The sequence below is a fragment of the Rattus norvegicus genome, chromosome 16, assembly GCF_036323735.1.
Source record: "Rattus norvegicus strain BN/NHsdMcwi chromosome 16, GRCr8, whole genome shotgun sequence".
NCBI classification, from domain to species: Eukaryota; Metazoa; Chordata; class Mammalia; order Rodentia; family Muridae; genus Rattus; species Rattus norvegicus.
This window is the reverse complement of record NC_086034.1, coordinates 19,934,972-20,079,150: the sequence shown is the minus strand read 5'-3', so window position 1 is coordinate 20,079,150 and position 144,179 is coordinate 19,934,972. Positions and strand designations below refer to the sequence as shown.

Genomic DNA, 144,179 nt, shown 5'->3' with positions numbered 1-144,179 from the left:
TGGGAAAGGAATGTACATTTGAACATAAATAAATATATCCAATTAAAAAGAAGAAAAATAAAACAGACTGAAGGAGCTGAAGGGGCTTTCAATCCCATAGGAATAACAACAACATCAACCATCCAGACCCTCCAGAGCTCCCAGAGACTAAACCATCAACCACTAAGCCACTACACAAAGACTATACATGGACTGACCCTGGTCTCCAACTGCATAGGTAGCAATGAATAGCCTAGTAGGGCACCGGTGGAAGGGGAAGCCCTTGGTGCTGCCAAGACCTAATGCCCAGTGAACAGGATTGTTGTGGGGAGGGTTGTAAGGTGAGGAGGATGGAAAGGGGAACACCCATATAGAAGGGGAGGGGAAGGGGTTAGGGGGATGTTTGCTTGGAAACCAGGAAAGGTAATAACAATTGAAATGTAAATAAGAAATACTCAAGTTGAGGAAACAGACCAGATAAACAGTTCTCTGCACCCAAATCCCGAGGGAGGGAGAGCTAAAACTACAGAGAGGCAGACACGCCTGGGAAACCAGAAGAGACTGCACTCTGCACACATCCAGACGCCAGAGGAAAACACCAAACGCCATCTGGAACCCTGGTGCACAGAGGCTCCCGGAAAGAGCGGCGCAGATCTCCTCGGTTGCTGCCGCCGCAGAGAGGACTTAGGCAGTACCCCACGAGCACACTTGAGCCTCGGAACCTCAGGTAGGACCAACTTTTCCCCTGCAAGTGACCTGCCTGCTGAACTCAAGACACAGGCCCACAGGAACAGCTGAAGACCTATAGAGAGGAAAAACTACACGCCCGAAAGCAGAAAACTCTGTCCCCATAACTGGCTGAAAGAAAACAGGAAAGCCGGTCTACAGCACTCCTGACACACAGGCTTATAGGACAGTCTAGCCACTGTCAGAAATAGCAGAACAAAGTAACACTAGAGATAATATGATGGCGGGAGGCAAGCGCAGGAACCCAAGCAACAGAAACCAAGACTACATGGCATCATCGGAGCCCAATTCTCCCACCAAAATAAACATGGAATATCCAAACACACCAGAAAAGCAAGATCTAGTTTCAAAATCATATTTGATCATGATGCTGGAGGACTTCAAGAAAGACGTGAAGAACTCCCTTAGAGAACAAGTAGAAGCCTACAGAGAAGAATCGCAAAAATGCCTGAAAGAATTCCAGGAAAACACAATCAAACAGTTGAAGGAATTAAAAATGGAAATAGAAGCAATCAAGAAAGAACACATGGAAACAACCCTGGATATAGAAAATCAAAAAAAGTGACAAGGAGCTGTAGATAGAAGCCTCACCAACAGAATACAAGAGATGGAAGAGAGAATCTTGGGAGCAGAAGTACCCTAGAAATCATTGACTCAACTGTCAAAGATAATGTAAAGCGGAAAAAGCTACTGGTCCAAAACATACAGGAAATCCAGGACTCAATGAGAAGATCAAACCTAAGGATAATAGGTATAGAAGAGAGTGAAGGCTCCCAGCTCAAAGGACCAGTTAATATCTTCAACAAAATCATAGACGAAAACTTCCCTAACCTAAAGAAAGCGATACCTATAGGCACACAAGAAGCCTACAGAGCTCCAAATAGATTGGACCAGAAAAGAAACACCTCCTATCACATAATAGTCAAAACACCAAACGTACAAAATAAAGAAAGAATATTAAAAGCAGTAAGGGGAAAAGGTCAAGTAACATATAAAGGCAGACCTATCAGAATCACACTAGACTTTTCGCCAGAAACTATGAAGGCCAGAAGATCCTGGACAGATGTCTTACAGACCCTAAGAGAACACAAGTGCCAGACCAGGTTACTGTATCCTGCAAAACTCTCAATTAACATAGATGGAGAAACCAAGATATTCCATGACAAAACCAAATTTACACAATATCTTTCTACAAATCCAGCACTACAAAGGATAATAAATGGTAAAACCCAACATAAGGAGGCAAGAGATACCCTAGACGAAGCAAGAAACTAATCGTCTTGGCAACAAAACAAAGAGAAGAAAAGCACACAAACATAACCTCATATCCAAATATGAATATAACAGGAAGCAATAATCACTATTCCTTAATATCTCTCAACATCAATGGCCACATCTCCCCAATAAAAAGACATAGATTAACAAACTGGATACTCAACGAGGACCCTGCATTCTGCTGCCTACAGGAAACACACCTCAGAGACAAAGACAGACACTACCTCAGAGTGAAAGGCTGGAAAACAACTTTCCAAGCAAATGGTCAGAAGAAGCAAGCTGGAGTAGCCATTCTAATATCAAAAAAAATCAATTTTCAATTAAAAGTCATCAAAAAAGATAAGGAAGCACACTTCATATTCATCAAAGGAAAAATCCACCAAGATGAACTCTCAATCCTAAATAACTATGCCCCAAATACAAGGGCACCTACATACGTAAAAGAAACCTTACTAAAGCTCAAAACACACATTGCACCTCACACAATAATAGTGGGAGATTTCAACACCCCACTCTCATCAATGGACAGATCATGGAAACAGAAATTACACAGAGACGTAGACAGACTAAGAGAAGTCATGAGCCAAATGGACTTAACAGATATTTATAGAACATTCTATCCTAAAGCAAAAGGATATACCTTCTTCCAGCTCCTCATGGTACTTTCTCCAAAATTGACCATATAGTTGGTCAAAAAACGGGCCTCAACAGGTACAGAAAGATAGAAATAATCCCATGCGTGCTATCAGACCACCACGGCCTAAAACTGGTCTTCAATAACAATAAGGGAAGAATGCCCACATATACGTGGAAATTGAACAATGCTCTACTCAATGATAACCTAGTCAAGGAAGAAATAAAGAAAGAAATTAAAAACTTTTTAGAATTTAATGAAAATGAAGATACAACATACCCAAACTTATGGGACACAATGAAAGCTGTGCTAAGAGGAAAACTCATAGCGCTGAGTGCCTGCAGAAAGAAACAGGAAAGAGCATATGTCAGCAGCTTGACAGCACACCTAAAAGCTCTAGAACAAAAAGAAGCAAATACACCCAGGAGGAGTAGAAGGCAGGAAATAATCAAACTCAGAGCAGAAATCAACCAAGTAGAAACAAAAAGGACCATAGAAAGAATCAACAGAACCAAAAGTTGGTTCTTTGAGAAAATCAACAAGATAGATAAACCCTTAGCCAGACTAACGAGAGGACCCAGAGAGTGTGTCTAAATTAAAAAAATCAGAAATGAAAGGGGAGACATAACTACAGATTCAGAGGAAATTCAAAAAATCATCAGATCTTACTATAAAAGCCTATATTCAACAAAACTTGAAAATCTACAGGAAATGGACAAGTTCCTAGGCAAATATCAGGTACCGAAGTTTAATCAGGAACAGATAAACCAGTTAAACAACCCCATAACTCCAAAGGAAATAGAAGCAGTCATTAAAGGTCTCCCAACCAAAAACAGCCCAGGTCCAGATGGGTTTAGTGCAGAATTCTATCAAACCTTCATAGAAGACCTCATACCAATATTATCCAAACTATTCCACAAAATTGAAACAGATGGATCACTCCCGAATTCCTTCTATGAAGCCACAATTACTCTTATACCTAAACCACACAAAGACACAACAAAGAAAGAGAACTTCAGACCAATTTCCCTTATGAATATCGACGCAAAAATACTCAATAAAATTCTGACAAACCGAATCCAAGAGCACATCAAAACAATCATCCACCATGATCAAGTAGGCTTCATCCCAGGCATGCAGGGATGGTTTAATATACGGAAAACCATCAACGTGATCCATTATATAAACAAACTGAAAGAACAAAAACCATATGATCATTTCATTAGATGCTGAGAAAGCATTTGACAAAATTCAACACCCCTTCATGATAAAAGTCATGGAAAGAATAGGAATTCAAGGCCCATACCTAAACATAGTAAAAGCCATATACAGCAAACCAGTTCCTAACATTAAACTAAATGGAGAGAAACTTGAAGCAATCCCACTAAAATCAGGGACTAGACAAGGCTGCCCACTCTCTCACTACTTATTAAATATAGTTCTTGAAGTTCTAGTCAGAGCAATCAGACAACAAAAGGAGGTCAAGGGGATACAGATCGGAAAAGAAGAAGTCAAAATATCACTATTTGCAGATGATATGATAGTTTATTTAAGTGATCCCAAAAGTTCCACCAGAGAACTACTAAAGCTGATAAACAACTTCAGTAAAGTGGCTGGGTATAAAATTAACTCAAATAAATCAGTAGCCTTCCTCTACACAAAAGAGAAACAAGCCGAGAAAGAAATTAGGGAAACGACACCCTTCATAATAGACCCAAATAATATAAAGTACCTCGGTGTGACTTTAACAAAGCAAGTAAAAGATATGTACAATAAGAACATCAAGACACTGAAGAAAGAAACTGAAGAAGACCTCAGAAGATGGAAAGATCTCCCATGCTCATGGATTGCCAGGATTAATATAGTAAAAATGGCCATTTTACCAAAAGCGATCTACAGATTCAATGCAATCACCATCAAAATACCAATCCAGTTCTTCAAAGAGTTAGACAGAACAATTTGCAAATTCATCTGGAATAACAAAAAACCCAGGATAGCTAAAACTATCCTCAACAATAAAAGGACTTCAGGAGGAATCACTATCCCTGAACTCAAGCACTATTACAGAGCAATAGTAATAAAAACTGCATGGTATTGGTACAGAGACAGACAGATAGACCAATGGAACAGAATTGAAGACCCAGAAATGAACCCACACACCTATGGGCACTTGATTTTTGACAAAGGAGCCAAAACCATCCAATGGAAAAAAGATAGCATTTTCAGCAAATGGTGCTGGTTCAACTGGAGGTCAACATGTAGAAGAATGCAGATTGATCCATGCTTATCACCCTGTACAAAGCTTAAGTCCAAGTGGATCAAGGACCTCCACATCAAACCTAATACACTCAAACTAATAGAAGAAAAACTAGGGAAGCATCTGGAACACATGGGCACTGGAAAAAATTTCCTGAACAAAACACCAATGGCTTATGCTCTAAGATCAAGAATCGACAAATGGGATCTCATAAAACTGCAAAGCTTCTGTAAGGCAAAGGACACTGTGGTTAGGACAAAACGGCAACCAACAGATTGGGAAAAGATCTTTACCAATCCTACAACAGAAAGAGGCCTTATATACAAAATATACAAAGAACTCAAGAAGTTAGACCACAGGGAGACAAATAACCCTATTAAAAAATGGGGTTCAGAGCTAAACAAAGAATTCACAGCTGAGGAATGCCGAATGGCTGAGAAACACCTAAAGAAATGTTCAACATCTTTAGTCATAAGGGAAATGCAAATCAAAACAACCCTGAGATTTCACCTCACACCAGTGAGAATGGCTAAGATCAAAGATCAAAAACTCAGGTTACAGCAGATGCTGGAGAGGATGTGGAGAAAGAGGAGCACTCCTCCATTGTTGGTGGGGTTGCAGACTGGTACAACCATTCTGGAAATCAGTCTGGAGGTTCCTCAGAAAATTGGACATTGAACTGCCTGAGGATCCAGCTATACTTCTCTTGGGCATATACCCAAAAGATGCCCCAACATATAAAAAAGACACGTGCTCCACTATGTTCATCGCAGCCTTATTTATAACAGCCAGAAGCTGGAAATAACTCAGATGCCCTTCAACAGAGGAATGGATACAGAAAATGTGGTACATCTACACAATGGAATATTACTCAGCTATCAAAAACAACGGCTTTATGAAATTCGTAGGCAAACGGTTGGAACTGGATAATATCATCCTGAGTGAGCTAACCCAAACACAGAAAGACATACATGGTATGCACTCACTGATAAGTAGCTATTAGCCCAAATGCTTGAATTACCCTAGATGCCTAGAACAAATGAAACTCAAGACGGATGATCAAAATGTGAATGCTTCACTCCATCTCTAAATGGGAACAAGAATACCCTTGGCAGGGAAGAGAGAGGCAAAGATTAAAACAGAGACTGAAGGAACTCCCATTCAGAGCCTGCCCCACATGTGGCCCATACATATACAGCCACCCAATTAGACAAGATGGATGAAGCAAAGAAGTGCAGACCGACAGGAGCCGGATGTAGATCTCTCCTGAAAGACACAGCCAGAATACAGCAAATACAGAGGCGAATGCCAGCAGCAAACCACTGAACTGAGAATAGGACCCCCGTTGAAGGAATCAGAGAAAGAACTGGAAGAGCTTGAAGGGGCTCGAGACCCCATATATACAACAATGCCAAGCAACCAGAGCTTCCAGGGACTAAGCCACTACCTAAAGACTATACATGGACTGACCCTGGACTCTGACCTCATAGGTAGCAATGAATATCCTAGTAAGAGCACCAGTGGAAGGGGAAGCCCTGGGTCCTGCTAAGACTGAACCCCCAGTGAACTAGACTGTTGGGGGGAGGGCGGAAATGGGGGGAGGGTTGGGAGGGGAACACCCATAAGGAAGGGGAGGGGGGAGGGAGATGTTTGCCCGGAAACCAAAGAATTATTATTGAGTATTAAATAAATTTAAAAAATAATAATTTGACAGATAAAAAAAAAGCCAGAATCCTATGAATTAAAACGTTGACTAATCGAAAAAAAAAAAAAAGAAATACTCAAGTTAATAAAGATGAAAAAATTATAAAAAAAATTCTAAAAAAAAGTAAATAAGAAATAACCAATTTAATAAAGATGGAGAAAAGGAACAAAAACACACACGATCATTTCCTTATATGCTGAGAAATTATTTGAAATAATTAATCAACCTTGATGATAAATGTCCTGGAAATGTCAGCAATCAAGGTCCATATCTAAACATAGTAAAACCATGTACAGCAAACCAGTAACTAACACCAAACTAAATGGAAAGGAACTTGAAGCAATCCCACCAAAATCAGGGACTAGATAAGGCTGTCTACTCTCTAACTACTTATTCAATATAGTACTGGAAGTCCTAGCCAGAGCAATCAGACAACAAAAGGAGGTCAAAGGGATACAAATTGGAAGGGAAGAAGTCAAAATATCACTATTTGCAGATGATATGATAGTATATTTAAGTGACCCCAAAAGTTCCACCAGAGAACTACTAAACCTGACAACAACTTTAGCAAAGTGTTGGGTATAAAAATAATTCGAACGAATCAGTAGCCTTCCTCCACTCAAAGGATAAACAGGTTGAGAAAAAAAATTAGGGAAATGACACCCTTCAAAATTGTCCCAAATAATATAAACTAACTTGGTGTGACTTTAATGAAATAAATGAAAAATCTGTATGACAAGAACTTCAAGTCTCTGAAAAGACATTGAAGAAGATACCAGAAGATGGAACGGCCTCCCATTCTCATGGATTGGCCAGATTAATAGAGTAAAAATGGCCATTTTGCCAAAAGCAATCTACAGATTCACTGCAATCCCCATCAAAAATCCAACTTGATTCTTCAGAGATAGAAAGAGCAATTTACTAATTCATTTCGAATAAAAAAAAAAAACCAGGATAGCAAAACCTACACTCAACGATAAAAGAACTTCTGGGGGAATCATCATCCCTGACCTCAAGCAGTATTACAGAGCAATAGTGAAAAAAAGCTGTATGGTATAGTTACAGAGACAGTCAGACAGATCAGTGAGATATAATTGAAGACCCAGATCTGGACCCACACACCTTTGGTCACTTGATCTTTGACAAAGAACAAAAACCATCCAATGGAAAAAAGATAGCATTTTCAACAAATGGTGCTGGTTCAATAAGTTAGCATGTAGAAGATACAAAAAAAAAAATTCTTATCTCCCTGTACAAAGCTTAATTCCAAGTGGATCACGAACATCAACTTCAAACCACATACACTGTAACTAATAGAAGAAAATGTGGGGAAGAGGCTCAAACACATGGACATTGGGGAAAATTTCCTGACAAAACAACAATGGTGTATGCTCTAAGATCAAGAATTGACAAATGGAACCTCATAAAACTGCAAAGCTTCTGCAATACAAACGACACTTTCAATAGGACAGAACAGCAACCAACAGATTTGCAAAAGATCTTTATCAATACTACATCTGACACAGGGTTCATATCCAAAATATACAAAAAAAAAAAACCCTAATAACTTAGACTCCAGAGAGACAAATAAATCTATTAAACAATAGGGTGCAGATGTAAACAAAGAATTCCCAGCTGAAGAATACTGAATGGCTGAGAATCACCTAAAGAAATGTTCAGCATACTTAGTCATCAGGGAAATGCAAATCAAAAAACACCCTGAGATTTCCACCTCACACTAGTCAGAATGGCTAAGATAAAAAACTCAGATGCTGGCCAGGATTTGGAAGGATTGCAGAATGGTACAACCACTCTGGAAATCAGTCTGGAGGTTCCTGAGAAAATTGGCATTGCATTACCTGAGAACCCAGCTATACCTCTCTTGGGCATATACTCAAAAGATGCCCTAAATATAACAAAGACACGTGCTCCACTATGTTCATAGCAGCCTTATTTATAATAGCTAGAAGCTGGAAAGAACCCAGATGCCCTTCAACAGAGGAATAGATACAGAAAATGTGGTACATCTACACAATGGAATATTACTCAGCAATCAAAAACAATGACTTCATGAAATTTATAGGCAAATGGTTGGAACTGGAAAATATCATCCTGAGTGAGGTAACCCAATCACAGAAAAACACACATGGCATGCACTCATTGATAAGTGGCTATTAGAACAAAACCTTGAATTACTCTAGATGCAATCCACAGACCACATGAAGCTAAAAAAAAGAAACAATGAATAAAATACAGATGCTTCCATTCCTTCTTAAAATGGGATAACAAAAATATCCATAGGAGGAGGCAAAGTTTAGAGCAGAGACTGAAGGAACAGCCATTCAGAGCCTGGCCCACATGTGGCCCATACATATACAGCCACCAAAACTAGATTAGACTGATGAAGCTAAGAAGTGTGTGATGACAGGATATAGATGTCCCCTGAGAGACACAACCAGAGCATGTGAAATGCAGAGGTGAACACTAGCAGCAAACTACTGAATTGAGAACAGGACCCCCTTTCACGAATTAGAGAAAGGACTGAAAGAGCTGAACGTGCTTGCAACCCCATAAGAACAACAATGCCAGAGATTCCAGGGACTAAACCACTACCCAAAGACTATATATGGACCCAGGGCTCCAACTGTATATGTATCAGAGAATACACTTGTTGGTCACCAGTGGAAGGGGAAGCCCTTGGTCCTAACCTGGTTGGACCCCCAGCTCAGGGGAATGTAGGGGTGGGTTGTAAGGGGGTGGATTCGTGGAGGGAGACCCTTACAGGGAAGGGGGAGGGCATTGGGTGTTTATGGACAGGAAACTGGGAAAGGGAATAACATTTGAAATGTTAAATAAAGAAATATATCCAATATAAAAGAAGAAGAAAAATAAGAAAAAGTTAAAGGAGGGGGAGGAGGAGCAGGAGGAGGAGCAGCAGTAGCAGCAGCAGCAGGAGCAACCTAAGCAGAAGCAGAAGATGCAGCCAAAGCAGCACCTGATGCAGCAGGCCAAGCCACAGCCGAAGAAATCGACACCGAAGCTGTCGATGCGGCTGAAGCCGCCGAAGCCAACGAAGTCGATGATGAAACCACCGAAGCCGAAGCTGACCAAGAAGCCAACGCCGAAGCCAAAGCCGAAACCGAAGCCGAAACTGAAGCTAAAGCCGAAGAAGAAGGGAAAGAAGAAGTGAAAGAAGAAGGCGAAGACAAAGCCAAGAAGAAGGGAAAGAAGCAAAAGAAGCCGAAGCCAAGGAGCCAACAAAGCCTAAGAAGCCGACGAAGCCGACAACTTCTAGGAAGAAGACGAAGACAAAGAAGACTGAGGAGGAGTAGGAGGAGGAGGATTAGGAGGAGGACGAGGATCACAGGAAGCGGGGGGAGGGGGGAGAGGGGAGGGTGAAGAGGAGAAGGAGGGGTAGGAAGAGACGACAACGATGAAGACAACGAAGACAACGACTAAGAAGAAGGTGAAGGAGAAGACAGAGTATAGAAGGCTAATATGCAATGTGTACAAAGAAACTCAGAAGTTTTGACTGCAGAGAATCAAATAACTCTAGTACAAAATGAGGTGCAGAGCTAAACAAAGAATTCTAAACTGAGGAATATCAAATGGCCCTGAAGTACCTAAGGAACTATTAAACATCCTTAATCATCAGCAAAAATCAAACTAAGAAAATGCTGAGATTTGACCCCACACCAGTCAGAATGGCTAAGAACAAAATCTAAGGTGACAACAAATGTTGACGAGGATGAGGAGAAAGAGGAACACTCCTCCACTGTAGGTGGGATTGCAACTCTGGAAATTAGTTTGTAAGTTCCTCAGAATTCGGACATAGTACTACCTGAGGACCTAGCTATACAGCCTCCTGGGCATATACCCAAAAGGGGCGCCAACATATAACAAGGACACATACTCAGTTACATTCATAGCACCCTTACTTGTAATTGCCAGGGCTGGAAAGAACCCAGATGTCCCGCCATCTACAGAGTACACTGACAGACCCATGTCTTCAGGTGCATATGTAGCAGAGGACGGCCTTGTTGAGCACCAATGGGAGGAGAAGCCCTTGGTCTTGCCAAGGCTCTATCCTCTCCACAATGTAAGGGAATGCTAAGACAGGGAGGTAGGAAGGGGTGAGTATATGGGTGGGGGAAAACCCTCAGGGGGAGGGGCGATGAAATAGGGGTTCATGGATGGCAAACTAGGAAAGGGGATAACATTTGAAATGGAAATGAAAAATATCAAATAAAAATCCCCCCCAAGAAAATAATGAAGGGCTGTGGTGGTTGGTAAAGCTCAATTGGTAAAACTTTTGCCTTGAAAACCCGACTGTAGATGTGGTGATAAGGGGATCCCCAAAGCTACTTGCCTGCAAGTGTGAATATCAGTGCACTCCAAAGTAGTACATCAATCACACCAGGGATGTGGGTGAGTGAGGTTTGTCTCCAGAACAGAGGGACCAGGGGTGGAACCCACAGGGAGGCCTGATGACCTGAGTTCAGTCCTCAGAAGCCACAATGTGGCAGAACAGAACTGTCAGTTGGCTCTGTCCTCTGACCAGTACACACTTAGCTCCACATATGTGGGGGACAAGAAACTGAGAGGAAGACAATGGGAATCTCTGACCTTCACATGTATATCAGTGCAAAATCAACAGAACAGAAGGTCCTCACTCCCCTTCTGTGAGGGGAACATGGTCACAGTTCCTGTTCAATATGTCTTTTATCCATTAGCAAACAGGTAATGTTAATCTAATATTCATTATTGATATTGCCCTAAAGTTGACAATTTGTCTTATGATTAATTTTCCAGTGCTGTCTATTAACATTAATGCTCTATATATTAAGAAAGTCTTCATAGAATCAGGGGTTGTGGAGGGGGGATGGGAGAGGCAAGAAAGGGGATAACATTTGAAATGTAAATACATAAAATATCCAATAAAAAAGAAAAAAGAACAAAAATAACAAAAACAGGAAAAACAAAAAAAAATCTAGATAGGGGGCTTGGCAGTGACCAGATCTAGTTTTGGTTTGAATAACACTCAGTTCTGATTGCTAAGACACACAGGGCAGCTCACAACTGTCTATAGCTGCAGTCCCAGGGGAACCAGCACCAGGTTCTACCACACATGGTACACAGAAAATACACAGAGGCAAAACAATTGTGTGTGTGTGTGTGTGTGTGTGTGTGTGTGTGTTTGCCCACCTGCATGTGTGTGTCTATCTGTGTACCTTTTTGTATGTTTACACAACTTAAGTTATACATAAAAACAAAATTAGGTAGTTTCATTAAGGCGTAGGAGCTGCTGTCCCACAGGGTGGAGGTCTCATATGACTAAGAGCATTCAGCAGGTATAGACTCAGGAGTCCCCAGGCTCGGGCTCTGTCTTCAAATCATGGGTCACCTGGTACCCATCATGAAAAGGATGCTTAGGGATCCTGAAGAGAGACAAGCAGCTAGGGAGACCAGCAGAACGCCTTGACTTGCTGTTTGGCAAATGGTGCTGCAGAGACTTGTGAGATTGCCTGGGCTCTGTTAATGTTTTGGGGTTTTGCTTTGGTTTGGTGTTTTGAGCCAGGGTTTCTCTGTAGACCAGGCTGCCCACAAAGTGAGATTCTATCTCAGAAGTAGTAAGTTACCTTGCCAGAGACGGTGTCATCTGCTTCAGATGTCTTCTGTGAGCCCTTGTAGAAAGGTTGATGACTGATTTATGTGATGCTCCAGAGCTGTTTGTAATGAGGCAGGAAAACAGGGGATGTATGTGAGGGCTGCCTTTGCTCCTTGTGTATCACAGGCCAAATCCTTCCTTCCTAAACTCCAGACTTGCGCGCTGCCCCTTTACCTCTTGAGAAGATGAAGTCCTTGTGGAGATGACCGCAGCTCCATCCTGCAGTTGCTGGTTCTGACAGACAGCCCCGTGAGACCACAAAGCCCTTAAGGATCGGGCTTGTTCTGGAAGTCCGCTAATGTGGGGTCCACCCACACTGGACAGACTAGACGGAGCAAGTCTCACAACCGCCATCTTGGTGAATGCCCGCATCAGCTCCAGGAAGCGGAAGTACATGGATGGGGGGAGGAGTCCTCCAGCACTTGTTAGAATGGACAGTCTCAAAACGCCCCAAGCATGTCCAGGCCACTTCTCTTTACATTTCCATGTGGACTTTGTGACCTCTGTCTCAATACTTTTCTCCTAGGCATGATTTTTTAATACATGTATGTTATTTTATACTTATCTATTTTCCCACTACTGTCACTACCAGTCACCTTAAAAGGCAATAATACACATATTCCAAAAACCCTGTAGGTTTCTTCTACACTTCTCTCAGCCAACAAAAGCATGAATGCCAAGTTTAACAGTTTAACATATGTGGCCAAATTTTAAAAAATGAAAATAATTAAATATATGAATATATAAATATATATATGAATATATGAATATATAAATATATATATAAATCTGTGTGTGTGTGTGTGTGTGTGTGCGCGCGCACAGAGGGAATACATATGGAGCCAAACTAACAGAGGACACAAGGCTCCACCTAGATATCTTGTGCCACACAATTTCACCTCCAGTAACAGGAATGGGTAACAAACTACTGAGTCATTAACCATAGGGTCCTATAGGAAGCCTCAACTGTCACAGGCTTGTGTCAAGACAATTGGTTGGTCTACACAATCTGATGTTCAGGACTGATTTCTGATGGTAACACTTCTGTCATCACAGTGGGAGAGGTTGAGCCGGGGTCTAGCTAGACTCTTCACCCTACTAACCAGAGTTCATAATACTGGAAGGTACCCTGTCTGCTACTGGAGGGCAAAGGTAATCCTCAATATCTGTCACCTACAAACCCTGCAACCTACAACGACACCTACGTGGAAGCCCAAAAGCATCTTCAAATCTAATTCCAGGTGATCTAGACCCCTCTTATGTCTTCACAGGCCTGGACATGCACACAGTGCACACACATATACATAGGCAAATCATTCACACTTAGGAAATAACCATAATGTTTCAATAATAATAGGTTCACATGTATGTAGTAAACTTATGTGCTAAGTTCATTACTTACAAGCATACAATCTATTAGTGCTTTCTTAGTATTTTATTAAAATTATGCACCTATCACCCTATTGGTTTTAAAAAAAAATTTATCTTTCACCAAAAAACCTGTGGCCATTACAAGCTACTCTTTATTCCTCCACAGCCTACCCCCTATTAAATTTTTAGGTACCACTTCCAACTATTGATGATAGAAGTATGACCTTCAAATATAGAACCTTAAAACCAGGTTGTGTACAGCACCAGTGCCTTTGCAATAGCCCATAATATAAATGGTTTTCTGAGGGGCCCTTTGATTAATGAGGAAACAGGCTGGAACCCAATCTAACTTCTACTTCAGGTTTCTCATTCTGCTAGCATTTGTTGTTGCTGCTACTGTCTTATTGATTGATTGATTTTTTTTGTGTCTGGTTTTTGAAGTATTTATTGGATTTGATTGAATGACTGAGTGAGAGAGAGAGGGTGAGTGAGTTATTTCCAGAATGAATGTGCGTGTGTGCATGTGCATGCTTGTGTGTGTGTGTGTGTGTGTGTGTGTGTGTGTGTGTGTGTGTGTTTGTGTGTGTGTGTGTGTATGTGTGTGTAGCAGCATTGGCTGTCCTGAATCTAGCTCTGTAGACCAGACTGGCCTTAAACTCATGGAGAACTGCATGCCTCTGCTGCCTGAGTGATGCGATTAAAGGCATATGTCACCACCAACCACTTCATTCTAGGTATTTAATAGAAATGAAATCATCTAATATAACATTAACCCCTTTTTGGTCATTAGAATTTCTTCTTTCACAGAGTTTAATGTTTGTCATTTTTATTAATGTTTTAGGATTAGTATCAATAAGTCTTGTCATTGCTAGATACTACTCCATTGTATTGATATGCCACACTTTGTTTACCTATTCATCACACTGTACTTCTTCGGGTTCCTCCCTTTTGTCATTTATAAGTTCTGTGCACATTCATGTGCTTAAGACTGAACCATTTTATATTTATACTTCAAACAGTAAGATAGAAGGTTGCTATTTCTCAGTTCCTTTACAGTCTCACATGTGCTCTTGCACTTTTAGACACTACACAAGTGCTCTACCACTGACCTACACACTCAGCATATAAATATATATGAATATATATTGTTATATTATACTATATGTTACATAAATGATAAACATATAAAATATATTTCTCAACTGCACTCCCCTGCTCTATGAACTGAGCTACCAAACTCTCTACAAAACAACTAGATAGAATACTTGGAAAATAGGCTTTATACCAGGGAAGCAGCAATGTTCAGTTTACAAACACTCATCAAATTTATCTGCCATATAAAGAAACTGATAGAAAAAAATCAGGAATTGGTGACAGAGTAGAGACTGAGGGAATGGCCAGCTAATTACTAGCCAAACTTGATACCCATCCGTGGGCAAGCACCAATCCTTGACATTTCATAATACTCTGTAACAGAGTATTTTATAACAATTGTAACAACTGCAGACAAGTGTTTAACATGGCTGTCCTCTGAGAGGCTCCACTGAACAGCTTACTCAGACTGATGCAGATATCCACAGCTAAACAGTGGATAGAAGTTAAGGACTCATATACAAGATTCAGAAGAAGGATTGCAGCCCTCAAGGGGAATGAAACTCCATAGGCCATACAGCAGAGTTAACTAGACTTGACACTTTGGGCTCTCAGTGTCTGAACCATCAGCAAAAGAACACACAGGGGCTGGAGACAGGCCTCCCAGTACATGTGTGGCAGATGTGCAGCTCGATATTCATGTGTGTCCTGAACAACTGGAACAGGGGCTGGACCAAAAGCTGTTGCTTTTCTGGTTGCTATGTTCTTCTAGCTGGGCATCTTCGAATATATAAATGAAGTACTTGGAAATCTCTGGAGAAGTGTCTTGAAATCCATTGTCCACGCTGTCCTTTTACTGTTGAGTTATTAGACATCTTCATATATTCTGGACAAAGATTGCTACATCTATACCTTTACATAAACTTCTGGAAATATTTCAAACAGCAGGAAAAACACACTGGCTTCTTCTGGACACAAATGAATAAAGACATCAGGCCCTGGTGTCTTATATAATTATTGATTGTACTAAAAATTATTTACTTGCCTTAAAATATTGTGCTTGTCTTCACTGTTAGAGAGCTGCCTTCCATGTGTGAAGCAAACTCACACTACCTCTAAAGTACATGCACAGCCTTATGTGTTCCTTAATACTTTCTAATGTTTGATGTATTTAGAAAGGGACAGAAATATTAAAAACACTTATGTTTTTGAATGAAAAGAATGTTAATGAGAAGAAATTCGTAAAAAAGCATCCATTTAAATGATGCAACACATAAGATCATTTTCCATCCAAGCCTGATGACCCTCAATCTTGGTAGGAGGATCAAACCTACTCTAAGACATTGCAGTCTCACCTCTACATATATGCATCATCACTTACATACACACACACACGCACATACACACATGCACACACACACACACACACTCAGAGAGAGAGAGAGAGAGAGAGAGAGAGAGAGAGAGAGAGAGAGAAGTGGGAGGGGCAGTGCTTGCTCCCATGGTTTGCTGAACCTGTTTTCTTATACAACTGAGGCCCATCCACCCTGGAGTACCAACATCTAGGACCACCACCTACAATTACAGGGGACATTCTACATTAATCACAAGAAAATGACCCACAGACTTCCTTCAAGACAATGTGATGGAGAAGATACCTCTACTCTGATTCAGTCTTCCCAGATTATATGTAGATTTATGGAAAGTTCATTAAATTCAACCAGCACAACATCCTCCAAGGCTCAGGTACTGTTGTTGAAGAGGGAGTCAGAAATGATATAAGAACAAAATTTGGGGAGACATGCTGTGAAACTAGGTCTTCTGGATGTGACAAAGTAATGACAGTCATGAATCCAATACAGGTGTTTTCCTGAAAACACCCTACACAAGAATGGGGCATCATGGGGCTGGGGATTTAGCTCAGTGGTAGAGCGCTTGCCTAGCAAGCACAAGGCCCTGGGTTTGGTCCCCTGCTCTGAAAAAAAAAAAAGAATGGGGCATCACCATCATCTCAGGTATTTGGAGTGGTTCATAAAGCCCCCATTAATGGCCACTTCTTGAGGGAGCAGGATAAAAGTTTTACAAAGGAAAGAAAGAAAGAAAGAAAGGGAGAGAGAGAGAGAGAGAGAGAGAGAGAGAGAGAGAGAGGAAGAAAGTTAGTTCAGAAAAGCCAGGTTTCAACTGTCTTTTCTCTTTGGCAACTAATAACACATGACTTGGTAATATGAGTAGTTTTTCAGAGTAGGGTTAAAGAGAGATTGTAGGGCGCCCTCCTGTGGTGAACAACGGTACTGCGCACGCGCAGGTTTTGCACCTGGAGTCAGTTGGCCGGGACGGTACCATGCTAGTGAGGTGATTCATTCTCCGCAAATCCCTGAAGGACAATTAGCCACAGCCTGTTGCGTATATAAGGCGAGTGCTTTGCCGCTGGAGGTCCCCGTATCAGCAAAGAGGTGGTCCTGCAATAAAGGTTGTTGAGAAGAATCCGACCGTGTTGCGTCTTCCTTGCTGGCCGAGGCAGGCAAGACAATTGGTGGCCTGTGCGGTGACCCGAGGACAATCTCGTGGATTCAGAACTCTTTAAGTTCAGGACGGTGACGTTGGTAAATTCCCGGATAAGGGACCATAAGGTTCTCTGGAGGTAAGCAGAGAAGATGAAAGCCTTGCTATAGAAACCGAAAGGTTTGTAAACTATGGCAATGTTGTTTCCAATGGATCCTTTGTGGGTAGGGCTTGTACCTCTTTTTGTTTCCTTTTTTCTTTGTGTGGGATAGAGAAGCCACAGAGGGCAAGCTTAAGCCCTGACCAAAACCTCTTTCGCGAATGGTCCGTGCCTGCTTAGAGGATAAACGACGTGAGGAAGCCGTTAGAGCCATTAGGACAGGTCAGAGGGTCCTTGCAGAGCAACAAGAAAGTATGTCGGAGGGAGAAAAGTTCTGGAAAGAAAAAAAGAAAAGAAAAGGAGATAAAAGGAACAGAGAGAAGGTAGAGATAAAAAAAAAGAGGATAATCAGAACCAGGAAACAAATAAGATATATTCTTCTTTAAAAGCCTTGACCTTAGAAATGTCAGATGATTCAGAGCTTAGTGAGGATGATGAGGCTGATCTCGAGGAAGAGGCTGCTCAGTGTGAGAGGGAGAGCTATGATCCAGACTGGCCACACGCTAGTGCCACATGGCAACAAGGCGGACAATTAGACAAGAAAGCGGTTATACCAACAGCACCTCCGTATAACCCTCAATATAAAAGCATGGTGAAGCCTACAAAAGCTACTTCCTTTTGCCCAGAGGTGTGGAAAGAGATGGGATTAAGTTTTCCAGTGTTTCTGGATGCTAACGGGCATTGATATCATGAACGTGTTGACTTTAAGACTATAAAGAAATTGGCAGAATCGGTCAGAACCTATGGGGTGAGTGCAGCTTTTGTTGTGGCTCAAGTTGAGGCTATTGCTAGGTATTGCCTCACCTCTGGGGATTGGGGGAGTCTGGCTAAAGCCTGCCTCTCCTCAGGTCAATACTTAGATTGGAAATCTTATCTTTTTGAATATGCTAATACTCAGGCCACCATTAATCTAGCCTCAGGAGTAGACCCTCAGAGACATTGGGATGCTGACATTGCTATTGGGTCTAGGGAGATTCACTCTGCACCAGACTGGTTATCCAGAACAAGTCTATAGTCAAATTAATGAAATAGCCATCAAGGCATGGAAAGCACTGCCTAATAGGGGTGCAGTCTTCGGGAACCTTACCAAGGTTCTGCAAGGACCCACAGAGCTGTTTTCAGACTTTGTAGCCTGCATGGTAGAGGCTGCTACCAAGATCTTCGGAGACCCTGATACAGCCATGCCTCTCATTAAGCAGCTAGTGTATGAGCAATGTACAAAAGAATGTAGGACTGCTATAAACCCATACTAACACAAAGGTTTAGAAATTTGGATGAAAGTCTGCAGGGAACTGGGAGGACCATTGACTAATGCTGGCCTAGCGGCAGCTGTGATACAGTTAGGAAAAACTGCCACCACGGATACCTGTTTCAAATGTGGCCATAAAGGGCATTATCGAAGACAGTGTCCTGAAAGGAATAAGGGGAGAATTAGTGATAGACCTAAGCAGCCTGGACTATGTCCACAGTGTAAGAAGGGAAGTCATTGGGCAAATGAGTGTAGATCTGTGAAGGACTTGGATGGCCGACCCCTAGCGACAGGATATGGTGGTGCACAGCCAAAAAACAGACAACGGGGCCCACGTCCCCAGGGCCCTCAAATATATGGGGCTCTGCAGGGCGACAGACAGGGACAGGACAATCAGAGGCCTTGGCCTTTCCTTCGCCACCCAAAGGACCGAGGAGAGCCACTAAAGGCTCCGCAGGACTGGACCTTCACTCCACCACCAGACTCGTACTAACCCCCCAAATGGGACTGCAGCCTGTAGACACAGATTTTAGAGGACCCCTCCCTAAAGATACAGTTGGGCTATTGTTGGGATGCTCCTCCTCTGCCCTGAAGGGTTTACAGATTGTGCCCGGAGTAATTGACCCTGATTATTTAGGCACAGTAAAAGTCCTGGTAGCCTCCCCCTAGGGAATTACTGCAATTTCCCCTGGAGACAGAATCGCTCAAATGCTGCTTCCGCCTAGCTTGCATAAGTGCTTTCCTGCTGAAAATAGAATCAGAGGGGACAGGGGCTTAGGATCTACAGGCTCCCGATTTGCCTTTATCTCATTGGAACTGGGTGATCATCCAATGTTAACATTGACTGTAGAGAGACAATCATTCCTTGGCCTGTTGGACACTGGAGCAGATCATAGTATTATCTCTGCTCATGACTGGCCACCTAGGTGGCCTACGCAAACATCATCTCAGGCCCTACGTGGTCTAGGGTATGAAATGGCTCCTTTTATAAGCTCCAAAGAATTGACATGGAAGGATACAGAAGGGAGATCAGGAAAGATTGCTCCCTATGTTATAGACATTCCCGTGACACTGTGGGGCAGAGATGTTTTGATAAATCTAGACATGAGACTGACTAATGCTTACTCCCTGCAAGTTAAGGATATAATGGCGAAAATGGGCTACATGCCTAGAAAAGGTCTGGGAAAAAATTACAAGGACGAGTTGACCCAGTACTGTCAAAACAAAAACAAAACAGGACGGGTCTGGGTTTTTCCTAGGGGCCATTGAGGGAGGAATACCCATTACGTGGAAAACAGAGGAGCCTGTATGTGTTCCTCAATGGCCTCTATCCTCTGAAAAATTAATTGCTGCTGCCGAATTAGTATTTGAACAATTGCAATTAGGACATATTAAACCATCCAGATCACCTTGGAATACACCCATATTTGTTATTAAGAAAAAGTCAGGAAAATGGCGATTATTGCAGGATTTAAGAGCTATCAATTCTCAGATGCAAACAATGGGTCCCATACAGAGAGGTTTGCCATTACTCTCCAGCATCCCTGCCGATTGGCCTATTATTATTATTGATATTAAAGATTGTTTTTTTCCATCCCTCTTGCTCCACAAGATAGCCTGCTATTTGCCTACTGAGTCTAGAAAAGGGCTGCTGATTCCACAGATAGGCAACAGCTTTAAGAACAGCTCCCACTCCATGTTTGGGGCCCATAATGAAGACTGAGCTACATATCTGCAGCATATGTGTGGGGGCCTAGGACTACTTCATGTATGATCTTAGGTAGGTAGTTCAGTCTCTGAGAGGTTCAGTTTACTTGATTCCTGGTATTCCTGTGTAGTTGCTATCCTCTTCTGGCCCTCAGTCATTCTGTCAAGTGTCCCATAAGAGCCTCTGAACACAATATTTGGCTGTAGGTTTCTAAATCTGCTTCAGTCAGTGCTTGGTGGAACCTATCAGAGGAAAGTTAAGCTATTCTTCTGTCTCCAAGCATAACGAATTATCGTTAATGGTGTCAGAGACTTGTACTTGCCTGTGAGATGGGTCTAAAGTTGGGCCTCTTGTTGGATGCCCATTCTCTCAGTCTCTGTTCCATCTTGTCCCTGCCTTTCTTGCAGGAAGGATAAATTTGGGGTCACAAATTTGTGTCCTCTTGTGTGTTGGTGTCCTTATTCTTCTACTGGACTTTCTACCTGACTATAGAAGGCAGCTTCTTCATCTTCCATATCCCCACTGCTATGAGTATCAGGTAATGTCACCACCGTTTGTCCTGAGAACTTTTCCACCCCAGGTGTCTGATACATCCTCAGGAGGACCTCATTCAGCAAACACACACACACAGACACACACACACACACACACACACACACACACACACAGGCGCGCACACACACACACACACAGGCGCACACACAGAGACATATAAACAGATACACACACAAACACACCCTGTCTGCTGTAGATTTCCATTTATTCTCTGGGCTCTGTGACCCTGTTTTATGTTTCACCTCATATGTGATACTGAATCCCTTCCCCATTCCTTTTTCTATACTTCTCTTACACAGTGCCCTCCCACCATCTTTCTCCTATTACTCTTTTACTCCCCCTCCTTGTGAAAAGCATGCATTCTCTCTTGAGCCTTCCTTGTTGTTTAGCATCTCTGGGTCTATAGAATGCACTGAGAGTGTTTTGTATTTTATTGCTAATATCCACTTATAAATAAGTACATACACTGCATGTCTTTTTAGGTGTGGTTACCTAATTGAGGATGACATCAATTTCCATCCATTAGTTTTTCATACCTGAATAGTATTCTACTGTGTAGATATAATACATTTTCTTTATCTATTGTTTGTTTGAGGAGCATCTGGGTTATCTCCAGTATCTGGCTATTATGAAGAAAGCTGCTATGAACATAGTTGAGCAAGTGTCTCTGTTGTGTACTAGGTTATCTTTTGGGAATGTACCCTAGGTATTTTTTTTACTAATTATTTATTTTTTATCATTCCATATTTATTCACCTCTTGGTCCTCGACCTCCCAGTGTTCCATATTGCATACCTCCCTCCCCTTGCAATCACCCTCCCTTAACTTCTCCACAAGAACATTCCCATTCCATGCACTCCACCCAACCCATAAAGTTCCTGGGAATTCTAGTCTTTGAGGATTAGGTGCATCCTCTCTGACTGAACACAGACCTGGGAGTCCTCTGCTGTATGTGTGTTGGAGGCCTCATCTCAGCTGCTGTATACTACCTGGTTGGTGATCCAGTGTCTAAGCAATCTCAGGGGGGCTAGGTAATTGAGACTGCTGGTCCTCCTCCAGGGTTACCCACCTCCTTCGCTTCCTCCAGCTTTTCTCCAATTCAACCAGAGGAGTCAGCAGCTTCTGTTCACTGGTTGGGTGCACATAACTGCATCTGACTCTTTCAGCTGCTTGTTGGGTCTTTTGAGGAGCAACCATGATACATCCCTTTTTGTGAAAGCTCCATAGCTTCAGTAATGGTTTCAGGTCTTGGTGCCTCCCCTTGAGCTGGATCTCACTTTGGGCCTTTTGCTTGACCTCCTTTTCCTCAGCTCCTCTCCACTTCCATTCCTGCATTTCCTTCAGACAGGAAGAAATATGGGTCAGAGCTTTGGCTGTGGGATAGCTACTCCATCCCTCACTTGATTCCCTGTCTTCCTGGGGAAAAGACAGGTGGACTAAAAAGTTCAGTCTTTTCACAGTAGGGCCTTTCATCTAGGGTACCCCATTTGAGACCAGAGAGTCGTTCACTTCCCAGGTCTCTGGTATATTCTAGAGGGTCTTCTCAACCTCCGTCCTCCCAAGTTCATCTGTTTCAATGTTTTCTGCTGTACCTCAGGGCTTCAGATCATGATACCAGATCATGACCCTCCCAACCTCATTCCCTCCCAGTACCTCCCTCCCTCCCCCTTGTGATTGCTTTCTGTTCCCTCCCAAGTGGAACTGAGTCTTCCTCACTTGAGCCCTTAGTTTGTTGACCTTTTTGAGTCCTGTGGACTCTATGGGTATTCTGTACTTTTTTATTTTGGCTAATATCCACTTATTAGTGAGGACATATTGTGCATGTCCTTTTGGGTATGAGTTACTTCACTCAGGATGACATTTTCTAGTTCCATCCACGTGCCCGAAAAATGCAGAATGTCCTCATTTTTAATAGCTGGTTAGTATTCCATTGTGTAAATGAACCACATTTTCTTTATCTATTCTTCTGTCTTGGAACATCTGCGTTGTTTCCAGGTTTCAGCCATCACAAGTGAAGCAATTATGCACATAGTGGAATATGTGTCCCTGTGGCAGGCTGGAGAATCTTGGGTATATTCCCAAGAGTAGTATTTCTGCATCTTTAGGTATGTCTATTTCCAATTTACTGAGCAACCTCCAAATTGATTTCCAGAGTGGTTGTACCAGTGTGCAATCCCACCAGGAATGGAGGAGAGTTCCTCTTTCACCACATCCTCACAAACATCTGTTGTTAATTGAGGTTTAGATCTTAGATATGCTGAGTGGTGTAAGGTGGAATCTCAGGGTCACTTTGATTTGCATTTCTCTGATCAATAATGAATTTGAACATTATTTAGGTGTTTCTCAGCCATTCGAGGTGGTACAAATTTTCCTTTTAGCACTGCTTTCATTGTGTGCCATAGGTTTGGGTATGATGTGTTCATATTTTCATTAAATTCCAGAAAGTGGTGGTTTTTTCATCCCAGACCAAATGATCATTAAGTAGAGAGTTGTTCAGTTTCCACATGTATGTGGGTTTTCTCTTGCCTTTGCTCTTATTAAAGACCAGCCTCAGGCTATTGTGGCCTGAAAGGGTGCATGGGATTATTTCAATCTTCTTGTATTGGTTAAGAACAGTTTTGTATCCAATTATATGTTCCATTTTGGAGAAGATACCATGAGGTACTGAAAAGAAGGTGTATTCTTTCTTTAGGGTGAAATGTTTTGGATATATCTGTTAAATACTTTTGGTTCATAACCTCTATTAGTTTCACTGTGTCTCTGCTTAGTTTCTCTACCAAAGACCTCTCCATTGATGAGACAGGGGTGTTGAAGTCTACCATGATTATTGTGTGGGTTTCAATGTGTCTTTTGAGCTTTACTAAAGGTTTGTTTTTTGTTTTGTTTTGTTTTGTTTTGTTTTGTTTTGCTTTGTTTTTGTAAACCCAGCAGGTTAACATTTATTTGAAACTGCTATGAGTGTTTTACATTTTCTTAGTAGTTCAACATAGTAAAGACAATGTGGAAAACAGAATACATGGTTTTGTTTGTTTGTTTGTTTGTTTGTTTTCATCTTTATTAAAATGGGTATTTGTTTATTTATATTTCAAATGTTATTCCCTTTCCCGGTTTCCATGCCAACATCACGATAACCCCTCCCCTTCCCATTCTATATGGATGTTCCCCTCCCAACCCTCCCCCAACTATACCCTTCTTAGGCATATACCCAAAAGATGCTCCCACATATAACAATGACACATGCTGCACTATGTTCATAGCAGTATTATATATAATAGCCAGAAGCTGGAAAGAACCCAGATGCCCTTCAACAGAGGAATGGATACAGAAAATGTGGTACATCTACACAATGGAATATTACTCAGCTATCAAAAACAATGACTTTATGAAATTCGTAGGCAAATGGATGGAATTGGAAAATATCATCCTGAGTGAGGTAACCCAATCACAGAAAAACACACATGGTATGCACTCATTGAAAAGTGGCTATTAGCCCTACAGTTTGAATTGCCCTAGATGCACAGAACACATGAAACTCAAGAGGGGTGACCAAAATGCGAATGCTTCACTCCTTCTTTAAAAGGGGAACAAGAATACCCTTGGCAGGGAATAGGGAGGCAAAGTTTAAAACAGAGGCAGAACGAACACGCATTCAGAGCCTGCCCCACATGTGGCCCATACACATACAGCCAACCATTTAGATAAGATGGATGATGGAAAGAAGTGCAGGCCGACAGGAACAGGATGTAGATCTTTCCTGAGAGACACAGCCAGAATACAGCAAATACATAGGCGAATGCCAGCAGCAAACCACTGAACTGAGAACAGGACCTCCGTTGAAGGAATCAGAGAAAGGACTGGAAGAGCTTGAAGGGGCTCGAGACCCCATATGAGCAATAATGCCAACCAATCAGAGCTTCCAGGGAGTAAGCCACTACCCAAAGACTATACATGGACTGACCCTGGGCTCCAACCTCATAGGTAGCAATGAATATCCTAGTTAGATCACCAGTGGAAGGAGACTCCCTTGGTCCTGTCAAGACTGAACCCCCAGTGAACATGATTCTTGGGGAGAGGGTAGTAATGGGGGGAGGATGGGGAGGGGAACTCCCATATAGAAGAGGAGGGGGACAGGTTATGGGTCCAGAAACCGGAAAGGGAATAAAAATCAAAATGTAAATAAGAAATACTCAAGTTAGTAAAGATAAAAAGTAAAAATCAAAATTGAACAGTGGAAAAAAAACAATAACTTTATGAAAATCATAGGCAAATGGATGGAACTGGAAAATATCATCCTGAGTAAGGTTTTTATTTTTAATGGGAATGCCCTTGCATTCAGGTCATAGATATTCAGAATTCTTAATTTTCTCTTGGGGGATTTTCCCTTTAATGAAATATGAGTGTCTTTGTTCATCATACTTATAACTTTCAGTTGAAAGTCTATTTTATTGTATTTTAGGATGGCAACTCCAGGTTGTTTTTTGATCCCATTCCCTCGGTAGAACTGTTGCCATCCTTTTATTCTGAAATAGTGTCTGTCTACGTTAATGAGGTGTGCTTCTTATATGCAACAAAATGCTTGATATTGTTTGTGTAGCCCATCACACAGTTTATGTCGTTTTATAGGTGAGTTGAGTTCATTAATATTGAGAGACATTAAAACCAGATGACTGTTGGTTCCTGTTATATTTGCTATTGTAAGTATTTTTTATGTGTTTGGGGTTTTCTCCTTTAGGCTTTGCTGTGAGATGTTTAATATGTTGTCTTTTCTTTGTTATAGGTATCTTCCTTATATTAAACTTTTCCTTACAGGATTCTCTGTTGTCCTGGATTAGTAGATAGATACTGTTTGAATTTAGTTTTCTCCTGGAATATTCTAGTTTCTCCACCTATTGATTAAGAGTTTTGCTGGGTACAGTAGCCTGGGCTGGCATTTGTGTTCTCTTAGAGTCTGCATGACCTCTGACCAGGCTCTTCAGGCTTTCATAGTCTCTGTTGAGAAGTCTGGTGTAATTCTGACAGGTCTGCCTTTTTATGTTATGTGGCCCTTTTCCCTTGCAGCTTTTAATATTCTTTCTCTGTTCTTTGCATTTAGTGTGTTGAGGATTATGTGACAAGAAGAATTTATGTGAAGAGAGGGAGGTAAGACCGGTCGAATAAGTGTCGTCCCATCCCCTTGGGGAAGGTACTGTCTAAGGAGGCTTGTTTCATAGGAGAGATCAAGCACTCACTCAGGGAGAGAGGATTAAGAGTGAAGAAAAAGGATTTAATCAAGTTATTTTTTTTTTTTACTTAACTTGAGTATTTCTTGTATACATTTCCAGTGTTATTCCCTTTCCCGGTTTCCGGGCAAACATCCCCCTCCCACTCCCCTTCTTTATGGGCAATCCCCTCCCCATCCTCCCCCCTTGTCGCCCTCCCCCCAACAATCTAGTTCACTGGGGGTTCAGTCTTAGCAGGACCTAGGGCTTCCCCTTCCACTGGTGCTCTTACTGGGATATTTATTGCTACCTATGAGGTCAGAGTCCAGGGTCAGTCCATGTATAGTCTTTAGGTAGTGGCTTAGTCCCTGGAAGCTCTGGTTGCTTGGCATTGTTGTACATATGGGGTCTCGAGCCCCTTCAAGCTCTTCCAGTTCTTTCTCTGATTCCTTCAACGGGGGTCCTATTCTCAATTCAGTGGTTTGCTGCTGGCATGCGCCTCTGTGTTTGCTGTATTCTGGCTGTGTCTCTCACGAGAGATCTACATCCGGCTCCTGTCGGCCTGCACTTCTTTACTTCATCCATCTTGTCTAAATAGATGGCTGTATATGTGTGGGCCACATGTGGGGCACGCTCTGAATGGGTGTTCCTTTTGCCTCTGTTTTAAACTTTGCCCCTCTATTCCCTGCCAAGGATATTCTTGTTCCCCTTTTAAAGAAGGAGTGAAGCATTCACATTTTGATCATCCGTCTTGAGTTTCATTTGTTCTAGGCATCTAGGGTAATTCAAGCATTTGGGCTAATAGCCACTTATCAATGAGTGCATGCCATGTGTGTTTTTCTGTGATTGTGTTACCTCTCTCAGGATAATATTTTCCAATTCCATCCATTTGCCTACGAATTTCATAAAGTCATTGTTTTTGATAGGTGAGTAATATTCCATTGTGTAGATGTACCACATTTTCTGTATCCATTCCTCTGTTGAAGGGCATCTGGGTTCTTTCCAGCTTCTGGCTATTATACATAAGGCTACGATGAACATAGTGGAGCACATGTCTTTTTTATATGTTGGGGCATCTTTTGGGTATATGCCCAAGAGAGGTATAGCTGGATCCTCAGGCAGTTCAATGTCCAATTTTCTGAGGAACCTCCAAACTGATTTCCAGAATGGTTGTACCAGTCTGCAATCCCACCAACAATGGAGGAGTGTTCCCCCTCCACATCCTCGCCAGCACTTCCTGTCACCTGAATTTTTGATATTAGCCATTCTGACTAGTGTGAGGTGAAATCTCAGGGTTGTTTTGATTTGCATTTCCCTTATGACTAAAGATGTTGAACATTTCTTTAGTTGTTTCTCAGCCATTCGGCATTCCTCAGCTGTGAATTCTTTGTTTAGCTCTGAACCCCATTTTTAATAGGGTTATTTGTCTCCCTGCGGTCTAACTTCTTGAGTTCTTTGTCTATTTTGGATATAAGGCCTCTATCTGTTGTAGGATTGGTAAAGATCTTTTCCCAATCTCTTGGTTGCCATTTTGTCCTAACCACAGTGTCCTTTGCCTTACAGAAGCTTTGCAGTTTTATGAGATCCCATTTGTCCATTCTTGATCTTAGAGCATAAGCCATTGGTGTTTTGTTCAGGAAATTTTTTCCAGTGCCCATGTGTTCCAGATGCTTCCCTAGTTTTTCTTCTATTAGTTTGAGTGTATCTGGTTTGAAGTGGAGGTCCTTGATCCACTTGGACTTAAGCTTTGTACAGGGTGATAAGCATGGATCGATCTGCATTCTTCTACATGTTGACCTCCAGTTGAACCAGCACCATTTGCTGAAAATGCTATCTTTTTTCCATTGGATGGTTTTGGCTCCTTTGTCAAAAATCAAGTGCCCATAGGTGTGTGGGTTCATTTCTGGGTCTTCAATTCTGTTCCATTGGTCTATCTGTCTGTCTCTGTACCAATACCATGCAGTTTTTATTACTATTGCTCTGTAATACTGCTTGAGTTCAGGGATAGTGATTCCCCCTGATGTCCTTTTATTGTTGAGGATAGTTTTAGCTATCCTGGGTTTTTTGTTATTCCAGATGAATTTGTAAATTGTTCTGTCTAACTCTTTGAAGAATTGGATTGGTATTTTGATGGGGATTGCATTGAATCTGTAGATCGCTTTTGGTAAAATGGCCATTTTCACTATATTAATCCTGCCAATCCATGAGCATGGGAGATCCAATCTATTTGGAGTTCTGTAGGCTTCTTGTGTGCCTATAGGTATCGCTTTCTTTAGGTTAGGGAAGTTATCGTCTATGATTTTGTTGAAGATATTTACTGGTCCTTTGAGCTGGCAGTCTTCACTCTCTGCTACACCTATTATCCTTAGGTGTGATCTTCTCATTGAGTCCTGGATTTCCTGTATGTTTTGTGACCAGTAGCTTTTTCCACTTTACATTATCTTTGACAGTTGAGTCAATGATTTCTATGGAATCTTCTGCTCCTGAGATTCTCTCTTCCATCTCTTTTATTCTGTTGGTGAAGCTCGTATCTACAGCTCCTTGTCTCTTCTTTTGGTTTTCTATATCCAGGGTTGTTTCCATGTGTTCTTTCTTGATTGCTTCTATTTCCATTTTTAATTCCTTCAACTGTTTGTGTTTTCCTGGAATTCTTTCAGGGATTTTTGTGACTCCTCTCTATGGGCTTCTACTTGTTTATTTATGATTTCCTAGAATTCTTTCAGGGATTTTTGTGACTCCTCTCTATGGGCTTCTACTTGTTTATTTATGATTTCCTGGAAGTCTTTCAGGGATTTTTGCGATTCCTATCTGTAGGCTTCTACTTGTTCTCTAAGGGAGTTCTTCACGTCTTTCTTGAAGTCCTCCAGCATCCTGATCAAATATGATTTTGAAACTAGATCTTGCTTTTCTGGTGTGTTTGGATATTCCATGTTTATTTTGGTGGGAGAATTGGGCTCCGATGATGCCATGTAGTCTTGGTTTCTGTTGCTTGGGTTCCTGCGCTTGCCTCTCGCCATCAGATTATCTCTAGTGTTACTTTGTTCTGCTATTTCTGACAGTGGCTGGACTGTCCTATAAGCCTGTGTGTCAGGAGTGCTGTAGACCTCTTTTCCTGTTTTCTTTCAGCCAGTTATGGGGACAGAGTGTTCTGCTTTCAGGCGTGTAGTTTTTCCTATCTACAGGCCTTCAACTGTTCCTGTGGGCCTGTGTCCGGAGTTCACCAGGCAGGTCACTTGCAGCAGAAAAGTTGGTCTTACCTGTGGTCCCGAGGCTCAAGTTTGCTCGTGGGGTGCTGCCTACGAGCTCTCTGCGGTGGCAGCAACCAGGAAGATCTGCGCCGCCATTTCCGGGAGCCTCAGTGCACCAGGGCTCCAGATGGCGTTTGGTGTTTTCCTCTGGCGTCAGAGATGTGTGCAGAGTGCAGTCTCTTCTGATTTCCCAGGCGTGTCTGCCTCTCTGAAGGTTTAGCTCTCCCTCCCACGGGATTTGGGTGCAGAGAACTGTTTATCCTGTCTGTCCTAAATTCTTTTGTTTTATTGATGAAAAATGTCCCTGGTTAATTTTAAGCAGTGTGGGGCTGAGGGTGACAAGTGTGCAGGCCTGCTAACAAGCAAGCTGCAGGCTGTGCGTGGGCAACAGCACAGCTCAGGCCAAGTCAGCATAAGAAGAGTTTCAAGGTGAGGAAGCCAGTGCAGAAACAGGGATATATTGGGGTAAGATGGGCTAGAAAAGGCCTCGATGATTTGGACTAGCTTGAGTAAAACTTGTAATAAAAAAGGGACAAGGTAATGGTAAATTGTTTTTATGTATGCGTTCTTTTAGAGTTATGTTTTAGTCTTGGGACCTGATTAGAGATAGTTTACACCCTAGACATGAGAGAGAATGGGTTTGGGAAAAAGAGTCCTCCCAGACTCTCCATGGATGCTTTGGAGAAAGAGAAAAACTTACAGAGCTCTCCTAGTAACAGAAGAAATGGAGGAGATGTCCTGCCTCTCTGCTGGCTCCTATTGGAGAAATGCTTCTTTTTGGTTCTGGGTTCCATAACTAGGATATCTGAGTCCCTTCGGTGGGACACCATCTAGTTTTTCCCCTGTATGTCTATTGTCTGGTGCACCAAGCTGTCCATGTCTGTCAGTTTATGTCTGTGGTTTTTGTTTCTTGTTGTTTAAATGTTTTATGTTTCATGTTCAAAAGAAAAAATGGTAAAAACTTTATCTGCCAGTCATTCACACCTTGATTTGGTTTTAACTCGTTTCAAAAAAAGGGAACAAATGAATAAAAAACAGTTTCAATGGGCCTTTGGAGCCCTGTACCTGTAGCTAGGAGCCTAGGTCAGCTGGAGAAGCTGCCTGGGGGCAGAGCGTCTACAGGAGCTGATCTTAAAGGTGCCAACAGCCCCTCAGCTTCTATGGTATGGGAGCTGATGGCTGTTTCTCTTAGAAAAATCCCTGACTTATTATTAGACTTAGCAGGTGACAAGGTGCTTCTCGTAAAATCACAGCTAGAAAAGTAAAAATGGTGCTTGGTCTAAATATTAAAGACATGTGTAGCCACTTCAATCTTGTTTCTGACTGGTTTTAAATGTATAAATATGCTCTACATGCCTTGGTCATAGATTATTGACTTTTAGGTTATTGGAGATGGTTATAAAATTATAACGTTGGTAACAGAAAGTTGACATAAAACTGGTAATTTGGATACAGTCATTCTAGACAACATGTGGCATGAGCCAACCTAGGGAAACAGGTCTAAATTGAGATAATATTTTTATGGAACTCTTATCCTAGAAACCAGGCTTCTAAAAGAATTTAGGGCAATGTCTCTTTGTTGAGGTATTGGAGACCACACCATCGTGCGTTCATATGTAGGAATTGGCAATCAAACTTTGTAGCATGAAGGATAGACTCTGTGTCTTGGAGACTAGATCGTTTGTTGGAGGTTGAGTTTTGCTTTCCAAAGTTGTGGTTTGCCCTGAAGTTACCTGTATTTTGATGCTAATTCTACTGCCCCAAGGGAAGCTTCCTAGTCTTACTCAGAACTCAGATGACTTCCAAAGTTGTGGTTGTGCTCTGGTGTTACAAGGAGAACTTAAGGATTGTGATTTAGGATTGCCAGTGTTACATTGACTAACTCAAACTTATTTATAATTTAAAAAAATGGCTAATACCCTTATTATGTAATTTCATCACTTCTTCAATGTAAGAAGTTAAAACTTTAAATCTTTCAGTGTATCTGGAAATTTTTACTACAAACCTTTGCTCTCAAAATGAGCTTTAACATTTGGGGAATAGCTGTTACACTACTCAAGAACATTTAAGAACTCAAACTGGATTGCCTAGACTCCTTAACAAGGGAGGACAATGATACCAGGCAGATTATAGGCCTTACATAGGAACAATTATTCAAAAAATATTATTCTTTATTATCCAAATGCTCTAGCACAATAATGCTAGAGACAGTAATTTGATATACAAGTCTATTTATAAATACAAGTGCTCAGTGTCCTCAATTTAATCCTAGAGGACTTGTCTTAATAAATAGTATATTAACAATGTCTTAATAAATAAACAGGGGGAATTATATCCCTGTATGCTATGCAATTATTTAAAAATACTCCTTTTATATTAATTATAAATTTGGATGCCAAGGAACACTCTGAGTTTATGGCACCCTACAACTAGGCATACTTCTGCCTAGGTGAAATAGAAAGATCCACATATTGGCATGAACATGTCCAGGTATTTTTATGTGGAAGAGGGAATCTTTGTGTTTTTTTCTACAGGATGCTACAGAAGTGTGCCAGCTGCCTGCGTGTCTGGTGAGACATGCTGATCCTGGGAGCATGAAGATTCAGCTCTCCTGGCTCGGGACCGTGGAGTCATTCCTGTGCCCTTGAAAGAAGATGGAGACTTTTTAGGATTTACCCTCACCGACGTATCTGGGGTGGAAAGTTATATTTTGGGAGAACATATGCTCCATCCTCACCAGCTGTTAGAAATATACAACCATACCTTGGTTGTTAATAAACATCATGAGTACCTGCTCGCCCCAAACCATACTTATCTGGCATGTTCATCAGGGCTGACTACCTATGTAATAATATCTGAGTTCCTGCAGCAGCACGATTATTGTGTATGAGTACAATTACTCCCCAGAATCAGCATACATGAGCCAGAGACTTTTCTTAAATCCTAGGAAAAGGGCTTTCCCCACAAAGTAAAAAGAGAACCAGTAACTGCCATCACTCTCGCGGTTCTCCTAGGACTAGGGGCTGCGGGTGCAGGCACTGGCATCACTTCCCTAGTTACCTCCCATCAATACTATAACCAGCTTAGTGAAGCCATAGATAAGGATATTGCTGAATTAAGAGATGGATTAGCTAACTTAAAAGATTCAGTTGCCTCGTTGTCTGAAGTAGTCTTACAAAATAGACGAGGCCTAGACTTAATCTTCCTACAACAAGGAGGACTTTGTGCAGCCTTAAAATAGGAATGCTGTGCTTATGTAGATAAGACTGGACTTGTAGAAGACAGTCTAAAAAAGGTGAGAGTTAGCCTAGAAAAACGAAGGAGAGAGAGAGCAACAAGAGTCTTGCTACAAAAACTGGTTTTCTACATCCCCATGGCTCTCTACCCTGTTGCCCTCAATTTTGGGACCCCTTGTGGGCCTACTTTTGTAGATTTCCTTTGGTCCTTGGGCCTTTCAGCGACTTATATGCTTTATTAAATCACAAATAGATTCTGCTTTGCCTAGAAATTCTGATTCAGTACCTTATCATTGCTTGGAGACCAGAATAGCTGAGGAGAACCAGAGAGACAATGAACAAGATGAGGTGCCTACAACATATCAGGAGAGGCTTGATTTCCACAATCTCTTATATTAATGTCATCTGGCCCCTACTCTTTCGCCCCTGGGCTCAAATAAGAGGAATGAGTAGATGACCCAGTGTAGCCATCATCAACGACGGGCAACTTCCTCTGACCCTTGACCAATCTAAGACATGGAGCCTTGAGGGCAACAAGGTGACCCTATGACAGATAAGGCTGGGGTTCGAGAGGTAGATCCTAAGACAGAGGTGGCTACACCCTGTTTAAACGTATGGGTTGGTCAAATGCTCCTCGGCCCAGTTTCTCCCCCAATAAACACACACGTATAGCCCAGTACGGTGTGTTACAGCATAAGTTCATTCCTAGCCATTGGGGTGCAGTCCTAACTGCAAGAGTGGCTCGCCATGGCCGAGCTGGGCACTCTGTGAGGCATGTCTAATCTCTCTTAGGCCACTACTTCCAGCTAATGGTCTTTTATAAAGAAAAATGGGGGAAATGTAGGGAGCCATATTGGATTTGGGCCTGGCCACTTTTTGACTCCATGGCGCAAAGTGGCTAGGTGACTCTGGGCTGTTTGGCCACAGATATTCACCCCTAAGATGACTGCCATGAAGTCTTGAGATTGTTGGACAAAAGCCTCTCCCATGAATTTACAGCACAGGAAGATAACATTCAAGGGATGCCTCAGCTTGAGCATTTACCAGTTATCTCCTGAGTCAACACCCGGTGTCTCCACCGCATGACCTCATCGTCTACCGCCTGACCTCTTTGCCTCCTGCTATCACTGACTATATCCTCATCCCTCCATCCTTTGTGTTTCACAAAGGACACTCCCCCTACCTGAAAGCCTTAAAAGCTGGAACGTTCACCCCAATAAATGAGACCTTGACAATAGAATCTTGCTTGGTCTCCTTCTCCTCTCGCCCCCCATAGGCCTATGAGTAAGCATACATATAAGACTACAACCAGCTGAGTCATTTGTTGATGTTGTTGCTGTTGTTATTGTTGTTATTGATTGTGTGTATATAATTTCAGGTGTGATCACAATGCATTAAATTGCCAATTAGGGGGTTTATTCTTCCAGTAGGCTGATTCTCTGACTTGCAAATGAATGAAAGGACAGTAGGGGAATAACCCTTCTAATGACCTAGCAGCTTTGGAGAGGAAATATTAAAAAAAAAAAAAAAAAACCTTGGGATGGAAAACACATGAGCAGCTGAGAACACTGTTGATTTTTTGAGAGCATCCAGGTTTCATTTCCAGCAACATAAGAGTAGCTCACATCTACCTCTAATTCCAGTTTTAGAGGTTCAGAAAAAAGCTGTTCACCTCCCTAGTCAGGCAAAAATTTACCAGGCAGGAATGGGGAAAAGTCACATAAACAGGAAAAAAAAAAACCCATATACATGAAATACAAGTGAAATTCTATTTTGGTGCCCATAATCATTTTCAGTAACGAACATTGCCAAGAACGGTAGCACAAATGTTAATGCAAGCACTTGGAGGCTAAGACAGTCTGATTTCCATGAGTTACAGTGCATTTTAATCTACTTAGTCACTCACAATATCAGACTAACCTCACGAATACCCCCGATTTTTTTAAAGTAAATGTAATTTTCATTTGATTCATTGGTTGACAGTAGATGTCACAAGAACTTTGACTTTGATTTACTTCTTATACTATAATCATAATACATATTGAATCTTTAACAAATTCTCATATACATTTAATCTCAGTGCCTGTGAATTATCATTGCTAGCTTTCCAATCTTCTATAAAAGAGAGAGCTAATGAATAAATTAATATTGCTAACTCTGTTAAGGAGTAGATGAGAATGTTCCTTATGTGGTTGTTCATGGCAGTCTACACTCATCATCTTCGGATCTCTTCTACCCTCAAGGTCATGGTATTCATGCTACCTGCTCTAGAGCTACAGTTAAAACACACCCCTTCCTGGTTTCCTGTACCTGGATGGAGAGACATCAGTATTCTGATCTTCCACAGAACACTTTCATACAGTTACCCTTCTACTGCTGTGATAAAACATAACATGGCCAAGGCAGGTTTTAAAAGAAAGCAGTAAATTGGGCTTACAAATCCACAGTTAGAGATGGTGCTGGCACAATAAACACAGGGCAGCAGGAAGCACTGAGAGCTTACATCTGGAACCTCAGGTTGAAAGTAGAAAATACACTAGGCATGGCTATAGGAATCCACATCCAAGACTATTAACATGATGCCCCTCCTTTAAAAGGCCACACCTCTCATCTCTCGCAAAGAGTTAAGGCAGCTGGTTAACAATTATTCAAACAGAAAAGAGTATGGGAGCCATTTTCATTTAACCAACACAGTTTTCTGAAATTCTTAGTTAGTGCCAACTTAAATGGCACTGATATGTTTTCAACATACAGTGCCATAAAATATTAACTGCATTCTCTATGACCGTTATATTTTTGTTCTATTGTATGCAATTACCTTCTATTTAACCTAAGGAAAATAGTTTAAGCATCCTATCTATAGCCACCCTGCACTTCTGAAACTACTTTAGAAGTTTTACAACAGGCTCAAGTTTTTCCTTGCTTCATTTCCATATATGCTTTTGAATCATAATCAATAATGTCTCCAGTCCCATTTATATAAAGTTGTTACCTGCTCCTAGTTCATTATCTTTACCTAAAACTGTATGTCATCAACTTAATATATCTTCTCATCTCTTTGTGGGTGACTGACTTTCTGTCTCCATGGCCTAACAAGTCCCTTCTAACAGTTGCCACATTCACAGGCAAAGCACAAGGAAAGGAAGGAAAAGCACAAGAAAGCAGTAAGGAAATATACTTTAGTCACTCAAAGACTTAGCCTTGTATGCCAGGATTCACTATGCAAACTATGTTTCAAAAGGGGATGTTGGAGATGTCCCATGAATTAATGTCCTGGTTATCTTTACTCTTGTAAACCAAACACAGAAAAGAGTTTCATCCTCATTCCCATTGAGCTGATTAAGTAACCTGACCCAACGTGAAATACATGGGAAAACAGTCATTTGTATCAAAGTTCTAAATGACAGCTCATCATATACAAGGCTACAAATGCTGAAAAATAGAGTCTAATCACATCTCATTCATAGTCAAATCCAAAAAATATTAAACACATACTTGCTTTCCTCTTTCCTGCTTTCTTCACTCATTGACAAGTCATGGCTCAGCCTATTGTCCAGACATATCCAGAGTGGGCTTGGTATTTCATATCAATGAACTGTCACACAGTTTAACACCCATATGCAAACAGGACAACCTGGTCAACTGTCAGACATTTTCCAAGTATATTTGCTTGTGTCAAGTTGACAGTTGAAATTCCACAACTTTTAACTTGAATAACACCCTTCACAAGCTTGCCTGTCCATCCCTATTAACCAAGGAGTCCTGTTTTTCCTAACAAAAAACAATTCTAAATTCTTAAATCCCATGGATTAAATAGGGTTCTAGAGTCCCAGAACTTATGAGTAATCTCTATATAGTAAGAGACTTTGTTGATGACTTATAGTCTGTACTCCAAGTCCCAACAATGGTCAGAAGCAGCTGTGAATAAAAGTCCAAAGATCTAGTTTTGGCTCAGTCCCACAAGGCAGTAGAGAGAAAAAGAGAGATTCTTCCTTCTTCCATTGTCCTTATGTAGGTCTCCAGCAGAAGGTGTGTCCCAGATTAAAGGTGTGTACCACCATGCCTAGATCTGGGACTTGCTTTGCTCCAGGTGACCTTGAACTCAGAGATCTCCTTGCCTTGGTCTCCTGGGATTCATAGCCACTGTGCCTCAAGATCTCATATCCCAAGATCCATGTCAGAAAACTTGTATCTCCCATCTTCAAGATCAGGATCAGAGGTGAACCCTCCAATGCTGTATTGTAATTTACTCAAGATATATTCAAGTTGACAACCTGGAATAGCCATGATACCCATAGTCTTTAAAAATACCAACATTTAAAAAAAAAAACTGAAACCCTAAGTTCCCTGTGTAGATTCCTTGAAATTAACAACAACAAATGATTAGTATCCCAATATTTCAAAGTGGAAAAAAGAGAGTAGTGTAATCAATCCTACTTAAAGAGAGCAAAACCGAATAGCTTCTGTTACCACAATGTGCAAATTCGATGAAACATAATGATACTCTGGACTCAAAAAGACATGGGAAACTCCGTGTTTCAAGCTTGGCCTGTAATACTCACAGCCTCCCTCACATGCCAAATCCATTCCATACCTGCTCTTCTCCTATGTTCTAGAGTATATCATATCTTCAGGTGTCCACTGCAAATAGTGTCCTCTCCAGGGCTCTCTAATGAGACTTCACATATGCCTGAAGGACATTGGCTCTCTTTCATATTCTCAAATATTAGTACCACACAGATGATAATCACTCTTCCTTACTTAACTCATGAAATGGCCTCGTTTCTTTAGATCACACAGTTGCATGAGCTTTTGAGGTAAAACAGAAGATGTCAATTGTGGACTGATACACCAAGTTATTTTTCAGTGACACTGTCCTGTGATAGAAGACCAAGAGACCAAAAGATCAGGCAGATAGTGTTGTTTGGTATTACAACGTCTTATACAAGCTATGTCTTATGCCAAGAGTGATGACTCATAAGTAGAATATTTATTTTTAATAAAGGAATGGGATGAGGTAAGCAGAAATTACCATACAATGCGATGCAGACACCAGGAAGCTAATAAAGCAAGATTGCACAAAGCAACAAAGGATACTTCTGGATCATTATAGACAGAGTACCCAACAGCCTTGGGGCTGGTGACTATAACCTAGTATGAGAAGAAACAATAGGTTCTTCTGATCCTAAGCCAATGATCCACAAAATTGTTGGCCTTGTTCTACAGGCACTGCCAAGCATGCTCCTTGTTATAGAGAAGGAACTTAGTATTTCGCATATAATATACATAAGAGCCTCAGAAAAGGGATGCAAAGACATGCACACACAAATGTTAATGGAACTAACATGTATGTTGATGAAACAACTTTTCTTCTCCATACATTGTAGCCTCAGGGAAAAGCCTGGGAGGACCCCAGACCTCAAGACAAATCTGTAGTGCTGCTCTCTTTCATACTTCCTCCACAGCACCAACAGATTTAGCACACATGAATTGAGTGAAAATACTACAGAAGCCCAGGACAGATAGATGTGTCGGCCCCTTTCCAAACTGTAGAGCCTACACGTTTCCCTGAATATCTGCCATCACCAGGGACACAGGGATGATCCCTATCCCAGTACACATGCCAGCTGGGATCACCACAGAGCCCAGCACAGGAGACTACTCACCTCTCTGATCAAGTCCCGTCTTCTTTCTGATCTACACTTCCAACCAGAGCAGATTAGACTGTCTGACCTGCTACCACACCCTACATCCTGAGCACCTCCCAGGAGATCTGCCACAAGCTTTTCAGGAGGTCTCCCTTAACCAGGGACACAGGTGAATGGCTCCAATGAGAGACAAACAATCCAGTTAACATTACAGTTAATGAGGTAATAAGAGAAAAAGCACAAGAATATAAGCAAGAGAAGCCAAGGTAATATGGCACCATGAGAAAACAGTTCTGCTACAACAGCAGGCCCTGGATACCCTAACACACCTGGAAACTAGATTCTGACCTGACATTCCAACTCATAAAGATGAAAGAAGCCTTTAAAAAGGATATAAATAATTCCCTTAAAGAAATACAGGAAAACACAGGCAAACATGTAGAATCCATTAGAGAGAAAACAAGTCAATTCCTTAAAGATATACAGGAAAACATGACCAAGCAGGTAAAGGAATTGAACAAAAATGTTCAAGACACAAAAAATTGAAACAGAAAAAGGAAATCACAAATGGAGGCAACAACCTTGAAGATGGCACCCTAGGAAACAGTTCAGGAACTACATCACCAGAAGAAGACAAGGGAGGGAAGAGAGAATCACAAGTATAGTATATGAAGATATTACCACATTGGTCAGAAAATACAATATACAAAACGTCCTCATCCAAAACATCCAGAAAATGTGGGATACAATGAGAAGAACAAACCTAAGAATAATAGGAATAGAAGAGGGCAAAGAGTCCCAGGTCAGAGAGCCAGAGAATGTCTTCAACAACATTTAAGAAGAAACTTTCCTAATCTGAAGGAGGAGATGGCCAAAAACATACAAGAAGCCTACAGAACACCAAAAACTTTGGACTAGGAAATAAAATCCTCTTGTCACACAAAATGCACAGAACTAAGAAAGAATATTAGAAGCTGTAAGGAGAAAAGGTCAAGTAACATATGAAGGTAGAACTGTGAGAATTACACCACACCCCTCAAAAGAGACACTAAACCGTGAAAATCCAGGACACATGTCATGCAGTCCATAGGAGACCAGAAGTGCCAGCCCAGGCTCCAATACCCAGCACAAATCTCAATCATCATAGATGTAGAAACAAAGATATTTCATGATCAAACCAAATTTAAACAGTATTTTTCTAATATAAAGCACTACAAAGGACACTAGACCCAATACTCCTACACAAGGTATGTAACTACACCCAAGAAAACAAGAAATTAATCAACTCACAATAAACCTAACATAAGACACACACACACACACACACACACACACACACACACACACACTACCATGTCCAACCAAAAAACAATAACAATCTTTGATCTTTAATATTTATAAAAATCAGTGGACTCAAATTCAAAATAAAGACACAAGCTAACAGACTGGATTTGCAAACAGGATTCAGCTTTTGTCTGCATACAAGAATAATACCTCACTGACAAATACAGAAAGAATTCTGAGTAAAGGTCTAGAAAAAAGTTTTCCAAGCAAATGGTCCCAAGAAACAAGCTGTAGTAGCCATTCTAATACCCAATAAAATAGACTTTCAACCAAAAATAACCAACGGAGATGGGGAAGGACACTTCATATTCATCAAAGGAAAACTCCACCAATATGAACTCTCAATTCTGAATATCTAAGTCCCAATGAAAGGACACCAGCATTCTTAAAAAAAAAAAAGCAAAAACATTATTAAAGCTCAAAAAACATATTGAAACTTACACAGTAATAGTGGGAGACTTCAATGGCCCACTCTCACCCATGAACAAGTTATTGAAACAGAAACTAAACAGACACACAGAAAAGCTAGCAGAAGTTATGAACTAAAAGGATTTAACAGATATCCACAAAACATGTCACCATAATACAAAAGAACAAAATTTCTCAGGATCTCATGAAATCTTCTCCAAAATTGACCAGTTAATTGGACACAAAACAAGCATCAACAGATACAAGAAGATTGAAATAATCTCATACATTCTATTGGATCACCAGGGTCTAGTAATGAACATCCATACCGAAAAAGAAAAAGAAAAAGAAAGAAAGAAAGGAAGGAAGGAAGAAAGGAAGAAAGGAAGAAAGAAAGAAAGAAAGAAAGAGAGAGAGAGAGAGAGAGAGAGAGAGAGAGAGAGAGAAAGAGAGAAAGAAAGCAAGCAACAGAAAGCACACAGATACTTGAAAACCAAAGAAATGTCTAATCAATGACAACTTGATCAGGGAGGAAATAAAGAAAAAAATAAAAAATTCCCAGAATTCAATGAAAATAAAAGCACAGCATATTCAAAATCAGAGGACACAATGAAAGTAATGTTAAGAGGAAAGTTCATACCACTAAACGACTTTACAAAGAAATTGGAGAGGTCTTATACTGAAAACTTAACAGAAAACCTGAAAGCTATAGAAGCAAAAGAAGCAAACATCCCTAAGAGGAATAGACAGCCAGAAATTGTCAAGCACATGACTAAAATCAACCATTTACAAAGAGAACAATACAAAGAATCAAAAAAACCAACAGCTGATTCTTAAAGAAAATTAACAAAGCAGATAAACTGTTAACCAATCTAACTAAAAATTATGGATACAGTATCCAAATTAAACTATTATTTAGCACCATAATATGGAATAAATTAGGAAACATGAATAAATAACCCACACAAACGTCATTTTATATCGATATGAAAACCATTCTCTTTGTACAATACCCAAAACACCACTCTGTCAGTCAGAGCAATCTAACATAAAGGCCCAATTTTCCCACACCTCGCTACAGAACAGTTAAGAACAGGAAAAGTGTACCCTACAGTACAAGGACAGTCTGATCAGTGAAGAACAAAGTTACTACAGAGGAAATATTCATACGGCTTTCCTATTTCTATTAGGATACTGCATTCTGTATACCCACTTGATGATTCAAAAACCATAAATAGCTAAAACAGACAGTGAAATGCTAACTGACTCATATAACAACTGACCTAATAGAGATTATTTACATTATCAGTTTCAAGGTTGTAAAGTTTATAATATTTGATTGTGATAACATATTCAGTCCTTTAAAAACTTACTACTTTCCCTCTACTTTAACTACAACTATGATTTTATTTCTTCCAAGTATTACTCTGAACACCCCTAGTAGTCTGCTAATATGATGCCTGTTGTTTTAACATGACACCTAATTATGAAAAGATAATCCAACTGTTAATACATTGAATTAAAAAATATTTTGCTTTGAAATGCCAAAAGAAAATCATCACAATAAATGAAATCTCAGCATATCCATTAATATGAATATTTTTCTGGAAAAGAGTAAATGAATTATCTTAAGAATGTTAAAAATGTTTTATCTGTAACAGAGGAAACTATTCAGGAAATGTTAAAATAAAGAAAAGTGTCACTTCACAGCATGCCTGGCATGGGCTCAATTCTTAGTGGGTTGCATCCTTGACAAACACAGTGAATGGCCACACTCAGTAGACTCTACTCAAGGCAGTCTCCTCAAAGTTCTCCTCACACTTAACTTTCAATGAATCCGTATATAATCATTAAACTGAAGGAGCCTCCCTTCACAAACGAGTAAGCCAGTCTGTCAGGAGATGTTAAATGCTATTCCGAAGGAAGAGTGTCAACAGGGAGGGTATTATAGAACTGATGTAATTCCAATTATTAAGCCAAATGTAGGTAATTACTGCTTTTTCTTTCTCATTTTATGCTCTTCAACTTGAAGCTCCATTTATATCTTAAAACACTGGTATTTTTAAGAGAGCAAAGTGCATAGCGGAGGAAAAGAGGAAATAAGAAGGAGGCTGCAGAGAGCGGGAGGAATGGGCAGGCTTCTCAGGGCCATGGGACAGGTTTTTTCCCATCTTCATTAACTTGGGTATTCTTTATTTACATTTCAATTGTTATTCCCCTTTCCGGTTTCCAGGCCAACATCCCCCTAAACCCTCCCCTTCTATGTGGGTGTTCCCCTCCCCATCCTCCCCCCATTACTGCCCTCCCCTGCAACAATCCATTCACTGGGGGTTCAGTCTTGGCAGGACCAAGGGCTTCCCCTTCCACTGGTGCCCTTCCTAGGCTATTCATTGCTACCTATGAGGTCAGAGTCCAGGGTCAGTCCATGTATAGTCTTTAGGTAGTGGCTTAGTCCCTGGAAGCTCTGGTTGCTTGGCATTGTTGTTCATATGGGGTCTCGAGCCCCTTCAGCTCTTTCAGTCCTTTCTCTGATTCCTTTAACGGGGGTCCCGTTCTCAGTTCAGTGGTTTGCTGCTGACATTCGCCTATGTATTTGCTGTATTCTGGCTGTGTCTCTCAGCAGACATCTACATCTGGTTCCTGTCAGCCTGCACCTCTTTGCTTCATCCATCTTATCTAGTTTGGTGGCTGTATATGTATGGGCCACATGTGGGGCAGGCTCTGAATGGGCGTTCCTTCAGCCTCTGTTCTAAACTTAGCCTCCCTATTCCCTGCCAAGGGTATTCTTATTCCCCTTTTAAAGAAGGAGTGAAGCATTCGCATTTTCTTCATCCTTCTTGAGTTTCATGTGTACTGTGTATCTGGAATAATTCGAGCATTTGGGCTAATAGTCACTTATCAATGAGTGCATACCATGTGTGTTTTTCTGTGATTGGGTTACCTCACTCAGGATATTTTCATCCAGTTACCTATGAATTTCATGAAGTCATTGTTTTCGTAGCTGAGTAGTATTCCATTGTGTAGATTTACCACATTTTCTGTATCCATTCCTCTGTTGAAGGGCATCTAGGTTCTTTCCAGCTTCTGGCTATTATAAATAAGGCAAGGCAGCTTATCCTTATTAAAGAGAAGAAAGCTTTCTTCTTACATCTGGGTTTAATTCATTTAGCATTAAAAGGGTTGAACCTTTTCCTTTCTTTATGCAATAAAGATTGGAGCTCATTAAAAAAAAAAACACTGGTATTTTAAACCATGTTTAAAATATGCCATCTGATAGCATGAAAGGTAAATTAAGCTTTTGAAAAACCTTTGAACAACTTATTCTGACCTAAACTGAGTACTGTAACTTAAGGCCCAGTATGGTATTGACCAACTTAAAAAATGAATAAATGAAAAGAAAAATTTAATTTTAAATAGGAGCTAACAAAATCAGGAGCTAATAAAATGGCTGGCCACACTGATTAGGCACTCACTGTAAAACACAGCAGAATTGATATTTTCTGCTCATCACCACAGCACTGTAGTTTCACTAGCCTAATCAAATATTCATTTTTACATAGAAAACAACCCACTTTAGTGTCTAGTAATTCCTTTTAATGCAACTACCTTTCAAAATGTTGCTGGGACAGGTGTTCAGTCGGTGTGTGAGAGCTCTCAGTAAATCCTGTGGATTTACCTGCTTGAGTCTTTCATCAGTGAGTTTGTCCTGGTTGCCTACTTGGACTTTCTGCAGTAAAGAGCAGTGAGGCGTGACCACTATGAGAGAGGTGTCAGGAAGCTGCTTACACCTATATGTTGTATACCTAAGAAGTCCAGGACACTTAAATGCTAGAACACACATCAGACATACTGAGACAACCAGAAATGCTGATCTCAAATATATTCTGAATTCTGGAAGCATTTTTTTTCCAATAATCATCAGTAATCTGCTGATGACTAGTAAGATCCAGCAGCTTCCAAACCTGGAAATCTAAACAAGTCAGCCCAGGACTTGCAAACCAATGATGCAGAAAGGTAACATTATTCAGGGACAAATTCAAAACTATCTTATGGACTGTGGCAGTTGGGTGATAGCTGGGATTTGGGGGAGGCTCTCTGTGACAGAAACAGGAGTTTTTAGGGATGGGCTCCTGAGAGTAAGTTTGGCTACTTTAAGGCTGCTCCTGGGCAGATGAGGGCAGGTGCACCTGGCTCTGACTGCATGCCCCCTCAGCCCCTCCCCCACAATTGCCTCAATCTTGGCACACTCTGTGGCTGGAGAGGCTGGTGCCAGGTAGAGAGGCAGTAAGGGCTGCACAGGGCCTCATAGCAGCTGGTGTTGGGCAGCCACGGAAGTGAGGCACCTCCCTTGCCCCTGCTGCCCTGGCACTTCAGAGGGTCTTTTCCAGCTCTCTGCTTCATACTACCTCAACTGCATTGAAGTTTTTCCTCTAAAGACTTGCGTCTCAGACATTTTCAGAGCAGTTGGTCACTTGGTCCACCATTTCAGACTGTTCAAATCATTTGTTCAAATCAAAGCTTCATTTATACCTGCACTTTCTCAGCACACAAACCCTGGACAATACATGCTACAGCTAACCAGTTTCCTTTTTTATTAATCATTTTATTCACTTGCATTCCAAATGATATCTCCCTTCCGGATTACCCCACACAAACCCCCCATCCCATCTCCTTCTCCCCCCTCCTATTTACCTCTATGAGGGGGCTCCTCCACACACTCAACCACTCACTCTTCACTTCCCTACTCTAGCATCTCCCTATTTTGGGGCATCAAGCCTCCAGAGGACCAAGGGCCTCCCCTTCAAATGAGGCCAGGTAAGGCCATCCTCTGATATATATGTATGTGGAGCCATGGATTCCCTTCATGTATACTCTTTGGTTGGTGGTCTAGTCCTTGGAATCTCCTACTGTGTAATTACTTGGTATCTTTCTTCCTATGGTGTTGCAGTTCCCTTCAGCTCCTTCAGTCCTTCCCCTAATTCTTCCATGGGGCCCCCATGTCCAGTCTGATGGTTGGCTTTGGGCACCTGAATTTGAATTGGTCAGGTTCTGGCACAGCCTGTCAGGGGAGAGTTATGCCAGGCTCCTATCAGCAAGTGTTTCTTGGCATCAGCAATAGTGTCTGTGTTTGGTGTCTGCAGATGGCATGGATCCCCAGGTGGAGTGGTCCCTGGATGGTGTTTCAGTCTTTGCTCCACTCTTTGTCTATATTTCCTTTAGACATGAACAATTCTGGGTTAATATTTTGAAATGGTGGGTGGCCACATCCCTCAGCTGGGGCCATGCTATCAACAGGATATAGTCTCTACTGGTTCTCTCTCCTCTTTGTTGAGTATTTTGCCTAATGTCATTCCGATTGGGTCCTGGGAAACTCTTGCTTCCCTGGCATCTGGGACTATCTAGTAGTTGTCACCAGTACCCATACCCCACTACTGCACACCTCTGTTCATTTTCCTGACCCTTAGTACATCTCCCCTTCTCCTCCCAGACCTCTTCCTGCCACCATTTTTCCCTGTGCCTGCTATCTCCCTCCCAGGTTCCTCCCTCTTCTACCTCCCATAATTATTTTGTTCCCCCCTCCAAGTAGGAATGAAACATCTACATTTTGCTCTTCATTCTTGGGCTTCATATGATCTGTGAATTATATTGTGAGTATTGTGAAATTTGGGCTAATATCCACTTATCAGTGAGATAAGTGATATGTGACCATATGATCAGTGACCATACCCTATGTGACCTTTTTGTGTCTGGGTTACCTTACACAGGAAGATCTTTTCTAGTTCCATCCATTTGTCTGCAAATTTCACATAGACATTTTTTACAGCTGAAAATTACTTTATTATGCAAATATACCACATTTTCTGTATCCATCCCTCTATTGAGGGAGATCAGGTTTGTCTGCAGCTTCTGGCTACTACAAATAAGGCTGCTGGTGAACTAATACCATCCCACAGTTCCCTGCACCCAAATCCCTTGGGAAAGAGAGCAGACCACCCAGGCGCACAGACATCCCAAGGCCCCAGGACAGACTGCCACCTCTGAACACCTCGGCCCACATTCCTGGTCCAAGGGGAAACTGCACAATGCCTCTGGACAGAGGGATATAAGAACAGACAACTGCCAGTACCTGCAGTTCTGGTCTGCGCCCAGGACGGAACTGATCCCCCAAACAGCTCCCTGAAGCCAAATCCCATGGGGGAGAGAGCTGGAATCTCAGAAGTGTGGATACTCCTGAGAAGTCAGTGGAGAATACCCTCTGCCCACAGTCCAGACCCAAGAGGGAATTGAATAGTGCCAAGTGTGCCCGCTGGGTGCAAGGACCTACATGAGCAATCAGGGACAGGACCCTTTGATTCCTGCCCATGCCTAGAGCTGAAATACAGTCTCCAGGAGTGCTGCCACAGCTGAGAGCAAGCACCTGTTCTCAGGAAAGGCTGAAAGAAAACAGGAAAACAGTTCTACAGGAGTGGGGCCACACAGGCCTCTCACAGGGACAAGACACTCCCAGATATGGCAAGACAAGCAAACACCAGAGACAACACAATGGCTAGAGGCAAACGCAGGAACATAATAAACAGTAACCAAGACTACTTTGAATCAACAGAGCCCAGTTCTCCAACCAAAGAAAATACTGGATATCCAAACACACCAGAAAAGCAAGATTTGGATTTGAAATTACATTTTTTGATAATGATGGAGGATTTTAAGAACGACATAAAGAACTCCCTTAGAGAAAGGCAGGAATGCACAAGTAAACAAGTAGAAGCCCTTAGAGAGGAAACACAAAAATCACTGAAAGAATTACAGGAAAACACAATGAAATAAAACAGGTGAAAGAGTTGAAAATGAAAATAGAGACAATAAAGAAAGCACAAAGGGAGACAACTCTGGATAAAGAAAACCAAAGGAAGAGACAAGGAGTCGTAGACACAAGCATCACCAATAGAATGCAAGAGATAGAAGAGAGAATCTCAGGGGCAGAAGATACTGTAGAAAACATCGACACAACTGTCAAAGATAATGTAAAACGCAAAAATCTCCTAGCCCAAAACATACAGGAAATCCAGGACACAATGAGAAGATCAAACCTAAGGATAATAGGTATAGAAGAAAGTGAAGACTCACAACTTAAAGGGCCAGTAAATTATTCAACAAACTTATAGAAGAAAACTTCCCTAACCTAAAGAAAGAGATGCCCATAAACATACAAGAAGCCTACAGACCTCCAAATAGATTGGACTAGAAGAGAAATTCCTCCCGTCACATAATAGTTAAAACAGCAAATGCACAAAACAAAGAGAGAATATTAAAAGCAGTAAGGGAAAAAGGTCAAGTGACATACAAAGGCAGACCTATAAGAATTACACCAGACTTCTCACCAGAGACTATGAAAGATATAAGATGCAGGACAAATGTCATACAGACCCTAAGAGAACACAACTGCCAGCCCTAGTTACTATATCCAGTAAAACTTTCAATTAACATAGATGGAGAAACCAAGCTATTCCATGACTAAACCAAATTTACACAATATCTTTCTACAAATCCAGGCCTACAAAGGATAAGAGATAGAAAACTCCAAGACAGGGAGAGGAACTACACCATACAGAAAGCAAGAATATAATTTCCTTGCATTGAAACCAAAAGAGAGACAAACAAACATAATTTCACCTCTAACAATGAAAATAACAGGAAGCTACAATCACTATCCCTTAACACCTCTCAACATCAACAGACTCGATTCCCCAATAAAAAGACATAGGCTAACAGACTGAATAAAGAGGACCCAGCATTTTGCAACATGCAGGAAACACACGTCAGAGACAAAGACAGACACTACCTCAGAGTAAATGGCTGAAAAAAATTTCCAAGCAAATGGCCAAAAAAACAAGCTGGAGTTGCCATTCTAATACCAAATAAAATTGAATTTCAACCAAGAGTCATTAAAAAAGATAAGGAAGGACACTTTATATTCATCAAAGGAAAAATCCACCAAGATGAACTCTCAATCCTAAATATCTATGCTCCTAATGCAAGGTCAACTACATTCATAAAAGAAACCTTACTAAAGCTCAAAGCACACATTGTAACTTACACAATAATACTAGGAGACTTCAACCCCTCACTCTCATCACTGGACAGATCATGGAAACAGAAATTAAACAGAGACATACAAAAACTAACAGAAGTTATGAACCAATTTGATTTAACAGATATTTACAGAACATTCCATCCTAAAACAAAACGATATACTTTCTTTTCAGCACCTCATGGAACCTTCTCCAAAACTGACCATATAATCAGTCACAAAACAGGCCTCAACAGATACAGGAAGATAGAAATGATCCCATGCGTCCTATCAGATCACCATGAGCTAAGACTGGTCTTCAGTAACAACAATAATGACAGAAAGCCCACATATACATGGAAGTTGAACAATGCTCTACTCAAGGACAATGTGGTCAAGGAAGAAATAAAGAAAGAAATTAAGACTTCTTAGAATTTAATAAAAATGAAGATGAAACATTCCCTAGCTTATGGGACACAATGAAAGCGGTACTAAGAGGAAAACTCATAGCTCTGAGTGCCTACAAATAGAAACAGGAGAGAGCATATGTCAGCAGCTTGACATCACATCTTAAAGCTCTAGAACAAAAGGAAATAAATAAACCCAAGAGGAGTAGAAGGCAGGAAAAAAATCAAACTCAGAGCTGAAATCAACCAAGTAGAAATGGAATGGACTATACAAAGAATCAACAAAATCAGGAGCTGGTTCTTTGAGAAAATCAACAAGATAGATAAACCCTTAGCCAGACTAACCAGTAGTCACAGACAGTGTATCCAAATTAACAAAATCAGAAATGAAAAGGGAGACATAACAAAATCTGAATAAATTTTAAAAAATCATCATATCCTACTACAAAAGCCTATATTAAATAAAACTGGAAAATCTGGAGGAAATGGACAATTTTCTAGGCATATACCAGGTACCAAAGTTAAATCAAGAACAAATAAATCATCTAAACAACCCCGTAACTCTACAGAAATAAAAGCAGTTATTAGAAGTCTCCCAACCAAACAGAACCCAGGTCCAGATGGATTCAGTGCAGAATTCTATCATACCTTCATAGAAGATCTCAACTCATTACTGTCCAAACTATTCCACAAAATTAAAACAGACGGAGCACTACCAAATTCCTTCTATGAAGCCACAATTACTCTTATACCTAAACCACACAAAGACCCAACAAAGAAAGAGAACTTTAGAACAATTTCCCTTAAGAATATTAACGCAAAAATACTCAATAAAATTCTTGCAAACTGAATCTAAGAACACATCAAAACAATCATCCATCATGATCAAGTAGGCTTCATCCCAGGGATGCAGGGATGGTTTAATGTATGAAAATCCATCAATGTAATCCACTACGTAAACAACTCAAAGATAAGAAGCACATGGTCATTTCATTAGATGCTGAGAAAGCACTTGACAAAATTCCACACCCCTTCATGATAAAAGTCCTGAAAAGATCAGGAATTCAAGGCCTATATCTAAACATTCTAAAAGCAATATACAGCAAACCAGTAGCTGACATCAAACTAAATGGAGAGAAACTTGAAGCAATCCCACTAAAATCAGGGACTAGACAAGGCTGCCCACGCTCTCCCTACTTATTCAATATAGTTCTTGAAGTTCTAGCCAGAGCAATCAGACAGCGAAAGGAGGTCAAAGGGATACAAATTGGAAGGGAAGAAATCAAAATATCACTATTTGCAGATGATATGATAGTGTACTTAAGCGAACACAAACGATCCACCAGAGAACTACTTAACCTGATAAACAACTTCAGCAAAGTGCCGGGGCATAAAATTAACTCAAACAAATCAGTAGCCTTACTCTACCCAAAGGATAAACCGGCTGAGAGAGAAATTAGGGAATGACACCCTTAAAAATAGTCCCAAATAACAGAAAATATCTTGATGTGACTTTAACCAAGCAAGTGAGAGATCTGTATGACAAGAACTTCAAATCTCTGAAGAAATTGAATAAGATCTCAGAAGATGACAAGATCTTCCATGGTCATGGATTGGCAGGATTAATATAGTAAAGATGGCCATTTTGCCAAAATCAATCTATAGGTCAATGCAATTCCCATCAAATTTCCTACTCAATTCTTTATAGAGATAGAAAGAGCAATTTGCAAATTCATTTGGAATAACAAAAAACCCAGAATAGCGAAAACTATACTCAACAGTAAAAGAAATTCTGGGGGAATCACCATCCCTGACTTCAAGCAGTATTACAGAGCAATAGTCTTCAGAACTGTATGGTATTGCTACAGAGACAGGCAGGTAGATCAGTGCAACAGAATTGAAGACCCAGCAATGAAACACACACCTATAGCCTCTTGATCTTTGACAAAGGAGCTAAAACCTTCCAATGGAAAAAAGATAACATTTTCAACAAATGGTGCTGGTTCAACTGGAGGTCAGCATATAGAAAAAGGCAAATCGATCCATGCTTATCACCCTGTACAAAGAAGTGGATCAAGGACCTCCACATCAAACCAGATACACTCAAATTAATAGAAGAAAAAGTGGGGAAGCATCTCAAACACATGGGCACTGGAGAAAATTTCCTGAACAAAACAATGTCTTATGCTCTAAGATCAAGAATCAACAAATGGGACCTCATAAGACTGCAAAGCTTTTGTAAAGCAAAAGACAATGTCATTAGGACAAAATGGCAACCAACAGATTGGGAAAAGATCTTTACCAATCCTACATCTGACAGAGAGCTAATATTAATCCAAAATATACAAAGAACTCAAGGAGATGGACTCCAGAGAGCCAAATCACCCTATCAAAAAATAGGGTACAGAGCTAAAGAAAACATTCTCAGCTGAGGGTTATCAAATGGCCAAAAAGCATCTAAAGAAATGTTCAACATCCTTAGTCATCAGGTAAATGCAAATCAAAGCAGCCCTGAGATAAAAAAAGCTCAGATGACAGCAGACGCTGGTGAGGATGTGGAGAAAGAGGAACACTCCTCCATTGTTGGTGGGATTGCAAACTTCTACAACCTCTCTGGAAATCAGTCTGGAGGTTCTTCAGAAAATTGGGCATTACACTACCTCAGAACCCAGCTCTACCACCCTTGGGCATACACCCAAAGATGCTCCAACATACAATAAAGACACATGCTCCACTATGTTCATAGCAGCCTTATTTATAATAGCCAGAAGCTGGAAAAAACCCAGGTGCCCTTCAACAGAGGAATGGATACAGAAAATGTGGTACATTTACACAATGGAGTACTACTCAGGTATCAAAAACAATGACTTCATGAGATTCATAGGCAAATGGAATGAACTAGAAAATATCATCCTGAGGGAGGTAACACACCACAGAAAACACACATGGCACGCACTCATCGATAAGTGGATATTAGCCCAAAACCTCGAATTACCCAAGATGCAATCCACAGACCACTTGAAGCTCAAGAAAAAGATTGAATAAAATACAGATGCTTCCACTACTTATTATAATGGGATAACAGAAATATCCATAGGAAGGGATATAGAGGCAAAGTTTAGAGCAGAGACTGAAGGAACAGCCATTCAGAGCCTGGCCCACATGTGGCCCATACATATACAGCCACCAAAACTAGATTAGACTGATGAAGCTAAGAAGTGCGTCATGTCCGGAACTGGATATAGATATCTCCTTAGAGACACAACCAGAGCATGTCAAATACAGTGGTGAACACTAGCTGCAAACTACTGAACTGAGAACAGGACGCCCTTTCAGGGATTAGAGAAAGGATTGAAAGAGCTGAAGGGGCTTGCAACCCCATAAGAATAACAATGCCAGAGATTGCCAGGGACTAAACCACTACCCAAAGACTATATATGGACCCAGGGCTCCAGCTGTATATGTAGCAGAGAATACACTTGTTGGTCACCAGTGGAAGGGGAAGCCCTTGATCCTACCCTGGTTGGACCCCCAGTGCAGGGGAATGTAGGGGTGGATTGTAAGGGGGTTGGATTCGGGGAGGGAGACCCTTACAGGGAAGGGGGAGGGCATAGGGGTTTAAGGACAGGAAACTGGGAAAGGCAATAACATTTGAAATGTAAATAAAGAAACATATCCAATTAAAAAAAGAAGAAAAATAAGTAGAGGAGGAGGAGGACGACGAGGAGGAGGAGGAGGACCAAGAGGACGACAAGGTGGAGGAGGAGAAGGACGAGGAGGGGGAGGAGGAGGAGGAGAAGGAGGACGAGGAGGAGGACGAGGACGAGGAGGACGAGGACGAGGAGGACGAGGACGAGGAGGACGAGGACGAGGAGGACGAGGACGAGGAGGACGAGGACGAGGAGGACGAGGACGAGGAGGAGGAGGGCGAGGAGGAGGACAAGGACGAGGAGGAGGAGGAGGGGTGGAGGAGGACGAGGACGAGGACAAGGAGCAGCAGCAGCAACAGAAGCAGCAGCAGCAGCAGCAGCAGCAGCAGCAGCAGCAGCAGCAGCAGCAGCAGCAACAGAAGCAGCACCCGAAGCCGCAGCCCAAGCTCCAACAGAAGCAGCCAAAGCCAAAGCAGCTGAAGCCAAAACAGCGGAAGCCTAAGACACCTAATCCGCTGAAACCCCCGAAGCCACCGAAGCCGCCAAAGGCACCAAAGCCTCCATAGCCACGGAAGCCGCCGAAGCAGCTAAAGCCGATGCCGAAACCGCCAAGCCGAAGCCTAAGCAGAAGCCAAAGAAGAAGCAGAAGGCGAAGCCGAAGCAGAAGAAGCTGGCGAAGCAGAAGAAGCCAACAAAGCCAAAGAAGCCAATGAGGACAAGGAAGAAGACAGAGGAGGAGGGGGAGGGGGAGGGGAAGCAAAGGGGAGAAGGCGGGGAAGGAGGAGATGATGACAACCACAAAGATGACTAGGACGAGAAGAAGAAGAAGCCGAAGAAAAAGAAGAAGATGAAGGAGAAGAAGGTGAAGGAGAAGAAGAAGGAGAAGGAGAAGAAGGAGAAGGAGAAGGAGAAGAAGAAGGAGGAGGAGAAGCCGGAGTAGAAGGAGAAGCAGGAATAGAAGGAGAAGCCAGAGAATCTGTATCTATATCTATATCTGATAGAGGGCTAATATGCATACAAAGAAATTCATAAGTTTAGACTGCAGAGAATTAAATAACTCTAGCACAAAATGAGGTGCAGAGCTAAACAAAGAATTCTAAGCTGAGGAATATCAAATGGCCCTGAAGCTCCTAAGGAACTATTAAACATCCTTAATCATCAGCAAAAATCAAACCAAGAAAATGTTGAGATTTGACCTCAGACCACTCAGAATGACTAAGAAAAAAGTCTAAAGTGACAACAAATGTTGACGAGGATGAGGAGAAAGAGAAACATTCCTCCACTGTAGGTGGGATTGCAAGCTCTTATACTAACTCTGGAAATTAGTTTGTAAGTTCCTCAGAATTCGGACATAGTACTACCTGAGGACCTAGCTATACACCCTCCTGGGCATATACCCAAAAGGGGCGCCAACATGTGGCAAGGAAACATGCTCCATTATGTTCATAGAACCCTTATTTGTAATTGCCAGGAGCTGGAAAGAACCCAGATGTCCCGCCATCTACAGAGTACACTGACAGACCCATGTCTTAGGTGCACATGTAGCAGAGGATGGCCTTGTGGGGAACCAATGGGAGGAGAAGCCCTTGGTCTTGCCAAGGCTCTACCTCCACAGTGTAAAGGAATGCTGAGACAGGGAGGGAGGTGGGAAGGGGTGAGTGGATAGGTGGGGGAACAGCCTCATAGAAGAGGGAAAAGGAAGATGGGATGGGCGTTCATGGGTGGGAAACCAGGAAAGGGGATAACATTTGAAATGGAAATAAAAAAAATCAAATACTCCTCCCCAAAAAAGGATGAGGGGAAGGGGTGGTTGGTAAACCTCACTTGGTAAAACTCTTGCCTTGAAAACCCAACTGCAGATGTGGGGACAAGGGGATCCCCAAAGCTACTTGCCTGCAAGTGTGAATATCAGTGCGCTCCAAGATAGTAAATCAATCACACCAGGGACGTGGGTGAGTGAGGTTTGTCTCCAGAACAGAGGGACCAGGGGTGGAACCCACAGGGCGGCCTGATGGCCTGAGTTCAGTCCTCAGAAGCCACAATGTGGCAGAACAGAACGGTCAGTTGACCCTGCCTTCTGGCCACTACACACTTAGCTCAACATGTGTGGGGCACTGGAAAGTGAGAGTTGAGCAGGTGTCCCTGTCGTATGGTTGGTTATCTTTTTGGTATATGCCTAGGAGTGGTATACCTGGGTCTTGAGGTAAAACAATTTTTAGTTTTCTGAGAAACCTCCAAATTAATTTTCCAAATTCATTGTACAAGTTTCCACTCCAGCAACACTGAGAAACTCTTTCCTGTGCTCTACATCCTTACCAGCATGTGCTATCACTTGAATTTTTGGACTTAGCCATTCTAACAGTGGATATGGAATCTCAGGGTCATTTTGATACTCATTTCCAAGATGGCTAAGTACTTTGAAGATTTCTTGGCCATTTGAGGTTCCGTTGTTGAGGATTCCCTGCTTATCTTTGTATGCCATTTTAAATTGATAAACCCAGGGACCAGAAATCCTGACCTGGCAGGGCTTAAGAAGTAGTTCTAGCGTAATGAGCTCCAATTGCCAAAATGAAAGCCAAAGATGATTGCACTGTGACATAGGAAGAACCTATATGGGGGTTGCAGGGATGGCTCAGTATTGATAAGGGCCTGGTGCATTTGCCAAAAATCTATGTTCTATTCTCAGAACTTATCCAGTGGCTCAAGAGTACCTGACCTTATCTTCTGGATGCTCTAGATATGACATAGGTGGCAAACACAGACGCACATGACAAGCGTTTATTATTTTGATGTTTGACCTGTATAGATATTTTGTCTGCATGTATTTCTGTGCACCAAATGAATGTAGTGCCTGAAGCATTCAGAAGTGGGTGCCACTGCCAGATCTCCTTCAAACTGTAGTTACAGACAGCTGATGGCCACCATGTACAGCTAGATATTAGGCTCATGTCTCCTAGAAGGGCAGTTAGCCAGTGCGTTTAACCACTGGGCCACATCTCCTAAAAATATTCTAAAAGATAAAATACTATAGAATCAATTTTAAAAGTGCTCAGAAAATCTCAGAGTTGCATAAGAGTGTAGGGGGTTGCGATTATTGCAACCAAAGAAACAACAAACTTTTCTAGACTCATAAACAGGGAATTTAATGAGAGAACCACTTTCTTGATCACTAAGCATGGAAGTGTAGGAATCAAGTGGACCTCACTCTCCTACAGAATTGAGAAAGGTGACAGTCAGTGAGAGAGATTAACCTTAAGAATGCAGAAGACAAATTTGTGTTCAACATACAAAATGAAATGTTTTGAAGTCTCTTGACATCGGCTAAAATTGCCACAGCCATGTACTTCTTTAAACTACTCTTAGCGAATGATTTAGCTCCCTTGAATTTAAGTTTTTATAGGAATAGCCCTCCACTGATTTTTATTGCTTTTATTAGATAATTGCTTTATTTACATTTCAAATGTTATCCTGCTTCTCTGCTTCCAGTCCAGAAAACCGCTACTCCATCCCATCTCCTCAACCCCTGCCTCCATGAGGGTGAACTCCCACACACCCACACACTCCCTCCTGCCTCCCTGCCCTGGCATTCCCCTATACTTGTCATTGAGCCTTCACAGGACCACGGGTCTCTCCTCCCATTGATGCCCAACAAGGCCCATCTTCTGCTACACATGCTGCTGGAGCCAGGGTTCGTTCCAAGTGTACTCTTTACTTGGTGCTTTAGTCCCTGGAAGCTCTGCGGTATCTGGTTGGTTGATACTGTAGTTCTTCCTATGGGGTTGCACATCCCCTCAATTACCTCAGTCCTTTCACTAACTCCCCCATTGAGGTCCCAGTTCTCAATCCAATGGCTTGCTGAGAGCATCTGCCTCTGATTTGTCAGGCTCTGGCATATTCTCTCAGGAGGCAGCTGTATCAGGCTCCTGTCAGCATGTACCTCTTGTCACCCCAATAGTGAATGGGTTTGGTGACTGCATGTGGGATGGATCCACATATGTGTTACTCTCTGGATGGCCTTTCCTTCAGTCTCTGCTCCATACTTTGTCTTCGTATTTCCTCCTGTGACTATTTTGTACCCCCTTCTAAGAAGTACTGAAGCATCAGATTTTTGTCGTTCGTCTTCTTGAGCTACAAATAGTCTCTAAATTATATGGTCAGTATGCTGAAATTTTGGGATAATATCCACCACTCCACTGTATGTTTAGATTCACCAAGCATGCTGCGGTTTAGGCAAATTAGGGAATTTTAGGATGTGGACATCAGTGGGACTGCTCCGTTATCCATCAGAAAACTCAGGTTTCCTTAGCTATTAACTAAAGATTTAGTGAGTATTATCAAGGAATAAAAACATTAAGATTATGAAGAATCAAGTTAAAAAATCTATTATAATTACAGCCACGATAAATATCCCAGAAAGTTTTATAAAGAAAAGCTTACCAGACAGCCTGAAGTCCGTGGCTTTCATATGAGAGGAATAGAGTAGATCCACAAATTAATATTTGAAGAAGTAACATTTCTAAGAAGAACTTAAAGGAAATTGTGTGAATGAGGAAATAGAGACAGAGTAGCAGGATCCAGCCCAAGAACATCAAAACCTAGGGTAGGAAAATGAGTGCTGCCCGTTCAAACGAACTGCAATAAGAAAGGTGTGCCTGGCAAAGAGCCAGGGAAAAACTGCAGAAAGAACACTGTCTCCTAATGTGATCCCGATTTTCCCCCTGAAAATACTTCAGGAAGCACATTCAACTTACATCCATTGTTATAAAGAATTATTTTGCACCTAGTCTCTGTGATTCTCTCTGAAATATCTACACACAAAACCTTGAATGTTTCACTCTCTGACTGTCTTAAATAGCATCTTGTTTCAGCATTTAGTAAGTAAAAACTCAGAATTATTGGCAGAAGGTGAATTAACCATGTGGAGATTAGGCAATGGCCTATCTACGGTACTGATCAAGATATATCAAAACATAAAACCTTTGTGTGTGTTGTGTGTGTGTGTGTGTGTGTGCGTGTGTGTGTCTGTGTGTGTGTCTGTGTGTCGGTGTGTGTGTGTGCATGTCTGTGTGTGTGTCTGTGTGTCGGTGTGTGTGTGTGCCTTTCATACAGGAACGTAAACCATTAAAGCAGGTTACAAACCTGTCAATGTGATTTACTCATAAAATATTAATTCTACGCTCACATTGTTAAAAACATTGGTGTTTGTGTGTCCATGGTAACCTGTGATCATTCAGAATGAGGAGTTTCCTTTATTTTTTCTGAACTTTTCGCTATTGTCAATATAATCAAAATAATATGAGGATGGACTCTTGAATGGACACAAACTTGCTGCCTTGTTTTCCTATTATACAATCTTCTGCTTTATCAGGAGCTCTGAAGAATTAGCTACCTGTATGCAGAAAAAGTGTTCTAAATCCTTCTGAAAATGTGCTGTCAACAGAAACAAAATCCTGCGCTTCCTTCACTACAGGATTTTTCATAAAGAATAAATACATGATGTTGATCATCACAAACATCTCCCCATTTGATTTCAAGCAGGCATGGTAACAGGATCGGCTCTGCATGGCAAACCTGAGGCCTGAATGATGTAGGAGGAGGAGCCTGAGGCAGAGATGAATCTTTGCTCTCGGCATGATTTATTGTGTGCTGTCTCCCAGGTTTATCATGTCCCCATTTATGATATCAGTGTGTGAGGGTTGTGGGTTTTTGAAATTTTTCTGTTTAATCTTAATTGAATACTGTTGCTGTTTACTTTGGATAATTGAAAGACTGTGTGAATTTTCTCTTGATAACTGACAGACTGTTGGAGATTCCTATGCATGATTTACTGGTTGTGTTCATTTCCTTTGTATGCATGACAGGCACTTAGCTTTTCCTATGGATGACTCTCACGCAATGTATGTGATGTGTGGATGACTGACAGACTGTGCGTGTTTCTAATAGATGACAGGATATGGTCATTCCTTATAAATGATTCTAAGGCTGTAGGGAATTCTTATGGATGACTGATAGAACGTAGGTTCTTCCTCCAGATGATTGCCAGCTTGGGGGTGTGCCATGTGTATTGATGACTAACAAGCTGTAGCTATTTCCTATAAACGATTGACAGGCTGTGGGCATTCCCTATGAATGCCTGACAGGATGTGGGTACTTCCTATGGATGATTTGCAGGTAGCACTCAGTTAATATGGATGACTGACTAGAAGGCTGTACATGTTTACTGTGCATATTGAACAATTGTAGATATGTACTATGTATGGTTGACAGGCATTTGGGTGTTTTTTTTTTTAATTAACTTGAGTATTTCTTATATACATTTTGAGTGTTATTCCCTTTCCCGGTTTCCAGGCAAACATCCCCCTCCCCCCTCCCCCTCCCCTTCCTTATGGGTGTTCCCCTCCCCATCCTCCCCCCATTGCCGCCCTCCTCCCAACAATCTAGTTCACTGGGGGTTCAGTCTTAGCAGGACCCAGGGCTTCCCCTTCCACTGCTGCTCTTACTAGGATATTCATTGCTACCTATGAGGTCAGAGTCCAGGGTCAGTCCATGTATAGTCTTTAGGTAGTGGCTTAGTCCCTGGAAGCTCTGGTTGCTTGGCATTGTTGTACATATGGGGTCTCGAGCCCCTTCAAGCTCTTCCAGTTCTTTCTCTGATTCCTTCAACGGGGGTCCTATTCTCAGTTCAGTGGTTTGCTGCTGGCATTCGCCTCTGTGTTTGCTGTATTCTGGCTGTGTCTCTCAGGAGCGATCTACATCCGGCTCCTGTGGGCCTGCACTTTGCTTCATCCATCTTGTCTAATTGGATGGCTGTATATGCATGGGCCACATGTGGGGCAGGCTCTGAATAGGTGTTCCTTCTGTGTCTGTTTTAATCTTTGCCTCTCTATTCCCTGCCAAGGGTATTCTTGTTCCCCATTTAAAAAAGGAGTGAAGCATTCACATTTTGATCATCCGTCTTGAGATTCATTTGTTCTAGGCATCTAGGGTAATTCAAGCATTTGGGCTAATAGCCACTTATCAATGAGTGCATACCATGTGTGTTTTTCTGTGATTGGGTTACCTCACTCAGGATGATATTTTCCAGTTCCAACCATTCACCTATGAATTTCATAAAGTCATTGTTTTTGATAGCTGAGTAATATTCCATTGTGTAGATGTACCACATTTTCTGTATCCATTCCTCTGTTGAAGGGCATCTGGGTTCTTTCCAGCTTCTGGCTGTTATAAATAAGGCTGCTATGAACATAGTGGAGCACGTGTCTTTGTTATATGTAGGGGCATCTTTTGGGTATATGCCCAAGAGAGGTATAGCTGGGTCCTCAGGCAGTTCAATGTCCAATTTTCTGAGGAACCTCCAGACTGATTTCCAGAATGGTTGTACCAGTCTGCAATCCCACCAACAATGGAGGAGTGTTCCTCTTTCTCCACATCCTCGCCAGCATCTGCTGTCACCTGAGTTTTTGATCTTAGCCATTCTCACTGGTGTGAGGTGAAATCTCAGGGTTGTTTTGATTTGCATTTCCCTTATGACTAAAGATGTTGAACATTTCTTTAGGTGTTTCTCAGCCATTCGGCATTCCTCAGCTGTGAATTCTTTGTTTAGCTCTGAACCCCATTTTTTTTAATTAACTTGAGTATTTCTTATATACATTTCGAGTGTTATTCCCTTTCCCGGTTTCCGGGCAAACATCCCCCTCCCCCCTCCCCTTCCTTATGGGTGTTCCCCTCCCAACCCTCCCCCCATTGCCGCCCTCCCGCCATAGACTAGTTCACTGGGGGTTCAGTCTTAGCAGGACCCAGGGCTTCCCCTTCCACTGGTGCTCTTACTAGGATATTCATTGCTACCTATGGGGTCAGAGTCCAGGGTCAGTCCATGTATAGTCTTTAGGTAGTGGCTTAGTCCCTGGAAGCTCTGGTTGCTTGGCATTGTTGTACTTTTGGGGCCTCGAGCCCCTTCAAGCTCTTCCAGTTCTTTCTCTGATTCCTTCAATAGGGGACCTATTCTCAGTTCAGTGGTTTGCTGCTGGCATTCGCCTCTATATTTGCTGTATTCTGGCTGTGTCTCTCAGGAGCGATCTACATCCGGCTCCTGTCGGTCTGCACTTCTTTGATTCATCCATCTTGTCTAATTGGGTGGCTGTATATGTATGGGCCACATGTGGGGCAGGCTCTGAATGGGTGTTCCTTCAGTCTCTGTTTTAATCTTTGCCTCTCCCTTCCCTGCCAAGGGTATTCTTTTTCCTCATTTAAAGAAGGAGTGAAGCATTCACATTTTAATCATCCGTCTTGAGTTTCGTTTGTTCTAGGGATCTAGGGTAATTCAAGCATTTGGGCTAATAGCCACTTATCAATGAGTGCATACCATGTATGTCTTTCTGTGGTTGGGTTAGCTCACTCAGGATGATATTTTCCAGTTCCAACCATTTGCCTACGAATTTCATAAACTCGTTGTTTTTGATAGCTGAGTAATATTCCATTGTGTAGATGTACCACATTTTCTGTATCCATTCCTCTGTTGAAGGGCATCTGGGTTCTTTCCATTTTCTGGCTATTATAAATAAGGCTGCGATGAACATAGTGGAGCACGTGTCTCTTTTATATGTTGAGGCATCTTTTGGGTATATGCCCAAGAGAGGTATAGCTGGATCCTCAGGCAGTTCAATGTCCAATTTTCTGAGGAACCTCCAGACTGATTTGCAGAATGGTTTTACCAGTCTGCAATCCCACCAACAATGGAGGAGTGTTCCTCTTTCTCCACATCCTCGCCAGCATCTGCTGTCACCTGAGTTTTTGATCTTAGCCATTCTCACTGGTGTGAGGTGAAATCTCAGGGTTGTTTTGATTTGCATTTCCCTTATGACTAAAGATGTTGAACATTTCTTTAGGTGTTTCTCAGCCATTCGGCATTCCTCAGCTGTGAATTCTTTGTTTAGCTCTGAACCCCATTTTTTAATAGGGTTATTTGTCTCCCTGCGGTCTAACTTCTTGAGTTCTTTGTCTATTTTGGATGTAAGCCCTCTATCTGTTGTAGGATTGGTAAAGATCTTTTCCCAATCTGTTGGTTGCCGTTTTGTCCTAACCACAGTGTCCTTTGCCTTACAGAAGCTTTGCAGTTTTATGAGATCCCATTTGTCGATTCTTGATCTTAGAGCATAAGCCATTGGTGTTTTGTTCAGGAAATTTTTTCCAGTGCCCATGTGTTCCAGATGCTGCCCTAGTTTTTCTTCTATTAGCTTGAGTGTATCTGGTTTGATGTAGAGGTCCTTGATCCACTTGGACTTAAGCTTTGTACAGGGTGATAATCATGGATCGATCTGCATTCTTCTACATGTTGACCTCCAGTTGAACCAGCACCATTTGCTGAAAATGCTATCTTTTTTCCATTGGATGGTTTTGGCTCCTTTGTCAAAAATCAAGTGACCATAGGTGTGTGGGTTCATTTCTGGGTCTTCAATTCTATTCCATTGGTCTATCTGTCTGTCTCTGTACCAATACCATGCAGTTTTTATCACTATTGCTCTGTAATACTGCTTGAGTTCAGGGATAGTGATTCGCGTTGGGTGTTTCTTATGAATGATGGTCAGGGTGTAGTCATTTCTTATGAATGACTGACAGACTGTAGGCTTGTCCTTTAGAGAAGTGACAGAGTTGGTATGTGTTTCTTGGGGTTGATTCACAGGCTGTTGACATTACCTATGAATGATTTACAGGCTCTGAGACTGGGCACAGAAACAAAAAGGTTAAGAATGGGACGATTTTGAGAGATAGTAGAATGTGTATTGTACTCAGTACACATCTAAGTTACATGTGGGGAGTAAATGGACTGACAGAATGAAAAACTACAGTAGGACAAGTCAGTGTATTTAAAGAAAATATTCAATAAACAGGAAGATCTTGGAATTCTAATTCAGAATTTATTATTTATATGAAACTGTAACTTAAAGACTAAAGGCCTTTAGATCTACAAAATTATCAAGAAGCATGTGGATTATGGAATATCTACTACTGTGCTATGGTTCTCCTTCATAACCTAGTACAGCCTAACAATAGGAAATAAGGATTAGAGCCTGAGGTGTTTGGTAAAACACGTTTCCTGAAAACCTCACTGCAGATGTGGAAATAAGGGGATCCCCAAAACTTGCTTTCCTGCAAGGATGAAGATCAGTGTGCTCCAAGACACTAGGATTTGAGTGAATGAACATGTCCCCAGAACTGAGGGACCAGGGGTGGAACCCATACAGAGGGATGATGGCCTGAGTTCAGTCCCTAGAACCCACAATGTGGCGGAACAGAACTGTAGAGTGGCATTGTCCTTTGACCCACACAATTACACATGTGAGTGGGGTACAGGAAATCGAGAGGAAGACAATATCAGTCTCTATCCTTCACATGTGGAGCAATGCACACACAAGATGTACACAAGGCTTATACTGGGGTTCAGGGTTATAGATCCAATTCAAAATGTCTTTGTTTGACCCATCTGCAAGCACAAGTCATATTGGTGTAAATATCTCTTGGTGAAAATTTTTGCACGATACTAGAAAATTTATTGAAGTTTCATGATAAAAATTTATCTTATGGTGAAATTTACCATGTTGTATAATATTAACATACATATACATATACATACACACACACACACACACACACACACATACATACACACATATGGCCTAGAGAGATGGAGACGCAGTTAAGAGTTCTAGTTTTGTTTGTAGAGCACTCAGTTTTAATTGCTAGCACATCGCTGGCCACTCAAAACCAACCATCTGTAAATCCAGTTCCAGGGGAACCAGCACTGGGTTCTATCACACATACTGCATAGAAAACGCACAGCAGTAAAAACTCCTACATATAAATCTAATCAATTTAATGATAGACAAAGAAAATAAAATGTATTAACTTCTTGACCTAAAACATGTGCCCAATAACGGGCTCTAAAGGAGACCATGGAAAAGAATTGATAAACTAACTCAATGTTTCTGTTTTCCGTACAGAAGGCCTATGAGCTGCTGTCTTCAGGTACGCAGCTCTCATATGCCTAGGAGCCTAAAGTAGGTATGCAATCCAGTGGGGCTCAGTGAAAAGGAAGCTAAGCATGACCTCTCCCCTCTCAGTAAGGAGCCTATAAAATAAAGGATGCCCAGTGCTACACTCCACAGATCCAAGAAGACTGAACAAAAGAAGGGCACAAGAAAGGATAATTGAGAATATGGAAGGGTCATGGAAGGCATATGGATGAAGGGAACCAGTTGGGAAAGGAGAAAGGAAGGAATAGGGTCACTGAGGGTCCAGTGTAGGGAGGGGGAGGGAACCATGATAATGAATGGAAATCTGCAACAGATAGGGGTGGTGAGTGAGGAGGCGACCTCAGAGAGAGACAGAGACTGAGGTAGGGGAGGCAACAAGAATCACTGGAGCTTTTGACTCACTGCACTGGGGATACAGAGCATGGGGATCCTGGCTCTTCTCGCTATACAGGAAGCCCAGTGGAGCAACTGGAACATCGACCCAACCACAAAACTTTAAATCCAAATTTTTTCCTGTCTACAGGAAATGAAGGAATAGGGCTGGAGGAGAGACTGAGGGAACAGCCAACCAATAACCCACCCAACTTGAAACTGATCCCTTGAACAAGCGACAGTCCCTGACTCTGAATGATACCCTGTTATGCTAGCAGACAGAGTCTAGCAGAGGCTGTCTGGAGAGGTTGCACCCAGCAGCTGACTTAGATGTACACACCCACAGCTAAAATTGGATGGATCTTGAAGACTCTTATGGAAGAAAAAGTAGAAGGATTGCAGTCCCTCAGAAGATAAGAACGCAACAGGAAGACTAACAAAATCGATTGACCTGGACTCTTAGGGCTCTTAGAGACTGATCCACCAACCAAAGAATATACAGAGGCTGGTCCTAAGCCTCCACACACATAGGTAGCACATATGGACCTCGATCTTCATGTGAGTCCCAAAAAAACTGCAGCAGGGACTATCCTTAAAGCTGTTGCCCGTATGCGGGATATGTCCTTCTATCTAGACGGCCTTGTCTGGACTCAGTGGGAGAGGAAGGGCATAGTCTCACAGAGACTTCATGTTCCAGGGTGGGAAGATAACCAAGTGGCCCCTACCCTCTCAGAGGAGAAGGAGGCGGGGCGCAAGGGAAGGATTGTGGGAGAGGCTGACAGGGAGGGGGCAGTGAGCAGGATGTAAAGTAAACAAGTAAAAAATAAAATTGAAAATAATTGAACATTTTTTCTAGGAAGCATCACATGGCACAACTGAGTCTCCAGTGAAACAATAAATTTTTACTTCAGTCTACTATCACATTATACCTTTAACTCTACAATTTATATATATGATCAATTCTCCCACACAGACTGCTGTGGCATTCCAATCGATCCTGGAGGAACATCAAGGGTCTAGGGATCAGGAGCCGCAGCCACTAGAAGAAAAACAAGAATTATCAACAGCATCATCAGGCACATCACTGGTGATATTGTCATGCCCAGCATCAACAACATCAGTGTCATTATCATCGGGATCAACGTAGTGAGAAACAGTGAGAAGGTGGATGCTTCTCTTGTTATTTTTAATCTCAGAAGTTGCTTCTTTTGGAATGTTGCGGTCAAAGGCTATGCTAACCTCAGAAGTCAGAGTTCAGAATGACAGCATTAAATAGACAATAACATTTAACAGGAAGTTACCCCTGCTTAGTCATTCAGGAAACACAAGGTCTTCACTGGGAGTGACCATAATCTCCTCATTCTAGACTAGAAAACAACCAATCAGAAAACAGTTTTACATGTCACTTGTATTTGTCCAAACTGGATTTATCACGTTACTGAAAATATATAAATTGAAAAAAAATTTTCAGGTTCTAGGTTATTCATGAATAACCCTATAGAAGCATGAAATTTATTAACAAAACAGACCTAGGTTTCAAGGGAAAAAAATTCATCTATTTTAAGCTACTATTTTTGTCTAACTTACCTGATCCAACTTTTTTGTCAGTGGGAGCTCCTTGGCCATTTTCTTCATGCCATGCATGTTGAATTTGGATTTTCATCCATGTTATGACAGAGAAAAGTGAGGATACAAGCCATATAAAAGGCAAAAAGGGGATGTGTGCTATCGCTGGTGCCCGAAGATATCCACCCACCCTGAGAGGGTTCATGCTGTGGTTTATTGGTTCAGCTGACGCAGAAGCATCAAAATTATCAACAGGTGCCTGAGTAGCAGGCAGACCTTCTTCTATGTCAGGAATAAAAGAAGATTCCTCATCTGAAGAAGCAGTATAAAATATTTCTTCTTCACTAAAGGATATCAAAAGAGTCAGGTTAGTCATTTGAATGGAATCAAGGGAATAACAAGTGCAGGAACCAGGAGTGGGCTCTGGGTCAGCATGGGGTTTGTACCTTGTACTCTCCTTGTAAAGAGGTAAATCAACTACATAATCCAATCCAATGTGACTAGCTGGTCCTGAGTCACCTGACACAGTACTGTCAGCAGCATATGTAAGGGACAGCTCGGGCTCATCTGCAGTCAGACCGTCAGCGGCAGTGGTGGACTTAGTCGGCGCAGGCTCATCTGCAGTCAGACCGTCAGCGGCAGTGGTGGACTTAGTCGGCGCAGGCTCAGCTGCAGTCAGACTGGCAGCAGCAGTGGTGGACTTAGTCGGCGCAGGCTCAACTGCAGTCAGACTGTCAGCGGCAGTGGTGGACTTAGTCGGCATAGGCTCAACTGCAGTCAGACTGTCAGCGGCAGTGGTGGACTTAGTCGGCGCAGGCTCAGCTGCAATCAGACTGTCAGCGGCAATGGTAGACTTAGTCGGCACAGGCTCAACTGCAGTCAGACTGTCAGCGGCATTGGTGGACTTAGTCGGCACAGGCTCAACTGCAGTCAGACTGTCAGCGGCATTGGTGGACTTAGTCGGCGCAGGCTCAGCTGCAGTCAGACTGGCAGCATCCTTGGTGGACTTAGTCAGTGCAGGCTCAACTGCAGTCAGACTGTCAGTGGCAATGGTGGACTTAGTCTGCGCAGGCTCAACTGCAGTCAGACTGTCAGCGGCAATGGTGGACTTAGTTGGCTCAGGCTCAACTGCAGTCAGACTGGCAGCCTCCTTGGTGGACTTAGTCTGCGCAGGCTCAGCAGCATCCAGGCTGTCAGCAGTAGAAGTGGAAGGTCCAACATCAGCAGCAGCCTCAGAAGGCACGGAATGGAAATTTTCCATTTTAGTTTTTTCATCCTATAAGGAAAATTATCATTGTTATTTTTGATTTAAAATTCACTGATTTTATTCATTTCATCACCCTTCTGATAATGTCAGGACCTTGATTTATAGTCCCCAAACTATTTCTGTATTCTGTTGATATTTAGCACTACATTCAATGATATTCAGTAACGTCTGCTTCCTTTCAGGATGAGTAAACGGCCCAGAGTCTTTAAAAATCTTTAATGTGGACATTCTTAGGTTTAAACTTACCACTATTCTGCTCTTTGGGATCTAAAGTCATGGTACTTTTTAAGATGGAAATATATAAAAAGAAGTGACAAAATGTGTTTCTTGGCCTCTGATGTTTTGCTCTGCTTCTCCTCTAAATAGCAAATTTGTAATATTCTCTCTCCTTCATATTCTATGGTTCATCCCAAAAGTTCCACCAGAGAACTACTACACCTGATAAACAACTTCAGCAAAGTGGCTGGGTATAAAATTAACTCAAATAAATCAGTAGCCTTCCTCTACACAAAAGAGAAACAAGCAGAGAAAGAAATTAGGGAAACGACACCCTTCATAATAGTCCCAAAGAATATAAAGTACCTCAGTGTGACTTTAACCAAGCAAGTAAAAGATCTGTACAATAAGAACTTCAAGTCTCTGAAGAAAGAAATTGAAGAAGACCTCAGTAGATGGACAGATCTCCCACGCTCATGGATTGGCAGGATTAATATAGTAAAAATGGTCATCTTACCAAAAGCGATCTACAGATTCAATGCAATCCCCATCAAAATAACAATCCAATTCTTCACAGAGTTAGAACAATTTGCAAATTCCTCTGGAATAACAAAAAACCCAGGATAGCTAAAACTATCCTCGACAATAAAAGGACTTCAGGGGGAATCACTATCCCTGAACTCAAGCAGTATTGCAGAGTAATAGTGATAAAAACTGCATGGTATTGGTACAGAGACAGATAGACCAATGGACTAGAATTGAAGACCCAGAAATGAACCCACACACCTATGGGCACTTGATTTTTGACAAAGGAGACAAAACCATCCAATAGAAAAAAACATAGCATTTTCAGCAAATGATGCAGTTCAACAGAAGGTCAACATGTAGAGGAATGCAGATCGACCGATGCTTATCACCCTGTACAAAGCTTAAGTCCAAGTGGATCAAGGACCTCCACATCAAACCAGATACACTCAAACAACAGAAGAAAAAGTGAGGAAGCATCTGGAACACATGGGCACTGGAGAAAATTTCCTGAACAAAACACCAATGGCTTATGCTCTAAGTTCAAGAATGGACAAACAGGATCTCATAAAACTGGAAAGCTTCTGTAAGGCAAAGGACACTGTTGTTAGGACAAAACGGCAACCAACAGATTGGGAAAACATCTTTACCAATCCTACAACAGATAGAGGCCTTATATCCAAAATAGACAAAGAACTCAAGAAGTTAGACCGCAGGGAGACAAATAACCCTAATAAAAAATGGGGTTCAGAGCGAAGCAAAGAATTCACAGCTGGGGAATGCTGAATGGCTGGGAAACACCTAAAGAAATGTTCAACATCTTTAGTCATAAGGGAAATGCAAATCAAAACAACCCTGTGATTTCATCTCACACCAGTGAGAATGGCTAAGATCAAAAACTCAGGTGACAGCAAATGCTGGCAAGGATGTGGTGGGATTGCAGACTGGTACAACCATTCTGGAAATCAGTCTGGAGGTTCCTCAGAAAATTGGACATTGAACTACCCGAGGACCCAGCTATACCTCTCTTGGGCATATACCCAAAAGATGCCCCAACTTATAAAAAAGACACGTGCTCCACTATGTTCATAGCAGCCTTATTTATAATAGCCAGAAGCTGGAAAGAACCCAGATGCCCTTCAACAGAGGAATGGATACAGAAAATGTGGTACATCTACACAATGGAATATTACTCAGTTATCAAAAACAATGACTTTATGAAATTCATAGGCAAATGGTTGGAACTGGAAAATATCATCCTGAGTGAGGTAACCCAATCACAGAAAAACACACATGGCATGCACTCATTGATAAGTGGCTATTAGACCAAATGCTTGAATTACCCTAGATGCCTAGAACAAATGAAACTCAAGATGGATGATCAAAATGTGAATGCTTCACTCCTTCTTTAAAAGGGGAACAAGAATATCCTTGGCAGGGAATAGAGAGGCAAAGTTTAAAACAGAGGCAGAAGGAACACCCATTCAGAGCCTGCCCCACATGTGGCCCACACATATACAGCCATCCAGTTAGACAAGATGGATGAAGTAAAGAAGTACAGGCCGACAGGAGCCGAATGTAGATCTCTCCTGAGAGACACAGCCAGAATACAGCAAATACATAGGCGAATGCCAGCATGAAACCACTGAACTGAGAACGGGACCCCCGTTGAAAGAATCAGAGAAAGGACTGGAAGAGCATGAAGGGGCTTGAGATCCCATATGAACAACAATGCCAAGCAACCAGAGCTTCCAGGGACTAAGCCACTACCCAAAGACTATACATGGACTGACCCTGGACTCTGACCTCATAGGTAGCAATGAATATCCTAGTAAGAGCACCAGTGGAAGGGGAAGCCCTTAGTCCTGCTAAGACTGAACTCCCAGTGAACAAGATTGTTAGGGGGAGGGAGGTAATGGGAGGAGGATGGGGAGGGGAACAGGGGGGAGGGGCTAGGGGGACGTTAGCCTGGAAATTGGGAAAGGGAATAACAATCGAAATGTAAATAAGAAATACTCAAGTTAATAAAGAAAAAAATAAAAATAAAAATAAAAAGTACCTGAGTTCCATGTCTTTGCTAAGTTCTTCCTAGAATAAAAATTACTCAGGTTCATCACCTGTAGTAGTTAATTGGAAACCAAATTGATCTAGGCATAAAGGAAGAGCATTTGAGTTTGGTTTCTATAAATTTACAGTTTCTAATGATTCCATTATGTGTAATAATTATATCTGAACTTCCTCTTTCCTAATGATGAAATTAGAGGTCTAGAGGAAGGTAATTAGCTACGTGTTGACAGTATGCAGTGGAGTAAGGAGTAAGTAGTGTGTGTAAGATCAGCAGACACACCCTTCTGCTTGCTTTGTAACTTCTGAAAGGGGATTTAAACAGGAAAGATGGCTGTTACTTTTGAATTTGTTTCTGTACTTTCTGTGACAAAATATCTGATGGGGAAAACCAGTCACTTATTTCAAGGAAGGAACAGGGAGGCCTGACTTTTGGCAGTACATTATTGGTTCTCACAGGCTGGTAGACCGGGAAGCAGATAACACAGTACTGGTACCACAAGTAGTCACAGCCATTAAAATCTACCACTGAAAACCTTCTGCTAGCGAGGCCAGACCCCAAAAGTTAAACAATCTCCCAAACAGTGGCCAAGTGTTCAAACACATGAACTCCCATCTCTTTGTCTGATCCTCCCATGCACTGCTTAGCATTTGTGTTAATGTTAAATAACCCCCCCACACACACACACACACATGCAGAGTTTATCTACTGTCTGTCTGTTAATGCTAACCAAAGTGTAAATCATGCTACAAATGTGATAAACCTACTTGGCAGCCTGACTGATAACTTGAATTTGATACCTGAGACTGGAAACAGAGGAAGGGAAAGATTGATTCATACAAGTTATCTTTTGATACCCACAATTCAACTTACATTCTCCTACTCCCCAAATAAATTAAGAACAGGACGTCCTTGAACTGACAGAGACCACCCTGCCTGCTTTATGAGTTCGTGAATTAACTGTGTACACCAACATACCCAGCCACCTGTTGTGGGCACCCTGCCTATAAGTACTTTGGACTTCAATGGGTAAAACCAGAATGCTGAGGTCCTGTCCAGGAAGTTAAGAAATATCAGAAGACTGACTTCTTATTTCCCCTGATGATAATTTTAATCTTTTTGCCTATCAAACATATTAAATCTGTGTGCTGGAAAAGGGGCTGAGGAGTTTAAAACATTCATTGCTCCTCCAGGACACCTGGCTTTGCTTTGTAAAACACATAATATTGGCTGACAAAGTTCTGGAACAACAAGAACAAAGGATGAAATGACCTCTTCTGATTTTTGTGGGAAGCACACGCACATGGTATACAGACAGAATACACGCAAAACATTCACACACATAAAGTCAGTCAATCCAAAGTAAATGAAACACAACTATGGTGGTCGCTTTCATATTGACTGTACCTATTTCCAGGAGCATGTACTATTTGGTTTCTGTATTTTTATGACTTCTCCTCAGTGAGTTAAAAACATGCTCATTTTCTGTTTTTTCTTCTGTTTCCATAGTCTAATTTACTATTATTACATTTTATGACAGTGATTCTCAACCTGTCTGTCATACCCTATTGGAGGAGGGCATAGAACAGTCTCACACAGGTTGGCAAAGACCTTCTGAAAATACCAATACGACATTACAGTTGATGATATTATCAATCTGACACTGATGCAGTAGCAACAAAACAGTTGTATGGTTGGGAATCACCACAGCATGAGGAACTGTATTAAAGGTCACAGCGTTAGGAAGGTTGAGAAGCACTGCCTAATGCAGTGACTGGCAAGGAGTGAGGATATGGAGAGTGTGAAGGGAATGCTCAAGGCTGATCTTTCTCTACTCGTTCACTACTTGCACTAGGAAGGCATAGGCACAAACACCCATCACTCCCCTTCACAAAAGGAAATAGGTTACTTCTCACATCAGTGGGGATTACCGTTGCAGATGTATTTTCTTCCCATACTTCAAGAATTGGGGCTACCCGAGAAGACACATAAACTCCAGATTTTCTAAAACTGTTCTGGCTCTTCTTAGGTTTTATGTGGATCTTTCTCCCTGATTCTCCCTGCAATGCAGAGGGGACAGTTAACTTTTTATTTGGTCCCGAAATTAACTCTTTTCTTTTAGGATGCATGCTTTTAAATCAACTTTATTACTTAGGAATTACAGGATATTGACACATGAAAATTAAAATTCATTATTAAATATAAAATATCTTCTAATATGCCTACTTACAACTTAGCAGAGGAGGACGGTAATGGGGGGAGGATGGGGAGGGGAACACACATAGAGAAGGCGACAGGGAGGGGCTAGGGGGATGGGGAGGGTTTAGGGAGATGTTGGCCAGAAACCCGAAAACAGAATAAGAATCGAAATCTAAATAAGAAATACCCAAGTTAATAAAGATGAAAAAAATTGCATGCATTTTCCTGAGGGTCAAGTCACTTAGGAGATTCCTGGATTATAGAAATGTCTGGACTTACTAAGAAGTACTTATTATATATAAGTACACTGTAGCTGTCTTCAGACACACCAGGAGAGATCATCAGATCTCATTATAGATGGTTGTGAGCCACCATGTGGTTGCTGGGAATTGGATTCATCAAGACCTCTGGAAGAGCAGTCAGTGCTCTTAACCACTGAGCCATCTCTCCAGCCCAGGAAAACCCGTATGGGAGAGGTGAGGGGGAAGGGATGGGGGCTCATGGACAGGAAACCGGGAAGGGGAAAAACATTGGAAAAGTAAAGAAATATATCTAATAAAGAATTTTTAAAAAAGAAATATTATGGTCTAGTAACAGTCACATTTTAAAATCAGTCAAATGTGTACTCATCTCTGCAAACAATACTTGTCAAACATCAGACATCTTCTATTGTACAAGGACTGTGCTCAATCTTCCACTCACTATGTCTTTTGAGTCCATTCTCTTATTGGCCACCACTACCCACAAGGACTTACTGCTCACTTGCAGTTTGTAGAAATCTCCACATCTACAATGTAGACTCCCTTGAGCAATCTTTCCATATAAAACTGATCCCAGTTACACTATTGCTGAATTATAACAAAAGTCATAAGAAAATTAATTTCACAAAGAAGCATTTTACCTTCACAGAGGAGGTAGAGCTGACATTATCCACATTCACACACCTAGGAACAACAAAGGAGGGCTTGTCAGGGAGCCTTTAGAATAACAGCATGCAACATTCTTCCAACCTCAGTTTTGTGGCTCAATCCCTTCTTCGTGAATAAGAAACCCAGGCAAACTAGCCAGTAAACTTCAGGGGATTCTCTGTCACCACCTCCTGCCTCATCATAAGTGCCCCAGGATTCAGATGCACGTGAGATCATCAGACTTCATGTGGATTCTGAGAATCCAAACTTCTATTCTCACAGACTCATGGCAAGCACTTTATCCACTGAATCATCTCCCTACCTAAGGATGTTTGTCCATATCTCATGCTGTGTGGGAGATAGGTCTAGTAGTTTGAACATGGTTTGCTCTACAAATAATTGTTTAGCTTGTGATTATAGAAGAAATAAAGAAGCTGAAATCGTTGTACACAGAGACAAAGACAGTGTCATGTTCTGAACATTATACTTTTTACAGATTAATGTATTGTACAATGCACACATTCTTACCACGGTGATCTTCCTGTAAGTTGCATACCAGCTTCTAAATAGGGAAGCAAAATTTGTCACTAAACAACTATAGGAAACATGTCAATAAGTGCAAAGGCTAATATTTGTGACCCTATATCTTTTGGCACCATTTATGAAAAGCCTTTAAAGTGAATAATTATTGGTAAATAATAAATATATGCAAAAACCTTCCTTCCCATTTCCTAGTATATTTTAAAGACAAAGAGAAAATTTCATCAAAAGTTACTACTTATAAAAATTGTTGTGCAAATTACCTATGATCCTGATCACTATCAGACACAGAAATTATCATCTTAGCCTGAACTGTTGTCCCATAGTGAAGGGTTAAAAGGACAGCGTCATGTTGCCACTGCTGCTTTTTGCCTCTGGACTAGGGATGTTTGCAGCACTCTAGGTGAGCATGCTCATCTGGTACAGCAGTGAAAGGGACTGCTACAAAGGTCGACTTGAACTTCCTTCACTGTAGGGGAACATTCATTGCTACCACCGGGAAGCACAGTCTCTGGTGACTGTCATTGCAGGACAGTCAAATATAGGAGACCCAAAGACCTTTACAAAACATTTCCAGCTGCAAGTGTGACAAAGCTCTTGAGAGATCAGTGTGTTACTGTAGTCAAGATCTTCTGAAGAAGATGTTAAGGGCCCTCAGATCTAGCATTGACCCCTAGCTCATTTCCATCAAAAAGAAGTTCAACATCAACTTCCATTGCTGGCCATGGCAAGAGCAACTGGAAAGACTTCCTTAGTAGTTATGCAACATGAATTATTACTCCAGAGAGAAGCATGAAAGAAACTTGCAGATAGAACAGCAATCTCACATAAAACATTTTTAAAATATATTTCCACATATAAACCATAGTGTGTCTCAAGTTTCACTCTCTGGATAAAGCCTGCCCTTGAAACATGCTTCAGAGAATGAACAACCCTAGTTCATTTCCTTTACAGTATGTAAAACTCCACTGCACACCCCTTGGCATTGCCCATGACCAGAGCAAGTTTTTGTCCTATCAACAAATGGGCTGAGAAAATGTCTCTATGGTGGACCGTATGCTCAGCATGTGTGGGGCCTCTTACAGTCCTCGACAACACAAACAAAACTCCAGTGCTGAAATACATTTTAAAAAAAGACACCCACATTATGATAATTCTGTTTCCCTCAGGGTTATGTGAAGAGGGTCATTTAGGTTCCTCTACACTATTCTCTGGCTGGCTCTCTCCAAAGGCACAGTAGGTATGAGAGATGCTGTGGTGTAGGTTGCTGAAAGGATAAATTCTGTGGTGCTTCTCCCCCTATTGGAATCTAATCTTATTCAGACTCAATCAAGGGATCATTCAGTGCTGTGTACTGGAGAATGATGTGGTTTTTCAACCTTCCATCTACTGTGTCAATGTTGTTTTTACTGGAAATTTTGTCTTGCAGCATATAAATCAAGTATCACTATATCTTTTGCTAATTAATAGGACTACAGGGAAAAGGTGCTGTCAGAGTAGCCCATATGGAGGCCGCTTTCATTGAATGCTAAGAATATCAGTTTTCATTCCCCAGCACTACCTACAAATCTCACACACCATTCACTTCTCCAAGGGTTCCTGAGTGAGCCAGATATTTATAATATCAAGATATTTACATTAAATGGAAGACATCTAAAAATAACTATAAGATAATCTATGAATTATCAAATAAGTATGATTGAAATATTATGAAGGGAAAAATTCCAGATTATGCTAAAAACATTTAGTCTCCAAAACATAATGAAAGTAATTGAATACTGTTTTTGGTTTGTTTTTTAACCTTATCATATTTTACAGACACTAACACCTATAATACGTAGCATTAATCATATATATATATTATATATAAAAAACTGAAATAAAAATGTATTTTATTACAAAGTCAACTTACTGCTATGTGTCTAGAGAAGACACAAATCATGGAATAGTGTATTTTTTGTATCAAAAGACACTACACGGGGCTGGGGATTTAGCTCAGTGGTAGAGCGCTTACCTAGGAAGCGCAAGGCCCTGGGTTCGGTCCCCAGCTCCGAAAAAAAGAACCAAAAAAAAAAAAAAAAAAAAAAAAAAAGACACTACACGCATCAGTAGTTCAATTTGAAGAAGCTAACACATCAGACGGTATAATTTGAATTTGACATTTCTTAGAAACAATACCTTAATAAATCTATAGTCTAAAAATGGTTGCCAGCAAGTGAACAAAGAATATAAATATATTCGTATTTGATTACCTTATTCTTTTTATAGTAAGGGTAGAATCAGTAGAGGACTTACACTTAATCTTACCTGAATTATGCTGGATAGATGTTTTCAGAATGGATTTTAGCTGTCTTGGTGATCTTACTCGACTGTGGGGTATTTTAAGAATGTTATGTTAATATTCATATTAAACATTAATCCAATGCATTGAATTACTTCTTGTTTGATTTCCTAACTTATATTACATTACAAGTCTGGGAATACTTTCCTTTCAACTTTTCCCCATGTGGAAAAAAGGGAAGGAATTTAGCAACACAAAATTAGCCTAATGAAACCATTACACAGTTACACACACACACACACACACACACACACACACACACACACCTTTCCAGCTTTTGCTCTCATAGCTATACCAAGTGATATTTTTAATCTGTAGATGCAATGGAATTAGTCCCCTGACTACATTAATCATAACAGTCTCTGCCCCTGATGCAACAAAGCACCTTTTCCCATGATACTTTGTGAATATTTCACTATCTATGATGGTATCACCCAAGTGGTTTGCTTGTCGAACATCAAATAGATTTCTGTTGCTGCTAGAGCTCTTCAAAACCCACCACTGCTTTTGTAATGTTCAAGCTGCTCCTTCTTAACTCATGCATGAATGAATCCTGAAGTCACAATATGCCTGTTTCTGTGCCATTTATGCATTTTTATGAACATAAGAAGGTAATAACAGAAAAAAAGAACAATAAGACTAAGCGCATTGAGACTGTGAAACTGCACTTCCAAGTATAAGTTAAAATGCATATTTTGCAAGGAGTCATTGAACAGTTTTAGTATGGAAAAGTTTGAATCTTGATTTTTGACATTAGCTTGTATGATTTAGGAAATTTTAAACATGGAGGAAATAAGTCATTTGATAGTATTTATAAAATGTTTTCCTGATGTAGAGCCCAAATAAAGAGAACAACATAATTGTCTTCTCTTGTGAAGGTAATTACTCTTAATGAGCACAGAATTAGCTTGAAATACACCTTTTAATTTTCTACCAAACCAGTGTCTAACCTAGCATCCTGGACAGGAATGGATGGGCCTTCACCTGTATGTTCATGTCCAACTGATGTGGAAGGCAAAAACCCCTTTTATACAGAGATAAATAATTGTCACATGGTCATTTAGTTCTATACATTCAGCTAACCTATTGAGATTCAAAGGATCTGTTACTGTGGAAAGCAGATCATATGAATGGATAATTGACGGGTGGAACTTTCAGGAAGACATTGGACTTGTGGAATAATTAAAAGGTGAATGATTCCCTCGAGTTCCCATGCCAGGTGGAATCACATGCTCTAGATGTTTCTCTGTCCTCCATTTTCACACACTGTCTCCATAAAGGGTTGTTCCCAACCTGAAACCCACATCACGTTCCGTGGGCCATGCTAGTGTGGCCAAATGTCAAGCTAGCCCCAAGCATTCTATAGCCTAGCACGGCTTCCTGTCACAGACTCTTCTCACACTCCCAACAACCCAGTGAAGTCATGACTCAACAAACTGTAACCCAGCAACCAGAGTCATATGTTAATTACTTAATGAACAATACATTCGCACAATTAACTCATAACTAACTTATAAGGACATAAACCGCCCACCAAGATAAGATATAGTTTGTTCATCTAGACACACAAAATCCTGTACATATCCATCCCTTCAGAATAACCATAACACCTAATAAATGTACAGAGAGAATTCTTAACATCCACCTTCAAATTCTCTCAGCCTGTCATTGGATGGACTGCAACTCATGGGTGTCTTCCAACATCTATGATATATACTACACCTTTGCATTCATAGCTGGTGCCAAAGGAGGAAAGAAATTGTTGCCATCCTCTAGTAATGACTGACTGAGAATCATTCCAAATTATGTAACATGTCAGACAAGATGAATGACTGAAATGATAACTATGAGTGTGGGTCTTAGTGCACAAGTATTTAGTAAGGCTTTGAAAAGCCAAAGAATCTTAAGTAGACACTAACTTGCACAGTTAATCCTAGCAGGCTCTTTTTAAAAACTGTATAGTTTGTTCTTGGAAATGGTGGGTGAGTATAATTTTCATTTTCTTATGAAATACACTGAACAAGTTTTCAACCTAAAATTATATTCAGAATATTGTGGGACCTGTAAGACACAAGTCTCAAAGTATACCCAAAATAATTTACTTATTATCTTTGCATTTCTCTAGTATTAATGTATTGTTAAACCTTACCGGGACAAAGGCCTTTCATTGTTAAAAACAAATACTTCTGAAAATAAAAACAAAGAATGTATTATTACAAGTATAGAAGAATATTACGAATAATCAGACTCATTATTAGTATCAATGTCTATAAGAGCAATCTAGAGAGTATTCTAGAGTAAATATTCATTTGTAGCCAATTACTTCACTTAGAACCAATCCATTCCCTATATATTTCAAATCAAGGATGACAGCAATTTATCAAACATTAATGTCTAGAAATAAATAGCCGTAAACAATTGCGATGATCCTAACTGAACTCTCTCAGAATGACAGGAAGCCCAATCCTTACCAGTATGAATATAATCAACTGTGATTCTTTTTACTCTGGGCTAATGATTCTGGAAAGAATAACAGATTGGGTCTGGTGGTGCATAACATGAATACCAACACTGAGGAAGCAAAAACACATTGATCACTGTGATTCCTTAGACAAACAGAACTACAATTTAGTGAGACAATGTCTCAACTTCACCCGTAAAAAGAGAAAAACCCAGAGCCCACCTCAGGACACTGCACCTGAAAAACACCCAGGGATAAACAGTTGGCTGAGGGCCAGCATGAGAATACATTCAACAAGAGCCAAATCAACATGACACATCCTGAGCCCAGATATCCTACTACAGCAAGACCTGGATATCCTAACACAATCAAAGCACAATGAAATTACTTTGAAACCAATCTTATTGATACGATAGAGGAATTTAAAGGAGAAATTAATAAATCCCTTAAAATGTACAGGAAAATATAATCAAACAGGTGAAAAATGAATAAAACATGTCAATACCTGCAAATGATAAAAAAAGAAATAAAGGAAACAAACTGATGGAACCTTGGAGAGGGAAAATCTACAAAAGAGAACAAGAACAGAAGCACAGCCAACACAATAAAAGAATTGGAAGAGATGATCTCAGGCATAGAATATATACTTTAAGAAATTAATACATCATCCAAAGAAAAGGTTACTTAAAAAAATGACTGACCCAAAATGTTCAGGTAGTCTGAGACACTGTGAAATTTCCTAAGAATAATAGCCATGAACAAAAGTGGAGAGTACGAGCTCCAAGGATGAGAACATATGTTCAGCAAAATCATAGAAGATAATTTATACAACGTAAAGAAAGAATGCTTATGAACATAAAAGAACCTCACAGAACACCAAATTGATTAGTGTTCCCAACACATAATAATCTCTTCACAAAACGAGAATGGTAGGAATTAACACTCATTGGCTATTAATATCTCTCAATATAAGTGAACTCATCTTCCCCACTAAAAAGACACAGCCTGACAAGCAGGATGTGAAATTAGGACCAAATCTATGAAAAATAGGAATGGAAGAAGTTTCCCAGATTAAAGGCACAGAAAATATCCTCAACAACATCATAGAAGAAAACATCCCAAACTTCAAGAAAAAGATGCCTATCTACACACAAGAAGCTTAAAGTACAAATAATACTTTATTGTGCCAGAAAAGAAAATCCTCCAGCTACATAATAACCAAAACAGTAAATCCACCAAAAAAGAGAGAAAATTAAAAAGCGGCAAGGAGAAAGAGGCAAGTAACATATTACATATAAAGGCAAACCAATCAGAAATATACCGAACTTCTCAACAGAGAATTAAAAGCCAGAAGAGCCAATGAGATGTCTTCTAGACCCTAAGAGACTACAACTGTCTGCCCAGACTACAACACTTAGCAAAATTTTCAAACAACATACATGGAGTAAAAAGATGTTTTGTGACAAAACCAAATACAAACTATATCTTTCTACTAATCCATACCTACCAGGGATGCTACAAGCAAAACTCCAAGACAAGTAGAGTAACTGAACTCAACAAAACAGAAGAAATTAATAATCACACAGCAAAACCAATAGAAGAGAAAGACATGCAAACCAACATCAAAATAATAAGTAAAAGCAATCGTTAGTCATTAATACCTCTGAACAGGAACAGATTCACTTGCCAAACAAAAAGACAGGGTCTAAGAGAGCAGATGTATAAACAGAATCTATCATTCTGTTGCATATCGAAACGGAACTCAGCCACAAAGATAAAAACTACCACAAAATAAAGGGCTGAACAAAAGGACTGAAAAGCAAATGGACCCAAGACACAAGCTGAAGCAGTCAATCTAATAACTGGTAAAATAGACCTTCGATCAGAAATAATCAAAAGAGATGGGAAAGGACACTGCATACAAATCAAAGGAAAATACACCAACATGATGTCTCAATTCTGAACAATGCCTGAGATGCAAGGGCATCCTGCTTCATAAAAGAAACATTTACTTATTTGGCTAAAGCTTAAACCACACCTCAAACCTCACAAATTACGAGTAGGGGGCATCAACTACATATTATCACTATTATGACCAAAGGACATGTCACCAAAAGAGAAACTAAACTGAAAAATTATGCAACTCATAGATGGCATGTACCAAATGGACCTAACAGATATCTACAGAACCTTTCACACAAATAAAAAATATGTACCGTCTCAGCATCTCATGGAATGTTCTCCAAAATTGAACATATATAGATACAGATCTACATCAACAGATACAAGAAAAGGGAAAAAAAGAACCAACAACAATCCCCCCAAAAAACTCTTGCATCTAATAAGGTCACCATGGACTAAAGCTGGACTACATCAACAAGAAAACAACAGAAAGCATACAATCTGATAGAAACTGAACAATGCTATGCTCGGTGACCACTGGTGCAAAAAGAAATCGAAGACTTTCTAGAATTCAATGAAAATGAAGGCACAAAACATCCCAACTTAGGGAACACAATAAAAGCAGTGCAAAAGGAAAGTTCATAGCACTATGTCCCTTCATAAAATGGAGCGATTTCATAAAAGCAGCTAAACATCAAATCTGAAATATTGAAAAAAAGAAGCAAACAGGCTCAAGAGAAGATGGTATGAAAATTAAACATAGAAACATGGCAAACAATACAGAGAACAAAACCAAGGGCTGCTTACTCAAACCCACTGACATGTGATTTGACACCCATCACAAAACAAGGTGACAAACTCAAGTGAGAGTAAATGCTGGCAGGATGTGGAGCAAAGGGAAGTCTACTCCATCACTGGTGGGTGTCAACAACAACTGGATATCAATTGGGTGGTTTCTCAGAAAACTGAGAATAGTTCTACCTCCAGGGCCAGCTATAACTCTCCTGGGTGTAGTCAGAAAGATGTCACACGATACCAAAGAACCACATCTTAAACTATGTTCTAGTAGCTTTGCTCATACCAACCAGAAACTGGAAACAACCTAGATGTCCCTCTACTGAACAATGGATAAAGGAAAAGATGTGTACCTACACGATGGCATACTATGCAGCCATTAAGAACAAGGGCAGCATGAATTATACAGTCAAAGCAATGGAACGTGAGAACATCATCCTGAGTCCCAACAGGACATGTGTGGTATGTACTCACTTATAGATGGTTATTGGCCAAAAAGTGCAGGTACCATAGAACTATCCACAGACTCAGAAAAGCTACACAAGAAGGAATGCACAAGTGAGGATGCCTGAATCTCACTTAAATGAGTGTACAAAGCAGTCCTAAGAGGAAGTCGGAGGGAGTGAACTGGATAGAGAAGAGATACAGAGGGGTAGGGAGGGGTTCAGAATCAGGTGTGGGGAAGGAAGAGGAGTGATGGGTGGAAGGTTCTGAAAATGAATGGAAATCTGCAACTGACAAGGGTGAAGAGCAGGGAGCATCTCTGATGAGACAGAGACCTAGAATCATTGAGGCACCCAAGAAAAAACTGGGATGACCTTAGCTGTGACTGACCACGTTGGGGATATGGCACCCATAATTTATTTTGTCTACCAAAAATATTGCAAGTCCAAGGTTAGAGCAGAGACTGAGAGTATGGCCAACCAAGAGCAGCCCAAATTGAGACCAATCTCATGAGCAGGTACCAATCCCTGACATTATTAGTGATATTCTTTAATGTTTGCAGGCATGAGCAAGCTGTCATCTGAGAGGCTCCATCCAGCATCTCACTTGGACACATAGATACAGATACCCACAGCCAAACAGTGGAGGGAACATGGGAATCTATGTGGAAGAATACAGGAAAGTACGAGTACCCAAAATGGGATAGCAATTCCACAGGAAAACCAACAGAGTAAACTAACCAGGACCCTTGAGGCTCTTAGGCTAGGGACCACCAACCAAAGTACATACGTGGGCTGGGCCTAGGCCTCCCCGACCTACATAGCAGACATGCAGCTTGGTCATCATGTGGGTCCAAAGAACTGGAGCGAGGGCTATCCCAAAAGCTATTGCATATCCTTGGGATATGTTGTTCTAACTCGGCTGATTCGTCGGGACTCAATGGGAAAGGAAGCACCTAGCCTTGCAGACACGTCAAGTGCAAGTCTCCTACCCACTCAGGGGAGGAGTGGGAGATGGAGGAAGGATTGTGTAAAAGGAGTGACCAGGAGACAATCGATGAGCTGAATTTAAAGTGAATAAGTAAAGAAAAATTATATTAAGTTAAGAATAATAATTTATAGACCTGAGATATGGGTCAGCATTTAGGCACACATGGTGCTCTTCCAGAGGACTACAGTTCAGTTCTCAGTCCCATCTCTAAAACTCTTACTCCAACTCTATGAGAATGACTACTTCTGGCTTCATAGGTCACATGTACACATACTTTCTTTTTTTTTATTAACTTGAGTATTTCTTACTTACATTTCGAGTGTTATTCCCTTTCCCGGTATCCGGGCCAACATCCCCCTAACCCCTCCTCCTCCCCTTCTTTATGGGTGTTCCCCTCACCATCCTCCCCCCATTGCCGCCCTCCCCCCATAAAACACGTTTACTGGGGGTTCAGTCTTAGCAGGACCCAGGGCTTCCCCTTACACTGGTGATCTTACTAGGATATTCAATGCTACCCATGAGGTCAGAGTCCAGGGTCAGTCCATGGATAGTCTTTGGGTAGTGGCTTAGTCCCTGGAAGCTCTGGTTGCTTGGCATTGTTGTTCATATGGGGTCTCGAGCCCCTTCAAGCTCTTCCAGTTCTTTCTCTGATTCCTTCAATGGGGGTCCTATTCTCAGTTCAGTGCTTTGCTGCTGGCATTCGCCTCTGTATTTGCTGTATTCTGGCTGTGTCTCTCAGGAGAGACTACATCCAGCGCCTGTCAGCCTGCACTTCTTTGCTTCATCCCTCTTGTTTAATTGGGTGGCTGTATATGTATGGGCCACATGTGGGGCAGGCTCTGAATGGGTGTTCCTTCTGTCTCTCTTTTAATCTTTGCCTCTCTATTCCCTGCCAAGGGTATTCTTGTTCCCCTTTTAAAGAAGGAGTGAAGCATTCACATTTTGATCATCCGTCTTGAGTTTCATGTGTTCTAGGCATCTAGGGTAATTCAAGCATTTGGGTTAATAGCCACTTATCAATGAGTGCATACCATGTGTGTTTTTCTGTGATTGGGTTACCTTACTCAGGATGATATTTTCCAGTTCCAACCATTTGCCTATGAATTTCATAAAGGCATTGTTTTTGATAGGTAAGTAATATTCCATTGTGTAGATGTACCACATTTTCTGTATCCATTCCTCTGTTGAAGGGCATCTGGGTTCTTTCCAGCTTCTGGCTATTATAAATAAGGCTGCTATGGGCTGGAGAGTTGGCTCAGCAGTTAAGAGCACTGTCTGCTCTTCCAGAGGTCCTGAGTTCGATTCCCAGCAACCACATTGTGGCTCATAACCATCTGAAATGGGATCCGATGCCCTCTTCTGTGTGTCTGAAGACAGCTACAGTGTACTCATATAAATAAAATAAATCTTAAAAAAATAAATTTTTAAAATGAAAAAAGACAATGTGGGATACCATTCACCTACTAAGGACAAAGATAATGAATTTTGCTGGTGAATGAATAGAACTTGAGAGTATCTTCCTGAGTGACATAACCCAGACCCAAAAGACATGGATGGTGTATACTCACTTATAAGTGGATATTAGCAATAAAGTACAGGATTTCACTACTATACTCAGGACCAAAAGAAGATGAAGAAGAAAGGATCAAGAGAGGATTTTGAATCTAACTTAGAACATACTGTAAAATAGTCAGAGGAGGCAGAGGAAGGAAGGAAGTAGGTGGGAGTGGATAAATTTGGGACAATTGAGTGTTTCAGGATCGGGTCTGGGGAGATACAGAGGAGATGGCTTGACAGCCATGAAAATGAATGGATAGCTGCAGCTGGTAGGGGTGGGGTTATGGAAAAATTTTACTTGATCATCACATTAGATGCTGATAAAGCCATATAAAAACAAACACCCCTTCATGTTAAAAGTCTTAGAGACCTCAGTGATCAAATTTGCATACCTAAACCAGCCAATAGACAATAACAACTTAAATGCAGAGAAACTTAAAACCAGAGAGTAAGCAAAGCTGCCCACATACAAAGGAGACCTCGCAAAATCTACCAAAGTACACCTACACCAAAGGTGATAAACCCTTACAGAAAAGTGTCTGGATACAAGATTAACTCCAAAAACCAGCAGCCCTCCCTCATACAATAGTTAAAAGGGATAAGAAAAAAATTTAGCCAAGCAAAACCCTTCACAGTAACCACAGGGAATATTAAATAGCCCAATACAACTCTAATCAAGCTACTTAAAGTCCTGTCTGTCAAAAACTTTATGTCTCTGAAAAAGGAATTAACAGGACATCTGAAGATGGAAAGGTCTCCTATGCTACAGATGGATAGGATTAACAAGGTGAAAATGGCCATCTTACAAAAAGCATCATCACATTCACTGCACTTCCCATCAAAATTGCAAGACAGTTATTTACAGACCTTGAAAGAGCAATTCTTTCAAAAAAAAAAACCCAAGATCGCTAAGACATAGATAGATAGATAGATAGATAGATAGATAGATAGATAGATAGATAGATAGAGTTAGATATCGATATAGTTATAGATCTTGAATAATAAAATAATTCTTGGAGGTATCACCATCCCTGATCTCAAGACATATCACAAAGCAATCATATCAAAAGTTGTATAGAATTAGTACAGAAACAAAAAGTTGATCGGTGGAATCAAATCAAAGACACACATATCTACCAACACATGATTAGGACAAAGAAGGCAAAACCATACAATGGGGGAAAAAATGAAAGTATCTTCAACAAATGATGCAGGTGTAACTGGATGTCTGCATGAAGAAGAATGCAAATAGATGAGTATTTATCACCCTGCACAAAACTCAAGTTCACATGGATAAAAGACCTCAGCATTGAAGCAGAAACATTAATATCCTTGGAACATTAGTACAGTAGACAATTTCCTAAACAGAACACCAATGTCCCAGCCTCTAAGACCAACAACTGATGAATGGGGACTCATGAAACTGAAAACCTTCTGTAAAGCAAAGGAAACCATTAAAGGACAAAACAGAAGCCTACGCATTGGGAAAAGATCTTCACCAGTCCTGCACTTGAAAGAGAAATAATGGTCAAATTATATATAAAAACCCAAGGAGTTAGACACCAATAAACCAATTGGAAAATGAGGTAAAGTGGTAGATGGAGAATTCTCAACAGAGGAATCTCAGGAGGCAGAGAACTAGTAAATGTTCAGTCTTCAGTCATCACTGAATGCAAATAAAAAGAACTCTTAGATTCCATCCTACCCCAGTCAGAATGGCTAAAATAGAAAACACAAGTGACAGCACATGCTGGCAAGGATATTTAGCAAAGGAAACACTCCTCCATTGTTGGTGGGAGGACACATTTACAACCCCCTTTGAAAAGGAACTTGACAGGTTTTTTTTCTAAAAATTAAGAATGGATGGGATTGGCAAACATCATAATGGATGAGGTAACTGAAACCGAGAAGGACAGGCATGGTATGTACTCACTTAAAGGTGAGGACCTTAGCAGCCATAAATTACAGAATAACCAGGCCACAGTGCACAGACCTAAAGAAGCTAAGTAATGAGGGCCCAAGGGAAGATGCGTGAATCTCACTCAGGAGAGAAAATGAAATAGATATCAGGATTCAATTGAGGGAGGGAAATTTGTGGGAGATGGGGAGGGGAACTAAGGTGCAGAGCAGGTGTGGTGTGGGAGCTGGGACAGAAGATACCAGTGGAGAGGCATCTCTGTGGTGAAACAAAGACCAAGAACCATGGGGGCTCTTAGCAGTCTATCTATGGAGCTGAGACTCGCGGAGCCTACTAGCAGCAGGTGATATGCAGCTTTCAGTGGTCATCTTCTGTACACAGGGGAGACTTCCAGGAGAAGGAGGAGAACACCAAAGCACTCAGAAAAACATCAACCCAAAATTTATCCTACCAGCAAGATAGGCAGGTTAAAATGGAACGGACATTAAGGAGATACCAAACCAATAACTGGCCCAACTTGAGACCCACCCTGTGGGAGAGAGCCAATCTTTGACTCCATTAATGATATTTTGCTATGCTTGCAGACAGAAGCCTTGGATAATTCTTCTGAGAGTCTTCATCAAGCCCTGGATAGAAACAGATGTGCACACCCACAGCCAAATAAATATCAGGTGGAGGTTGGGGCGTCTTGTGAAAGAGTTGGGGGAAGGATATTGAATTCAAAGGAGGACAGTGCCATTGAAGGGTCAGGAACACAAGAAAACCTACAGATTAACCAACGGGGGCCCATGAGGGCTCACAGGGACTGAACCACCGATCAAAGAGCACGTCAGGGCTGTACATAGACCCCATATTCAGAGGTAGCAGACGTGCAGCTTCACGTGCTCTTCATGTGGACTCCTGGTTTACTGAACTGAGGGCAGGTTCACATTCTGTTCACATTTGGATTCCTTTCTGCTAGCTGGGCTGCCTTGTGTGGTCACAGTAGGAGAGGAGCTAAAATGTCTGCACTATTTTATCTAGGGTGAATAAGACCAGCTACAATATAGTAAATTTATATATGATATAAAAATCTTACCTTTGTTAAATCTGACATGCTTCACTTTTTTTTTATGTGCTGGTCTTCTTGCACTGTGGCATAGATTTTAAAGTTATGGTTATCGTACTATTCATAAGAAAAACATTTAGCGAGCATTTGAAGCCCTTTATATTTGAGTCCCCTGTGTCTTAGTTTAGATGTTTACAAACATTCTTTTTTGAAACCGGATCTCACTATGTAGCCATGCTGGTCTGAAACCCACCCCATAGACCATGTTGGACTTAACTCACAAAGGTCTATGTGTCTCCTACCTCCCACAGTCTGGGATGTAATTCATAGAACTACAGGTCTAGGCAAATAATCTTTAATTCATTTTTCAGCAAATGATTATGATTATTGACTGGTATCCTCCCGAATTTCACAAGAGAAAACATGAGGCATGGTTAAGTTTTAAATAGAGCACAAACTAAAAGGCTCGAGAAAGCATACACACAATCTTTCCCTCTTTCCCTCCCTTCCTCCCTCCCTTCCTCCCTCCCTCCCTTCCTCCCACTTAAAAACTCTAATGACAAGATTTGCCTTGCTCAGGGATGTATGGCAGTAGACTCTTAGGGAACACTAGGAGGAAAGATTCCAGGTCTGCAAGGAGATAAGAACTCCAGAGGACAAACAACAGAGTGAAATAACCTGGACGCCTGGGGCTCTCAGAGACTGAACCACCAACCACAGAAAATACACGGGCTGGACTCACACCTTCCCACTCATATGTAGCAGAAGAGCAGCTGGATTTTCATATAGGTCCCAGTCAACTGGGATGGGGCCTATCAAAAAGCTGTTCCTTATACATGGGATACCTCCTTCTAGCTGAGCTGCCTTGTCTGACCTTGGAGAGAGAGGAAGTGTCTACCCTTGCAGAGACTTGAAGTGCCAGGGTGTGGGGATACATAGGGGATCCATGACTGCTCAGAGGTGAAGGGAAAAGGGAACCGGAAAGGACTGTAGAATAAGGAGACTGAGACAGGGTCAGTGAGTTTGATGTAAAGTGAATAAGAAAAAATAAAATTAAATATTTCAAAGAGCATTAAAGTTTTGAAATGAGAGTGAGCTCTCTCTAGAAAGGCTCACCTTAAAGCACAGATCTGTTGTCTGGAAATAATGGCTCAACATAAACAATCGGTAAACATGTGTACTAAACAGGGAATTTCAGCATAAACAATTTTATTTCATATGGAAAGGAATATAGCTTTGTAAGATCATTTTGTAGAGCTAAACATTAACAAAGTCTAGGACAAGATTTATAATTCTACAATACCAGAATATGTGGAAGGAAATGAACTATTTATGTATCCACATTGAAAGCTCCATCTGAAATATGACACAAAAATGTCTTGGACTGCAGTATCAAGAACATTGCTGGTTCATTACAGGATGAAAGTTGACAGAAAGCCTCCTAGCAAAAGGTAGTTTTCTGCTGCATTGGACATTTCAAAACTCAAACAGATCATTAGGAAACACTATTTATTACCTGTGATTATGTATGTATAATTCTAAACATATGGCTTATGCTGTCATTTTTAGAGTCAGAAATTATAAAATTTCAGACTCAGGGACTGGGGGTGTTTATTCATGGTAGAACATTTGCCAATGACACACATGACCTTTAATTCAGTGGCAAACTGTGTCAAAATAAAAAATACTGAAGTGGACCAACAGCTGATCTAGCTTATTCTTTGTCTTGGTTCATGACTCACGAACTGAACTACTGAACTATGTAGTAATCCTGGTACTGCTGTTCTTTTGTTGTGTTGGAACAGTCTCCATATTTCCTGTGTCATAAGCTTTCTAAATATTTGTCTCTGAGTTTTTCAAATCATTTAATATCATTTTAATATTCATACTTAAGTAATTGTCACCATCAAGAACAACACTAAGATTGTAGAAGAGAAGAAACTGTACCTGCTTGACACTTGCACGGCCTGTGCATCTGCACTCTTTGATTCTAAAAATTTTATCATTTCAGTGTGATTTTCATATGTTGCAAGTTGCAGTGGTGTCAAGCCATACTGTAAAGAAAACAATATTACATTTAATAAAACACTTTATAAAGTTCATCACAGATTTTGTGAACATAAACACACACTGTACTGAGTCACAAGGCATCATTTTCCCTACAACACCTGCTGTGCTTTCCCACACACAGCTCTCTTCTTCCCTTTGACACATCTTTTGCCTACACAATACTGCATATGAACACCAATCCCTTCCAGAATTTTCCCCAAACACTCAATGGATCCACTCTTCTTAGCTCCAAAGAGTAGGACCTCTATGGACACAACCCCAAAACGAAGTTTGGTATGCTCCTGTTGAAGGAGTGTGCTCAAGAGGTATCTGGAGCAGAGTTTCTCAATCTGCACTTCAAATATATTTCTTTTCTAAACTAAGAATTATCTCCCAAGGTCAACAGCATCTTCTATGAATACCAAAACTTTTGAAAATAATAAAAATGTTTTTGCATATTGTCTCCAATGATCAAATTTCCTAATTTGCCTGTCACCTCTTTCCTTTTCCAGTCTGCCCTCATCCCTGAGCCAAACCCACATTAGTACCTCCTTAGCTGCAAGCCATTTCTATTTATTCTACAATCATTTAACTTGAAATGTATTTATATTTATTGTCAGTGTAGATGTGATGTGTGTGTGTGTGTGTGTGTGTGTGTGTGTGTGTGTGTGTGTGTGTGTGTGTGTGTTCCTAAAGCCTTTATTCTTGAATTTTAAACAAGGTCAATGCTGAGGAAAACCATGCTGTTCTGTGTTCTTTTGCACTAATTACAAATATGTATATATGTTATATATATGCATATATATATAACATATATATATATGTGTGTGTGTGTGTGTGTGTGTGTGTGTGTATTCTATTTAAAGAAAAAAAGCACTCCTCTGAACACATTCAGAGAGAATGCTTGAGGTTCTGCATGTAGAAAACAGGTCTGAGTGTGACAGGTAGAAGTGCATTGGGAATGAAGTTGAATGACCTTTACCTTTGTTTTGGCTTCAAAATCAACGTTGTACTTCAGGAGCAATTTTACAATTTTTATGTTTCCCCTGGAAGCGGCATGATGAAAGGCTGTATTCCCATGGAAATCTGTCAGATTTGGATTAGCATTGTGCCTGAGCAATATATAAACACAGTCTGTGTTTTGGCACTGCACGGCCTGTGGAAATTGTACAAAGAAATACATCGTCAATTCAAGGAAGCCAAGAGAGACATTTCTACCATGATACTGAATAGTTACCCTTAAATCAGACAGAGTTTTAGTTATTCATATTATCCTTCTATTTTGACACAAGGTCTTCTTAAGTACTCCAGGCTTGACTCATTTAATGATCTCCCCACCACATCTTTTTCCAAGTGGTAGAGTTAAGGGGTTCTACCAACCCACCTAGATGCTCTAAGCACTCAGGTCTGTGCTGGTTGGCTGTCACAGTGCAGAGATTGCTTGTTTGGTTAGATTTTGTTCTTTTTGCCAATGTGGCCCAGGCTTAATACACCTGGAAAGATCCTCACTTGAGGGATTGTCTCTATCAGACTGGGTTCTGGGCAACTGTGTGGAATTTTTTTGTTTAGATAGAAGCAGGAAAGAACTATACATGAACTGACACAGGGCTCCAACTGCATAGGGAGCAGAGAATAGCCTTGTTGTGGCACCAGTGGAAGGCTAAGCCCTTGGTCCTGCCAAGGTTTGACCCCCAGTGCAGGTGAATATGGGGGCAGTAAGAGGAATGGATGGGAAAAAACCCGTATCGGGGAGAGAGAGGAGATGGGGCTTATGGACAGGAAACCAGGAAAGGGAATAACATTTGAAATGTAACGAAAGAAATGTATCTAACCAAAAAAGGAAGTAGGTAAGCCCAAGGTCTTGTGGTAGGGGCATGCCTGAGAAGAAAGTTCTCAGTTGTAGAAGAAATGATGAGCAAACCTTGGTAAAAGCCATGGAAAGCTGCATTCTCCCCTGGTCTCTAGTTTAGTTCTTCCCTCGAGTTCCTGATTTGAGCTCCTGACCAGGTTTCCCACAAGGATCAACTGGGATGTATACATGTAAGCCAAATAACTTTTCCCTCTCCTCAGTTGGTTTTGTTCAGTGCTTTCTCACAGCAGCAAAAACCAAACAAGGACACCTCTAATCCATTTTATACCAAAACAGATAGATGGCCAATAGCTACCTTAATCAACGGTGTGCAGCCTTCATCATCCTGGATGTTAATGTTGGAGTTATATTCCAGTAACAGTGTTACTACATCTGGATGGTTGTGGACACATGCATAATGTAGGGATGTCCTGCAAATTGGAAGCACATTTAAGGACATCTATGAATTCCAAATAAGACTATCATCACCTGTAAGTACTACATAGTCTGAAACCTAGAAAAGTTCCCCAATTGATCTCAGCTTCAATTTAAACCCTACTCTAATATCTGGAACTTACTGGTTACTACTTGGGATTTTTAGAAACGCCACGATTCCATGTCCCCATCCAAGGGATGAACAATAAACATAGTAGCTATCTTACAAGGGGCTGCTGTGATGTTTGAATTTGGATTGGCAAGAAATCTGCTACAACACTACAAGCATTTCCAGCTCCTGAGAGCTCAGCATTTGCTGATCATGATAATGATTTCTCTTCCTAGTGATAACAAACAGAACTTTTCTGTGAGAGAAAAACGGGATTTTATCAGCAGTACACATAAAAATTTTCACAGAAAAAAATTTACATTTCTTATAGAAAAGAACTCTCTTTATTGACCATGTCCTGAGCTTGATAATCCTCCGATCTCATCCGTGTGGTTACCTTCCTTTTTCATTCACATTTTAGCCTCTCTAAGAGTACAAGGTCACTCATCCTATTTACTGTTGTAGAACAATAATTAGCAATATTTTAACACTGTTACTCTACAAAATAAAAGGTAATCATGCAATGCTTTGTGCCCTACATTAAACAAAATATGTCACAACCCACAGGTAAATTGCAATTATACAGGCTGCTTGTATCTATGTACATTTTTAACAATGAACAAAAATGTAAGTCGTCAGTCATCCATACTTTGATTCATTTTTATTTCCTCATTTCATTCTTTTATGCCCATGTGTACTATTTCTGTACTCAGTACCAGTATAGAAACCAGGACCTCATGCTTTGCCATATATTGATCAATGTGCCCATGTACTCACACCAAAATTGGGTAAATATTCCTACAAGGTAATAACCTATGGTGGCCTAGCTGCCTTGCTTGAGATTCAAAAGAATTTCAGCAAAATGAAAGGATGGTTCCAAAGAGCAAGGTTCATTTCATGTTATATTTAAATTTATAGAATGTAAGGAAGCTTGACTGGGCAGAGAAACAAGGAATTACAAATAGGAAGACCTTGAGAGATATTAGAATGTGTATTCTACACAGGAGATATCTAAGTTACATGTGGGGAGTAAATGGACTGACAGAATGAAAAATTACCGTTGGACAAGTCAGTGTTTTCAAAGAAAATATTCAATAAGCAGAATATTTTAAAACTGTAATTCATTCTTGTATTCTTTATATGAAACTCCAGCTTAAAGACTAATTAATGCCTTAGAATTACAAAATGACCAAGAAGCATGTGGACTAGGGAAATATGCTGGTGTTTCATAAACTAAACTGAGAGAGACGTGAAGGAATACCACTAAAATCAGGGAGCAGACAAGGATGCCCCCTACACAAATTCAGCAAAGTGGTGGATATAAAATTAACGCAAACAAATCAGTAGCCTTCCTCTACTCAAAGGATGAACAGGCTAAGAAAGGAATTAGGGAAACGACACCTTCAGAATAATCACAAATGAAATAAAATAACCCAGTGTGACTCTAACCAAGCAAGTGAAAATTCTGTATGGCAAAAACTTCAAGTCTCTGAAGAAACAATTAGAAGATCTCATAAGATGGAAAGATCTCGCATTCTCGCAGATTGGCAGGATTAATATTATAAAATTGGCCATCTGTCCAAAAGCAATCTACTGATTCAATGCAATCCCCATCAAAATTCCAACTCAATTCCTCATAGAGGTAGAAAGAACATTTGCAAATTCATTTGCATTGACAAAAAAATAACAGGATAGTTAAAACTATACTCAAAAATAAAAGAAATTCTGGGGGAATTACCCTCCCTAACCTTAAGCTGTATTACAGAGCAATAATGATAAAAGTGTTATGGTATTGGTACAGAGATAGGCAAGTAGATCAATGGAATAGAATAAGAGACCCAGAAATGAACCTACACACCTATGGTCACTTGATTTTTGAGAAAGGAGCTAAAACCATCTAGTGGAAAAAGAGATAGCTTTTTCAACAACTGGTGCTGGATCAACTGGCACTCAGCATGTAGACTGCAAATCGAACCATTCTTATCGCCCTGCACACACATAAGGCCAAGTGAATCAAGGATCTCCACATAAAACAAGATATACTCAACCTATAGGAAGAAAACGTGGGGAAGAACCTGGAAAACATGAGCACTTGGGAAAATTTCCTGAACAGAACAACAATAGCTTATTCTCCAGGATCAAGAATAAAGAAATGGGACCTCATAAAATTGCAAAACTTCTGTAAGACAAAGGACACTGTCATTAGAAGAAAATGGCTACTAACAGATTGGAAAAGATTTTTATGAATCCTACATCTGATAGAAGGCTTACATCCAATATACACAAAGAATTCAAAAAATTAGACTCCAGAGAATCTATTACAAAATGGGGAGCAGAGCTAAACAAAGAATTCTCAATTGAGGAATATCAAATGGCCAAAAAGAACCTAAAGAACTGTTCAACATCTTTAGTCATCAGAGAAAATACAAATCAATACCACCCTGTGATTCAACCCCACACCAGTCAGAATGGCAAAGATCAAAAGCTCAGGTGACAACAGAGGTAGGCGAGGATTTGGAGGAGGAGGAACACTCCTCCTTTGTAGGTGGGAGAGCAAGCTGGGACAACAACTCTGGAAATCTGTTTGGAGGACCCAGCTTTACACACGCCTGTGTATATACCCAAAAAGGGCTCCAACATAAAACAAGGAAACATATTCCATTACATTTACAGCAGCCTTATTCATAATAGCCAGGAGCTGGAGAGAACCCAGATGTCCCTTCATCTAAAGAGTTCACATGGAAAGACCCATGGCTTCAACTGCATATGTAGCAGAGGATGGCCTTGTTGGGCACCAATAAGAGGAGAAGCCCGTGGTCCTGCCAAGGCTCTAGCCCCAGTAGAACGGAATGCTAAGGCAGGGAATCCAGAAGGAGTGGGCAAACGGGTGGGGTGAACCCTCATATAAGAGGAGGAGGGACGATGAGCAAGGGGGTTCATGGTAAGAACCCACACACACACAGAGAAAAAGGAATGAGGGGCTGGGGTAGTTGTTAAAACTCAATTGGTAAAGCATTTGTCCTGAAAACCTGACTGCTGATCTTGGGATAAGGGGATCCGCAAAGCTCACTTGCCTACAAGTGTGAGGATCAGTGTGCTCCAAGACAGTAAATAAAGCACACCATGGACTTGCTTGAGTGGAGTCTCCAGAACAGAGGGACGATGGGCTGGAACCCACAGGGAGGCCTGCTTGCCTGAGCTCAGGCCTTAGAACCCCATGGTGGTACAACATAACTAGCAGTCGACATTGTCTCTGACCACCACACCCTAAGCTCCACACGTGTGGGGCACAGGAAGTGAGATGAGGACAATCTCTGTCCTTCACATGTGTATCGATGTAAAAACAACAGTACAGAAGGTGATTACATGGGAGCATGGTCACAGTTCCAGTTCTAAATGTCTTTGATCCATTATTATTTTATACTATATTATTATATTGTATCATATACATTATATTATATTATACATTATTATATTGCATCATATTATGTATTAAGAAAGTCGTCATAGAATCAGGGGGAGTGGGAAGTGGGATGGAAGAGGCAGGACAGGATATAACATTGAAATGTAAATGTATGAACTATCTAATAAAAATGAAAAAACAGAAAACAACAACAACAAAGAAGAAAGAAAATCTAGATAGGGGTCTTGGCAATAACAGCTCTAGTTTTGTTTAGTAGAGAACTCAGTTTGATTGCTAAGACACACAGGGCAGCTCACAACTGTCTATAGCTGCAGTTCCAGGGGATCCTGCACCAGGTTCTATCACAATGGTACACAGAAAATACACAGAGGCAAAACAACGGTATTTATGTGTGTGAGTGTGTGTGTCTTTTTGTATGTTTACAAAATGTAAGGGTTAACATAAGAATAAAATTATGTAGTTTCATTAAGGCCTAGGAGCTGCTGTTCCACAGTGTGGAGGTCTCATACGACTAAGAGCATTTAGCAGGTATAAAACCCAGGGGTCCCCAGTGAAAATGAGCCTATGTATGACCACTCTCTACCCTCAGATTGTAGCCCTGGAAGTTGATTTGTCTTCCTCCTTAGCCCTGAGTGTCCCTAACAGTTCCCACCAACCTGCTTTTACTGCTCTCATCAATTACCTGCCCCGTCTATCATATTCATCCACATGATGTTCCCTGGAGTAGATCATACTCTCTGTTGTCACCAGATCTCCAACACTTGCCGCTCGTTGTAATGGACCCACCGGGTCATACCCGATCTGATAGCGGTGAAATTGCCTTGATCTCTGATGACACAGGCAACCTAAACGACGACAGGAATGCCACAGACGTGTGTACCAGCGTCTCCTTCGGGGGAAGTTGAATGTCATCGAGTCTTCATCCATTATTGAGCTAGGGCCACCCAGGACCTTCTTTCCCTCTTCCCTCCCCGTTAACTGATCGCCACCTCCCAAATTCTACAATAATTCTCTGTATTAACAATCAATACTTGCCAACAAAATGTTGGCACGTCCTGCTAGTTCAGCAAATACTGAGCTATAAACTAGTAGCTCAGCTGTGCCGGCACCACCACAGTGATGTGCTCTGAGCACACAATGGAGCTGGCTTAAGGGCAGGACCCTATGATTATGCTCCATGTGTGCCCCCCTCAGACTCCACTGTTAGGAGCCCAGCCCCCTCAGTGCTTGTTCAAAGCTCTGTCAATGTTGACACTGAAGTAGATCTACTTGAATGGCCTTCAAAGGGAATACTGAGGGCAGTTAGGGCAGCCATTGTAATCTGTAACCCTAAGACTGGACTGATGGACCTAAATAATCATCCTGATTTAGCAAACCCCAGACCCAAAACAACAAATATTTCATGTGTCTGCTGTTAAGGATGTTAGGTTTTAAGTATCTGATATGAGAACTACAATCTGGATAACCACACAGGATTCCTGACTATCTACTAGGGAACTAGGGGGCAGAAGAATATCTGCCCAGGAAGAGGAAGGAGTGTATAGTGTTGGGAAGAGATAAAAGCTAGAATAGGAGGGGTTAATGAGAGGGAACCGGGAGAAATGGGTAGAGGCAAAGGGTACACACTTCTACCTCCCTCGCATTTTTCAAGCCCCATTACCCTCCTTTCATATTCATCAACATGATGTTGACTGGAGTTGATCACTCTCTCCAGTGTATCCAGGTCACCTGCTGGCTGCATGTTGGAATGGGCATACAGATTCATACTTGATAAGGAAGAGGGTCAATTTCTTTTTCTTAACCAGGCACCCACTGCCCTGGCATGCAAACCTAGGTAAAGTAGGAAATAAGGGGAGGGACAACAAACACTAAAGTCCCTTTGAAAAAATTAAATGGAAATCTACTCTATCAGCTTCCTATATGTATGGAATACATATGGAGCCAAAAACTAACATGACACGAGGCTCCACCTAGACATGTTGTGCCACCAAGTTACAAATCCAGCAACAGGAATGGGTAGCAACCTGTTGAGTCATTACCCAAAGGGTCCTATAGAAAACCTTGACCATCACAAGCCAGTGCCAAGACTATTGGTTGCTCTATACAATCTGATGTTCAGGACTGACTTCTGAAGATAACATTTCTGTCATCACACAGTGGGGGATAGGTTGAGCCGGGGTCTAACTAGACTCTTCACACTACTAACCAGAGTTCATAATACTGGAAGGTACCCTGTCTGCTACTGGAGGGCAAAGGTAATCCTCAATATCAGTCAGCTTCAAACCCTGAAACCTACAGTAACACCTACAAAGAAGCTCAAAGGCATCTTCAAATCTAATTATAGGCGATCTAGAACCCTCATATCTTCACAGGCCCAGACATACATATAGTACACACACAGACACGTAGGCAAAACATTCATACATGTGAAAGAAGCGTAATCTTTCGATAATAATTGGTTTACAGGTATGTAATACACTTATGCACTAAGTTCATTCTTTCCAAGTATATAATCTAGGAGTGCATTCTTAGTATGTCATTAAAATTATGCACCCATTACCCTATTGGTTTTAAAAACATTTTTATCTTTGAGAAGAAACCCTGTGGCCATTAGAAGTTCCTCTTTATTCCTCCAGACCCTACACCCTATAAACTTGTTAGGCACCAGCTCAGCCTATCCCTCTTCAATGACAGAAGTGTAGGAACTTAAGATCAGGATGTGTAGAGTACCACTGCCTTTGCATAGCCCATGATGTGCCCGGGTTTCATGAATCCCTTTGGTCAACAAGTAAACAGGCTGTAATCCAAACTAACTTTTGGCTAAGTGTCACATTCTGCTGGGTGTTGTTGTTGTTGTTGTTGTTGCTGTTGCTTCTGATATTGTTTGATACATTGATTGGTTTTTAGTGTTGTGTTTTTTGAGGTTTTTGTTTGTTTAATTGATTCTTTGGGTGATTGATTGGTTTTCAAGAAAGTTTCTCTTTCTCTCTCTCTCCCTCTCTCTCTCTCTCTCTCTCTCTCTCTCTCTCTCTCTCTCTCTCTCTCCATGTGTGTGTGTGTGTGTGTGTGGGTGGGTGGGTGGGTAGGTAGGTGTGTGTGGGTGTGTTTGTGTGTGTGCGCGTTTGAGTGTGTGTAGAGCTGGCTGTCCTAAATGTACCTCTGTAGACCAGGCTGGCCCCAAACTCTTGAAAATCTACATGACTCTGCCTCCTGAGTGCTGGGATTAAAGTTATATGCCCTCACCAACCAGGTCATTTTATGTATTTAACAGAAATGAAGTCATCTAATATAGAAATATCCCCTTTCTTGGTCATTAAATAATAGCTTCTTTTATCATAAGATACTGTCAATGCCTCTGTCCATCTCTAGAGACTAGTCCATTGTATCAATATGATAAACTCTGTTTACCCATTCATCATGCTGGACCATTTGGGGTTCTCTCTTTTGTCTTTTTTTTTTTTTGGTTCTTTTTTTTCGGAGCTGGGGATCGAACCCAGGGCCTTGCGCTTCCTAGGCAAGCGCTCTACCACTGAGCTAAATCCCCAACCCCTCTCTTTTGTCTTTTACACTTAGCAGGGCAATTATAACTCAATCACAATAAAATGAGCTTCAGACTTCCCCTCAGGACAATGTGATGGAGAAGATACCTCTACTGTGATTCACTTTTCCCAGATTATATCTATATTTTGTAGAGTTGGTTAAAATCAACCAGCATCCTAGCCTCCAAGGCTCCAGTACTGCTGTTGAACAGTCAGAAAGGAAGGACGAGGAAATTTTGGGGAGCATTCCTGTAAAACTGGGTCTTCTGGATGGAACAAAATGCTAGGAGTCATGAATCCAATACAGGGGCCTTTGCTGAAAACACCCCACACAGAATGGGGCATCCTAATTCCATCAGGTACTGGAAGGAGCTCCTAAAGCCCCAGTTAATGGACACTTATGAGGGAGCAGCAGAAATGTTTTACCAAAAAAATTCAGAGAAGCCATCATTCAACTATCTTTTTTCTGCCAACTTATTACACACACCTTGGTGATAGGAGTAGTTTTAAAGAGTACCAGTTGAAGACTGGTTTTCACTTGAAAAATACACTAAAAAATCTACTGATGTAATAAAGAGTATAGAAACTCGTGGCTTTCACTTAGAACATTTTAATGGGAAACTCTTAATTAAAAGGCAAACAGTTTAGGTCAACACTCATAGGATGAGTCACTAGGACTAGCAGCAGAGTCCTTGACAAGAGGGAGTCCTACTTAGCAATGTCATGATAAACCCTCACAAATCAGAGGCCCACTGCTCTCCTTGGACTGTTTTACTAACAGTGCTGTGCTGGCTTTCTTTTACCACTTTACAGCGTATGCAGACCAGACTCCATAAATTGTCATGTCTGCAAACGTCATCTGCTGTTCGTGACGTCACTTTATCTCTGAAAAAAACTGAGCTTCACTAAGGATCACTTTGGACATGGATACATCTACTGTCATGGTATTGGCCTGCTGCCTGCCCGATGGCAAAGGAGGACAAATGAGTCACCTCCAGGACACTGCAGTCACAGAGACATGGATTCTCCTTGATCAAGGTTCCAATCTCCTGGATTGCATCATCTGGTAAGTGCGTGAGAAGTATTTGTTCTTTTCACACATAAAATCCTGTTCACCAAAATCAGTGAGTGCACAGTGCACCCTTCAGGTGCAGACCTGACCTATTAGACTGAGAATAAATTTTAACAAACATCCATGCTCAGTGGAATCCAAACATCACATCTGTCTTCCCAAGTGGAGGATATTTATACTCATTAAATTGCAGATATTACTAAAATACCTAAATGCTGAAGGGAAACACAGGGTGGCTGGTGCCATTGTGCTGTCTTTAGGTGATGCTCCCACAGGTCCTCTGAATGCACGAAAGGGAAAGTACTGACCTCTACCTTCATCCACTCAGCAATTCCTTGTTTGAATCCTATTGACTTCTTAGTATTACTTCTCAGATTCCATGTTGTTTTTTCTTCTCTTTTACTAGGGACTTGGTATTATGTCGGTAAGTCACTCACTACAGTAATCTATCACCCCAATCTCTTAGAATCTCTACGTTTATTTGCTATAGAGATAATGAAGTCTTGAGGGAGAGATGTAAAGGAGTCATACCATTTAAAATGGAGTTACCACCGTCTCTGTACACTTTCCAGGTTGGGGTCTCTGTGTTAGTGTCTATAGCCTACAAGAAGATGATGCTTTTCTAATGAGGGTTCCAAACACAGATCTATAGCTATGACAGTCATTTCATTGATATGGATAAGAGTACTGAGTTTTCCTCTTGGCTCAGGACATATCTACTCTTAGGGTTTTGGCTGCTTTAGCAGTTTCAGGCCTGGCTTCCATCACATAGAGTGTGTCTGAAATAGAATCAGGAAATAGAATTATTTCCATAATATGTGTTCCACTACTGTACCAGAACATCTTAAGAGCCAGTAACTGGTTTACTTTGCAGTATTTGTAGCTTTGGAATAACCATGTTTGCATTTCTGTTCTGAAATCATGCAGACTACTTTACGTATCATGAATGCTACTTGGTAGGTGTGAAGCTTAATAGATAAGGTTTATCTTGGTTTGTATTGTAAATATACTTATTTTTATAAGAATCTACTAAGATTTTTATGAATGGCAGAGGCATCATATTCAGTCAAATGATGATGATCATTGATTTATGCCATGTTTTAAATTTCAGGAGGTATGATTTATGAATGGTTGCTTTTATTCTCTGTGCTATAGGACTAATGTTCAGGAAGTACCATTCTGTACAGTAAAGTCAAACATATTTCCTACTTTCTCCTCTGCCACATTTGTTGTGTGAAGTATTATGCAGATCCGTATGTATGTGATGTATGTGGCATTGACTTCTGTGCTTGGTGTTGAAATGGACTAAGTTTCTGTCTTCTCCATGCAGCTATCTCTATGGATCAATATAATTTGTTAAAATGCTGTCAATTCCCCATAATCTGTGGATGTTTTCTTTCTTTTTTCTCTCTTTGATTTTGTTTTATTTATTTACTTATTTACTTATTTATTCATTTATCTATTTATATAAACTTTGCTTCAAGGTCTGCTCCAAACTTTTGTCTCCATATTTCCTGCTATAAATATTTTTGTTTCCCCTTCTAAAATGTACTGATGCATACACATGTTTGTCGTCCTTCTTCAGCTTCATGTGATCTGTGGATTGTATTTTGGGTAATCTGAGCCTTGGGTTTAATATTCATTTATCAGTGAGTGCATACCATGTGTGTTGTTTTCTGATTGGGTTACCTCACGCAGGATGATATTTTCTGGTTCCATCCATTTGCCTATGAATTTCATGAAGTTTTTTAATAGCTGAGTAGTACTACATGGTATAAATGTACCACATTTTCTGTATCCATTCCTTTGTTGATGGATGTCTGGATTCTTTCCAGCTCCTGGCTATTATAAATAAGGTTGCTATGAACTTATTGGAGCATATTTGTTCGACATATGTTGGAGCATCTATTGTCTCTATGACCAGGAATTATTATACCTGGGTCCTCAGGTGGTACTATGTCCAATTTTCTGAGGAAACTCCAACTGACTTCCAAAGCAGTTCTACCAGCTTGTTATCCAAGTAACAATGGAAGAGTGTTCCTCTTTCTCCACATCCTTGCCAGCATCTGTCATTACCTGAGTTTTTGTTCTTAGCCACTCTACAGGTTGTGGGGAGGAATCTCAGCATTGTTTTGATTTGTGTTCCCCTGATGACTAAGGTTGTTGAACATTTCTATAGGTAGTTCTCAGCTATTCAATATTCCTCGGCTGAGATTTCCCTGTTTAGCTCTGTACCCATTTCTTTAATAAGGTTATTTGGCTCTCTGGAGTCTAAGTTCTTGATTTCTTAGTACATATTGGATATTAGCCCTCTATCAGATGTCGGAGGGGTGAAGACCTTTTCCCAATCTCTTGGTTGCTGTTTTATCCTAAAGACAGTATCTGTTGCCTTATAGAAGCTCTGCAATATTATGAGATCCCATATGACAATTCTTGAGCATAGCCATTGGTGCTCTCATCAGGCATTTTCCCCAAACTCCATGTGTTCGAAGCTTTCCCCTGCTTTTTCTTCTATTGGTTTAAGTATTCGGGTTTTATGAGGAGGTACTTGATCCATTTGGACTTGAGCTTTGTACACGGCAATAAGAATGGATCAATTTGTCCCTTAGAGAGGAAACACAAAAATCCCTGAAAAAATTCCAAAAAAAAAAAAAAACCAACCAAACAGGTGAACGAATTGAAAATGTAAATAGAAACAATAAAGAAAGCACAAAGGGAGACAACCCTGGATATAAAAAACCTATGGAAGAGACAAGAAGCTGTAGATACAAGGATCACCAACATAATGGAAGAGATAGAAGAGAAAATCTCAGGAGCAGAAGATACCATACAAAACATTGACACAACTGTCAAAGATAATGGAAAACACAAAAAGCTCCTAGCCCAAAACATCCAGGAAATCCAGGACACAATGAGAAAATCAAACCTAAGGATAATAGGCTTAGAAGAAAGTGAAGACTTCCAACTTAAAGGGCCAGTAAATGTATTCAACAAAATTATAAAAGAAAACTTCCCTAACCTAAAGAAAGAGACACCCATAAACATACAAGAAGGCTACAGAACTCCAAATAGATTGAACCAGAAGATAAATTCCTCCCATCCCATAATAGTTAAAACATCAACTGCACAAAACAAAGAATATTAAAAGAAGTAAGGGGAAAAGGTCAAGTGACATAAAATGGCAGATCTAGGAGAATTATGACAGATTTCTCACCAGAGACTATGAAAGCCAGAAGATCCTGGAAAGATGTCATATGGACCCTAAGAGAACACAAATGCCAGGCCAGGCAACAAAAAAATTATATATATATATATATATATATATTATAATTTATATATATACTATATATAATATAGTATTATATATATATATATATCTCAAAACTTTCAATTAATGTATCCAGCACTACAAAGGATAATAGGTGGGAAACTACAACACAAGGAGGGAAACTACACCATACAGAAAGCAAGAACGTAATCTCCTTGCAACAAAACCAAAAGAAGAGAGTCACACAAACATAATTTCACCTCTAACAACGAAAATAATAGGAACCTACAATTACTATTCCTTAATATCTCTCAACATCAATGGACCCAATTCACCAATGAAAATACATAGACTAACAGACTGGATCCATACAGGAGACTCAGCATTTTGCTGCATACAGGAAAAACACCTCAGAGATAAAGACAGTAACTACCTCAGAGTAAAAGGTTGGAACACAAATTTCCAAGCAAATGATCTGAAGAAACAAGCAGAAGTAGCCACGGTAATATAGAATAAGATTGACTTTCAAACAAAGTCATCAAAAAAAATGAGGAAGGACACTTCATACACATCAAAGGAAAAAATCCACCAAGATGAACTCTCAATCTTAAATATCTATGCTCCATATGCAAGGGCAAATACATTCATAAAAGAAACCTTACTAAAGCTCATATCACACATTGCACATCACACAATAATTGTAGGAGATTTCAACAGCCCACTCTCATCAAATCATAGAAACAAAAAATAAACAGAGACATATTGAAGCTAACAGAAGTTATGAACCAAATGGATTTAACAGGTATTTAAAGAACATTCCAACATAAAATGAAAGGATATGCATACTTCTCAGCACCTCATGGTACCTTCTCTAAAACTGACCATATAATTGGTCACAAAACAGGCCTCAACAGATACAGGAAGATATAAATAATTTCACGTGTCCTATCAGATCATGACGGACTAAGGTTGGTCTTCCGGAACAAAACACCAATGGTTTATGCTCTAAGATCAAGAATCGACAAATGGGATCTCATAAAACTGCAAAGCTTCTGTAAGGCAAAAGACACTGTGGTTAGGACAAAACGGCAACCAACAGATTGGGAAAAGATCTTTACCAATTCTAAAACTGATAGAGGGCTCATATCCAAAATATTCAAAGAACTCACGAAGTTAAACAGCAGGGAGACAAATAACCCTATTAAAAATGGGGTTCAGAGCTAAACAAAGAATTCACAACTGAGGAATGCCGTATGGCTGAGAGGAACCTAAAGAAATGTTCAACATATTTAGTCATAAGGGAAAACAACCCTGAAATTCCACCTCACACCAGTCAGAATGACTAAAATCGAAAACTCCGGGGACAGCAGATGCTGGCAACGATGTGGAGAAAGAGGAACACTCCTCCATTGTTGCTGGGATCGCAGACTGCTACAGTCATTCTGGAAATCAGGCTACAGATTGCTCAGAAAATTGGACACTGCACTACCTGAGGACCCAGCCATCCCTCTCTTGGGCATATACCCAAAAGATGCTCCAACATATAACAAAGACACATGTTCCACTATGTTCTTAGCAGCCTCATTTATAATAGCCAGAAGCTGGACAGAACCCAGATGCCCATCAACAGAAGAATGGATACAGAAAATGTGGTACAACAATCTCCCGCTCCCTGCCTCTAGCTCACTGCTCCCAAACCCCGTGGGAGAGAGAGCTCACTGCCTAGATAGGTGGGCACTCCTGAGACTGCAGAGCAGAAGAGACCACCAATACTGCCCACCCCTGCCCACATCCCTGGCCCAAGAGGAAACTGTATACGGCCTCTGGGTTCCCTTGGATAAGGGCAAAGCAGCAGCGTGTCCCCTGGGTCTGAGACACCACCGGAACCTGAAGGAACCGACCAGAAAAACAGTTCTCTGTACCCAAATCCCGTGGGAGGGAGAGCTAAACCTTCAGAGAGGCAGACACGCCTGGGAAACCAGAAGAGTCTACACTCGGCCCACATCTCTGACTCCAGAGGAAAACACCAAACGCCATCTGGAACCCTGGTGCACAGAAGGACCCAGAAAGGGCGGCACAGATCTTCCCGGTAGCTGCCGCTGCGGAAAGCTCATAAGCAACACCCCACGAGCAAACTTGAGCCTCGGGACCGCAGGAGGGACCAACTTTTCTGCTGCAAGCGACCTGCCTGGAAAACACAAGACACAGGCACACAGGAACAGCTGAAGACCTGTAGATAGGAAAAACTACACGCCCGAAAGCAGAACACTCTGTCCCCATAACTGGCTGAAAGAAAGCAGGAAAACAGGTCTACAGCACTCCTGAAACACAGGCTTATACGACAGTTCAGCCACTGTCAGAAATAGCAGAACAAAGTAACACTAGAGATAATCTGATGGCGAGAGGCAAGCTCAGGAACCCAAGCAACAGAAACCAAGACTACATGGCACCATTGGAGCCCAATTCTCCCACCAAAGCAAACACGGAATATCCAAACACACCAGAAAAGCAAGATCTAGTTTCAAAATCATATTTGATCATGATGCTGGAGGACTTCAAGAAAGACATGAAGAACTCCCTTAGAGAAACACAGGAAAACATAAATAAACAAGTAGAAGCCTACAGAGAGGAATCACAAAAATCCATGAAAGAATTCCAGGAAAACACAATCAAACAATTGAAGGAATTAAAAATGGAAATAGAAGCAATCAAGAAAGAACACATGGAAACAACCCTGGATATAGAAAAACGAAAGAAGAGACAAGGAGCCGTAGATACAAGCATCACAAAGAGAATACAAGATATGGAAGAGAGAGCTTGAGCTTTGTACACGGCAATAAGAATGGATCAATTTGTCCCTTAGAGAGGAAACACAAAAATCCCTGAAAAAATTCCAAAAAAAAAAAAAACCAACCAAACAGGTGAACGAATTGAAAATGTAAATAGAAACAATAAAGAAAGCACAAAGGGAGACAACCCTGGATATAAAAAACCTATGGAAGAGACAAGAAGCTGTAGATACAAGGATCACCAACATAATGGAAGAGATAGAAGAGAAAATCTCAGGAGCAGAAGATACCATACAAAACATTGACACAACTGTCAAAGATAATGGAAAACACAAAAAGCTCCTAGCCCAAAACATCCAGGAAATCCAGGACACAATGAGAAAATCAAACCTAAGGATAATAGGCTTAGAAGAAAGTGAAGACTTCCAACTTAAAGGGCCAGTAAATGTATTCAACAAAATTATAAAAGAAAACTTCCCTAACCTAAAGAAAGAGACACCCATAAACATACAAGAAGGCTACAGAACTCCAAATAGATTGAACCAGAAGATAAATTCCTCCCATCCCATAATAGTTAAAACATCAACTGCACAAAACAAAGAATATTAAAAGAAGTAAGGGGAAAAGGTCAAGTGACATAAAATGGCAGATCTAGGAGAATTATGACAGATTTCTCACCAGAGACTATGAAAGCCAGAAGATCCTGGAAAGATGTCATATGGACCCTAAGAGAACACAAATGCCAGGCCAGGCAACAAAAAAATTATATATATATATATATATATATTATAATTTATATATATACTATATATAATATAGTATTATATATATATATATATATATCTCAAAACTTTCAATTAATGTATCCAGCACTACAAAGGATAATAGGTGGGAAACTACAACACAAGGAGGGAAACTACACCATACAGAAAGCAAGAACGTAATCTCCTTGCAACAAAACCAAAAGAAGAGAGTCACACAAACATAATTTCACCTCTAACAACGAAAATAATAGGAACCTACAATTACTATTCCTTAATATCTCTCAACATCAATGGACCCAATTCACCAATGAAAATACATAGACTAACAGACTGGATCCATACAGGAGACTCAGCATTTTGCTGCATACAGGAAAAACACCTCAGAGATAAAGACAGTAACTACCTCAGAGTAAAAGGTTGGAACACAAATTTCCAAGCAAATGATCTGAAGAAACAAGCAGAAGTAGCCACGGTAATATAGAATAAGATTGACTTTCAAACAAAGTCATCAAAAAAAATGAGGAAGGACACTTCATACACATCAAAGGAAAAAATCCACCAAGATGAACTCTCAATCTTAAATATCTATGCTCCATATGCAAGGGCAAATACATTCATAAAAGAAACCTTACTAAAGCTCATATCACACATTGCACATCACACAATAATTGTAGGAGATTTCAACAGCCCACTCTCATCAAATCATAGAAACAAAAAATAAACAGAGACATATTGAAGCTAACAGAAGTTATGAACCAAATGGATTTAACAGGTATTTAAAGAACATTCCAACATAAAATGAAAGGATATGCATACTTCTCAGCACCTCATGGTACCTTCTCTAAAACTGACCATATAATTGGTCACAAAACAGGCCTCAACAGATACAGGAAGATATAAATAATTTCACGTGTCCTATCAGATCATGACGGACTAAGGTTGGTCTTCCGGAACAAAACACCAATGGTTTATGCTCTAAGATCAAGAATCGACAAATGGGATCTCATAAAACTGCAAAGCTTCTGTAAGGCAAAAGACACTGTGGTTAGGACAAAACGGCAACCAACAGATTGGGAAAAGATCTTTACCAATTCTAAAACTGATAGAGGGCTCATATCCAAAATATTCAAAGAACTCACGAAGTTAAACAGCAGGGAGACAAATAACCCTATTAAAAATGGGGTTCAGAGCTAAACAAAGAATTCACAACTGAGGAATGCCGTATGGCTGAGAGGAACCTAAAGAAATGTTCAACATATTTAGTCATAAGGGAAAACAACCCTGAAATTCCACCTCACACCAGTCAGAATGACTAAAATCGAAAACTCCGGGGACAGCAGATGCTGGCAACGATGTGGAGAAAGAGGAACACTCCTCCATTGTTGCTGGGATCGCAGACTGCTACAGTCATTCTGGAAATCAGGCTACAGATTGCTCAGAAAATTGGACACTGCACTACCTGAGGACCCAGCCATCCCTCTCTTGGGCATATACCCAAAAGATGCTCCAACATATAACAAAGACACATGTTCCACTATGTTCTTAGCAGCCTCATTTATAATAGCCAGAAGCTGGACAGAACCCAGATGCCCATCAACAGAAGAATGGATACAGAAAATGTGGTACAACAATCTCCCGCTCCCTGCCTCTAGCTCACTGCTCCCAAACCCCGTGGGAGAGAGAGCTCACTGCCTAGATAGGTGGGCACTCCTGAGACTGCAGAGCAGAAGAGACCACCAATACTGCCCACCCCTGCCCACATCCCTGGCCCAAGAGGAAACTGTATACGGCCTCTGGGTTCCCTTGGATAAGGGCAAAGCAGCAGCGTGTCCCCTGGGTCTGAGACACCACCGGAACCTGAAGGAACCGACCAGAAAAACAGTTCTCTGTACCCAAATCCCGTGGGAGGGAGAGCTAAACCTTCAGAGAGGCAGACACGCCTGGGAAACCAGAAGAGTCTACACTCGGCCCACATCTCTGACTCCAGAGGAAAACACCAAACGCCATCTGGAACCCTGGTGCACAGAAGGACCCAGAAAGGGCGGCACAGATCTTCCCGGTAGCTGCCGCTGCGGAAAGCTCATAAGCAACACCCCACGAGCAAACTTGAGCCTCGGGACCGCAGGAGGGACCAACTTTTCTGCTGCAAGCGACCTGCCTGGAAAACACAAGACACAGGCACACAGGAACAGCTGAAGACCTGTAGGTAGGAAAAACTACACGCCCGAAAGCAGAACACTCTGTCCCCATAACTGGCTGAAAGAAAGCAGGAAAACAGGTCTACAGCACTCCTGAAACACAGGCTTATACGACAGTTCAGCCACTGTCAGAAATAGCAGAACAAAGTAACACTAGAGATAATCTGATGGCGAGAGGCAAGCTCAGGAACCCAAGCAACAGAAACCAAGACTACATGGCACCATTGGAGCCCAATTCTCCCACCAAAGCAAACACGGAATATCCAAACACACCAGAAAAGCAAGATCTAGTTTCAAAATCATATTTGATCATGATGCTGGAGGACTTCAAGAAAGACATGAAGAACTCCCTTAGAGAAACACAGGAAAACATAAATAAACAAGTAGAAGCCTACAGAGAGGAATCACAAAAATCCATGAAAGAATTCCAGGAAAACACAATCAAACAATTGAAGGAATTAAAAATGGAAATAGAAGCAATCAAGAAAGAACACATGGAAACAACCCTGGATATAGAAAAACGAAAGAAGAGACAAGGAGCCGTAGATACAAGCATCACAAAGAGAATACAAGATATGGAAGAGAGAGCTTGAGCTTTGTACACGGCAATAAGAATGGATCAATTTGTCCCTTAGAGAGGAAACACAAAAATCCCTGAAAAAATTCCAAAAAAAAAAAAAACCAACCAAACAGGTGAACGAATTGAAAATGTAAATAGAAACAATAAAGAAAGCACAAAGGGAGACAACCCTGGATATAAAAAACCTATGGAAGAGACAAGAAGCTGTAGATACAAGGATCACCAACATAATGGAAGAGATAGAAGAGAAAATCTCAGGAGCAGAAGATACCATACAAAACATTGACACAACTGTCAAAGATAATGGAAAACACAAAAAGCTCCTAGCCCAAAACATCCAGGAAATCCAGGACACAATGAGAAAATCAAACCTAAGGATAATAGGCTTAGAAGAAAGTGAAGACTTCCAACTTAAAGGGCCAGTAAATGTATTCAACAAAATTATAAAAGAAAACTTCCCTAACCTAAAGAAAGAGACACCCATAAACATACAAGAAGGCTACAGAACTCCAAATAGATTGAACCAGAAGATAAATTCCTCCCATCCCATAATAGTTAAAACATCAACTGCACAAAACAAAGAATATTAAAAGAAGTAAGGGGAAAAGGTCAAGTGACATAAAATGGCAGATCTAGGAGAATTATGACAGATTTCTCACCAGAGACTATGAAAGCCAGAAGATCCTGGAAAGATGTCATATGGACCCTAAGAGAACACAAATGCCAGGCCAGGCAACAAAAAAATTATATATATATATATATATATATATTATAATTTATATATATACTATATATAATATAGTATTATATATATATATATATATCTCAAAACTTTCAATTAATGTATCCAGCACTACAAAGGATAATAGGTGGGAAACTACAACACAAGGAGGGAAACTACACCATACAGAAAGCAAGAACGTAATCTCCTTGCAACAAAACCAAAAGAAGAGAGTCACACAAACATAATTTCACCTCTAACAACGAAAATAATAGGAACCTACAATTACTATTCCTTAATATCTCTCAACATCAATGGACCCAATTCACCAATGAAAATACATAGACTAACAGACTGGATCCATACAGGAGACTCAGCATTTTGCTGCATACAGGAAAAACACCTCAGAGATAAAGACAGTAACTACCTCAGAGTAAAAGGTTGGAACACAAATTTCCAAGCAAATGATCTGAAGAAACAAGCAGAAGTAGCCACGGTAATATAGAATAAGATTGACTTTCAAACAAAGTCATCAAAAAAAATGAGGAAGGACACTTCATACACATCAAAGGAAAAAATCCACCAAGATGAACTCTCAATCTTAAATATCTATGCTCCATATGCAAGGGCAAATACATTCATAAAAGAAACCTTACTAAAGCTCATATCACACATTGCACATCACACAATAATTGTAGGAGATTTCAACAGCCCACTCTCATCAAATCATAGAAACAAAAAATAAACAGAGACATATTGAAGCTAACAGAAGTTATGAACCAAATGGATTTAACAGGTATTTAAAGAACATTCCAACATAAAATGAAAGGATATGCATACTTCTCAGCACCTCATGGTACCTTCTCTAAAACTGACCATATAATTGGTCACAAAACAGGCCTCAACAGATACAGGAAGATATAAATAATTTCACGTGTCCTATCAGATCATGACGGACTAAGGTTGGTCTTCCGGAACAAAACACCAATGGTTTATGCTCTAAGATCAAGAATCGACAAATGGGATCTCATAAAACTGCAAAGCTTCTGTAAGGCAAAAGACACTGTGGTTAGGACAAAACGGCAACCAACAGATTGGGAAAAGATCTTTACCAATTCTAAAACTGATAGAGGGCTCATATCCAAAATATTCAAAGAACTCACGAAGTTAAACAGCAGGGAGACAAATAACCCTATTAAAAATGGGGTTCAGAGCTAAACAAAGAATTCACAACTGAGGAATGCCGTATGGCTGAGAGGAACCTAAAGAAATGTTCAACATATTTAGTCATAAGGGAAAACAACCCTGAAATTCCACCTCACACCAGTCAGAATGACTAAAATCGAAAACTCCGGGGACAGCAGATGCTGGCAACGATGTGGAGAAAGAGGAACACTCCTCCATTGTTGCTGGGATCGCAGACTGCTACAGTCATTCTGGAAATCAGGCTACAGATTGCTCAGAAAATTGGACACTGCACTACCTGAGGACCCAGCCATCCCTCTCTTGGGCATATACCCAAAAGATGCTCCAACATATAACAAAGACACATGTTCCACTATGTTCTTAGCAGCCTCATTTATAATAGCCAGAAGCTGGACAGAACCCAGATGCCCATCAACAGAAGAATGGATACAGAAAATGTGGTACAACAATCTCCCGCTCCCTGCCTCTAGCTCACTGCTCCCAAACCCCGTGGGAGAGAGAGCTCACTGCCTAGATAGGTGGGCACTCCTGAGACTGCAGAGCAGAAGAGACCACCAATACTGCCCACCCCTGCCCACATCCCTGGCCCAAGAGGAAACTGTATACGGCCTCTGGGTTCCCTTGGATAAGGGCAAAGCAGCAGCGTGTCCCCTGGGTCTGAGACACCACCGGAACCTGAAGGAACCGACCAGAAAAACAGTTCTCTGTACCCAAATCCCGTGGGAGGGAGAGCTAAACCTTCAGAGAGGCAGACACGCCTGGGAAACCAGAAGAGTCTACACTCGGCCCACATCTCTGACTCCAGAGGAAAACACCAAACGCCATCTGGAACCCTGGTGCACAGAAGGACCCAGAAAGGGCGGCACAGATCTTCCCGGTAGCTGCCGCTGCGGAAAGCTCATAAGCAACACCCCACGAGCAAACTTGAGCCTCGGGACCGCAGGAGGGACCAACTTTTCTGCTGCAAGCGACCTGCCTGGAAAACACAAGACACAGGCACACAGGAACAGCTGAAGACCTGTAGGTAGGAAAAACTACACGCCCGAAAGCAGAACACTCTGTCCCCATAACTGGCTGAAAGAAAGCAGGAAAACAGGTCTACAGCACTCCTGAAACACAGGCTTATACGACAGTTCAGCCACTGTCAGAAATAGCAGAACAAAGTAACACTAGAGATAATCTGATGGCGAGAGGCAAGCTCAGGAACCCAAGCAACAGAAACCAAGACTACATGGCACCATTGGAGCCCAATTCTCCCACCAAAGCAAACACGGAATATCCAAACACACCAGAAAAGCAAGATCTAGTTTCAAAATCATATTTGATCATGATGCTGGAGGACTTCAAGAAAGACATGAAGAACTCCCTTAGAGAAACACAGGAAAACATAAATAAACAAGTAGAAGCCTACAGAGAGGAATCACAAAAATCCATGAAAGAATTCCAGGAAAACACAATCAAACAATTGAAGGAATTAAAAATGGAAATAGAAGCAATCAAGAAAGAACACATGGAAACAACCCTGGATATAGAAAAACGAAAGAAGAGACAAGGAGCCGTAGATACAAGCATCACAAAGAGAATACAAGATATGGAAGAGAGAATCTCAGGAGCAGAAGATTCCATAGAAATCATTGACTCACCTGTCAAAGATAATGTAAAGCAGAAAAAGCTACTGGTCCAAAACATACAGGAAATCCAGGACTCAGTGAGAAGATCAAACCTAAGGATAATAGTTATAGAAGAGAGTGAAGACTCCCAGCTCAAAGGACCAGTAAATATCTTCAACAAAATCATAGAAGAAAACTTCCCTAACCTAAAAAAAGAGATACCCATAGGCATACAAGAAGACTACAGAACTCCAAATAGATTGGACCAGAAAAGAAACACCTCCCAACACATAATAGTCAAAACACCAAATGCACAAAATAAAGAAAGAATATTAAAAGCAGTAAGGGGAAAAGGTCAAGTAACATATAATCACACCAACTTTTCACCAGAGACGATGAAGGCCAGAAGATCCTGGACAGATATCATACAGACCCTAAGAGAACACAAATGCCAGCCCAGGTTACTATATCCTGCAAAACTCTCAATTAACATAGATGGAGAAACCAAGATATTCCATGACAAAACCAAATTTACACAATTTCTTTCTACAAATCCAGCACTACAAAGGATAATAAATGGTAAAGCCCAACATAAGGAGGCAAGCTACACCCTAGAAAAAGCAAGAAACTAATCGTCTTGGCAACAAAACAAAGAGGAGAAAAGCACACAAACATAACCTCACATCCAAATATGAATATAACAGGAAGCAATAATCACTATTCCTTAATATCTCTCAACATCAATGGTCTCAACTGCCCAATAAAAAGACATATATCAACAAACTGGATACGCAATGAGGACCCTGCATTCTACTGCCTACAGGAAACACACCTCAGAGACAAAGACAGACACTACCTCAGAGTGAAAGGCTGGAAATCAACTTTCCAAGCAAATGGTCAGAAGAAGTAAGCTGGAGTAGCCATTCTAATATCAAATAAAATCAATTTTCAACTAAAAGTCATCAAAAAAGATAAGGAAAGACACTTCATATTCATCAAAGGAAACATCCAACAAGATGAACTCTCAATCCTAAATATCTATGCTCCAAATACAAGGGCACCTACATACGTAAAAAAAACCTTACTAAAGCTCAAAACACACATTGGACCTCACACAGTAATAGTAGGAGATTTCAACACCCCACTCTCATCAATGGACAGATCATGGAAACAGAAATTAAACAGAGACGTAGACAGACTAAGAGAAGTCATGAGTCAAATGGACTTAACAGATATTTATGGAACATTCTATCCTAAAGCAAAAGGATATACATTCTTCTCAGCTCCTCAAGGTACTTTCTCCAAAACTGACCATATAATTGGTCAAAAAATGGGCCTCAACAGGTACAGAAAGATAGAAATAATCCCATGCGTGCTATGAGACCACCACGGGCTAAAGCTGGTCTTCAATAACAATAAGGGAAGAAGGCCCACATATACATGGAAGTTGAACAATGCTCTACTCAACGATAACCTGGTCAAGGAAGAAATAAAGAAAGAAATTAAAGACTTCTGAGAATTTAATGAAAACGAAGGTACAACATACCCAAACTTATGGGACACAATGAAAGCTGTGCTAAGAGGAAAACTCATAGCTCTAAGTGCCTGCAGAAAGAAACAGGAGAGAGCATATGTCAGCAGCTTGACAGCACACCTAAAAGATCTAGAACAAAAAGAAGCAAATACACCCAGGAGGAGTAGAAGACAGGAAATAATCAAACTCAGACCTGAAATCAGCCAAGTAGAAACAAAAAGGACCATAGAAAGAATCAACAGAACCAAAAGTTGGTTCTTTGAGAAGATCAACAAGATAGATAAACCCTTAGCCAGACTAACGAGAGGACACAGAGAGTGTGTCCAAATTAACAAAATCAGAAATGAAAAGGGAGACATAACTACAGATTCAGAGGAAATTCAGAAAATCCTCAGATCTTACTATAAAAGCCTATATTCAACAAAACGTGAAAATCTGCAGGAAATGGACAATTTCCTAGACAGATACCAGGTACCAAAGTTAAATCAGGAACAGATAAACCAGTTAAACAACCCCATAACTCCTAAGGAAATAGAAGCAGTCATTAAAGGTCTCCCAACCAAAAAGAGCCCAGGTCCAGATGGGTTTACTGCAGAATTCTATCAGACCTTCATAGAAGAGCTCCTACCAATATTGTCCAAACTATTCCACAAAATTGAAACAGATGGAGCACTACCGAATTCCTTCTATGAAGCCACAATTACTCTTATACCTAAACCACACAAAGACCCAACAAAGAAAGAGAACTTCAGACCAATTTCCCTTATGAATATCGACGCAAAAATACTCAATAAAATTCTGGCAAACCGAATCCAAGAGCACATCAAAACAATAATCCACCATGATCAATTAGGCTTCATCCCAGGCATGCAGGGATGGTTTAATATACGGAAAACCATCAACGTGATCCATTATATAAACAAACTGAAAGAACAAAACCACATGATCATTTCATTAGACGCTGAGAAAGCATTTGACAAAATTCAACACCCCTTCATGATAAAAGTCATGGAAAGAATAGGAATTCAAGGCCCATACCTAAACATAGTAAAAGCCATATACAGCAAACCAGTTGCTAACATTAAACTAAATGGAGAGAAACTTGAAGCAATCCCACTAAAATCAGGGACTAAACAAGGCTGCCCACTCTCTCCCTACTTATTCAAAATAGTTCTTGAAGTTCTAGCCAGAGCAATCAGACAACAAAAGGAAATCAAGGGGATACAGATCGTAAAGAAGAAGTCAAAATATCACTATTTGCAGATGATATGATAGTATATTTAAGTGATCCCAAAAGTTCCACCAGAGAACGACTAACGCTGATAAACAACTTCAGCAAAGTGGCTGGGTATAAAATTAACTCAAATAAATCAGTAGCCTCCCTCTACACAAAAGAGAAACAAGCCGAGAAAGAAATTAGGGAAACGACACCCTTCATAATAGACCCAAACAATATAAAGTACCTCGGTGTGACTTTAACCAAGCAAGTAAAAGATCTGTACAATAAGAACTTCAAGACTCTGAAAAAGAAATTGAAGAAGACCTCAGAAGATGGAAAGATCTCCCATGCTCATGGATTGGCAGGATTAATATAGTAAAAATGGCCATTTTACCAAAAGCAATCTACAGATTCAATGCAGTCCCCATCAAAATACCAATCCAATTCTTCAAAGAGTTAGACAGAACAATTTGAAAATTGATCTGGAATAACAAAAAAACCAGGATAGCTAAAGCTATTCTCAAAAATAAAAGGACTTCAGGGGGAATCACTATCTCTGAACTCAAGCAATATTACAGAGCAATAGTGATAAAAACTGTATGGTATTGGTACAGAGACAGACAGATAGACCAATAGAACAGAATTGAAGACCCAGAAATGAACCCACACACCTATGAGCACCTGATTTTTGACAAAGGAGCCAAAAGCATTCAATGGAAAAAAGATAGCATTTTCAGCAAATGGTGCTGGTTCAACTGGAGGTCAACATGTATAAGAATGCAGATCGATCCATGCTTATCACCATGTACAAAGCTTAAGTCCAAATGGATCAAGGACCTCCACATCAAACCAGATACACTCAAACTAATAGAAGAAAAACTAGGGCAGCATCTTGAACACATGGGCACTGGAAAAAATTTCCTGAACAAAACACCAATTGCTTATGCTCTAAGATCAAGAATTGACAAATGGGATCTCACTGTGGTTAGGACAAAACAGCAACCAACAGATTAGGAAAAGATCTTTACCAATCCTACAACAGATAGAGGCCTTATATCCAAAATATACAAAGAACTCAAGAAGTTAGACCGCACGGAGACTAATAACCCTATTAAAAAATGGGGTTCAGAGCTAAACAAAGAATTCACAGCTGAGGAATGCCGAATGGCTGAGAAACACCTAAAGAAATGTTCAACATCTTTAGTCATAAGGGAAATGCAAATCAAAACAACCCTGAGATTTCACCTCACACCAGTGAGAATGGCTAAGATCAAAAACTCAGGTGACAGCAGATGCTGGCGAGGATGTGGAGAAAGAGGAACACTCCTCCATTGTTGGTGGGATTGCAGACTGGTAAAACCATTCTGGAAATCAGTCTGGAGGTTCCTCAAAAAATTGGACATTGAACTGCCTGAGGATCCAGCTATACCTTTCTTGGGCATATACCTAAAAGATGCCCCAACATATAAAAAAGGCACGTGCTCCACTATGTTCATCGCAGCCTTATTTATAATAGCCAGAAGCTGGAAAGAACCCAGATGCCCTTCACCAGAGGAAAGGATACAGAAAATGTGGTACATCTACACAATGGAATATTACTCAGCTATCAAAAACAATGCCTTTATGAAATTCGTAGGCAAATGGTCGGAACTGGAAAATATCATCCTGAGTGAGGTAACCCAATCACAGAAAACACACATGGTATGCACTCATTGATAACTGGCTATTAGCCCAAATGCTTGAATTACCCTAGATGCCTAGAACACATGAAACTCAAGATGGATGATCAAAATGTGAATGCTTCACTCCTTCTTTAAATGGGGGAACAAGAATACCCTTGGCAGGGAATAGAGAGGCAAAGATTAAAACAGAGACAGAAGGAACACCCATTCAGAACCTGCCCCACATGTGGCCCATACATATACAGCCACCCAATTAGACAAGATGGATGAAGCAAAGAAGTGCATGCCGACAGGAGACGGATGTAGATCCCTCCTGAGAGACACAGCCAGAATACAGCAAATACAGAGGCGAATGCCAGCAGCAAACCATTGAACTGAGAATAGGACCCCCGTTGAAGGAATCAGAGAAAGAACTGGAAGAGCTTGAAGGGGCTCGAGACCCCATATGTACAACAATGTCAAGCAACCAGAGCTTCCAGGGACTAAGCCACTACCTAAAGACTATACATGGACTGACCCTGGACTCTGACCTCATAGGTGCATTGAATATCCTAGAAAGATCACCAGTGGAAGGGGAAGCCCTTGGTCCTGCTAAGACTGAACCCCCAGTGAACATGATTGTTGGGGAGAGGGAGGCAATGGGAAGAGGGTGGGGAGGGGAACACCCGTAAATAAGGGGAGGGGGAGGGATTAGAGGGATGTTTGCCGGGAAACCAGGCAAGGGAATAACATTCGAAATGTAAATAAGAAATACTCAAGTTAATTAAAAATAAAAATAAAAATAAAGAAAATGTGGTACATCTACACATTGGAATACTACCCCACTATCCAAAACAATGACTTCATGAAATTCATAGGCAAATGGAAAGAACTAGAAAATATCATCCTGAGTGAGGGAACCCATTCACAGGAAAACACACGTGGTTTACACTCAGTGATAATTGTATGTTAACCCAAAAGCTCAAATTACCCAAGATGCAATCCCCAGACCCATGAAGCTCAAGAAGAAGGATGACAAAACTGCAGATGCTTGCAATCCTTCTTAAAATGGGGAACAAAAGTATTCATAGGAAGGGATATGGAGGCAAAGGTTACAGTAGACGCTCAAGGAATGGATATTCAGAACCGGCCCCACATATGTGCCATATGTATATATATATATATATATATATATATATATATATATATATATGTATGTATGTATATACAGCCACCAAAACTTGGTAAGATTGATGAAGCTAAGAAGAGCATGCTGACAGGAACCAAATATAGGTCTCTCCTGAGAGACACAACCAGAGCATGTCAAATACAGAGGTGAAGACTAGCACCAACCCACTCAACTGAGAACGGGACTCCCTTGGGGAAATTACAGAAGGGATTGAAAGATCTGAAGGTTCTTGCAACTCCATAAGAATACCAAGGCCTACCATCCAGAGCTTCCAGGGACTAACCACTACCCGAAGACTATACATGGACTGACCCAGGACTCCAAATGCATATGTTGCAGAGTTGGAATATCATTTCTTGGGCACCAGTGGAGGGGGAAGTCCTTGGTCCTGCCAAGGTTGGACCCCAGAACGGGGGAATTTTTGGGGGTATAGAACGGGAGAGTGAATGGGAGGGCCACAGTTATGGCAATGGAGGAGGGGATAGGAGGCTTATGGATAGGAAAATGGGAAAGGAATGTACATTTGAAATGTAAATAAAGAAATATATCCAATCAAAAAAAAAAGAAGAAGAAGAAGAAAAATAAAATAGACTGAAGGAGCTGAAGGAGTTTCAACCCCATAGGAATTACTACAACATCAACCATCCAGACCCTCAGAGCTCCCAGAGACTAAACCAGCAACCAAAGAGAAGCTTGACACCCGTGTGTTGCTTTTCTAGGTATCACACTATTTATTTACTGACTAACTCATTTATGAGATTTTGCTTTCTTTGTTTGTTTTGAATACGGGCACTGTAGGATAGGCTGGAAGCCTCCAACAGGGCTTCTAGCTGACCCTCTTGACACACTAAACCTGTCTAGCTCCACATGGCTCCTGGCACTTAGAGAACTTTAATTAGTCCAGTAATGCCACTGTGTGCTCACAGTTAGTGAATGATTCGAAATTGACAACAATGTCTGTGGAGCCTGTTAAATTACAACAATCAACACAAATCTAAGTAATCTTCCATCCAATAAAAACTATAATATATGTAAAGTAAAAAGTGAGGGCTAGCCTTCATTTTAAAATTCTTGGATTGATCAGGAATTCAAGGCCCATACCTAAACATAGTAAAAACAATATACAGCAAACCAGTGGCCAATATCAAACTAAATGGAGAAAACCTTGAAGAATTAGCACTAAAGTCCACGGCCTTCCTCTATTCAAAGGATAAACAGGCTCAGAAAGGACTTAGGGAAATGACACCCTTCACAACAGTAACAAATGATATAAAATACCTCGCTGTGACTCTAATCAAACAAGTGAATGATCTCTTTGACAAGAACTTTAAATTTCTAAAGAAAGAACTTGAACAAGATCTCATAAGATGGAAAGATTTCCCATGCTCACATATTGGCAGGATTAAAATTGTAAAAATGGAAATCTGACCAAAAGCAATCTAAGATTCAATGTAATTCCCATGAAAGTTCCAACTCTATTCCTCATTTAGGTAGAAAGAGGAATGTGCAAATTCATTTGGAATAATAAAAAATCCAGGGTAGTGAGAACTGTCCTCAACAATAAAAGAACTTCTGGGAGACTCACCATCCCAGGCGTCAGGCTGTATTACATATCAATAGTGATAAACACTGCATGGTTTGGTACACAGACAGGCAGGTTGATCAAGGGAGTAGAATTGGAGACAGAGAAATGAACCCACATAACTTTGGTCACTTGATGTTTGACAAAGACACTGAAGTCATTCAGTGGAAAAAAGACAGCATTTCCAGCAAATGCTGTTGAATCAACTGGCAGTCAGCATGTAGAATGCAAATCAATCTTTTCTTGTCACCCTGTACACAGCTAAAGTCCACGTGAATTGAGGATCTCCACATAGAAGCAGATACACTCAAAATAATAAAAGGAAAATTGGGGAAGAGCCTGGACCACATGGGCACTGGGGAAATTTTCCTGAATAAAACACCAATAGCTTAGGCTCTAAGATCAAGAATCAAAAAATGAGACCTCAAAAAATTGCAAAGATTATGCAAGGAAAAGGACACTGTCATTAGGACAAAATGGAAACAAAGAGATTAGAAAAAAGATCTTTACGACTCCTACATCTGATAGAAGGCTAATATGCAACGTATACAAAGAAATCTATGTTTAGACTCCAGAGAATCAAATAGCTCTATTACAAAATGAGGAGGTGCAAACATAAACAAAGAATTCTAAACTGAGGAATATCAAAGGCCCAGAAGCTCCTAAGGAACTATTGAACATCCTTAATCATCTGGGAAATGCAAATCAAGAAAATGAAGAGATTCCACCTCACACCAGTAGAATGACTAAGAACAAAATCTCAGGTGACAACAGATGTCGGTGAGGATGTGGAGAAAGAGGAACACTCCTCCTTGTAGGTGGGAGAGCAAGCTGGTACAACTCTAGAAATTACTTAGCATGTTCCTCAGAAAATTGGGCATAGTACTACCTGAGGACCCAGCTATACCCCATCCTGGGCATATACCTAAAAGGGGCTGCAACATATAACAAGGACACATGCTCAAATTATGATCATAGCACCCTTTTTGTAATTGCCTGGAGCTGGAAAGAACCCAGATGTCCCTCCATGTACAAAGTACACATTGACACACTCATGTCTTCAGGTGCATATGTAGCAGAAGATGGCCTTTTGGGAACCAATGAGAGGAAAAGCCCTTAGTCTTGCCAAGGCTCTACCTCCCAGTGTAAGGGAATAATAAGACAGGGAGGTGGGAAGGGGTGAGTGGTGGGTGGGAGAACACCCTCATAGAAGAGGGGGAGGGGCAAGGTGATAGGCGGTTCATGGATGGGAAACTAGGAAAGGGGATAACATGGGAACAAAAAATATCAAATAAAAATCCCCCCACCCCTAGAATAGGGAGGCAAAGTTAAGAACAGAAGCAGGAGGAACACCCATTCAGAGCCTGCCCCACATGTGGCCCATACATATACAGCCACCAAACTAGATAAGATGGATGAAGCAAAGAAGTGCAGACTGACAGGAACCAGATGTAGATCTCTCCTGAGAGACACCGCCAGAATATGGCAAATACATAAGTGGATGCCAGCAGCAAACCACTGAACTGAGAACAGGACACCCGTTGAAGGAATCAGAGAAAGGATTGAAAGAGCTTGAAGGGGCTTGAGACCCCATATGAACAACAATGCCAAGCAACCAGAGCTTCCAGGGACTAAGCCACTACCCAAAGACTATACATGGACTGACCCTGGACTCTGACCTCATAGGTAGCAATGAATAGCCTAGTAGGGGCACCAGTGGAAGGGGAAGCCATTGGTCCTGCCAAGGCTGGACCCTCAATGAATGGGATTCTTGGGGCGAGGTAATGGGGGGAGAATGGGGAGGGGAACACCTATATTGAAGGGGAGGGGGAAGGGTTCGGGGGATGTTGGCCTGGAAACTGGAAAGGGAATAACAATAACAATTGAAATGTAAATAAGAAACACCCAATCTAATAAATACGGAGAAAAGAAAAGAAAAGGAACCCCACCCCACCCCCGGCACAGAAAAATTATGAAGTGCTTTGGTGGTTGGTAAACCTCACTTGGTAAAACTTTTACCCTGAAAACCCAACTGTAGATGTGGGGAAAAAGGGGATCCCCAAGGCTTACTTGCCTGCAAGTATGAATATCAATGTGCTCCAAGATAGTAAATCAAACACACCAGGGATGTGGGTGAGTGAAGTTTGTCTCCAGATCAGAGGGACCAGGGGTGGAACCCACAGGGAGGCCTGATAGCCTAAGTATAGTCCTCAGAAGCCACAATGTGGCAGAACAGAACCGTCAGTTGGCTCAACCGTCAGTTGGTACACACTTAGCTCCACATGTGTGGGGCACTGGAAAGTGAGAGGAAAACAACGGGAATCTCTGACCTTCACATGTATATCAGTGCAAAATCAACAGAACAGAAGGTCCTCACTCACCTTCTGTGAGGGGAACATGGTCACAGTTCCTGTTCAATATGTCTTTTATCCATTAGCAAACAGGTAATATTGATCTAATATTCATTATTGATATTGCCCTAAAATTGACAATTTGTCTTGTGATAAATTTTCCAGTGCTGTCTATTAATATTAATGCTCTATATTAAGAAATTCTCAGGGAATCAGGGTAGTTATAGAGGGAGGATGGGAGAGGCAGGAAAGGGGATAACATTTGAAATGTAAATACATAAAATATCTAATAAAAAAGGAAAAGACAGCAAAAATAACAATAAAAGGAAAAACAAAAAGAAAATCTACATGGGGGCATGGCTGTGACCAGCTCTAGTTTTGGTTTGAAGAACACTCAGTTCTGATTGCTAGGACACACAGGGCAGCTCACAACTGTCTATAGCTGCAGTCCCAGGGGAACCAGCACCAGGTTCTATCACACATGGTACACAGAAAATACACAGAGGCAAAACGATTGTGTGTGTGTGTGTGTGTGTGTGTGTGTGTGTGTGTGTGTGTGTGTGTTTGCCCATGTGCATGTGTGTGTCTGTATCTGTGTGTCTTTTTGTATGTTTACACAACTTAAGTTATACATAAAAATAAAATTAGGTAGTTTCATTAAGGCCTAGGAGCTGCTGTCCCACAGGGTGGAGGTCTCATATGACTAAGAACATTTAGCAGGTATAAACTCAGGAGTCCCCAGGCTTGGGCTGTGTCTTCAAATCATGGGTCACCTGGTACCCATCATGAAAAGGATGCTTAGGGATCCTGAAGAGAGACAAGCAGCTAGGGAGACCAGCAGAACGTTCGCCTTGACTTGCTGTTTGGCAAATGGTGCTGCAGAGACTTGTGAGATTGCCTGGGCTCTGTTAATGTTTTTGGGGTTTTGGTTTGGTTTGGTGTTTTCAGCCAGGATTTCTCTGTAGACCAGGCTGCCCACAAAGTGAGATTCTATCTCAGAAGTAGTAAGTTACCTTCCCAGAGACGGTGTCATCTGCTTCAGATGTCTTCTGTGAGCCCTTGTAGAAAGGTTGATGACTGATTTATGTGATGCTCCAGAGTTGTTTGTAATGAGGCAGGAAAACAGGGGACGTATGTGAGGGCTGCCTTTGCTCCTTGTGTATCACAGGCCAAATCCTTCCTTCCTAAACTCCAGACTTGCGCGCTGCCCCTTTACCTCTTGAGGAGATGAAGTCCTTGTGGAGATGACCGCAGCTCCATCCTGCAGTTGTTGGTTCTGACAGACAGCCCCGTGAGACCACAAAGCCTTTAAGGATCGGGCTTGTTCTGGAAGTCCACTGATGTGGGGTCCACTCACACTGGACAGACTAGACGGAGCAAGTCTCACAACCGCCATCTTGGTGAATGCCCGCATCAGCTCCAGGAACCGGAAGTACATGGATCGGGGGAGGAGTCCTCCAGCACTTGTTAGAATGGACAGTCTCAAAACGGCCCAAGCATGTGCAGGATGAAGGCCACTTCTCTTTACATTTCCATGAGGTTTCTATGACCTCTGTCTCAGAACTTTTCTCCCTGACATGATTTATTAATACATGTATGTTATTTTATATTTATTTTTTTCCCACAACTGTCAATGCCAGTCACCTTAAAAGACAATAATCCACCTATTCCAAAAACCTTGTGGGTTTCTTCTACACTTCTCTCAGCCAACAAAAGCAAAAATGCCAAGTTTAATAGTTTAATATATGCTGCCAAATAGGAAAAAAAAAAAAAAATATATATATATATATATATATATATGCTTAGGGAATACATATGGAGACAAAAACTAGCAGCAATAGAGAGGCAAAGATTAAAACAGAGACAGAAGGAACACCCATTCAGAGCCTGCCCCACATGTGGCCCATACATATACAGCCACCAAACTAGATAAGATGGATGAAGCAAAGAAGTGCAGGCAGACAGGAGCCGGATGTAGATCGCTCCAGAGAGACACAGCCAGAATACAGCAAATACAGAGGCGAATGCCAGCAGCAAACCATTGAACTGAGAACAGGACCCCCATTGAAGGAATCAGAGAAAGAACTGGAAGAGCTTGAAGGGGCTCGAGACCCCATATGTACAACAATGTCAAGCAACCAGAGCTTCCAGGGACTAAGCCACTACCTAAAGACTATACATGGACTGACCCTGGACTCTGACCTCATGGGTAGCAATGAATATCCTAGTAAGATCACCAGTAAGCCCTGGGTCCTGCTAAGACTGAACGTGATTGTTGGGGGGAGGGTGGCAATGGGGGGAGGATGGGGAGGGGAACACCCATAAAGAAGAGGAGGGGGAGGGATTAGGGGGATGTTGGCCCATAAACCAGGAAAGGGAATAACACTTGAAATGTAAATAAGAAATACTCAAGTTAAAAAAAATAAAAAAAATTAAAAAAAAACTAACAGAGGACACAAGGCTCCACCTAGACATCTTGTGTCACACAATTTCACCTCCAGTAACAGGAATGGGTAACAAACTGCTGAGTCATTAACCATAGGGTCCTATGGGAAGCCTCAACTGTCACAGGCTTGTGTCAAGACTATTGGTTGGTCTACACAATCTGATGTTCAGGACTGATTTCTGATGGTAACACTTCTGTCATCACAGTGGGAGAGGTTGAGCCGGGGTCTAACTAGACTCTTCACCCTACTAACCAGAGTTCATAATACTGGAAGGTACCCTGTCTGCTACTGGAGGGCAAAGGTAATCCTCAATATCTGTCACCTACAAGCCCTGCAACCTACAACGACACCTACGTGGAAGCCCAAAAGCATCTTCAAATCTAATTCCAGGTGATCTAGACCCCTCTTATGTCTTCACAGGCCTGGATATGCACACAGTGCACACACATATACATAGGCAAATCATTCACAATTAGGAAATAACCATAATGTTTCAATAATAATAGGTTCACAGGTATGTAGTAAACTTATGTGCTAAGTTTATTACTTCCAAGCATATAATCTAGTAGTGCTGTCTTAGTATTTTATTAAAATTATGTCCCTATCACTCTATTGGTTTTAAAAAAAATAATTTATCTTTCACCAAAACCCTGTGGCCATTACAAGTTACTCTTTTTTTTTCTTTTTTCTTTTTTCTTTTTTCTTTTTTTCCAGAGCTGGTGACCGGACCCAGGGCCTTGCCCTTGCTAGGCAAGTGCTCTACCACTGAGCTAAATCCCCAACCCCTACAAGTTACTCTTTATTCCTCCACAGCCTACCCCCCATCAACTTTTTAGGCACCAGTTCCTACTATCTCTCTTTGATGATAGAAGTATGACCTTCAAATATAGAACCTTAAAATCAGGTCGTGTACAGCTCCAATGCCATTGCAATAGCCCATAATATGAACTCTTTTCCGAGAGGCCCTTTGATTAATGAGGAAACAGGCTGGAACCCAATCTAACTTCTGCTTTAGGTTTCTCATTCTGTTAGTTTTTGTTGTTGCTATTGCTGCTGCTGCTGCTGCTGCTGCAGTTGTTGTGTTTTATTGATTGATTTCTTTTTGTTGCCTCATTTTTGAGGCTTTCCTTTGAGTGAGTGAGTGAGTGAGTGAGTGAGTGAGTGAGTGAGTGAGTGAGTATGTGGGCGAGTTATTTTCAAGAATGAGTTTGTGAGTGCCTGTATGTCTATTTGTCTGTGTATGTATGTGCATGTATGTCCGTATGTCTGTGCGTGTGTGTGTGCGTGTGTGTGTGTGTGTGTGTGTGTGTGTGTGTGTGTGTGTGTGTGTGTGTGTAGCATCCCTGGCTGTCTGATACCTAACTCTGTAGACCAGGCTGTCCTTAAACTCATGGAGAACTACATGCCTCAGACTCCTGAGTGCTGGAATTTAAGGCATATGTCACCACTAACCAGTTCATTCTAAGTATTTAATAGAAATGAAATCATTTAATATAAAAATAAAGCTTTTGGCCATTAAAAATGCTATTTTCACAGAATGTAAGGTTTGTAATGTTTATTTCTGTTTTAGGATTATTATGAATACATCTTGTCATTGTAAGATACTAGTCCATTGTATTGATATGCCACACTTTGTTTACCTACTCATCACGCTGTACTTCTTGGGGTTCCTCCCTTTTGTCTATTATAAGTTCTGTGCACATTCAGGTGCTTGAGGCTGAACCATTTGATATTTATACTTCCAACAGTAATATAGAAGGTTGCTATTTCTCAGTTCCTTTACAGTCTCACATGTGCTTTTGCACTTATAGACACTACACAAGTGCTCAACCACTAACCTACACACTCATAAAATGAATATATATATCATTTTATTATACTATATGTTATATATAAATGAAAAACTTATAAAAAATATTTATAAAATGTATTTGTCAACTACACTCCCCTGCTCTATGAACTGAGCTACCAAACTCTCTACAAAACAACTAGATAGAATACTTGGAAAATAGGCTTTATACCAGGGAAGCAGGAATGGTTCAGTTTACAAACACTCATCAAATTTATCTGCCATATAAACAAACTGAAAGAAAAAAATCAGGAATTGATGATAGAGTAGAGACTGAGGGAATAGACAGCTAATTACTAGCCAAACTTGATACCCATCCGTGGGCAAGCACCAATCCTTGACATTTCATGATACTCTGTTATAATTGCAGACAAGTGTTTAGCATGGCTGTCCTCTGAGAGGCTCCACTCAACAGCTTACTCAGACAGATGCAGACATCCACAGCTAAACAGTGGGTAGAGCTTATTGCCCTTAAGAGTAATAAAACTCAGGGTTGGGGATTTAGCTCAGTGGTAGAGTGCTTGCCTAGCAAGCGCAAGGCCCTGGGTTCGGTCCCCAGCTCCGAAAAAAAAGAAAAGAAAAAGAGTAATAAAACTCCCTAAGAAGTCCAGCAGTTAACTAACCTGGACACTTTGGGCTCTCAGCGTCTGAACCACCAACCAAAGAACATACAGGGGCTGGAATTAGGCCTCCCAGTACATGTGTAGCAGATATGCAGCTCGATATTCATGTGTGGCCTGAACACCTGGAGCAGGGTCTGTCACAAAAGCTCTTACTTTTCTGGTTGTTATGTTCTTCTAGCTGGGCATCTTCAAATATATCAGTGAAATTTTTGGAAGTCTCTGAAGAAATGTCTTGAAATCCATTGCCCAATCTGTCCTTTGTTTGTTGGGGTATAAGAAATCTTCATACATTCCTAACAAAGATTGCTATAAGCCTATATCTTTACATACAACATATGGAAACATTTCAAACAACAGGAAAAACACACTGACTTCTTCTCGACACAAATGAATAAAGAAAAATCAGGAACTTGAGCATCAGGCCCTGGTGTCTTATACAATTATTGAATGTACTAAAAATATTTAGTTACCTTAAAATGTCATGCTTGTCTTCACTGTTAGAGAGCTGCCTTCCATGTGTGAAGCAAACTCACACTACCTCTAAAGTACACGCACAGCCTTATGTGTTCCTTAATATTTTCCAAGATTTGATGTATTTAGAGAGGGACAGAAATATTAGAAACCCTTCTCTTTTTTTAATGAAAAGAATGTTAATGGGAAGAAATTCCTAGAAGAGTGGCCATTTAGATGACGCAGCACCTAAGATCATTTTTCATCCAAGCCTGATGACCTGCTATCTTGTAGATGATCAAAGCAACTCTAAGATGTTGCAGGCTCACATCTACATAGGTGCCTTGTCACTTACACTCACCCGCCCATGCACACCCACCCATAGATAAGAAGAGTGGGGGAGGGAGGGAGGGAAGAACAGAGTGGGGGTGCGGGTGAAATGGGCAGTGCTTATTACCATCCTCCCAATGGTTTGCTCAGCCTGTTTTCTTATATAACTGAGGATGATCCACCCAGTGGTGCCAATGACTATTACCAAGACCTACAATTACAGGAGACATTCAACATCAATTACAAAAAATGACCCACAGACTTCCTTCAAGACAATGTGATGGAGAAGATTCCTCTACTCTGATTCAGTCTTCCCAGATTATATCTAGATTTATGGAAAGTTCATTAAAATCAAACAGCACAACATCCTCCAAGGCTCAGGTACTGTTGTTGAAGAGGGAGTCAGAAAGGACATAAAAGCAAATTATAGGGAGCAGTGCTATGAAACTAGGTCTTCTGGATGTGACAAACTGGTGACAGTTATGAATCCAATACAGTGTGTTTTCCCAAAAATGCCCTACACAAGAATGGGTAATCACCTTTCTATCAGGTATTTGGAGTGGTTCATAAAGCCCCAGTTAATGGACATTTATGGAGGGAGCAGCATAAAAGTTTTATAAAGAAAAAGAAAAAGAAAAAAGATAGAAACAAAGAAAGGAAATTCAAAGAAGCCACCATTCAACTGTCTTTTCTCTTTACTAACTAACTACACACGACTTGGTAATTTGAGTAGTATTTAAGAGTAGGGTTAAAGATTGATTTCACTTGAAAATACACTAAAGAAGCTACTGATGCAATAAAAAGTGTAAACATTCATAGCTTTCACCTCTAACATTTTAATGGAAAACCCTTATACTTAATAGGCAAGCAGTTTAATTAAAAACTCATATGATAAGTCCCTAGGACAAGCAATACGGTCTTTGACACCAAGGTGTTCTATTTAGCAACTTTATGATATGCCCTCACAAATCAGAGGGACACTCCCTTCACATATTAAGTGCATGTAGTATATATCGGGAACAGATTTAACTGAAGGAGGGAGTTAGAGGTCAGTGTTTGGTCAAACTATAGGCTCTATGGTGGAGGGTTACAGTGAAGACAGCACAAACCAGAAACCTGGAAGCACTACATACAAACAGCTAAAGGCAAGAAGGTACATGTGTGATGGGAAGCTACAAAGGAGTGGACTGAGGAGTCTCTGAGAGATTAAAATGAATACTGAACAGTGGCCTGATTGATAAGGTTGGCTTAGTGCAGTCTGTGGACACTGACAATTAACCTAATGGAAGGGCTAAGTCCTGAGGAAGCAGTGCATGAGCCTAAGTAGCATCTGATTTCGTGCAAAGGGGGACAGGGCTGCCATCTCAACAATGCAACACATTGACCTCTGTTGAAACCCTGGGCAGATAACTACATTGTTACACATCTGGGTCCATTGCTCTCCTTGGACTGTTTTTCCCACAGTGCTCTGCTGCCTTTCCTTTACAACTTTACAGCATGTGAAGACCTGACCCCATAAATTGTCATTTCTACCCTGGTCCTCTGCTATTCATGATGTCACTTATCTCTGAAAAAATTTAATTTCATTGAGGATATATATGTATGTGTATATATACATATATATGTATGTATACACACACACACACATACACACACACACACACACACACACACACATATGCTATTAGCCTGCTACCTGCCTAATCATGAAAAAGAAAAAGAAATGAGTCATTTTCAGGATAATGTGGTCTCACAGAGACATGGATTCTCCTTGATCAGGGTTCAAGTCCCCTGAATTGTACTATCCAGTAAATCATGAGAAGTATTTTTTCTCCTCACTCTTAGAAATCCTGTTCACCAAAACTCAGTGAGTGCACGGCACATGCTTCCGTTTAGACTTGACTTTAGAGTGAGAATAGAGTACAACATGTGTCTAATATCCATGGAAGACACACAGCACATCTGTCTTCTGAAGTGGAGGATGTTTATATTCATTTAACTGCAGAAACTACTAAAATAAAATACCAAAATACTAAAGGGAAACACAGGTTTGTGCATAGGTGCCATCATTAGGTGGCACTATCTCAGGTCCTCTGAATGCACTCAAGTGAATGTGGTTACCTCTACCATCATCCATGGAGTAATTCATTATTCGAATCCTATTGAGTTCTTAATAGTACTTCACAGATTCTATCACAAATTCTATATTAATTTTCTTCTCTTTTTTTCCTAGGGACCTTGTTCAAAAATGTTTTACTTTTGTATGAAATTATGTCTAGAAGGCATTGTTTCCTTAATCTATCACCTCTGTCTCTTAGAATCTCTGTGTTTCCTTTAATATAGAGATAATGGATCCTTGAGGGAGAGCCTAAAAGAACTCATCCCATTTAAAATTGGGTTCCCACTTTCTCTGTAAACTTTCCAGTGTGTGGTCTCTGTGTTAGTTTCCATAGTCTACAAGAAGGTGATGCTTTTTTAATGAGGGCTGACTGAAACACAAATCTATACACATGGCAGTCACTTAATTGATATGGTATTTTAGTAGGATAAGAGTACTGAGTCTTCAAGACGGATGATCAAAATGTGAATGCTTCACTCCTTCTTTAAAAGGGGAACAAGAATACCCTTGGCAGGGAAGAGAGAGGCAAAGATTAAAACAGAGACTGAAGGAACACCCATTCAGAACCTGCCCCACATGTGGCCCATACATATATAGCCACCCAATTAGACAAGATGGATGAAGCAAAGAAGTGCATGCCGACAGGAGCCGGATGTAGATCGCTCCTAAGAGACACAGCCAGAATACAGCAAATACAGAGGCGAATGCCAGCAGCAAACCACTGAACTGAGAATAGGACCCCCGTTGAAGGAATCAGAGAAAGAACTGGAAGAGCTTGAAGGGGCTCGAGACTCCATATGTACAACAATGCCAAGCAACCAGAGCTTCCAGGGACTAAGCCCCTACCCAAAGACTATACATGGACTGACCCTGGACTCTGACCTCATAGGTAGCAATGCATATCCTAGTAAGAGCACCAGTGGAAGGGGAAGCCCTGGGTCCTGCTAAGACTGAACCCCCAGTGAACTAGACTGGTGGGGGGAGGGTGGCAATGGGGAGAGGGTTGGGAGGGGAACACCCATAAGGAAGGGGAGAGGGGAGGGGGATGTTTGCCCGGATACCGGGAAAGGGAATAACACTTGAAATGTATATAAGAAATACTCAAGTTAATTAAAAAAAAAAAGAGTACTGAGTCTTCCTCTTGGATCAAAACATATCTACTTCTAGGATTTTGCCTGCTTTAGCAATTTCTGACATGGGTCCCATCACATGGAATGTGTCTTAAGTATAATCAAGAAACAGAATTCTTTCCACAGAATTTGTCCCACTATTGCACCAGAATATCTTAAAGGGAAGTTACTCATTTAGTTTGCAGTATTTGTAGCTTTGGGATAACCATGTTTATAATTCTGTCTGATCACATGTAGACTAACTTGCATATTTGATAATGCTCCTTAATAGTGGTGAAACTTAATAGATAACGTTTTACATGTGTTTATATTGTAAGTGGACTTATTTTTTATAAGGAACTAGTAAGATTTTAACCCATGGTAGAGGCATTCTTTTCAGTCAAATGATGTTCTTTGACTTATGTCATCTTTTAAGTTTCAGGAGGTACTATTTATGAATTCTTGGTTTTCTTTTCTATACTATAGGAATAATGTTCAGGAAGTACTATTCTGTACATTGAAGTCAAGCATATTTCCTACTTTCTCATCTACCACATTTGTGATGTCAAGTCTTCTGTCCTGTTCCTTGATGCATGGGGAATTGACTTTTGTGGTTGGTCTGGGTAATGGACTACATTTCTTTCTTCTTCAAATAGCTACCTCTTTTGATCAGTATAATTTGTTAAAGTTACTGTTAATACCCCACATACCATGGAACTTTTCTTAGATGAACAATGGGTGTATGGGTAAAAATTTATATACAGATGTTTAATTATATTGGACTCATCAATGAATCTTGTTTTTGTATTATATACTAAACATGTTAGCTTTTTATTGGATATTTCTTTACTTATATTTCAAATGTTATTCCCATTCCCAGTTTCCTGTCTGTAAGTCCCCATACCATCCCCCTCCCCTTCTTCTATAAGGATGTTCCTGAAGAAGGTGGCTTCTTCAGCTTCCATATCCCCACTGCTATGAGTATCAGGTAATGTCACCACTGTTTTTCCTGAGAACATTTCCGACCCAGGTGTCTGATACATCCTCAGGAGGACCTCATTTGACAAACACACACACACACACACACACACACACACACACACACACACACACACACCATGTCTGCTGTAGATTTCCATTTATTCTCTGGGCTCTCTGGCCCTCTTTTATGTCTCTCCTCATATGTGATACTGAATCCCTTCCCCATTCCTTTTTCTATACTTCTCTTACACAGTGCCCTTCCTCCATCTTCCTTCTATTACTCTTTTACTCCCCCTCCTTGTGAAAAGCATGCATTCTCTCTTCAGCCTTCCTTGTTGTTTAGCATCTCTGGGTCTACAGAATGCACTGAGAGTGTTTTGTATTTTATTGCTAATATCCATTTGTAAGTAAATACAAACACTGCATGTCTTTTTAGGTGTGGTTACCTAATTGAGGATGACATTATCAATTTCCATCCATTAGTTTTTCATACCTGAATAGTATTCTACCATGTAGATATCACACATTTTCTTTATCCATTTTTTGTTTGAGGAGCATCTGGATTGTTTCCAGTTTCTGACTATTATGAAGAAAGCTGCTATGGACATAATTGAGCAAGTGTCTCTGTTGTGTACTAGGTTATCTTTTGGGAATATAACCTAGGTATTTTTTTACTATTTATTTATTTATTTATTTATTTATTTATTTATTTTTCCACTCCAGATTTATTCCCTTCTTGGTCCACCCTCCTAGGATTCCATATCCCATACTCCCCCATCCCGCACTCCCTCTCTTCCCTCCCCCATTCCCATCCCACCCGCCCCACCAAACCTCTAAACTTCCTGGGACTACCAGTGTCTTGAGGATTAGGTGCATCCTTTCTGACTGAACACAGACCTGGGAGTCCTCTGCTGTATATGCGTTGGAGGCCTCATCTCAGCTGCTGTATACTACCTGGTTAGTGATCCAGTGTCTAAGCAATCTCAGGTGGCTAGGTAATTGAGATTGCTGGTCCTCCTCCAGGGTTACCCACCTCCTTCACTTCCTCCAGCTTTTCTCCAATTCGACCAGAGGAGTCAGCAGCTTCTGTTCACTGGTTGGGTGCACATAACTGCATCTGGCTCTTTTAGCTGCTTGTTGGGTCTTTTGAAGAGCAGCCATGATACATCCCTTTTTGTGAATGCTCCATAGTTTCAGTAATGGTTTCAGGTCTTGGGCCTCCCCTTGGGCTGGATTCCACTTTGGGCCTTTTACTTGACCTTCTTTTCCTCAGACTCCTCTCCATTTCCCTTCCTGCATTTCATTCAAACACGAAGAATTATGGGTCAGAGCTTTGATGTGGGATAGCAACTCCATCCCTCACTTGACGCCATCTTTCTGTCAGAAAGACAGGTGGTTTCAAAAAGTTCCCTCTTTTCACAGTAGGGCCTTTCATCTAGGGTACCCCCCCATTGAGTCCAGATAATCTTTTACTTCCCAGACCTCCATTTCATTCTAGAGGGTCTTCACAACCTCCTTCCTCCCAAGTTCATCTATTTCAATTCTTTCTGCTGACCCTCAGAGCTTCAGATCATGATACCAGATCATGCCCCCACAACCTCATTCCCTCCCAGTACCTCCCTCCCTCCCCCTTGTGGTTGCATCCTGTTCCCTCCCTGGAAGTGAGGCATCTTTACTTGGTCCCTTTAGATTGTTGACCTTTTTGAGTTCTGTGGACTGTATCTTCGGTATTCTGTACTTTTTTATTTTGGCTAATATCCACTTATTAGTGAGGACATATTGTGCATGTCCTTTTGGGTCTGAGTTACTTCACTCAGGATGACATTTTCTAGTTCCATCCACGTGCCCGAAAAATGCAGAATGTCCTCATTTTTAATAGCTGGTTAGTATTCCATTGTGTAAATGAACCACATTTTCTTTATCTATTCTTCTGTCTTGGAACATCTGCATTGTTTCCAGGTTTCAGCCATCACAAGTGAAGCAATTATGCACATAGTGGAATATGTGTCCCTGTGGCAGGCTGGAGAATCTTGGGTATATTCCCAAGAGTAGTATTTCTGCATCTTTAGGTATGTCTATTTCCAATTTACTGAGCAACCTCCAAATTGATTTCCAGAGTGGTTGTACCAGTGTGCAATCCCACCAGGAATGGAGGAGAGTTCCTCTTTCACCACATCCTCACAAACATCTGTTGTTAATTGAGGTTTAGATCTTAGATATGCTGAGTGGTGTAAGGTGGAATCTCAGGGTCACTTTGATTTGCATTTCTCTGATCAATAATGAATTTGAACATTATTTAGGTGTTTCTCAGCCATTCGAGATTCCTCTGTTGTGAATTCTCATTTTAGTTCTACACCCCATTTTTTGATTGAGTTGTTTGACTTTTTGGCTGTAAACTTCTTGAGTTCTTTATGCATTTTGGATATTAGCCCTCTATCAGATATGGGGTTAGTGAAGATATTTTTCCAATCCGTAGGTTGCCAATTTGTCTTATTGACTATGTCCTTTGCCTTACAGAAGCTTTCCACTTGAGAATGAATCCTTAGAAGTGTGCCACTAGTGAAAGGAAATCCTGTCTAGAGTATGTTTCTTTACAAAGCTGTGTCACACCATCCTTTGGGCCCTCTGCTGGAAAAGTAGAATCAAGTCTCAAATAATGCCTTTTAAATTGTATCCTCTAGTATTATAGATGTAGGACAGTACTGTATCATACCTCTGTGGATGTAAAATAGCTTGTACCTGCTTTATGATACGTAGTAGTGACCGTGCTTTATCAGAGCTGTTTTTAATGATGTAGCTCAGAATGTTTTCTTTCCAGATGATGATTGAGAAGCTAATTTAAAAAAAAATGGTGCCAGGTACCACAAGAGTAACAGAACTGTGCTGTTTTCTCGGGTTTTGTTTTTTTACTTTTTTTTTTTAATGGAGTGTGCTGGATGTCTCTACAGTTTTGTTCAGATGACTGCAGAACCTGGAAAAGCTGTTGCTACTGTTGATGCATAACACACTGCTATTATTGGTCTTTTTATATAAATATAAATATATATATACAGATATATAATTTGAATTTTTTGAAACTTTACCTGTGCTGTCAACTTTCGAAAAAAGTATCCCCGTTTACTGTGTTGAGTTGGCACTGTACAGAAATTAACAGCCATATTGGTCTAGAAATGTTGAACTTAAGTTTTTTCCATTTGTACAGGGGTAACACACTGTATTAAATATGTAAGGTCTTATATACGTGGGTTTGATTACAAAAACTAATAAAGTATTCTCTAAATTAAAAAAATAGCAAAAAAAAAAAGAAGCTTTCCACTTTCATGAGGTCCTATTTATCAATTCTTGATCTTAGAGCATGAACAGTTGGAGTTCGGTTTAGGAAATTTCTGCCTCTGCCAATGAGTTCAAAGTTCTTTCCCACATTCTCTTCTATTAGATTCAGTCTATCTGGTTTTATGTTGAGGTCCTTAATCCACTTGGACTTGAGCTTTGTGTATGGTGACAAATATGGGTCTATTTTCATTTTTCTACATGCAGATATATAGTCAGACCAGCACCATTTATTGAAGATGCTTTCTTTTTTCCATTGTATATTTTTGGCTTCTGTCTCAAAGATCAAGTGTTTATAAGTGTGTGGTTTTATTTTTGGGTCTTCTACTCTACTCCATTGATCAACCTGTCTGTCTCTGTACCAATACCATGCATTTTTTTATCACTATTGCTCTGTAGTAGAGCTTGAAGTCAGGGATAGTGATTGACCAACGTGGTTCTTCAATTGATAAGTATTATTTTCATTATTCTGGGTTTATGGCCTTTCCAGATGAAATTGAGAATTGCTCTTTCCATGTCTTTGAATAATTATGATGGGATTTTGATGGGGATTGCAATGAATCTATAGATTGCTTTTGCTAGGATGGCAATTTTTACTATGTTAATTTTGCCAATCCATGAGCATGAAAGAACTCTGGATTTTCTGAGATCTTCTTCAATTTCTTTTTTGAGAGACTTGAAGTTCTTCTCATAAATGTCTTTCACTTGTTTGGTTAGAGTTACTCCAACATGTTTTATATTATCTCTGGCTATTGTGAAGGGAATTGTTCTGCTAATTTCTTTCTCAGCCTGTTTGTCATTTGTATAAAGGAAAGCTACTGATTTCTTTGATTTAATTTTATATCTAGCCACATTGTTGAAGTTGGTTATTAGGTTTAGGAGCTCTCTGGAGGAATTTTTGGGGTCACTTTAGTATACTATCATATCATCTACAAATAGTGATGTTTTAATTTATTCCTTTCCAATTTGTATCCCCTTGGCCTCCATTTATTGTCTAATTGCTCTGGCCAGGACTTCAAGTACTATATTGAATAGGCAGGAAAAGAGTGGGCAGCCTTGTCTAGTCTCTGATTTTAGTGGGGTTGCTTCAAGTTTCTCAGTATTTAGTTTGATGCTGGCCACTGGTTGGCTATATATTGCTTTTGCTCTGTTGAAGGATGTCCCTTTAATTCCTGATCTTTCTAAGTCTTTTATCATGAAGAGGTGTTGAATTTTGTCAAATGCTTTCTCAGCATCTAATGAGATGATCACGTGGTTTTCTTTCTTAGAGTTTGTTTATACTGTGGATTACAGTAATGGATTCCCATATATTGAACCAACCCTGCATACCTGAGATGAAGTCTACTTGATCATGGATAATGATCATTTTGATGTGTTCTTGGATCTGTTTGCAAGAATTTTAATTAGTATTTTTGCATGGATATTCATGAGTGAGCTTGGTCTGAAGTTCTCTTTCTTTGTAGTGTCTTTGTGTGGTTTAGGTATAAGTGCAGTTGTGGCTTCAAAGAAGGAATTGGTTAGTATTTCTTCTGTTTCTATTTTGTAGAATAGTTTAAAGCATATTGGTATTAGGTTTCTTTGAAGGACTGGTAGAATTGTGCATTAAATTAACCTGGTCTTGCACTTTTTTGTTTGGGAGTCCTTTAATGACTGCTTATATTTCTTGATTCATTATGGGACTGTTTAGATTATTTTGTCTAATGCTGATTTAACTTTGGTACCTGGTATCTGTCTAGAAATTTGTCCATTTCATCCAGATTTTCCAGTTTTATTGAGTATAGCCCTTCACCTATTTGTTTGTGTTCTCCTGTATTTCCTTAGCGGTGTTATTTACGTCCTTCTTAAAATCCTCTGTCATCTTCATGAAATTTGTGTTTAGATCTTAATCTCGTTTTCAGAGTTTGTTGAGGTATCCAGGACTTGCTGTGGTAGGAGAACTGGGTTCTGATGTTGCAAAGTCAAATTGGTTTCTGTTGCTTTTGTTCTTGCACTTGACTCTTGCCATCTGTTTTTCTCTGCTGTTATCTGGCCTCCCTTTCTCTGAGTGGAACTTGTCCTTCCTGTGATCCTGTGATCCTGTAATCCTGTGATACTCAATGTGTTAGAATAACTGGGGAGTGGAGCTGCACATAGGGTGTAGGTTGTATGATATTAGGTACAGTGCCTGGGCTCTGGTCCCTGGCACAGGTGGGAATTGGAAGGCATGTAGTGATTGTTTATATTTTTAAATTTTTATCCCTGGGAAGTGCTTACTAAATTTTTAGTTAATAGCTAAGGAAACCTGAGCATGCTGATGGATATCATGTTTACTGATGAGGACATGGTTCCCTTTTGTTAAATTCCTATGTTTATGAGTCTGGAACAAATTTTGTTGTTTCTTTGGTTGCAATAATCCCATCCTCTAACAGACCTATATAACTCTGAAGTTTTCTGTGTATTTTTAAAATTGATCCTATAGTATTTTAACCTTTAAAATACTTTTAGGGCTGGAGATATGGCTTAGTGGCAAAGAGCACTGAATAGCTGTTCTTCCAGAATAATTGAGTCCAATACCTAGCTCTCCATTTTGGCTATTAACTGTCTATAACTACAGTTTGTACACTATGTGACATCCTTGGATTTTATAGGTACTACATTCATTTGGTACACAGAAATACTTGCAGACAAGATTTTATAGGTACTACATTCATTTGGTACACAGAAATACTTGCAGACCTATTTTTTGCATAGGTCAAAAAACAAAATAATAATCAAAAGTTATTTATCCATGTGATTCTGTGTTTGCCACTTATGTACATCTATAGTGTCCAAAAGAGAGAGTCAAGTCCCAGAGATGTAAAACACTCTTGGGCCACTGGATGAGATCTGGGAATAAAACATAGGTGGTTGGAAAACACAACAGGCATTTATCTATACTGAGCCATCCATACAGCCCCCACATATCTTCTTCCTATGCCACACTGTAATCATCCTTTGTTTTCTTTCATGGAAATTGGAACTCTACAAGATGGCACTAGTTCTTAAGCCCTCTCAGGTCAGGCTTTCTAGCCTTGGGGTTTTTAATTAAAAATGGGGTACAAAACTATGCAGAGAATATTCAACAGAGGAATCTCAAATGGCCAGGAAGCACTTAAAGAAATTTTCAAAGTCCTTAGTCAACTTGGAAATGAGAATCAAGATTGCATTTACACTTGTTAGCATGGCTAAGTCCAAAAATTCAAGTAATAGTACATACTGGTAAGGATTTGGAGCACAGGAAAGCAGAAACTTGTACAATCAATTTGGAAATCAGTTTGGAGGTTTCTCAGAAAACTGAAAATAGTTTTACCTCAAGTCCCAACTATAGACTGCTAGCTCCTCCCTGGGAGAGGATATGTCTTCAGACATACCAGAAGATTCAGTGCACTCAGCATTTGGTAAGAATCCCCTCCCCCAAGTCCCACAGCTCCTGCTGGGGGTCAATGGACTCAGGGACACATCATCTTCCCAAAACCCCCACCCTCCAAATACCCTTTCCCTTCTGCCTGGTCCGTTCTGCTGGGAAAGACTGCTAGCTACTCTGCTCCCTGGAAGAGGCTATATCTTCAGACATACCAGAGGATCCTTTGCATTCAGCATTTGCTTCTCACAGGAGAACAGTATCACTGCTCCTGTGAAGACCCAACAGTCTAAAGGCCTCTACTGCAGCCAGAGCAACAAATCAGCAGCTTCTCAGCCCCTCTGAATGCTCTCCTGTAGGAAGGCCCCACAGGATGTCTGCTCTAGCCAGGGCCACAGGCCTAACAGGAGACCTGTTGCAATCCAGGGACAAAAGAGGCAGGTTCCAGACAGGGTTACCCAGATCAGCAAACTCTAGGGATAAGCAGATGGTGAGAGGCAAGTGCAAGACCATAAGCAACAGAAGTCAGTATATGTGGGCATCATCAGAACCCAGTTCTCCCACCACAGCAAGGAATGAATACGCCAATGAATACACCTGAAAGTCAGGAAGCTGACCTAAAATCTCATGAAGATAATAGAGTCCTTTAAGGAGGATATAAAAAACTCAATGAAAGAAATACAGAAAAACGCAGGTAAACAGGTAGAAGTCCTTAAAGAGGAAACAAATAAATTCCTTAAAGAAAATACAATCAAACAGATGAAGGAATTGCATAAAGTGGTTCAAAACCTAAAAGTGGAAGTACAAACAATAAAGAAAACACAAATAGAGGTAAACTAGGAAATGGTAAACCGAGGAAAGAGGTCAGGAATTACAGATGTAAGAATCACCAAAAGAATGCAACAGATAGAAGAAGAATCTCAGGTGTAGAAGATATGGTAGAAGAGATTGAGATAACAGTCAAAGAAACTTCAAAACATAAAAAAAACTCCTAACACAAAACATCCAGGAAATTCAGGACACAATGAAAAGACCAAATCTAAGAATAGTTGGAACAGAGGAGAATGAGGATTTCCAGCTCAAAGGACCTGAAAATGTCTTCAACAAAACCATAGAAGAAAACTACCTCAACCTAAAGAAATCACCATAATGGTACAAGAAGCCTGCAGAACAATGGGACCTGAAAAGAAATTCTTCTCATCACATAATCCTCAAAACACTAAATGCACAGAACAAAGAAAGAATATTAAAAGCTGCAAGGGAAAAGAGCCACATAACATACAAAGGCAGACCTGTCAGAATTACACCAGACTTCTCAACAGAGACTATGAAAGCCCGAAGAGCCTGGTCAGAGGTCATGCAGACTCTAAGAGAACACAAATGCCAGCCCAGGCTACTGTACCCAGCAAAACTCTTAATCAACATAGGTGGAGAGACTAGAATATTCCAGGACAAAACTAAATTCAAACAGTATCTATCAATGAATACAGCACTAAAGAGGATCCTAGAAGGAACTTTAATACAAGATACCTATAACAAGGAAAAGACAAGATATTAAGCATCTCACAACAAAACCAAAAGGAGAAAACCCCAAGCACATAAAGATATCTACAAAAGCAAATATAACAGGAAACAACAGTCAACTGGCTTTAATATCTCTCAATATTAGTGGACTCAACTCACCTATAAAAAGACATAAGCTAAGTGACAGGATACACAAACAAGATCAAGTATTTTGCTGCATACAAGAACACACCTCATTAACAAAGACATACACTATTTCAGAATAAAAGGATGGCAAAAGTTCTGTCAATGGTCCCAAGAAACAAGCTGGAGTTGCCATACTAATATTCAATAAAATAGACTTTCAAGCAAAAGTTATGAGGCATGATGAGGAAGGACACTTCATATTCATTAAAGGGAAAATCCACCAAGAGAAAAATATCAATTCTGAACATCTATCCCCCAAATACAAGGGCACCCACATTCATTTAAAAAAAAACTTTAGTAAAGCTCAAAACACACATTGAACCCCACACAATGATAGTGGTAGACTTCAACACCCCACTCTCACCGATGGACAGGTCATTGATACAGAAACTAAACAGAGAAACAGTGAAACTAATAGAGGTTATGAACCAAATGGATTTAGCAGATATTTTCAGAACATTTCAACGTAAAGAAAGAATACACCTTCTTTTCAGCACCTCATGGTACCTTCTCCAAAATTGAACGTATGATTGGTCACAAAACTATTCTCAACCAATGCAAGAAGATTGAAATAATCCCATGCACCCTATCAGACTACCATAGCCTGAAGCTGGTCTTCAATATCAGCAAAAGCAAGAGAAAATCTACATACATGTGGAAACTGAACAACTCTCTACTCAATGACAATTTGGTCAAGGATGAAATAAAGAAACAAATTAAAGCCTTCCTGGAATTTAATGAAAATGTTGACACATCATACTCAAACATATGACATACAATGAAAGTAGTGCTAAGAGGAAAATTCATGCCACTAAGTGCACTGTTAAAGATTCTGGAGAGATCTTACACTAATAACTTTAAAGCACACCTGAGAGCTCTAGAACAAAAAGAAGCAAACTCACCCAAGAGAAGTAGAAGTCAGGAAATAGTCAAACCCAGGGCTGAAATGAAACAAATAGAAACAAAGAGAACAATGCAAAGAATCAGCAAAACCAAAAGCTGGTTCTTTCAGAGAATCAACAAGATAAATAAACCCGTAGTCAAACTAACTAAAGGGTTCAGAGACTGCATCCAAATTAAGAAAATCAGAATGGAAAAGAGAGACACAACAACAGAAATGGAAGAAATTCAAAAATTCATCAGATCCTACTACAAAAGTCTCTGCTAAACACAAGTGGGAAATCTACATGAAATGGATGTTTTTCTAGGTAGAAACCACATACCAAAGTTAAATCAAGAGCAGGTAAACTTTCTAAATAGGCCCATATCCTATAAGGAAATAGAAGAAGTCATTAAAAACCTCCCAACCAAAAATAGCCCAGGATCAGATGAATTTAGTTCAGAATTCTCCCAGACCTTCAAAGAAGACCTGATACCAATATTCCTCAAACTATTCCATAAAATAGAAACAAAAAGAATACTACCTAATTCATTCTGTGATGCCACAATTACTTTCCTACCTAAACCACACAAGGACCCTACCAAAAAAGAGAACATCAGGCCAATATTGCTTATGAATATTGATGCAAAAATACTCAATAAAATTCTCCCAAAATGAATCCAAGAACACATCCAAACCATCTTTCACTGTGATCAAATAGGCTTCATTCCAGTGATTCAAGGTTGGTTCAATATATTAAAATCCATGAACGTAATCCACCATATAAACAAACTCAAAGAAAAAATCACATGATCATCTCCTTAGATGAAGAGAAATCATTTGACAAAATATAACACCCCTTTGTGTTAAAAGTGTTGGAAAGATCAGAAATTCAAGGCCCTTACCTAAACAAAATGAAAGCTATTTACTAAAAACCAACAACCAATAATATCAAATTAAATGGAAAGATAGCTGACAAGGATGCCCACTCTCCCCATATCTATTCAATATAGCACTCAAAGAGCTATCTAGAACAATATGACAACAGAAAGAGATCAAGGGGATAAAATTGACAAAGAGGTATTAAAGGTATTACTATTTGCAGATGATATGATAGTATACATAAGTGACTCGAAAAATTCTACCAGAGTACTTTTCCAGCTGAGAAACAACTTCAGCAAAGTGGCCAGATATAAAATTAACTCAAATAAATCAGTAGCCTTCCTTTATACAAATGATATCAACAGGCTGAGAAAGAAAGTAAGGGAAGAATTCCATTCACAATAGCCACTGGTAATATAAAATATGTTGGGGTAACATATCTCAGAAGATGGAAAGATCTCCTATGCTCATGGATTGTCAGGATAAACATAGTAAAAACCATCTTGCCAGAAACAAACTACAGATTCAATGCAATCTCCATCAAAATTCCAACTAAATTATTTACAGAGTTAAAAAGAGCAATTTGCAAATTCATTTGGAATAACAAAAACCCCAGGATAGCAAAAACTATTCTAAACAATAACAGAACTTCTGTTGGAATCACTATCCCTGACCTCAAGATGTATTACAGAGCAATCATCATAAAAACTGCATGGCATTGGTACAGCGACAGGCAGGTTGATCAATGGAATAAAATTTAAAACCCATAAATGAACCCACACACCTATGCTCACTTGAAGTTTGACAAAGGAGCTAAAACTATCCAGTGGAAAAAAAGACATCATGTTCAATAAATGGTGCTGGTTCAATTGGATGTCAGCATGTAGAAGAATGCAAATGGACCCATTCTTATCTTCTTGTATGAAGCTCAAGTCCAAGTGGATCAAAGACCTCAACATAAAACCAGCTACATTGAAACTAATAAAAGAGAAAGTGGGTAAGAGCCCAAACACATAGAGATAGTGGAAATTTTCCTGAACAGAACACCAGTGGCTTATGATCTAAGATCAAGAATCAACAAATGGGACTTCATAAAATTGCAAGTCTTCTGTAAGGCAGAGGACACTGTCAATAGACAAAACATTAACCAATAGATTGGGAAAAGTTCTTTACCAATCCTACATCTGATAGAGGGCTAATATCTAATATATACAAAGAACTCAAGAAGTTAGACCCAAGAGAATCAAATAGCCCTATTTAAAAATGGGGTACAGAGCTAAACAAAGCATTCTCAATTAAGGAATATTGAATAGCTGAGAAGCACCTAAAGAAATGTTCAACATCCATAGTCATCACGGAAATGCAAATCAAAACAACTCTGAGATTCCACCTCACACCAGTCAGAATGGCTAAGATAAAAATCTCAGATAACAGCAGATGCTGGCAAGGATGTGGAGAAATATGAAGACTCCATTGTTGGTAGGATTGCAAGCTGGTACAACCACTCTAGAAGTTAGCATGATGGTTCCTCAGAAAATTGGACATAGTACACTACCTGAGGATCCAGCTATACCACTCCTGGGAATGCATCCAAAAGATTCTCCAAAGTATAACAAGGACACATGCCCAAGTATGTACATAGCAACCTTATTTATAATAGGTAGAAATTGGAAAGAACCCATATGTTCTTCCAGAAAGAATGGATACAGAATATGTGGTACGTTTACACAATGGAGTACTACTCAGCTATTAAAAACAATGACTAAATGAAATCCTTAGGCAAATGGATAGAACTAGACAATATCCTCCTGAGTGTGGTAACAAAAGAATACATGTGGTATGCACTTATTGATAAGTGGGTATTAGCCCAAAAGCTTGGAACACCCAAGATATAATCCACAGACCATATGAAACTTAAGAAGAAAGAAAACCAAAATGTGGATGTTTAAGTCCTTTTTAGAAGGAAGAACCAAATTCTCATGGGAAGAAATTCAGGGACAAAGAGTGGAGCAGGGACTGAATGAAAGGCCATCCAGAGACTGCTCCACCTGGAGATCTATTCCATCTACAGAAACCAGACCAGACGATATTGCTGATGTCAAGAAGTACTTACTGACAGGAGCCTGATATGGAAGTCTCCTGAGAGGCTCTGCCAGAGCCTTACTGATATAGATGCAGATGCTTACAGCTAACCATTGGGCTGAGTAAGTGTACCCAATGGACTGAAGGAGCTAAAGGGGTTTGCAACTCCATAGGAAGAACAATAATATCAACCAGCCAGACCCCAGCAGAGCTCCCAGGGACTAAACCACCAACCAATGAGTACACATGGATGGACCCATGGCTCCAATTGTGTATGTAGCAGAGGATGGCATTGTCTCCATAGCCTTGCCCCATATCTACTTCATGGTGTCTACTTCCTTGTGGTTGAAACTGATCAGCTAGCTTCCTTCTTGTGCTGCTATGCCCTCAACACCATCAGAGAGTCTAATGGTAAGTAATCTTAATCATTCGGTTTAAACAACTGCACTCAGTTTAATAGGATATGAATACTGAACTGGATTGGATTCATAAGTCTTTGTAAGAAGTTCATTGAGACCTTCAGAGGTTTTGGCTACCTTTTTTTTTTTATATGATTGGGATTTATACTGGAGGTGCGGGTTTTTAATCAAGCTGTCCTAAAGCTTAG

General features: G+C 40.6%; 1 protein-coding gene and 1 long non-coding RNA gene across 6 annotated transcripts; one reads left to right on the top strand and one right to left on the bottom strand.

Moving 5' to 3' along the window:
- Positions 1-32,542: 32,542 nt before the first annotated feature.
- On the top strand, positions 32,543-33,823 carry LOC134482327 (uncharacterized). Its single transcript, XR_010058363.1, has 2 exons — positions 32,543-33,121; positions 33,583-33,823. It is a non-coding gene; the product is annotated as an uncharacterized LOC134482327 (long non-coding RNA).
- A 30,569-nt stretch (positions 33,824-64,392) lies between these two features.
- Positions 64,393-123,133, bottom strand: Poteml2 (POTE ankyrin domain family member M like 2). Of its 5 annotated transcripts, none has more exons than XM_063275936.1 (13): positions 122,618-123,133; positions 90,467-90,581; positions 89,284-89,457; positions 88,200-88,306; positions 86,283-86,335; positions 77,287-77,323; positions 75,104-75,165; positions 72,785-72,818; positions 72,250-72,292; positions 71,081-71,209; positions 65,523-66,352; positions 65,098-65,420; positions 64,393-64,549 (listed from the first exon to the last, which is right to left on the bottom strand). In XM_063275936.1, the coding sequence occupies exons 1-13, from the start codon at positions 122,659-122,661 to the stop codon at positions 64,527-64,529; spliced, it is 1,974 nt and encodes a 657-aa protein (XP_063132006.1). In that variant the 5' UTR covers positions 122,662-123,133; the 3' UTR covers positions 64,393-64,526. The 5 variants fall into 5 exon arrangements, with proteins under 5 accessions (XP_063132006.1, XP_063132007.1, XP_063132004.1 ...); XM_063275937.1 differs by having other exon boundaries at positions 122,415-123,132; XM_063275934.1 differs by lacking the exon at positions 122,618-123,133 and adding an exon at positions 94,801-95,625.
- Between the last annotated feature and the right edge of the window lie 21,046 nt (positions 123,134-144,179).

What these genes read in the sequence shown, in the direction of transcription:
- Poteml2 (XM_063275933.1), bottom strand. Translation starts at nt 95,045, where the DNA reads ATGGATGAAGACTCGATGACATTCAACTTCCCCCGAAGGAGACGCTGG. An exon ending in ATTTTGAAGCCAAAACAAAG is followed by an intron (nt 88,307 to 89,283) that starts GTAAAGGTCATT and finishes TTTTCTTTACAG; the next exon opens with TATGGCTTGACACCACTGCA. An exon ending in AATGAAAGGCCTTTGTCCCG is followed by an intron (nt 75,166 to 77,286) that starts GTAAGGTTTAAC and finishes AATACCCCACAG; the next exon opens with TCGAGTAAGATCACCAAGAC.